We start from the raw sequence: 144,179 nt of genomic DNA, 5'->3' as shown, positions 1-144,179 counted from the left end.
TTTTAAAGATTTCACAAAGCATTACTTGTTTCAAGGTGCATAGGAATTCTTTTCCCTCATCTTTATATACTTTAATTTGCAATTTCTTATCTTCCTATCAGGTCCTCCCTTTTTATTGTGTTTTTCCCTAATTATATTAATAATTCTCAGTTATTCATTCTTCCCACCCATTATATACCTCTTTCTTTCTTTTCTCACACTTTCTCTGTGTACATTTTTCTCAGGATTTTGAACCCTCTTTTGTGTATTTTTCAGTCTCCCTTCTCCCTTAACTCACAGTGTTAACCCCAGACAAAACACTCAGCATTTGCTCTGACACAAAGGGCAGCAGCCACCCAGAGCCACTGTAATAATAGAGTGGCACTTTTTCATTCAACAAAATGGAATATGTATTCTTTTCTTCCACCTCCTCAAAAGATAACATAAGAGGAAGTTACTTCTGCTTTTTGTTCTATGCATTAAAAGAACTACAGCAAAATGACATAAACTTTCATTTGTTCTTTCAAAATCTCTCAATAAATCCATTTTTCAGAGTTTATTTCCTACTGTGCAGAGTAGCAGGCATGAAGTTTTCTGTAAACTGATGATATAACCTTTACATCCTAGTAGAGACTTTCAAAAGCTTACATCTACAAAGCTTTAAAAATGAAAGGTAACACAGGCAGCCAGCTGAAGAACAGCTAAAACCCACGCAAGTGTAGCAGTATTCCAGAAATCTGTTGCATCAATTCCTTCTTTTTAAATGCTCATGAAAACGTTATTAAAGATTTTTGTAGGTCTTGACATTAAAAAATGGTATTTCATGTCTTAATTTGGCTTAATATGCATTGAAGAACACTCTAGCCCAATAACTTGACTGACAAGCATCCTGTCCTGGGGTATAGGAGCCATATTGTGCTTCATGTGACATTTTGAGCTGTTAGTCAGACACCAGCAGTGTCAGGAAAACGTCATCCCAAGTGGAAGGTAATATATTCAGATCAGTTCTACTTCTCCAGCTTTCTGATTTCTTCCTGTTCCATGATTATTCTTCTGCATCAACATTTGCAGGAATTTGTAATTCAAATATAGAATTTTTCAACCACCAGCAGCCCAAGTTCCATCTGGGATTTGAACAGTCAAGCTGAGCTCCTTCTGCTACACACAATACTTACACCACCACTGCCAATAAATATTGTGAAATTAGAATTCTGCAGGCAGACTTTCTAATGAACAGAACAATTTGCTCTTTCGCACTCTTACTATGATTCTAATTATGATTCCCATAAAAGCTAATTTTGTGAGGTAACATTTTTATATCCCAGTCAATCAAAATGTTAGTCACATAACCCTAAATTCATGTGCATACTTAATAAAGTTTTAAAATCTGTTGTGAGTGTGAGTGGCATGTCTATATGAACATGCACTGAAAGATGTATAGCACCAATTTCCTTGAGTGATAGTGAACTGTGGGAATTGTATGAATCACTTTTTTTTTTGCTTCTTTCTTTTACAGAAACAGAAGACTCAACATAAGCTTTTACAAAACTTAACATGCAACAAGCGTAGTGATACAATTAGTTTAACATACAAAACCAGAAGAGATTTCACAGTTACCCTCTTTACACTTTATGTATTCAATTCATTATAACCACCAAGATCTGCAGTTTTCTACTGTATTTTAACTAGCATTAATTTTCAAATAAAAGTATGTTGCATTTTTTAAGATGCGCCATTTAATCTTTTCCATTTATAGTCTACTACTTCATCTGTTACTCAGAAATACAGTGATTCTGAAGTTCACCATCATAGTAAAATTAGTCACTTTAAGCCCTTCTTTAACTACAATGCAGATAAAGTTGTATTTGTCTGGCAAGTACTTTAAATAGTTCCTATTTCAGATGAGATGGCTACCAGACCACAAAACAAGCTGCTGCTACGCTGCTGTGCCTGAAACTGTTAAAAATAAGGCTAATTTAGAAAACTGACACACTGCAGAAAATAAGTATCAGAAACACAAAGAGCTTGAATATGGTGAGTTTCTCCATTTCTCCCTCCTGTTTAGATGAAAAAGAATGACATATGATTATGTGAGTTATTGTGTGAGGTGGGAAAAAAACCCCAGGTAATAATAGCTTTGTAAAAGGTCTTTAGGCATACATAATGTACCTACTGACTGCATGAAATTCCATCTGTTTGTAGGATGCAAGCAGAGTAAGTCAATATTGGCCAATTAAGCTTATTAATTGCATTACAAAACATATAGTGTGAGTAATCCTTACAAAATCTCTGGGGCTATTGACAATTTTCCCTGCCCATTTATATGCATTTAGAAGCCCTTAGAAATTTGTTTCTCTTTATAATTTAACTTCTTTGTAAGTATAGCATGAAGTGAGCACTCTCATACAGAATGCTTCAGGTATCAACATTTCCTTAGGCATAAACACCAAAATGCATGGCTGTAGCTGGGAAAAGAGTTTTTTAATAGATTTTTATCCACAGACAACAGGGGTTATTGACAGAGCACTACATGGCAAATATTAAATTAACAGTCAGAAAAAACAGATGTAAACATTAGTTCTTTACTGTTTATGCTCAGTTCATTCCTGAACATCCAACATTTCAGAGAATTCCCTAACTCTCCAAGGGTACTGTTGAAGGATTTTGCAGTGTTTTCCTCCTTTTGGGGAGTGTGACACTAGATGGCACATCACACCATGAAATGTGTAATGAGGTGTAAGAAATGCTGCTTGCATTAGAGCACATTACTCATTTAAAAAGCTCCTTAAATCAATACAGTAACACTTCTCTATCAGACTTGGGGTCTGCTTCTGAAAAAAAATCCTTGAAGAATAAATTTCATACAGAATTCATAGGTAGATATTTAATTTACTACTAAATTGATCTTAAGAGGCTGATGCTAAAATACAATTTAATATCCACATGACAATCATAGGTATTAAGTTATCCTTTTCTTTTAAAACTATTTGCAAAATAATACCAGCATGGTTTAGTTTAATTTGTGGTGTATTAATGTGTTACGTCCAAATCATGATTTTAACTCACATAGCTTTGAGTGGAACTGCCAAACTTGAAACTCAGAACTGATGGTAGTTCTCAGAACTCAGAGATTTTTTGCATATTAGAAATTACTAAGACTATAAAGTTTAGCTGTAGTCCTCCAAACCTCATTCTTTCATAAAGTGAGGTTGTATCACAAATCAGAATGGATCCTATGGTCAAAGCTGTACAGCTCAAGGTCTGGAGCTTTCCAGGCAATCACTACAGTTTATTCATAAGGCAAGAATAGAGTGCATTTTTAGGCCTGTAAATAAATATCTATGATTCACCTAGGTATTATATTTGTGATGCATGGTTGCACAAAACCCTTTAAATTAGATCTGTATTTCATATGCCTTGTAACAGCTTGGAAACATTTAAGCAGGAATCTAGCAGTCAGAGTATTCTTAAGCTGCACTTATGTTTGATGCATGAATCCTGGAACAAAATGCAAAATAATCTCTGAGTACGAATTGGCATGCATTTCTTTTAAGCTCCATGAATAAAAAAAAAAGAGAGCTTCTCTTTTCAAGATAGAAATAAAGGAAGATCTCATAGGGAAATAATTCAGTCAGTGGAAAACAGTGCTTATATTTGCCTTCATATGAAGGCAAGGAAGTGAGAACATAGAACAAAATGTAATTTTTCTGGAAAAGAAAAGTAATTTTTAGAACTCTACTTCATATAAACTGAGTCAAAAGCCTAGAATGTTTTAAATGACAATGTAATTGAAAGAAAAAGAAATTAAATGGTTGCCATGGTTGCCTCCAAATGCCTTGATATGCTTTCCTGTCTTTATTTTTAATCCTAACTCTGAACTAACTCTGAATTTCTGTATTTTACTGCATATCAGCCATTTTTCTTAAGAAGTCTATGCCACAGCTTGTATCTTTAACTGGTAAGGCCAGACAGCTTTGGGATAGTAAATGTCCCAGTCCAACCTTTCAGTTCAACACTTTACATGTTAGAAACAAGACTGGAAAAGGATACTTCAATATCTAGCTCCTCTGGTATGCAAAGATAAATAGATAAATAGTTATAGCTTTTTTTCCTTTCTCAGCATGATTTTTCTTGTCTCTGGGTAGATACCCAGGCTAGAATAAGATTCTCTCGTTGTATAACATGATTTGCTTCACTTGCATAGGGAAAAAGAGCCCATGGTGCTCTAAGTACAGCCAGGCAACCAGCACAGCAACCACAGCTATTTTGGTAGCAGCAGCACCTTACAAAGTGGGCTCCACTAAGATAATGTGGTCACAACTGCATCGCTCAAAGAGGTTAAATTGTCAAAAATAGCTTTCCCTCAAATGCAGTAATCAGGCTTGTATTTTTATGTTGAAATTACAGGCAGTTTTCCATTGCAAACAACTTTGTGGCAAACCAAAAATACAGGGTTTTTTCCCCTTCCCAATACCCACATGCTGTCCATTGGGTAGAAGGAAGTTTCCTCGGTCTTCAAAATAAAGCAATCCTTTAATAAAATTAGTTTGGACTTTGAAATGACAAAATAGTAGCTGGGAAAATGTAATCCAAAGACAAGCTCTCTCCTGTCATAATGCTGTGGCTAAACCATAATCCCTTGAATTCCATTATTTTTGAAGATCCTGGCTTGCACTACCCATCACTGAGGCTCTGTTTCTAACAGAATTACATTCTCATTCAGACACTTTAGAGTATGCCATGTTTTCCCCTGTACCTTAAGGGGTAATATGGAAGCTGAAAGACTGGTCTGCTTCTTCATGAGCAACCAATGCTAACAAACTATTAATGAAAGAATTCTGTTTGCAGTTATGTCATTACAGATTGAGGGTGCTTTTAACATATTTTATATAGAAATCATGTTTTAATTGAAGCATTATGTACCATTCCATCCTAGGATGCACAAATTAAATACGAACAAACATTGGGAAGATCTGTATCTAATCTCAGCCAGCATCCAGGTACATAGGGCTGCATAAACTGACAATTATCAGTGGGTTTGGGAAGGCTTCATTTTATTTGTGCTATTTTAGTTAGTGATAGTGTTATAATTAGAAGCTAAAAATCCAAGGATGCAGAAAGATTGAGATAATAACACAGCCCTGAACTAATGACATGCTACTGTACTCTAAGGAGAGAAGTTCAGGCTTCAAGGACTACAACCACTACCAGTTCTACAGCCACTGTAGGATCATGCTGGAGCACAACCATATGCACAAACTTTAAATAGCAAAGAACAAAGAACATGAAACCAAATAACCAGATTAAAAGGCTACTCTTTCAAAAATCATTGGAACTCTCTGCTTTGTACTTTACCATTTCAAGCCCAGACTTGTAGCCTGGTGTTAGCAATCAAAGTCTACAATTAAAGTGAGAGATTCTTTTAAAAAGTCAGCAGTTTCCATTTAGGATAGAAATGAAAGAACTAAGTCTCCTAAACTCCTGATCAACCAGCAAGTTCCAATCAGTTCATGTATTTTTAACTTGTCACTATTGAATATTGAGGTCTAAATATGAATAGAGTCTTGTTAAACTGGATCTTGGATGCAGTGTGGAGAAGAGGTATTTCAAAAACATTTTCCTTTAAAACATAGTTTTAAAAACCACAACCACCCCAACCAAATTGTAATCCAGTCTCTTAGTGCAGCCACAGTGTTTCAGACTGCACTGCAGCACCACCTTATTTACAGCAACTAAAGCCCTACAGATCTGCCATCATAAAAGCAGAGTTTTGTGGCATCCCAGCTGGGTGCACTCCTTAGATTTGCATCCTTAGTAAACACTAGGTAGTTAAATATCTGGTAAATTTATTCTGACATTTCTGATTTCTTTATTTCTTTGTAAAAGGTATATAATTTTTTTAACATTACAAGTCCATTTATCAGCAGAAAGTAAAAATTGGAAAGTTGATCACAGTACAAAGCTGATTAAGGAGGAAATAAAAGAAGACAGTGTACATGCTTGGATCAGGAATCTGTTTGCAGTGGTAGATAATTTGTACACATCTCCTCCACTGTATCTGAATTTATAAGAAATAAATCTAAGAGCAGAAGACTACTATCACTCAGGATAGTAGTTCATGAGGTATAGCTCATGAAGCTACAAAATTACTGAGTACTTTCTTTTAGTGTTTCAATTTAACTTTACAAATGGTGTCCTCCATTTTTTGCACTCATTGTAAACTACATAATTAAAGGACATCATACTCTGCCACTAAAGAATTCTTTGTTCTCATTCCTTTTCCTAAAATAAATTCAAGTTAAGGTACATTATTATTATGCATGTCTAGGAAAGTAGAACATATCTAAAGCTTTTAAGTGCTCCTTCCCTAATTCAGCTATTCACATTAAATTAAAAACTTTCACTTCAGAATATGCAGTTGATATTGCTATGGCAACGTAAGAGGAGTGAATCCAATTTTTGGAAAGATTTTCTATCCAGATTTCTTGCAGTATGACAAACCAGTGGTTCCACTCTGGGACCCAGTGTTTCTTACCACATGATGATTAAAAGAACTAAGCAGGACCCTCTGCTGGACACTGAAGCTGTCCACAGATTTAACAGTGGCCTAGCAAAAACCTGGAAAACAAAGGTAAAGACTACAAGGACCAGACTACCAATACTTTATCCAAAAACTGTCAGTAAATTCCCCCCGTATAGGACAGCAAGCAATGACAGCAGAAGAGTAAAGTCTTCCAGTCCTTGAGATGTCACAAATTTATGGACAACAGAGTAAGTCAGGTTGGACTGCAGTTTATTGCAAATTGAATTTATTACCAGCAGTAGAGATCTGGTGTTTTCACTCTGCATAGCAATTTTTTCCAGTAACACTCTGGAAAGGTTTAAGTAAACAGGAACAATTTGTTCAAGAAAAATGATATAGCTATGACTGTTATAAATGCCCCGTGTCATCTTATCTACAGCAAATGGAAAGGAAGAAATTGAAATACCTAATACCAGAAAGAGACTGTACTTAAACATATGTCAACTGTACCAGGCTTAGCTGAATACCATATGCCATGGAGACATGACTTACACTCATATCCATATACAAATTATGTGACATTTTGCTTCTCTATCAAATTAATATTTTAAAGGATATTACAGGAATGGTGGAACAAAGGTAAAAATCAGATTATATAGGGAGATTAGCCTTTGGAATTCTCATTATTTAACTTTAAAAATACTTTCATATTGGTCTGTAAAATTTAAGAGTAATTCTTTAAAGAATAGAAGCCAAGATATAAAAGAAAATTAGAAATAGATTCCATTTAATAAAATCTTACCCGATCAAAGCCACCCTAGGCTTAATTTGAAATTCATATGTTTAAAACCACAGAATGGAAACTTCCAGTTATGTTGAAAGCCATGTTCTGCATATAGCCTTTCCCTTTTGGAAACTGAACCACAGCCTTGCTCTTTATTTACTGAACTTTCTCTGTACTTGGTCATCACTGGAGTCTGTCATTACAGACTCTCCGCCGAGTTCCAGGCCAAAAAGCAGAACTATTTATGAACCTTTGTAGCAGCAGAGGTAAAATAGGGATACTAATAGGAATTCAAGGCATGTGTTAACATTCAGGATCTTGAGCAGAATTCTTTAAGCAAACAAGAAGGCAAACAAGAACAATCTGCAAAAACTGTGTACATTAGTCCTAGATGAACATTTGCAGCAGAATAAAATGAGCTGTCATTCATCCACTTATTTTTTTTTCATTTTCATTTCCAAATGAGCACCTAGTTGGAAAAGAATCCTGTTCTCTGATCTTCTCTATGATTTGTCAAAACTAGAAATGTTGCTTGAGGTGTTTTCATGAAGAGAAGAGTAGTTCAATTTTTTCACTTGTGTTCAGTTTTGAAGGATCAGTGAGTGAAAAACAACATATATTTGCACGTATATCAATGTGGGGGAAAAAATGGAATATTTCTCAATGACGATGTAGCTATGCTGATGTAGGGATTAGGAAATAGTGATTTTATAGTCTAAAAACTGCATGAACAAACAGAAGCTCAGCAAGTAGAAAATTGTCACTAAAATATAAAGTCAATCTGGTACATGCTAACTAAAATCAGACATATTTGGTTGTTAATTTTGCCTTATAAAACACAGTGGTTATCTATCCTTGTCACAGCTCTTTTTCAGTTTGCTTCCAATTACAAAGCACTGTTTGTTAATGTAATATTAGCATTATTACAGTAATATTTTATTGATGCATGTCTGTGTGTGGAGCAGAATTTACTGTTAACCATTGTTAACATTGTTAACAGGTTAACATACTGTTAACCAAGCTATGATTCTTCAGCTTTTTATGGCTTAACAAGGAATGTGTAGTCACAAGTGTTTGCAGCCTAAGTATTTAATCTCCTTTTTTCTTCTGAGGATCTTACTATTAGCTGGAGTTTGATTTGTTAACTCTAAATTGAATTGAAATTTAAAAGATTTATATAGTACTTGCACATCAATTGTAGCATTAACTCTTCATTCACAAAATTCTCCTTTTGTTGCCACATGGCTTTTTTAAGGTGGTCATCTCAGATGTTTAACATAAAAATAATCGGGGAATTCTACATGGTTTGAGTAGCTTTTGTGACTATAAAAGACCCCAAGGAAGTACAAATGAACAGTTCTACATATTTTCTATGAACAAGCAAGCTAAAATAAGTGAAATAACTGTGTAACTATGAAAAAATAATCCTACCACTGGAATTCTAAGGACAGCATAAATAACCTACATTCCTTTTTTCTCCATTCCACACAAAATCTCTAAATAATCTTCCTTCCACCCAGAGATGAACTGTCAGAGGAGTAGAGAACATACATACATATAGAAGAATCATCAAAATCAAAATGAAGAAGGAACAGTCAGAGTGAGTAACCAGACTTCTCTATTTTCGAGACCATACTTGATCTCATGAAGTCAGAAAACAAAGTGTCATTTTGTGCCTAAACAGAGCTTTTTATTCCATTTGTGCTCCAGAAGAGGAACTGTGTGAGGTGGATTTGAGTATTGCTCTTTTTACATGAACAAAAGCAATCTTCTTCATTCTTCCTGCTCTATTTAAGTAGCTTCCTTGCCTGCTCAGATGACAGTCACATAATCTGCTAATTCACACATGATGTAAAATCTGCCTAATGAGTAGCAAGATTTATTTTCACATAACTGATGACATGTATAATGTGCAAATCTAGACTAGAAATATCCAGCATCTTAACTCTTACTTAACTTTTCTTATTTGCTCAGTTGAATCCCCTTAGAAATGGAGATAATATTTTAATAATAGTTGAATATTTCAGACTTTGAACAGAATGCTTGCCTATCATCTAAAATTAAATTATTTGTATTTTTAAAGAAAAACAACAGTGTTTTTCTATAATTGCCCATGTAGACAGAACGTGTTTCTAACACTGGGATGCACAATAAAAGAACTTAAAACATCCATATGCATTACAAAAATGCAGTTTAAATCAGCAAACTAAGACAGGGCTTAGAAATGGGCATTAGGATACAATATCCTGTATTTTATGCTCTACTACAGAGAAATAAAATTTATAAATGTGCTGAAGGTTAAAAACTTTTCTAAAACACATGGCTATAGACACTTCTGGAATTATGATAAAGGCTAGAAATTTATCTTAGTTTAAACAAATTTTATAAATTCAAGATTGCAATTAATTATTCCATGGAAAGAAAGAGCACCAAGTGACTGAACAGGATGTTTTAGCACAGAGTTACAATTAAGTTCTCCTTTTTTTATCTGGTTGTCTCTGAAACACCCAAGGAAATACCACCAGGCAGGGATTAGTATCACACTCCTGAAGCTGTAGGTAACAGATATTCCATAATCCTTCACTCCTAGCAGAGCCCCAGAGGGGCTCATGGGAACATCTATATATTTAGCACATAATGAGGAGAGAGGCTTTGGGCAAGACAAGTGTGTAGGGAGAGGGAAGGTTGTAAATTATTAAATGTTTCAAGAATTACGGCTTTTCCTAAATGACTACACAGTTACACGTGCTATATCATTTGCAAAGGGAGGTGATTATGAAACAAAGCAATACTAAAACAGAATGCAGAAATCAGTTTAAAGAACTCAAGAACTGTTCTCTCTTGACAGGTTTATATCATAATATTCATAAAATATCTATAAAGATAGCTTTTTCAAAACCTAGTGAGACATTTAGCCACAGCATTCTGCTACTAACACACAAGCTAATTAAATAAATGCTAGCTTGGATAGGCTTAAAAATGCTGCAGTACAATAAACATATCCATGAACTAATCACTTACAGAGTGTCGATACTTTGATGTGCTTCTGAGCACATCTGGTTTTCATATGGTACTTTATGTCAGACCATGTGGCCAATTGCAAAATTTTGACTTGCTAAGGTCCTCATTGTATTTTCCCTCACTCTGTATTTTTTCTAAAACTTCCACTTAAAATTATTTGTAATAAACAGAAGAATCCCCTTCAAACAGCACTAAATTGCATATATCTCTACATAACAAAATTCAAAATCAACATTCCAGCTTGAATGTATGTTGTGCATCTCTTTGTTCCTGGAAAAGTACATCTTACCTTTATCTTTGCCAATTACGTGCATCATCTTAAACATTATTTACTCTGAGAATTGCTGCTCCTCTTAAAACTGCAAAAATATAGAAAAAAGAAATGGTCACATTGTACTTTCTTAAGATCATAATATAAATTGTCACTCCTGTTACTATAGAAACAGAGTGGATTTCATCATTCTAATGCTTGCAGTGATAATTGTTCTGCTTTCAGTCTATGGATAGGTAGCTAATGGTGCCAGTTGCTGTTAGCACAGACACAGACTATTGTCATCTAAGCACAAAGCTGCTGTCTCCTGTTCTGTCACTGTGAGCTTTCCTAACCATCAGCAATTCATAGGGGAACATTCAGGCAGAATGAAGAGCTGTTTCACAGGCCTCGTTCTGTGGCTGAAACAGAATTCCCTGCAGGAATTATGTTCTCAAATGAAAACCAAATAAATATGACACAGCACGGAGTGCTTCTTCAGATTGTCCTGTCACGTCATTGCACAAAAACTGTTTTCTGAGCTTATAAACTTTGCATTGCATTGAGAAAAGATTCCATTTACATCCTATCTATAGAGCAAGCTTTCACTGGTACAGCCAGATACCACAAGCTTACAACACACATCTCCATGCAACTACGTGTTTTTGCCTAGAGATTATAAACAGATCAGTGGGTACTAAATAAATGTAAATGCTGCAGTTCTGGGAGTTCACAGCTATTCCACAGGTGCTCAAATTTAGGCTCATTTAGAACACACAAGTGAAAAGTAAGGCAAAGTGAGAGCAGTATGGGATAAGAGAACAACTGTCCAAATTCCAGCATTGTCCAGTTTCAATCCAGAACTCCGTTGTATCAGTTTTAAAACAGATGGACTCTAAAATGAGCAGATAATGGGTTACTAAAACTATTGTTATCACTTTTGCTCAGGTTTGGATTAAAACACGAAAGATTTATTCCCAATCAATTATTCTCAGTTCATGTTAATGTGGTGATAATTAATGGAAGTTGTGGGGAATTATCTCCTTATAGGAGATGCAGCTAATGTGTAGTTTAAATATTAATGAGCTTATTCTTATAAGGATAACTGCAATAGTTAATATAGATTAGTCAAGCATATAGATGCTTTTCTTAAAATTGACATGCTTCAAATCAATCAGGTTATAGGTTACCTATAAAACACTGTTTTCTGCACTTAGCCTTCCTCACTCAACACCATGAAATACACAAATTGTGCACAGGATTGTATTTCCCTCTGACATATGTCTGTGCAATTTGGTTCTGAAACTCTTTCAGAAACCAATACTATGTGAAAAGCAAATGGCTTTTCTTGTCAATTTTCCCAGTCTAAAACTGACAAAAATGCTGTAATGAATTAGAGCAGTGTATAATCAAAAATAGACATTTATGGAAAATACTACGAAAACTGAATTATGACTGGAATTATACTTGGAAACGTCTGTTTAGAGGTCCCGTCTGTGAACACAGAAAATTATAACAGACAAAATGTTGATGGTGGTATAATTTGTGAATACCTATAATCACATTAGCTGTTGCTGGACAGATGAAACCACCAAGCCATACAACTCATGTACGGATTTTTTATGAATTATTTCTCCTCAGATTCTAAGAATTGTAACATACGGATTCTTACTCATGAGATTTTATGCAGTGTATCCCTGCATGTCTCTGACCCCTGAGGTTTCCCCAATTCCCCTGGGAATCATCTCTCTGTTATTCATACATATGTACATACATACCCTACTTATTTTGTATTTAGGTCACATCAGCTATGCGCACACAGCAGCACCAAACAGGTCACCATATGTCCAAAAATTCCACATATATTTGTTATGTATGTGCATTCTGAAATGCATTCAGTTTACTACATGAGCATATCAATTTACTACAGTGAGCATATACACTGGTTCAGGAAAATGTTAACCACAATTAGAAATTTGGCAATATATTGGTTACACAGCAAACTCAGCCTTTTGGAGAAACATCAGGGGTACTGCATAGTGTTCCATAGTGCACATACACATACAATTTCCCCACAAATATCAGGCAAATATGATAGCCTTTTGTTTTCTGAAGATTTTACTTTTTTGGCAGACAGCCAGGCTGAAAAGATTCTGCTGGAGCCCTATAATCCATATTTGGTAATATCTCACTTCCTAGCAAGCATATATAAAACTATGTGAGAGAAGAAACAAGGTTCTAATTCTCCCCCCTTTGACAAGAGCCCAGAGTAAAGCAAACCAACAGTGCTCTCTGCCAACGTGGGTTGCTGCAGAAAGCTGGAAATGGCTGTGACCATGATTCCTGCCCTTCAGGCCTTGGCACATTTGCCCACAGCCTGGCTCATTTGCTCAGGACAGGCATAGAGCTGGGACTTGGAACAGAAACAAAGTGTGACCGGTGAAGTCGTGTTGACTTTTTTTAAACAAGTATTTGCTTTGAGCAAGTATAGCTAAAATAAATAGACCATAATAGGAAGAGGGTAATTAGGCATATTTCAGTAGCCAACTTGACTCCCATAATACTTTACTACAGACAACATTACATACTTCACCTTCATTAATGATACTGCAGTGTATCACAATATACTGTTTTCTAACCTGAACGGAGCCAGAATGCACTGTGTGGCAAAAAGAACAATGAAAATTGAGTAAGAACAAATTACATACTGTGGTATGAAGAGCAGCAGTATAATTAAAATTTGGAGAGCAATAGTCCAGCAAAAGAGGCACTCTTTTCCTATTCCAGGTATCAGGTAATGAGATCAGTACCTTGTAAGCAAAATTGAAGCATGTAAAAACCTGCCACATTTCAAGACAAATCTCCTATGCAAGTGCAGCATCTTTTATGATGAACAATGCAGTCATACAAGGCTGAATGAACTCAAAGACAAAACAGCTGGAAAAAGTTCACTGCAAAATACATCTACAGCTCATTTGTGAGCTACTTAGATGAGATCGCATCTCTTCTTCAGGGAAAGCTGGGGAGGGAATCTGTGTCTGTGATCCAGGTCTTTGAAATCCTGACAGATTTTGCACACCGAATAAAATCAGTTTGCTTTCTTACAGGTGTCTTTTGTATGCAGCTGTTAATGTTCTTGATAGCTCTCGTGCTTTCATTGCATTTCTCTATACTTGGCATGGTGGGCAACACCACAACAAACAGAACCATCCTCACATGTACCAAAATCTAGAGCTCACAGTTCACTTAATAGAACTTTTTAGACACTAGTATGGAATACTTCCAGGCCACACTCCCTTTACAGCTATTAGAGAGGGGATTGAGACAGGAAATTACTTATTAACAACATTTTAATGTAGACTGCCCTGTTCAGCAAAGCAAATTTGGTCTGGAAAGAAACCTTTCCCCATCAGCTCTTAAAATGATTCAGGTAATATCCTTCCTGATCAAAAGAGTAACTGATTTCCTCCTGACCACATCCTTCTCTGTTCTGACAATGAATGCCATGGAATAAAAGCCTGTAGGCACATGCTGGAGTAAAAATATTTTTAGATTTTTAATCCCCTGGCTAGATACAGCCATATTAAATATAGATTACTTTTTATGCCTAGAGATAAAATGGAATGAAAATAGGAAAATTGTCACTGAATAAAAAAGAAGTGTGGCAATGAAGGTATACGATGTACTGTAGATAATACAGTATAGAAAATGCTAATGTATATGTTCATCATATGAGGCAGAACAATGAAGATAGTATTTCTGATGTCTATAATTTAATATTAATACTTTATAAATATATTCTTACTCCAATTCCATGACTGAACCATTCTTGAATTTAAAGGGTCTTATTTTAAAATGTTCTCTATACAAAATGAGATTCAAGCCCTGCAACCTCCATTTACATAGTCATGTCTTAGGACATAGAGAAAATATAACTATTTTCCATTTAAAAATTCTAAAACTCAGTGATATTTGTACTTAATACACAAAACTTCAGCTCCTTTGGCTAGTCTTGCAAAACACAACAGTCCCATTGTGATGAAGGATTCCAAATACAACTTAGTATTATAAATAGTATGACAAGCTGATCTTTCAACTGGAGTTTCACTGTACTGGTACTGTCAACAACTTGCAGTTTTCCTGTTAAATTATAAATAGGTTGGATTTCCACTGAGGTTTCAGGATATCTTCTTTTGTTATGGATAACATTTATATTTTCTAGAAATACATCTGCATTTAATACAGAAGTACAAATCAGGCAAACCAGTCAATCCTCTCTGTGCAGTTGCCCACCCAAATGCCAAGAGTTAAGTGGGATAAACTGCACAGCTGCAGTGAGCAGTGAAGTGGCTGCTGGGAAGGACTACTGGAAATTGTGGAAATTGTTTGGCTACCCACTGAAAAGTTTATCAGTAGACAGAGCGAAAAAACATTAAATACTATGTTTTAGAAAATTACCCCAAATTTATCCAATTCATCGCAAGATTCATATGGACAATTTTTTCTTTCTGGAGCAGAGTGCATATAGGATGGACTGGGGAAAATGAAGGTGTTCCAAAGAATGGTTCATAACATTCATGTTGCCTTCAATGGAAGTAGCAAGGCTTTCCTGTGAAAATGCTTCTTTGACTACTCCAGAATCCAAATTTACTGAGTTAATCTGGAAGCTTCCTTTCATTTATAAACTTAAATCCCTTTTTGGTACATCTTAATGACATATATTAAAACCCAAGGGCAAAGAAAAAGAAAAATTATCAAGTCCACATCCTTTGCGCACATTTTCCTACCCTAGTTACATAAATCAGTCCTTTATAACAGGAAAAAGGGACTAACCTTCACTTTGAACACAGGAGGAATATCAGGGTACCTAACTAGACAGCCAGTGAGGTGACAAAAGTCCTGCATTTAAAAAAAAAGTATTTTATTTTTTTTCCCCAAAAATAGTATAATTTTGTGTGTGATTTGGTCTGGTTTGTTTTTTTCTTGTTTGGTGGGTATTTTTTTTTTCCCAGAAATTTTCTTTTCCCAAAATGGCATGGCAGACATCTGAAACACTAATCAACTGAGAGACTGGAAAAGTTCTTAGTGGACACAGCTCTGGCTAGACTTTTCACAGAATAAACACTGCCACTTAGCAGAGACTGAGTTTAAGGGCTCTGCTCCAAAAATAATGTAGAACTCCAGTTTTACCTATTGCATAGAAGGAAAAAACATTGGAGTTCAACGTCTTTCTGCTAATGAAAAAGGAATATTTGGGTTGAAACTCCATATTAAAGTGTAATGTTAATTTTTGTGAAGCAAGAATCATTAAATTACACTGAAGCATCTATTATTGCACAGTGTTTAAACATTTTGAACTCATAGCTCTATTTCTGGATACTTCTTTGTCCCTCTTTGAAATTTTGAAATTGTTCACAGCTCAAAAAGGAAACTGAAGGCAGCCTTTAAATAATTGTCTCTGCAGATGAAAGATAACTAAATTTTTAAGATCTAAGGAGTCAAGAAGAGCACAGTAGCCTGTTTGATTGCAGAGGGTCAGACTAGCCTATATTTCATCAAGTGTTATACATTCTATTTTAAAAAAACCTTTAAACTGGGGGAAATTTCAATACATTGCAGTATGTAGAATTGAGAGCATAATCCTTCACCTCTGATATTGAGCTGCCTTTGCAGAATTCCTCTCTCAAAGTGTCCTCATAGAAGACTTCATATTAGCTAAAGCAGCCTGCTCACAGAATTCTCCTCTTTTCATCACTCCTTCTAAAATCAGGTGTCAGCACACTAAAATTACTTCTGTTTCCAATAGTCCCTGCCCAGTTCTAATCTCATGATCAATTTTCCAACTTCTGTTGTTTTATTTCTTCTCCTATTGGAAGATTATCTTCTACCAATCTGAAGGGAGGGTCATTTGAAAACCTCACCAGTTATGAGAGACATTGTGCTCAGATTGGACACTGGTGCAAACCTGCAGGAGTCACTAGATGGGCACTGGCTCATTCCAGAGCTGAATTTGGTACTTTGTGTTTACATTAATTGTTTCACCATTTGAAACAAATGTTTATTTAAAGCTGATTGAGGTAAGAGTTGACACAGTGTGCCATTTATATCATCAATGCCTTTGCCACTTCATCTCAGCAGGTTTTACTTTGAAGAAGCAAAAATAGCTTCATCAGACACTGAAAGAAAATCTTAATGTTCTGGTTAATCAGCAGCAGTCTGTGAAGAAAACAGCAAAGTAATGAAATCTCCACTTCTGAATAATTGTACTTGGGAAGAAGTGAGATTCCAGCATAAATTAATTCTGAGCATCCAGCTCAGTTTTCAGCTAGAATCAATCAGTCAAGTACTGAAACGAAATTCACAGCTCTTCACAGCATACTCTTTTTGGTAGGATGCAGAAAGATTAAAAAATAAAATAAAATTAAGGCACTAAATTATTTTTTTCCTACACAGGAGATCCATTATTTGCACAATAGAAATCAGTTACTGATGTAGAGAATTTTAATGACCTTATGTTCTCAATGTTCCAAATCCAAGTGATGGACACACTGGAAGGCACATTGAGGTGCATGCCTCAGAATTCTAACTAAATATGATTTACTACTGGAGAAATGTCAGCAACTCTATTCTAACACCCTGCCCCCCCAGTCCTCTGTTGTATTACATAATGTGAAATCTTTGCACAAAGTTCATAAAACACTCAACAATGAATTTTAAAGATGAGTCCACATTAACGATGCTTCTCAGACTGAATTTATCATTTCAACAACTTTAAAAAAATTATAATGAAAAGAAAGTAGCCAAAGGGCTGTTTAAGATATACCATAAAACTTGGGGCCTGCACCACCTTGAGGTGACAGGGAAGGGAAGGAGCCAGCAAAAATTTTACCCACAATAGTATCTTGTACAGGTTCAAGTACCCAGTCACAGAAACTGAGAATCACATAAATAGAATGTAAGAGGAAGATGCAAAAATGACATCCTGGGTTACAATTGGGCTGTTATGGGTGAGCCAAATATAGCTCTAAGATCATTCTACCTTAGCTAATCAGAATTTACAACTTGCTTCAATTTAAGTCTCTGAAGTGCCTGAAAACATATTTTTGTTATTTTATTCCATTACTGCACACATCTGTCTCAAAGAAAAAGTGTCCTTAAGCCCATGAATATAACATATGTTACTCATTCCATTCCTTTGGGTACTTGGCCAGTCTTCCAGAGCCCAGTGAAATTTAAAAGCCATTTTAAAAAAAAGCAGAAATTCTAGACCAATTAGAGAGCTGATAAAGGACAAAATCTCTGTGGGAAAAATATCTTTATTGTGACTGGAATTAGCTGGAAAATGTCTCCATTAATCTCCTGTGTTTCAAGGCAAATGTCTAAACTTTTAACATCCCTCAAAAAGTTTTAGCAATTTAACACCTGGAATTCTGAGAAACTTTTCTGAGGAGGAAAAAAGGAATTATTTTTTTACCAAGAAACCCATCACTAATTTAAACTGTAACCTGTGTAATCCCTAGAACCTAACATTCTGATCAATTAAGGAACTTCTCACTGCATAGTAATTGCTGCATCTCAAACAGTTCATCTCCTCACCAATTACCAAATTACTGGACTAATCCTCGTTTGCTTTACAACAGTAAAACAAAGAGCTTTGTAAAACTGTGTGCAGTGCTGTAGAATTGGCAGCCTTTACTCCAGTCTTTTCTGTACTGAGTGAATTTTGTTAACTTGTGGCAGTGGGAAAATTATCTATATTTCTTCTATTGTTTACTCTAAGAAGAAAACATGCACAATCTTTTGCTCTCAGATATTTTCTCAGTTAGAGATTGTTTAAATGCTAAAAGATATTTTAGACTGTATGCCAGCAAATTACTGAACTTCTTAATTTGCTCCTTTTTCTGTACCTGCACAAAGAACATGCCCTGCTGATGGCCAAGGTGTGCCATAGAGACAAGAAAAACCATAGGACACTTAAATTGACTGTGTATCATCCAGACAGACAAAATATGCAAATACTCAATACTAGATGAGATATATCCTTCAATGTAAGAAAAAGAAACTTCTAGGACTGCTTCCTGAACTTCCAGTTACTGACACAAACACAGACACTGATCACAGAAAACTAAAGGTGCCCTTCCAGGGAATGTTACATATCACACTCCAGCCAAGCTCTCTGTAGTGCCTCTGGAAGAGAGAAAGAAGGCAGACATTTTGATGTTCTAGAAGTATCTTAAGTAAATAAAGAGTTGCACACTTGGTTCTGCTAACACCACCTTCATTATCTTCTACAGGTGCAGCAGCCTCTGCAGAGGGAGACCTGAGCTTTGATAACATCTCTTCTGGTTATTACAAAGGCAAACCACAGGACCTACAACAAAACAGTGTCTTCACAAGGCTTTCTAACACCTTCAACTAAAAGGGAAATAAACAAACAAACAAATAAAACTGAAATAATAATAACCCAGGACCAAATCTGAAATTATCACATGAAAGAAACAGACCTGAGAATTAACAGTACATTAAACTGTTTTGTTTTCTGGAAAGATAACTGGAATGACTGTCAATAAATAAGCATCTTCTTGAGGCTTCAGAGAAATAAACCAATTGGAAGCTCATCAATAAATGAATACTGCTGGAAAGACAGAACACAGGGCACGTAAACACAAATATGATGGTTTTGCATCATTGTAACAAGAGTCATAAATGTAGCCTTTCCTCTGCTTGTCTCACTATTGAAAGTTCTGCTGCAAGTGTTTCTAAACCACATAAACTTACAAGTTGACCAGGTATCAACTGAGAGTTTAATGTTGCAAAACCGAGTGTAGTTGCCTTATATCTCACCACTCTCTGAAGGATGATTCCTCTTTTCCTGTGCTTCAGAAGCTGAAAGCTCTCTGTTCGTTTGTTATGATCTCCCAGGAGATCAAGAGAGACAGAAATTACACTGTCATGACCACAGCTCTCAGCATTTGCTTTCTGACTACAGCATCTCAGATTTCAGTTTTGTTTTAATGCCTGCTAGTGACCCACATCAATGCAGCTCGAAGACAACATTATTATGTAAAAGTCACTACAGAGTCCAAATTAAAGATCTCATAATTGATCTGAATGATAGGTCTATCCACAGCAGAAGGCTTGAATTGCAAGGCTTGCTTCTCCTTAAACTAATGGTAGACTCCTCTGTGGTCTCAGTTCCACTCTTTATTCCTTATTTTAGAAGATCAAAATACAGTGGTCAGTAAAGATGATTTGGACCACATTCATCTCTGAAATTACTCCTGCAACTTGTTAAAGCAAAAGTAATCATTTTTGCTTTAAAAAAATCACAGGGGAACTAGTGTTTTACTATGAGAAGAGCTAATTATTAGTATACAGACAGGCAGTACATTTAGAAACAGAAAAATAAATCTTAAGCAACAGCAAGAAATGAAAGATTTAAAACACTGTCTAGGTAGCTACTGGCTGCACAAACACCACAAACAAAAAACCCCAACTGGCTTAAACTAGTGGCTGTCCACTTTATGGTCACTAGACTTCCATTTACATGGTTTGGGAAAACTTTTAAACTTGTTTTTTCATGACAAAACTCAACATAACTGCAAAGATGACAAAAATTATCATGAGTAAAGGAAAAGTAAGGCAGTAAAGCTACTTTTGCATACTGCAATAAAATTCTAATGCAGAAATGTCTTCCTCAGCAGTAGTTAACCACAGCTCAGTTTGTTTCAAGCCAAATATTAGGTGCAACTCAGCCACCGCAATTGCTGCTCAAACTCTATCCAACATCATTGTTAAAGTGATTTTACAAGAAGGAATTATTCAATGTCATAACCAAAGCAGAACTTTGGCCCTTGTACTTTAATCAATAATGGACCACATATCACAAGAAGAAAGATGTTGGTGTATCACAGGTGCTATGAGAACAAGCAAAATCCTGGAATGAGCAAGGCTGGCAAACTGTAGCAGCCAGCCCTGTGATGCTGCCACAGCAGACAAGAACATAAACTTCTTGCTGAAATACTTGGCATTATCAAAAATATATATAAAAATCTATTCCATCTGAACAGATCAGCTCATCAAGAAAGTGTCCCCCTAGCAAGGTTATCCATGACACTTGATTGATTTCCGACATCCCCTAGGATTTAAATTATATCTGCATAAACCAAAGCAGTATAATCCTAGAACATCTCATCTATCCCAGTTATTTCAAGCTAGAAATGTTTTAGGGATTCTGAAGGAGAATTCCATGGTAATGCAGCTCAACAGCTGTCAGTATCCAGCCAGTCAAGCAGAGCTATCACCAGAACCCAAGGAAAGCCCCTTTTCATGTCAAGTTGAACAGAACACAAATGCACAATCACTGAACTGACATGAAAATGCATCCTCAAAGTGACTTACCCATGGGCTGCTGTACTCTTGCTCTCTCACTTTTGTAAGGGATATTTATTTATATTCAGCCCCCTTCCCTTTCACCAGCACAGACATTTACAGTCAACAGATCTGGGAGTGGAAAACTACATTTTCACCAAAGACTGATTTTCTGAAAAGCACAATCACAGCACCACATATGCACCAGTGTCAGACCAGCAGCAGGTTGCAAATTTCTGATCACAGATGGCTGGGCTTTGCTTCAGTCTCCTAGGAACTATAGCCTAAGTTCTTACTGGTTTGTGTATTTTATAGTCCACTTGTACGTCAGTAAAACTAAAACCCATTTCTATGTAATGCTCTCCATGGTTTTAAAATGTATTAGTGTATTTCAGAGATTCTCTGGTAGGAGATCAGTGATCCTGCCAGAGGGGAAAAAAGAGAAATCTTTTAAAAGGTCATGTTTACTACATTTGAAATTATATGCTACAGATTTGCTAAGTGGACAGATTAGGCAAAGTGCTACTATGAAATATAACTGAGCTTTCTTTGGCTACTGAATACTTTGGAAAAGCCTACAAAAATCCTTTACCATTAGCCTCAAGAAAACTGTTACTGCAGTTCATTTAATCAGAATTCTTGCTAGCACAGGTTCTTGTCTACACATACTTACATGCCAAGAAATCACTTACTACTGAGCCATTACAAAACTTCTGGAAATTACTCTGACTGACAAAGCCAAACAAAAGCCAAAACTCAATTCTGTATTGTTTAGTGTCCTCTCAGAAAGAGGCAGCACATCAAGATTAAAACATTTCATGCGAATGATGAAAGCAAGAATTTAATTTATGCCTTATTTTCAGCCTCTTGTAAAACAAATCTTTCATCTGTTTGTCAAGGAAGATTTCCTCCTTAGGTCTGTTCTTTGCTACCATATGTAATCCTCATGTCAGATACTATATGGAATATACATATGTCTGCCACCTATAAATTAATCAAACTAAAAAATTTAATTCTCACAGGTGGACAGTTGTGAGTTATAATTGGTAAAACAAATGAAATTAAAATATTTTTATCTTCTGTGTTTTTTCTAATTTCTATACTATAATAGCAGAGATAAGAATTAGTACAAATGATTTAAAGAAAGTGATTTTAATCTCATCCAAACCCATACCAATCATGTCTAATACATTTATTTACAGAGTTCAGAACTGAAAAAAGAAATAAGATGATGCTTAATGGCTTTCTACTGGACTTTTCTCTTTCCTTATGTTTTCTTTATCTATTGAGGGTGTCTGATGTTGTACACACTTTTATTTTACATTTTTTAGTACTTAAATACTGTTTAACTGATATTTTATACACAGAGGATTAAGTTATCTACTTGAGCAAAGATTCAAAATTAGTGCTTTCTGATGATATTTTTACTCTACTGAGCTGAAACTACACAAATTGTTATATTAGCTTGATTATGCCTATGATTAGCTCAGTCTTGTCTCCAGTGCTGGCCAATATCAGACACTGATTGCAAAAGTATAACAATTTGGTATCCACTTTGTAGGCAAACCAGGGAGTTATTTTGTTAGGCTCTGGACTTGTTGTAGAGGTGAAAGCTTGCTAATAATTCTTAAAACCTTACAACATTAATGCAATAAAAATCATACTAAAGTGTACAAAAAGGCAAAATTCTGTTCTGTAGTTTAAACTAGAAAAACTTAAAACCCACACTTTCTATGTCAGCTTAGAAGAGACTTCTAAAGTCCATTTCTCAATTATTTAGCAATTCTGCTTCTAGATGCTGGGAACAATATTTTACAGATCACAGGATGGCCTGGGACCCTACTGAAGGGAGGAGGTAAAATGCCCTATTAGATTTGTGGCAGTAGAAATCTCCATGGCAGGTTTAACAGGCCCTGCAGAAGGCAGACTAAATGAACATAGAAAGGTCACAGCTGCAAAATAACCAAGGAAGGTGTCAGAGAAGTGTTCATAGGAAGTACATAGAAAAGGCAGTCCTTTCTAAACTGGAAAGTGAGGATGTAAAACACAGTCTGAGGTTCTGGGCATGATTTTGATCCTCCTTAGGCTATAACCATGGTGATTCAACAGCACCCAGTTCTCAGATCCATCTTATGTGAAAGATATCTACATTATTGTCTGGGTGAAGTCAACACTAGGAGCTTCAATAATGAACTTTTAAAAGAATTGCTTTAAGTGCTAATTTCTGTGAAGACTTTAGACCTCAGACCTTTTTTTCCATGAAGCTTGTAGATTATTCCCAGTTCCTACATAAGGATTTCCCAAACCCAAGACCTCATTTTAAGACACCAGAGAAACTCAATTTATTTCAGTTTTCTACTTTCACTCATAGTAAGAGCTAGGCTAGATTTCCCATTACATTGTACGAACTGCATTTGGATACATTTACCATGCTCTATAACTCAGTCTTCCAGCCTGATAAAAAACAGAAGACCCAGAACTGGAGAAATGTATTAGTTTGTTATACCAAGTAAATTCAGAGTGCATATGAGCAAAGGGAGGGTAAAGAAAAACATATCAAGGTGAACATCTTAATAATTTGTGAAGGTTTCTGGTTCTACAAATAATATAACCACTTATGTATTTGAAATTAGGTGTTTCTTGTGAATTCTTGTAGCAGCTGGTAAGATCCCTGCTGCAGGTCATGCATGACAGTACAAGAAGAGTAAACAAAACCAGGCATAGCTTGTCCCAGTGAAAGGAGATGGGAACATTTCGCACAGAGATTGCATTTTTATTTGATTAAAACTTCAGCACTGCTCATGGCATTAAACCATATAATTAATTTACTGGAAGATTAGTTTCAATGCTATGCCTTTTAATAGAAGTTTAACCTGCAAGCCAGAATTTCTAAAGTGAGTAAGACAACCAGCATACTCCAAATACCAAAGGATCTCTTATTTAACAAAGCATATACATAATTCTAAAACAATCCCATAAAGACCTATTGACAGCAGGAACACACTGTATTAGGGGAAAAAGAGGAGTTACTATCGAAAGTAAGAGTATTGTTTTTCCTATTCATCAGTGCTCTGACATGAAAAACTAATCCATTGCAGATCACAATGAAATCAAGGCTTTAAATGTGTTCATGGAAGTATAAGAGGGAACCCTTGTCTCAGGCATTCACTGTTAAATTCAGATCCAAATCCTTGGCTTAGTTAATTCAAACCTGCTGCTAACATCCAAGCTGCTGCCCATCCTTCCATGCAGCAGGTTTGCCTCAGCACTGCCTTGTTGATGGGATTTCATACCTGAACAGAATAACAAAGAAACAAATACTAAGAACTGCACCCTGAAAGCAAGCCATTTAGAGATGAGAGCTCAAATACAAACCAGCAAGTTCAGGAAAGACATTATATTTCTCAATGTGCTGTTAACAATGGCTGTTATTAATTTTTGGCTCACAGGTAGTAATTTTCAAGAAATAATGAGAATTTGTTGTGTTCCAGCACAGCTCCTGCACACAGAAGCCGTGAAAATACACTGTTGTCAGGATTCACACAGCAAGAAGGAATGAAAAGAAGGATATTTGGCAGAAAGATATTTGTCCTCCAATGTGCAGGATAAGCTATGAGTCTCCTTCATATTCTCTCTGTTAATTAACACAAATAAAAGGACTTGACAACTGTGCAAGGCTCCTTTACATATGCAGAGAGCATATGAAAACACACATGATTTTAAAATTTTGTCTGAAAAATACACCAAATATCAAATCCTCATGCTTGCTAGTTCATTCTTAAATACATTCCACACCCAATTATTTTAAAAGAGAGTGAAAGAAAAAAAAGAAAAATGCCACCAAACTTCAATGCTTTAATGCTTAGTCACTACCTGCGACTAAGAAGTGTTTCCAGAGGACTCCAAGTGTATTTCAACATTTTATTTTAGTCTCCTGACTGAAAATTCAATTTCTCTTCGTCCTCTGGTATCAGTCTTAGCAGATGTTGCCTAATGACAACATTCTGGTGTTCTAATAACAACAAAAGGAAATTACCTTATTTTACGACCTATGATGGTTCGGCACCTCTTCTATATTACCATTAGATTAAATTGTAAGTAAATATATTTCTTGGCAAGTTTTCATATCAAGTGACACTGGCATAAATAAATCCAAAAAATGTTAACCTACTAAGCAAATAGTGCTCCATTGCCACAGCATACAGCTTTTGGTAATGGTGATTATTATCATGAACACTAAAAAAAAAATAATTTAAAAGTCAATTTTACCAGATTCAGAAAATAGAGAAACATTTAAGGTTGTATTCAGTGCCTCAGCTGACTTACAAGGACCACTTGTTCTTGACTTACAAGCACCACTACTTGGATGGTAGCTTACCTCAGAAGAGCACAGATCATACCAGAAGGAAGAGAGGATCAAGTACAAAGAAATGTTTGTGGATTTTTTATGAGGAAATAAATGTGGTAAGGAGAATTGATATTGTGTTAAGTTTGAAATGAGAGTCAGATAATTCAAAGTTATGATTCTCATAATTAGAAATGGCATTTCCCCTTCTCTGCCATGACACTGCAAAGCACCTGCTCACAGGAGCTTCACAGCAAACAGATGAGAATCTTCTGCTCCAGAAGCCACTTGTGAGCTCCTAAACCAGAAGATAACATTATGTCTTCTCTTTGCTGAGATGCAGAGGAGACTGAATTGTTCCAGTAAGAGCTGATATGACTTAATCCAGCTGGAGTCTTTACCCCAGTGTAACCTTTTGTGTAGATGGGCTCTTGAGGGGCCAGACTGCTCTGCTGGGTGAGTGAGTGCTGAGCACAAATGTGAAGTTTTGGTCTAGAGCAAAGCCTGTGGGTGTGGCTGGGCTTTGTGCAAAGCTCTGCCTGTAGAATAGAAAGGTTTCCTGCTGCCTGTCTTGGCTCTCAACTTCTGCTTTGTTCAGCCCTTGAGGAAGTGACCTGCAAAGAATGAACTTGCAAGATGTGGCAAATAAGGTTTTAAAGATGCAAAGCACATAGCATTAACAAAAGCAGAACTGCCAGGTGGTAAATAAGCTTAATGAAGAAATCCTACATATCTTGACAAAAATCCTCTGGACACAATGTACAAGAATAAGCAATGAATACCCCAACAGTCAGTCCACCTCTTCTGGCTAATATTGAGCCTGCTCTTATTAAGAACAAACTTTTAAAGTAAACTGTACACTAAAAGTTTTTAAGCCCTGTTATATGAGCTAATGCTTTTTTCAGTTCTCATTCCCTCTCCCAGGAGAAATTATCTTCATACTGCGCTCAACAAATATGCACAAGCATGATCAGAAGGATATATATTATTTATTTCTGCATAAGTTGCAGAATTCCCTTGCTTACTTGGGCACTCTTAAGCATTTGAAAATGAAAGATATTTCACTCATCGCCAAAATAGGTGACAGAACCTTTGACACCAATGATCTAGGGGGATGCACAACATAAATTAGGCAGGCCTGTTGCAATAAATTGACAAATTGCTTTTACAAAACTGCTCAGCCCCAAATGGTATACAGTAATTAACAGAAGACGTTCTAAGCACCTCACAACATGAGGAAATTCAACACTTTGGATGTCACTGCCCATGGCAGGGGATTGAACTAGGTGACCTTTAAATATCCCTTTGAACCCAAACTATTCTATGAGCAAACACTTTTTCTAAAATTGAAGTATCACATAATAAAATGCCTACAGTTTAAGTATACAACTTGACTATTGGAAAGCTTGCTTTTAGCAGGAAATATTCCAATAGCAATGGGGATTAAACAGCTTAAAATTTCTGGAACTTCTGCCATCATGTCCCTTGAACTGTTAACTTGCTACTTTTCCAAAGCTCATGCCTTTATGGAAACCATTAATGAAGAATGGGGCAAAATTTTTCTTGGAGGAAATTGTGCCCCATTCTCCTTTCTCCTCAATCCCCTTAGCCCCTCAATTCAATTCTTGATTCCAATTTCAGTGAAGATACAATTTTTAAAATGGAAAAATCATTGAGAAGAAGAAACAAAGTTATTTAAATGCTTTAAACAAAATCACATTTCTGTTCATTCTCAATTTCACATCTAAATGGCTTGTGGCAAATGCTCAGCATAAATAAAAGTTCATAATCCTTTTAATAACAATTTGCCTGCTGTTTAAATCCTTTTCATTTTTTGGTTAACTGAAGATATTTTAGAAAATATCATAAAATCATAAGAAATCAATTACATTGTTTGTTGGCACAATCCATTTTTTATATCACAGGGTGTGAAACTGCTAAAATGCTAAAACTGGAAATTCAAGGATGAAGCCATGCAGAAAAAGAACTCTGAGAAATAAATTAGGATGTTAAGTACCATCTTCATATTCTTTTAGTCAGCACTGGAGAAAGGAAATATTTAGCACAGAAATCCAGTGTGAAGCCTTCAGTTAGCATCCAACCTGGGCAGTGTTCTGAGGCTGAGATGATCTTGGACCTATTGTAGTTTTGAGGTACTTTGCACCTACCACATTGAACACTTTCAAAAAATACACTCAAGTGCCTGCAGGAGATAAGAGCAAGGAGCTTGGCAGTCTATCCGTTGAAAAACAAATCACTTTGATAGTAGAAACCAGAAATGTTTCACTGGAGGAGAATATTATGCTATATCAGAAAAAAATGTTAACATCTCACAAATTATGAGTCAGCAGATCACTGAGATTTCTACCAAATTCACGTTCAGGTTCCTCCTCCCTCCTGATTCACTTGTTGCCTTGTCCTTAGAGGAATTAAGGATTTAAACAATCAGTAAGTTTTTAAAACTGACTACCTAGTGGGAATATCTTGAATCAAAAAATCATAGAGTACATAGCTCTAAACATTAAAATCTTTCTTTCAAATCCAGAAAGAATCACACAATAAAGCCAACTAGAAAGATCAATCCAAGTGGCCACAAATGCTTGCATGTGGATTTTTTGGTTTGGTTTTCTGTTTGCTTGGATTTTGTTTTCCACCAAGAAAATTAAAAAGAAATAGAGAAGCTGTTCCATTCCAGACTTTGGTCTGATGTTTTTGATTTGTTTTTATTACACAATGTGTTCATTTTGTCTCATCTCTCGAATATTTTTTGCTCAGAGATTTCTGTTTTAGCAGACATTGAATTTGTTCCATAATGCCCATTAAACTTTTTCCTAACTATTTATTACAGTAATTTTTTTCACCAGATAGGCAGTATATGCCTTCAGTATGGACTAATACTTAATGAATCTTGTTTTAATCAGCTTAATTCTTTCCCTCCTCCCTGTACTACTTAATGATCTATATTCAGATCAAATATTCTTGAAATAATCTGTTATTCAAGGTTAATCTGAGAATCAAAGTAAATTTTTTTACTAGAACCTAATAAAGCAAACTGTTTATGGCAATTATTCAATATTAAACTAATTTGAATTACAAAGCATTCTGAAATTTCCCAACTTGGATGTCCAAATGTAGGCAGCTTGATCTATGCTTAGGAATCTAAATTAATGGTCTGGCTTTGCAAATATGCTAAGCAATTTTTTTTCTCTAATAAGGCTTAACTAATTAAATCTAGCCCAAACTTAGTATTTTTGAAGGATTATGAAAGGGGCAAATACTTGGTTTTCAATTCACAAATAGCTTGCAAAATGAATAATGATATTTTAATGTTTTTATACTAAAAAATACCATAATAAGTGGCTTTCTACTCCAACATAAATAAAACATTAAACAAAACAGCAAAACCATCCATAACATCAATGGAGTTGTCTTCTAAAAACCAAAACATCCAATTCAAATGAATAATGAAAGGCTTCAGCACAGTTTTTACACTTACAGTATTTACTTATAGATCATCTAATTTCCTCCTAAGGCTAATGTGGAAACTGGAAGCTGCTACCATACACAATCAATAATCCTCTTAGAAGCTCAATGTGAGATACAGGAGACATTGCCAAAATATTCAGCCAGAAATTAAATTCATTTCAGTTTTGTTGCTGTTGTTTTAAGGAGAAAGCAACTCAAACATTGCCCAGCATTTCTCATTTTGCTTACTGACTTTTCTTTGCAAAAGATGATGCTCAAATCTTCTAAAGCTTTGTCTGACTGGCTGGACCTTATTAACACAACTTGAATTTGGAGAAAAAGCAATAAAACATTTTGTAGTTCATGATTTCTGTGAAATGTTGGTTGCAACACAGAGGGCAAATTCAGCTGGTCAGTCTTTACTGCTATTAAAAATGCCTTGGGCCCTGAGGAAGGCTGAGTCACTTTGTGGGGGAAGAAATTACCTGGTTGCATTAGAGTGGAATTCCAATAAAGGATCACATCTTGAAGAAAGGCACACACATTCTTCCTGGGGACAGCAAGAAGCAGAACCAAGTAGACTCAAATGTACCAGATGTTGCACATTTTAACTAATGCTGCTCCCTGACAACATCAAATACCCCAATGCTCTGTGTGGATTGGCCTCTTGCATACTGGAGGAGAGAACCCATTTCAGACCAACATGAAAAAATCCAGTTATGCAAAGCAACTGAACTGAACCTCAGAATTTAACTGTAGTGTCCAGCAGTATTTTCCAGTTTGTGTTCTTGAGGTCAAGCCTGGAGAGTTATGCCTCTAGAATTGATCCAGCCTGACTCATTAAAATAACATTTTCAGAGAATGATTAGAATGGTCCACCATTAAATAGCTGTACCAGGCACTCCTAAGGAATGAAGCATTCCAAAGTATTCAAAAGAATTATCCTCTTCCTCTAGAGTCACTTAAATGTCTAGGTTATTAAAATATTCATCCCAAGTGTTGAGTGATAGATCTGTAGGCACATTTAAGTTTTCCCACCACTGGGCTATCCAGAAAAATAAACATTAAGCATGATTTGGAGATCTTTCAAGTCAAACGTAAGAACAAATTCTTAGATTCACTGAAAAATTATTGCTTTAATGTTATTTTTTCAAGCTTTGAACAAAAGCTTTGCTAACCCCTTGTCTCTATAAGGGAAATTCAGACACTAAGAACTGAAGGAAAACAATCAATACAATGTGAGTTGTAGGGAGGAGGTAGCCTGTTATTTTGAAATGTCTGTAATCCTCAAAACTTGGTAATGCTATGCAAGGGGAGAGAACTGCCAAAAATCAAGTTAGGAGATTGCACTCCTATACCACTTAGTATTACTTTCAAGTAATACCACTTAGTATTACTTTCAATTCTGATTAAGTGGCAAGCCCAAAAATCAGGAAAGGACAAGCATTTAAAAAAAATCAACATAAACTAGTAACCACTCAAAATACAAAGGACTAATCAGAAAAATCCTTAAATTTAGTAACTGAGATGGTAGAGTATTTTGTGCACTGCACTGATTCTGGTTTGCTTCTGTTTTTTAAATCAAGGTTCCTCTTTACTGGGGAACTTTTATATGTTATATAACTCCAGTAATGAAGAATGTGTCTGCATTCCCAAGGATGGGCAGTGAACAAGAAGGAATACAGATGAGTGTACAGCTCCAAACAGAATGATCAAAAAACAGAGACATTTTTATTTGCCCAGAGAAACCAGGTCTGTACTGGCTATTTCATGTCATTAAAACTGCTCACAGGACAAGAGCTTGAGATGCCCTGATGTTTCTGGTTATTAGGACAAGACTAAAAGCAATCATCATCCTCTGTTGCTCACTTGGAAGCTACAATTATCCTGGCCAGTAGGACTTGAAAAAGGATACCCATTCTCCCAGAAATCTGAAGCATAGTCTACTAGTCTGGATAATTACACTGCTTAAATTGCAGATCCAACCCTAATTATTCAATTTGCTGAGCAACAGAAAGATCTGAAGTTGGAAATAAACATTTGGCTCCAGCTTTGCTCTCTTTTGTACATTCCACCTAGGAACATAGGAATGGATTGTGTGCCTTCACCCTAAGCCTACATGTTTTTCTGAGTGGCTGTCTAAAATCACTTTTACATTTTCTTCCACTAGAATCTTTCTAGATCTCAAGATATCTGTCAGATGGGCTTTAAGATGAGATTTCTTAGACTTCTAATGTAAAAATAAGAGAAATACAGGTCAAGAGAGAGAAAAAAAAAGAAAAAATTCAGACTGCTTTCCAATCCTGATGAGGTAAAAAACAATTTTCCTACAAACTTCAGAACATCTTGTTCCCTGAAGATATCCAGATACTGGATAAATCATTCACTCTCATTACCTTATAAGAGGTAACAAAACCTCTTACAATTTTGAACTCAGTATGTTTTTTTGGCACCAGGTATCTGATGATAGCTAACTAAGCTAAGTGTAATACTGCTGTCTTGAACTTAAACTCTGAGAGTTGAAAGAAATATTAAGTCAAAAAAAGTACAAGAAGTTGCTTTAATTACGCTATTTTTAACTCTCAACATTTTCTAAGTGCAATCTGCTCTATGCAGTTGATTTGACTACAATTTATATTAATGAAACAATTCAACAGCACAATGCTTTGCAATAAAAAGCGTGTAGCTATGAGCACAACACTGATTAAAATTAAGGTTTTGGTGGTGGAAGAAAGCTTTTCTGGGTTGTACCTGCTAACTGAGAGGGGTTGTGGTGCTTTTTTTCTCCCCCTACACAGAATAAACCTGTCATGGTTTAAAATTATCTCAGATCAAACATATTGCATTTTTTTTTCCCTGTTAGAGGGAGATAATTCTCACCCATCCACATAAAACTTCCATCCATAAACTATAGGCAGCCTCAAGCTATAGTACCATAAATACCAAAAGAGAATACTTCCTGTCAACTACCAGATGTCTTCATGTCTTAATCTATGGTAACTTGCCTTCTGGTTGTGTGGTCCAACAGGTGATTTAAAATAAATTTTGTAAGGCTGCAATAGTGGTTTTATAGACTGCAGGCCTTCAGCTCTTGATGGTAAGCTGAATTTAGAAGTAATTGCTACTCTCTTGTCAAGCAAATCCAAGTAATTTTGAAAGCCAGGGTTTATGGGCATTATTCTCATGGTATTTAGGAAGATGAATGAAATAATTTTATTTTTAAGGATTCAGTGTTTAATTAGCACACTTGTTTTACTAAACTCAGTTGTAGGGACATGAAATGTCTGCCTGACTTTTGGAAACTGGCGCTTGAAATGCTGCTCTAGGGAAGTTAAACTAAAAGTGCAGCAAGAGATAAAGCACACTTGCTTTTGGGGGATCATGTCAGTAAAATATTTTTCATTAATGAAAAACCTACTTTACTCTCTGGATCAAGTTTTACCTTCTACTACCTTCAGATACCGTTCAGAGACCCCTTATCCTTCCTTGGTGACAGCAGGACAGTCAACATAAAACATTATCTTTACACAAAGCACAGGTGCCTTATGATGAACAAGACATGGATTTTGTTCCTCAGAGAAAAAACATTCCTGCTTCAAGTTTCTTTCTGTGCATGTTGGCTTCACAGTGAGGGTGTCAGAAGCCATAGCATAAAATCAGACTGGAAAAATTAATTTCGCACTGTGAATACTAATAAATGGAAGTATGCATATAAACCATAAACCATATATCTAAAAAATGTCTCTTCATAGCAGTAACAGAACAAAATTTGCTGGCAACAATTCCAATACCTACCCCAATGCCTCACTGCGCACTATACCTTGTTTTCTCTGCTTTTTTCATTCTCTACTTTTATTCCTTTACCTGACTTGTTTTCCAACAACACAGCTCAATTAGAGATACTGCATTGTGCTCCATTTCATTTCTGCAAACATGACAACTGTTGTCACCTTCTGTGAAGCCCACTTGATCACCTTCTTGGATTCTCCAAATCTCGGAGAACTACAGTAAAAGATTGGACTGTCTAATTAAAGCCTTTTAGCATTATTGTCTGACAGTTCCCTGTCATAATTTTGAAGTCTTGCACATTTACAACTATTTCACACTTTTTTTCCCCTCCTGGTTTGTTAACTGATGCTCTAAAATCAACTGTTTTCTCAGTTCAGTCTATTCTGTCTGTGCATTTGACATCTAGGCTCAATCAGTGATAAACAAACCATTACAACTCCATACATAGAATCCTGTGCCTTGGTATCTCTTACTGATAAAATATTGAACCTCCAGTGGCAGAATCATGAAAGACTTATGCCAGACACATCAAACCAGTTTGCAGTACTCTCTACATGAATTGGAAGGTCTAAAAATAATTTCAAAGCCCTATTTAGGTAGTGACTATTTAAGGCCTGATCAAGGCTGTATTTATGAATTTTTAAAAACAGTTGTATTTTTTAGCAAATACCTTGAATTTCTTCTTTTATATATCCTTTCAACTTTATGAGACTCTAACTGTATATGGCCGTGCCATTTATTTTAGCTATACCATTTGGCACAACCTCAGCTTTTCTATTCTGTTAACAACTTAAGATAAATATTCTTACTTTATTCTGTCAGTTTATTTCTCTGTAAGGCAAAGAATATGTTGGCCCTGTATGGTTATAATTTACTGAGGATGAGAAAATGGAGGTAGTGAGGGTGAATCATCACATCTGCTGTTCTTTCATTTAATAAGAACAAACCTTAGAAAGCATAATTGGGCAGTCCTTAGACAGAATGATCAGTGATCCTTCAGTATGTCTAATTAAATGTTTACTAAGCCCATCAATAAGAATTTGGATGTAGAAAACCTAAAAAAAAGAAACACATCGTGCTATCTTTTGAAAATAACAGTAATTTTTTTCTTGCTTTCCTTCATAAGATGGATGACCTACTGAGATAAATGCAGGGATTTCATTGAAATTGGGAAGAAATTTAATCTTCTATCTGGGTTTCCCTGAATCTATCTTATGTGTGCAGGAAAATGGGAGTCACTGTCTCCAGGGTAAGCAGATTGGTTGCTGCTGACAACAGCACACTACAGCTGCTGTTAGCAGAAACCAGAATCCACGAATCCAGTGATTCAGCTGTACTTGAATGGCTGATGGCTCCTTGTGTAAGATCTCAAAGAACTTTTCATATTTGATTTGATAAACATATCCCAATTTTACTTCCATCTGGAATCAAGTGTAACTGTAAAAACCTTAAGCTAGCCAGACCTAATTCCAGATTTGAAGGTGGTTCTCAGGAATTTCTATGAGAGTTTGGAAGCATAGCAATGTTTGTTCTTCTATTTTGGTGCTCAGAAAGTTACAGTTCAGAACAGGGGGTATGAAAGAAGAGAGTAGGATTGATGTGAGCTTTTGATTAACTAAGTTACAATGCATTAAAGTTACTTGTTTCAAATTCTTTCAGGCACTAAATCCTTTAATTAAAAATAATTTGAACTGTGTTACAGTTTGAACTAATATATTTTGATTATTCACAACTATTTCAAAAGTATTTTTAATGTGTATATATTTCTATTTTTCTTCTCTCCAAAGCAGAATATGGTTAGCAGTTTAGCAGGACACTTTCAGCTAACAAACTTGGAACAAGAACAAACTTGGCTTCATTACAATGAATGGGGTTTGAAAACAAAGAGCAATAAACAGGAGTAGTGGTAGCTGTCCTCCACATTAACACTAAAAGGCTTGCTTACTCTTGGCCTTGTAAACTGGGAGTGCCCTATAGCTGCCTACACTCTTGAAGGTTTTCTGCAGGCCTCATGTTGGCCTCAGCCAGGCTCTTTGGCAGGGCAGGTTTCCACTGCCTCCATCTCAGGCAGCCTTCTGGAAAGGGGGCTCCAATTGCACACTAAAGCCCAGCCTGGAGGAAGGACACTCAATTGTTATGCAAATGAGAAGGAGATGCCAAATGGAAGAAATTGCTTTCTGTAATTTGGTCTTTACTATATCAAACCCACATCTTGAATAATCTCAAGAGCACTTACCATAATATTTTCATAAGTGCTTTCCACATCTTCAAATGCGTTTCAGTCAAACAAAAATTGTAATAAAGTAAATGCTGTTTTAAACTTATCTACTATACTTTGCTACAACTTCCTTGTTGTCATCTTATTGCAGGGGTTCCATGCTGTTACCTCCTTACCACAAAAGTTTCATACCTTCTTGGTATTTCTTGTGGGCAGCTCCTCCAAGCACTGACTCTTTCTTCTTCACAAAGCAGCCAACTGACTCCAGTTCCCTTCTCACCCAGCCACCCCACTCTTTTATGGCACTCTTCTTCTCGTCAGTTACAGCTGTGGCCTGGTAAAGTCAGGCCTGTTCCTAATATTTGATAATTGGCCCAGCTGCAACTCCTTAGGGGTAAGATTACTTTCTGCACTATCTTTATTTTCTTATATTCTATCCCCCTACACTTTCTAATGTTGAAAAGTTCAGCAAGGTAGGGAACAGCATACGTAATTCTGAGCTGAGCGAGTCTTGTGGAAACACTGGGGAAGGTACTTCAGGAAGCAATTTAGCAGTCAGCATGTAGCAAAGATGAGAATAATTACCAAACAGCTGTATATAATCCAAAGACTTATGCTGTGATCAAGTTAGCATGCTGGTGGCATAGAATGTTGTATCATATCAGGCATCCATTACAACAAATCTGGCAGTACTTTAAATCCATGAACCACTGTGCAAAATGTAACATCAGTGTCAACTTCTCACCCTTTCAGGATGGCTGCACAAGAGACCTTGCTCAGTAGGGTGTGACTGTGTGATCCAGTTGCTGTCTGGGAAACCTACTGCATTTAAGAACCGCCCAAAAAAGCATCCAAAAGTGGGCAAGAAATCGTTATAATATCTACCCATTGAATAAAAAGAAGCAGTAAACCTAACTCCTACATCACTGATTTAGAAAAAACCACATAGGAATGAAGACAACCCAAAGGGAGGCTTTGCTAACACAGTGTAAATAAAACATATTGCTCAGTTTATTTGGCTGCCCCAGATTTCTGTCGTATTTCTTGCAAGCTGGCAGTACAGTAGCTAAAACCTTCTCCTAGATGAGGGCAATGCTTGGAAAACAGGATTTCACAGCATCAAAAGCAGGGACCTTCATGCAGCTCAAACATACTGGATCCTCCACACAAGCCTTCAGCATCTTTCAGCGCCACATTATTCAGGGTGAGGTGGGAGCCCAAACATCTAAATTTACTTGTAAACTATATTTTTAAAATAATACTTGAAAGATTCTTTTATTGTAGTCATTAGCAAAGGAATAAATGAACTTCTAATTTAAAACTACACTAAATAATGATGTTTCTTTTGATGTCCAAGTAAATAGAAAATGCTTGGAAGTACTGTACCATTTCATTTGTAGTTAACTAATGACACATCCTGCTTCCGAAAATTCTTCATAACTACATGAAAAGCCCTGTATAAACAAAGATATCAGAGATAGCTTTCTAAAAACCATCTGCAATTGGATTACAGGCTTTTTTGCTACATTTTCTGCAGTGTTTTGCTTTTGATGACACAGGCACTGTTTAGCTGCTCTGAACAGCTACACATGTATCATACAACATACAATATGTATCTTCTATCTTCTGAATCTTGGTGGGAGGAAGGGAGGCAGTACAGCTTTCAGGACTCTCTCAAAGACCATAAGAACTATACTATCACTTCTTTTTCTCCCCCCAAAAAACTGACAAAAATGGACAGTCAAACGTTATGGAAATGCTCCCCATATTAAACCAGAAGAGGAGCCAGAAAGGCAATAGCTGGGAGCAGTAAAGCAAGTTTAAAATCAAGTTAATGTGACTTGCAGCAATTCTGATGTTATTAGAGCTTCTCCAGTCTGAACAGAAAGATTGCACTTCTAATATTCAGCAACCTGGCTTTTATTATTTTTTTTTTAACTTCTGCTTAAGGTTCAGATATGTAATTTATTTTTAAGATAGCATACATTCAATTTGTCTCATATAGGCTGCAGATAGCAGATTTTGTGCTTTCCTGTACCAAAAAGAAGTTTTTTCTCCCCCCACCAAAAAAGGGCAGAATCAAACATTTTGGAAAGTCTCCACACAAAGCGCAGCGCCGCAGTGCCAATACCCCGGCGCGGGGCAGCCGCGGGCTCCGGGCGGGCGGAGGCTCCAGGCGTTCTCCCGGGGGGGCTCCCGCCCGGGCAGCGGCGCTGCGGCCCCCGGCACCGCCCGAGCGAGCCGGCGCTCTCGGCGCTCCGCAAGCCAGGACTACACCTCCCGGCTGTCCCCGGAGTGAAGCCGCCTCCTCTCCGCGGGGCGGCTGGGAAGCGCGGTCACCGCCGCCCGTTCCGCTCGGGCGCCGCCCGGGCCGGGGCCCCGCGGAGCGCAGCGGGGCGGGGCGGGGCGGCCGCAGCGCGGCGGGCGGAGCGCGGCCCCCCCGCGCCCAGGGGCGGGAGCGCGGCGCCGGCCCCGCCCGTGGCGCTCCGTGGAGCTGTTCAGCGCCCAGGTGCTGAGTCTCCCCGCGGCTTACGGAGGCTCCGGCGGCGCTCCCTTCTCACCGCTCCCCGGTGCGGCCATGGCCCCGGCGCTCAGCCGCCTCCGCCAGGCGTTCTGAGCGCCCGCCCGCCCGCCGCGCCCCGGCGTGGATGCAGCAGCTCCAGGCGCCCCTGGCTCCGCGGGGGAAGGCGGCAGGTAAAGATTTCCCTCCCCGCCCATCCGCATTGCATCTCCGCCCGCCCCCCGCTCGGAGCTGCCGGTTCGGGGGGCTCTTGCCGAGCCGAGAGCCGGAGGCTGCCGGAGGCGCGAGTTGTGTGCAGGGAGCGAGCTCCGCGAGGCGGACCGCGGGGAACAAAGCGGTGCGGTCCAGATGCCTTTTGAGTAGTTTCGCTATTTTAGTTTCCGGGGAGTGGGGAAGGGAAGAGCGGGATGGCTGGTAAACTGCAAATATCTGTACTTAGATGTAGGGGGAAAATACCCCTACGTATATTAATGGAATCATGGAATCACATTGCTATTCTCATGCTTCAGCAGGGGAAAAGATGTGTTTGTCATACAGGTAAGATAGTGCTATAGTCAAGCCTGCAAAATGGTTTCCTTGAGTACCCTCCTTAACTGTAATGCTTGTATAGATTTTGCACTGCAATGAATTCTTACTTCTTTTCGTGTGGATTACCAGCCCCACTGAAGAGCTAGGACAAGCAGCAGAAGGTCAGAGTGGCAGCCACAGTGTTTCTGTGACAAGGTGTCAGAAGAAGAGAGGAAAAAAATCCACTGTATTTAAGGCCAAATGGCAAGTCGCATCCTACATGAAGTCATTTAGAGCCAAGCATTGTGCTGTTATGCCTGATGCTTCAGGCTTCCTCTTAGTGCTGGCTGATGAATAGGGAATTGAGCAAGCGTATTAACCATGCATAATCAAGCAGCAAGTGTTCTTCAGTGCTTGTATGTGTAGCACCTTCTGTCACAGGATCAATGAGTATTCCTGAGCTATCAAAAGACTGTTTCACCCTAAATTGAGTAGGATGCAGCTGCACTCTTTTTGTGTTGTGGGTAAGACAGGTTAACTTACCCTTCTGAGAGTGGCAGGGGAAGGGGAAGCCTGGCAAAACAGAAACTCAGCACTTTTCTCAGGTGTACATGGTGAGAAAAGTTTAACCCAGGAGACTGCATGGAGTCAGAGCAGGAGTTTGTACAGTTTCTGTGCTGATTTTCAAAAGAAACTGAAAAACCAAACTAAGATTAAAAAAATGCTTCCTTTAGAAAATCCAATGCAGTCTAATTAGGATACTCTTAGCATTTTGTCTTAACTTACTTCTGCCCTGTATCTAGAATTTCTTTGTGTATTAAGTATCTCCTCTCCCTATGTTACTGTATCATTGTCAGAAGAAAAGAGCCAGAAAAAAAAATTGCAGGTAGCAGTAAGGTAAGTGTTAAAAGGCAAAATCGTGAGACTCACATAAATTCCTATAATATTAAAGATTCTCCAGTCTGGACAGAAACATAGTCCTTCTCATTTTCATTATTTTCATTGTCTTGGCTTTCTTTTTTTTTTTTTTTTTTTTTTTGTACTAATAATTACGGTTCAGGTATGTAATTAATTTCTAAGATAGTGTGCATTCAATTTGTCTTATAGAAGCTGCAGATTAACTGTAATAAAAAGAAGTTGAATAGATTGAATGCAGTCTGACAGTCATCTCACATCCAAAAGCTCTCCTTCCAATATGCACCTTGGAAATGCAGAGGCATAACATCTGGCTTTTAACAGTAGCCTTTTAGGGATCAATTGAGTTAATAATTAAAATAGTGCTTTACTGTAAAATTAAAAATCAATTTGTGCACATGACTGTGTGCAAGGCAAGCTTCCCCTCACACCAGCAGAATTAGATTTCCTGACACAGCTCCTCCCCACCTCTGCCTTTCAGTCTAAGAACCATCGAAGCCTCGGAGCACGTGATCACTATGTGTGATTTAAGCGATGCTATTGAATTTTTTCCACAGGGAACAATTACTATAGAGTGACAAGTCAACCATTTTGATCTTAACAGATCCAGCTCTGTTTAGTGATGGTAACCACAGCATACTCTGCCTAACCCAGGCTGAATGTCTCACTGTAGCAGTTTGCTTCTCATTTAAAGGGACGCTGTTAAACCTTAACATAGGTTCTCATTTTTGGGTAGGATTAGGAGGCTTTATAACAGAAGGATGTTGTAGATGTTTCAGCTCTATGTTTGCAGTTGCTGCTGCCTGCAAGAGCCCTCAGGAAGCCACTAAAATATGAGAAAAGCTAAGCAGCATGCTCTGACCACACCCCTACATTGCCATAATTCATAAACCCAGACTCTGTGCTTGCTGCCACATTCTTATTTCTACCTGGTCAGTTAGGACAAAGACAAAGCTGCTTTGTCCTAATGAAGCCACTGCAGCATGCTTTCAATAGAGCCAACAATCTGGGCTTCCCAAAATATATTAAAAAGGACTCTTGTGTTTCCCAACATTGTTTATGCTAAAGGCTATTGCAAATAGAATATTTCTGCTAATTACTTGTATGGCAGCTTGGGCAATGAACAATCAATATTTTACTAATGTAGCATTCACTGCAACTTTCTGTGTCCAGTTATCATGACTTCAGCACAGTAAATTAAATCTCAAGTTGCAATTTCTTCGTGGAAATGTTTATTTTAACTTCCAAAGGAGACTGCTGAAGTCATGGAAATGTTTCCATTACAGTTCAGTAAAAGTCTATTTTTCAAAAAGACTTGCCCAGAAACCTGACCTGGATATATTTTTATGTCAGAGCCACTGTTGTGATCACACTATACAGCAACACATTAAGGGTAGGGGCTTTTTAAGGATTAAAAAAATTTTATATGGACAATCTGTACAAAAATGCTATAGTTAATAATCAACATGTGCTCTAGAAAAGCAGAGACTTTTTAACTGCTGTCTGTATGAGGGAGAATGACAGGACACACACCATTATATGGTATGGAGAATTAAAGTACTCTGTATTACCAAACCATCTTTTTAATATTGTCCCCTAGATATGGCTGATATGGCTCATGTATTTTTTACAATTCTAAAAACAGAAAAAATAATTTTATGTATTGTGTAGTGCCAATTTTCTACTTGAATTCTAGCAATTCTTGGCGTTAAACATAACTAGATTTTACTTATCCCCATAAATGCCTGTAAATTGTTATATGATACTCCCAAGTCTACTCTTTAAAAAAGGCATTTAAATGCACACTGCAATAAGCAATTATGTACTGCTTCATTTTAGAGGAAAGGGCCTGCTAACTAAAAAGGAGCAATCCCAGTGACTTGCTTAAAGTATCAAGTAATGTTTTCAGTGATTTTTGAAGGTATAGCTTCTAAGTATTTGACTGTAATGTTTAAGCATTTGTTTTAAGTTCTCCACAGCACTCCCTAACAGAAGAAAATTGTACCTGCACTCCAGGCATATTGCTATAATCATGTACTTTCATGTCTCATAGGTCAAAGCCACTCTAAAATCTGGGAAAATGTTAGATTATGATTGAATTGTGACATTGTTGTAAAAGGGACAATCCATAATTTGAGGTGACAGCATAATGCTGACAAGATTTGCAGAAATATCCACTTCCATTTTATTTTGTCTTGAACAAGTAGTTTCTGAGAAATGGGCAGTTTGGAGACAGTATTTATGTAGATCACAATGAATACAAGATTTTCCTCCTTGTGTAAGTTCTACTCAGCTTTGTTTCTAGTGCTTGGGATGGGCACAAGAAGAGGAAAACTATGGGACAGAGGGCAAGCCCTGCACATACACTTGTACTTATCCACTGGGAAGTCACCAGATTTTGGTGATTCCTGACTTGGTCATGCACATACTGCCCTTTGAGGGCTCTGCTGTCAGCACTCAGCTTTTACTCTAAAGGAGACAGAACACTGTCACACCTTAAAGAGGTGACCAGCAAACACCCTCTTGAGTTAAAGCAGGAGCAAGCAATTTCATGATTATAGAAAATGTGACTGAATGTGAGGGAGACTGAGAAATCTCTCAGTCTTGAATCTTGTGCTGCAAGTTTGAGGTTTAACAAGCATGTTTAAAGAACAGCTCAGTGTGAGCTGACCCCAGTCTCCTCAGTGGGAGTAAGTGCCTGGGCAGAATGCCTGCTTCTCTGTCAGGGATGATTATTCTCTGTGGCCTAATACTTGATAGTTTGCATTCTTCACTCACCTGCTGTTTTACAGAGCAGAGGTGATAGGCCTGGACAAGCACCTGTTTGCAAGAAGTGCACAAAACAATTCGTTCTGTTATTTTTCAGATTTCTTGTTTTGCTTTTTTTGAGATGTGTCTGAGGCTGTGTCTGCTATCAAAAAATTACACTTGGGTTTTTTTAGATCTCTCGCTACTTGTCCTCAAAAATACAACTTGACAAAATTTGCAAATACAGACACTTGAGGTATTCCACATGAGACACACAGGACCAAATTATTGAAAATTTCTGAAACAAACAGAATTTCCATTAGTTTCCATTTAAGATGGTTATACAGTCTTCTTTAAATTTGGAACCAAGATGTCTCAGAAATTATAAAAGAATAATCTATATACAACCAATATTCCATTCACAAGAAGTTTAACCTCTGTCTGTCCACTTATCTTTGTGCCAGCATAAAAGGATTATTCTTGCTACATTTGCAGTAGAGTTGCTCTGGTGACATGGTTTGCTATTTTTGCTTTGGAAGTGCATTAAAACTTCAGCATTGCTAACACAAAGCAGAAAAACTGGCATCCTAAAAGTATGAGAAATTAATTTTAAAGGTGCCCTTTGTTAACATGATTCACACAGCATCTGTTGAAACTTGCACTTTGGAAAGTAGTGTGTGACCTATGACACAGCTCAACTACAGAATAAAAACAAGATTTAACAATTCAGTTCAGTTTTGAGATAATTAGAAATGCATATTCTTCAAATAATAAGAGGCTGTTTACTCTAGAACTATGTTACCAGGGAACAGGTAACAATTAAACAACATAGGCTGAGAAATTCTGATTTAAAAATGAATTACATCCATGCTAAGACATATATCACTGTCTTATGGGGAAAAAACCCACAAGATGCACTCTGAGTTCAGAGCAAACTGCAGAGAGCACGTTCTGGGCTCTGTTCTGGGTAGCTGATTGCTGTCTCAAGGAGCACAGTTAAGGAAAAAAGTTTAACGTGGGTTTACTGCACAATCACACCCCCACCCCCACTCCCTTGTCTTCTAAAAGGCATCAACTTGAACAGAATTCTATTACTGTTACATAATTGCAAAGTTTAACCACATATAGCTGCTTAAATCTGAAAGCTGAGATAATAAATGCAAGAGAAGTATTTTCTCTGAGGTACTTAAGACTTCTGTTAACTGCTGTTCCTCAATCTATTTCAGTATTAACAATAGCAAAAATACCCTTTAAAGTGACAAGCCATATCTGCCACTCAAAAGTACACAAGCTTCAATATATTTTAAAACTGACTCAAGTAAAAGAGAGATAATAACTGGATTCCATCTGTCCCTCTTGACTATTTCTAAATGAGTTAACATTGATTAACAGTTTTGCTTTAAGAACAGGGTTTTGGTGATTTTTTAGCTCTTTCCCACCTATAGTGTGCTTCAAGCACAGTAAAAGCTTTTCACTTTTAAACAGGATGTCTTGCTTCAATCTTTTCTCTGCCAAAAGAAGAGTTAAGTGGTCATTTTATTCCTTTCACTTACTCCAAACATTAATACAGCCATGTTGGATAAAGGGGTAAAATTCCATCGATTTCTTTTGGGTAATTGCATTGCAAAGAGGCTAGCAGGAAAATTCATGATCAGCAAGCTGTGAAACTTTGTTTTCCTATTTACTAAGAAATTACTGTCTGTAGAAAAAGTAGAGTTTAACCCTTTCTGGGAGGAGATAATATCTAAGGAATGTAAGCAGCTATCTGTTGAGGGGCTGTAGTTTTCTGTACTAGCTACTCCATCCTTCCCATATGGCTAATCAGAACTGTCTGTCATTGAAAACATTATGAGAAATTCTGTCTCAGTGAGAAATGACAAGTGAAAATACATCAGAATTATAAGTGTGCCCTGAAACACTTCAAATATAGAGTAGAAGAAAAAATACTCAGTTCCTGACTACTTCATCACAGTTAATTCTGTGGAATCAGCACTGCCATACAGATGAGAGATCAGAAATTTATAGCTTTTCCTCTAGGAGTCCTTCACTGAACTCCATGCATGACCCTACCTGCAGAAAGAAAAGACAGGGAGAGTCTAGAAAACCCTGCATGGACAGGAGTCTCTTATCCAAGCTGAGGAACTGGCAGTGAAAAATGAAGAAAGATAAGAATCTTGTTAAGTTTATTATTTCTCTGTGAATTAGTATGTGTTAGTAGATCTAGTCAGAGGATGGAGAGCAGTTGGTGTTCTCTTGTTGCCATGAGGGAGAGAAAAGAAGGATAAAACCTCTCTTGGAATTCCTTAGTGCCTCTTTGAGAGAGGAAGAGAGGGAAGAAGAGACCCTGACAATATGAATTCCTGTGCAGGTGGATACAGACACTGCTGGCACAGGCTGGAGATGGGGATCCCTGCACATACAACCCCTTTTCATGATAGACCTTTAAGCTGTTGTTACTCTGCAAGCATGGCAAGACAGAGCAAGTAAAAATGACTCTATAGTGTAATACCAGCCCTTCATTGATTCTAGTCCTGGGGAAACTTTCCTTACTCCCACAGCAAAGCTGGAAAAATCACTGAAAGAATCTAGTCCTGATAAGGTGCAATTATGTAAATTACTCTGTTTACTGCCAGGGTATCAGCTATATGATAAACATTCCTTTGAAAGGACAATGTACAATGGAAATGAAGCACAGGAAGTTGGCTACCACAGCCTGGCAAACTTAATTCCAGTATATGTTGCTGTAAACAAATAGGAATATCTTGGCTATAAAAGGATTTTTATTCACTGTGAATTTGCCATTTCACCTTTCATATTAAACTATTAGCTTTCAGATAACATGAGTGACAGAAGAAGGTATTTGCAACTTTTTAAAAAACAGTTTCCTGATAATTTCTTAGAACCTCAGCTGTAGCCCAATATCCTCTTCTTTATGCCTTCCAAAGCCAGACATAATGTAGCCTGTGGACATAACGTGAAAAAGTGCAGGCACAGCTAAATCTTTACTGAACATAGACATATTTGTTGAAAGTTTCTCTGATGCATAGCACAAACACTGCTGCTGCACATAGCTAATTGCAATAGTCCTTCAAGAAAAGGCTATGGAACACAGAAGAATCCATGATTAGATACAGAACCCTACCCTACCAGACCACTAGGTCAGCACAGAGTAAGTGTTCTTTCTAATTTTGGCTCTTTGGACTTTCCAAGACAGCCTTCACAAGTAATTTACAGCAGATATGTGATGTTCATCTCAGCCAGCTGATACAATGCTTGCTTTCATTATTTCCCAATGGCAAGGTCCTTCAAGTGTAGCTTATACATTAACCTTGCAGATTTTACACATTAAACTTTAGTCAGTTAAACCCAGTCCTAAAGGAAAGAACAAAACAAAAAAATTCCCCAATGTCAGTGTCTCATTCTCCTCATGAATAAATGCTTTTGACTATTACTTCTCACACTGCTTTTTCTTGCACAAACAAGTTTCAAATGTCACACCCAAGAGGAGGAAAAGGAAATTGTGTTTTGTTTAGTTACTGTAAATAAATACATCCATTATGCTCATTCACTCCTTCACCTGGTGGTGTGCCAGCAGCTACCTACAATTCTTCAAAAGGGCACCCTAACACACCACAAAGAAAGTTTTCCTCCATGCAATCTCAGTTTCACATGAATGTATTTCCTTCCCATAGAAGCTAGGAAAATCCTGACAGATGGAAGAACCAGTAAACAGCTTCAGTCCTGGAATGGCTTCATATTAACCCTATGTCAGGCAGAGATTACAGCTCTAATTTCATAATCTGCCTCTGAAGAGCTTCTGACAACACTGCAAGGCCCAGCTCCAGATTTCTCCATTCAGAACTTACCTCTAGAACCTTCAGATCTGTGCCGCAGCTGCTTTTACAGAATATGTAAAGTCACTTAATTTAACTTCTTACTGAACACATTATAGGTGAATGGAACAGCATGCCATGCCCAGTTTTAAAAAGTATGAAAAAGAATAGTAAACTCTACACAGTGATGCTCCTATTACTTTAGGATGTTACAATGAGCATTTCTGGCCAACTGCGTGTGACTTGCTCACATAGTTTTGATAAAATGTAAATCTATTTAACTATAATACAATGTAAAAACTATGATGAAACTAAAGCCACGATGGAAAGATTTTCTTAGTCTAATATAAAAATTGAGGTTTTTATTCACTTCACACTTCCTTAACTATATTGGTGGGAATTCCAGCTGGTGTGTTAGGAATTCTCTTTGGTAACTGAGATTATTTAAAGCATGAAATCCTGAAGTCTTGTGAGGCCTAACTTTTTTTTTTAAGAGGGAATTAATTGAGATTCCTTTTAGTTAATAGCATGCTAAGTAGTAGCTAGCTCCATCTAGCCTAGCATGTAAGTAGATTTTGTTTGCTCTTAAAAAACCCTTCCAATCACATTCTGGTGAATAGTTTTATTCTTCTCAAACCAATTTACAAGTTATTTCAAGCAGAGTAAATTATCACAGGCAGCGTGTTCACCTAACAACAACGACATTCCTTAATGTTCATGGGGTAATGCTGGGCTTGAACCCAGACCACAGAGCATATCCTGCTGACAAGAAGGGAAGATAAGTTGTAGCTCACCAGTTTCCTCTGCAGCTTCCTTGGATTTGGATGCTTGCTCTTCTTAGCATAAGACATCTGTAGCTTCACCTAATGAGAGAAAAAGTATATTAATAACCAGTTCAGTGTTGAAGATTTTTGCACAGTTGCAAATTTCTTTGCTTCTGCTGATTATATTTAATCATATGACTTGCCATGATCACACCTGAGTACCTCACTTAATAGGGTTTTGGAGGCAATCTCTGCTGTCACATTCCTACTGGAAGTCACACTCTGGAGTTAGGGAGTTGATTTGCCTGGAACAAAGCCAGAAAAGAAATTAATTTACTCTCACTGTTGTCTATGCTGCTGTCTTGAATGTTTTAAATTTCTGTGCACAAAGGAAAAAAAGGCCTGAGCAATGGCAGAAAAACACTGTCTAACTTGGTAAAACTTTTCTGTACCACTGGAATTACTCATTACACTGGCATAAATTCTGTTACCAATATAATAATACAGATTTAACTTTCTAGCCCAGAAGTTATGAATGTATTATGAAGACACTTGTACCAGCATGAGAAGACCTGTTTCAGTGGCAATGTTTAGTTTGGAAGCAAACCTTTCTCAGATGGACAGCCACTCATGAGAGACATTAAATGACAGGTCTAAAGTACAGTGGGAAATAAAATCCATCTCACTAATTATTAGTTATTACTGTAAGCACACTCAGATTTCTTTAGCTTGAAGAAACATTAAGTGTGGAAGAAATCCAGAAGATTACAAACAATGACATCTAACATGCAAATCAGCTGGGAGTTTTAATCTTCTGGGGCTTCCTCATTGTGGACAGCTGCCAGCTGCAGATGCTTGGCTGACTAATTGGCACTAGCAATAAACAATATTTGAGTTTGTCCAGGAAAGGAGCAGAAGGTCTGAGAAAGGATTACCAATATACATTAAAAAGGAGAAAAGCTGCTGTGTCTCTATTGAAATTATTATCTGTGTGGTTCATTTCTACAACTGAAAATTGCACTAAACCCAAGTAGTTGTTTATAAAGCTCTCAACACTAGCTGAATCTTAGCTATTGGAAGATTGTAAAGCAAGTATAGTGTACAAAAATAAACCAAACTGCTACTATAATAAGGAATACTGTACTCTCAGGGCTTCATAAAGTAATTTTGCATCCAGACCTGACTGGCTTACAAGCAAATAGAACTTTTCATCAAAAAGATTGCTAGATTGTTTAGCAATATGCCAGCCCCTGAGCTACAAGACAATCTATCCTATCTGTAACATTGATACCAGCACAGAGAAGTTATTATCTAACTTATTGACAAAAGGTAACAGTCTTACACTTCTCAGGAGCTGTTACCTGACTTGTGTAATGTCTGAAACTGCTTAGATGCTTCTTGCAGTGATGGTGGAGTTACTGTGCCACAACAAACAGAACTGGATTAGGCCTTCCTTGCACTCAGACATGCAATCCCCCAGACAGAATTCAGGGACAAACTGTCAAATTGAACAAAATTACTCTAAAATTTTCAGGAAAAAAAAGTGAAGTGATAGACAAACAACTTGCAAAGGAACCTGTAAAAAGGAGGATGCAGAAGAAAGCAACAATTAAGAGCCAAGGATGAGATCTAGAGGATTGAAATGTAGGATATTCATGTGCAGCAACAATTGTTTTAAAAGCTTCTGAATAAAAAATTACCAGCTGATGGCATACTCACTAGGACTTACATCTAGTCTGGGAAGGAGAGCTGTTAAGATAGTGAGTGAGCCAGCAAGACAGATGGCTGGTGAAGGAACTGACACTGCAAGAGCTGGAACATTCAGTAGGGAGGAAAAACAACAGCTATACCCATGAAGGGACTGCTGCCAAGCACGTAAGTGAAGTGAGCAGAATCTCACAATTTCAACAGTTTCTATAAAAATGTCCATGATGTGCTGAACTGCAGACAGTGGATAGGGCCCCAAGCTGACAGTTCTGAATCAGCACAGAAGCAAATAGACAAAGGAAGAATTAAAAGGTCATTACCTGAAAAACCAGCAGCAAACAACTGAGAAGTGAAACTACACAAGTGAGTAAAAAGAGATTTTACAAGTGAGGAAATGCTCAATAGGCATAAGCACTTAAAGGTAACTATATCACCTAGCATTCATTTGCAAAGACTACCTCTTGTATTCAATATGAAAAACAGTGTCAGAAGCAAAGGTTTATGACATCACCTCACCCTTCCTCCCCAGTTGAAATCTGTCTACTAGGAATAAAATAGTTTCCAAAAAGCTTACATTCCTCACAGCTACAGATTTACTATCAGTAACATTCCAGACATTCATAACAGTCAACTCCAACACCTGCATCTTGAAACCCACTAAATACTCGCAGTCAGGTCTCCACATAATTTCAAATATTTTTTAGTACAGTCCACTTCTCTTTATAATGATAAAAAGAACCCTTGAACAATCTGGCCATAACATATTGTTGAAAATTGAGTGAATTCAATGCACAGGGTTTAGGGGTTGCAGGAAGAACAAGTTTGAGAACTGAACAGCTTTGCATGAACAAGGAGGTGGTGTGAAATCTCATGAAAACTGATCTTGAATTTTGATACCAACATGAAGAGAGATAGTTCTTACAAAAAAAGGAGGTTTAGAATAGGACTCCAAATGAGCACCTTATTAAAAAAAGTTTCTACATTAGCTTTCAGTTACCAAGTTGCCCTTTCCTATTATTTTTCCTTTTTAATTTTCCAGCCCATTGCTGCTGCCAGTCATTGAAAACAAGAGGAAAAGTGCATCCTTCTTTTGAGTTCTGTGATAGTGTTTCTGTATTTAGCATTACCACACAGACATGCACTGAAGTACACATTGTTTTCATTAATTGTGCACTGTATAGTCAGTGTTTAAGCTGTACAGTTCAATAAAAACAGCTCATTGCTGAGGACAGATCTCCAGAAATTCTTTAAGCACTGATGAATTTATTACCACTACTGTAGTAGAAAAATGACCATGGCATAGACAAGTAGAATATTAAAAATCATTCCAAAATTCATCCAGAATATGATTATCTTTCTGGTATTTGGGAAATTGGATTACTTTTCAAGATGCAGAAAGATTTTAATACAGAGGCCAGGCAAACTAATTAAATAAACAGTATGGGATGGCTCCAAAATATTATAGATCACACATTAATGCAGAAAGCCAATATAATTATGAAGAACTCAAGTCAGCCATCAATAAAGGTAGTAGGGCTTATTCATTATTATCAGTAAAGGCACCTTTCCCTGGTTTAAGAACTGTGTTGTTGAAAGTTTGTTGCATAGCATTAGCAAGATACATGTAAGGCAAAGTGAGGCTATTCCTCAAGAGGGCACTGACACTGTATTCTGAGGCCAACATTATCTTCGAACAAATACAACATTGAGATGAATACCATACAGATCACATTTCTAGAGAACACCAGCGGACGTTTCATGTTTCACCCTTCACCAGAGCACCTGGCTCCCGGGAACAGCAGAATATCTGACCAAACCCCCTGAGCCACCGCCGCCTCAGGGCCCTGAGCAACCCCACCTTCATACTGTGGCCTGTGCCCTCACCGTGAGGCCCCGCCTTCATACCGTGGCCCCTGCCTTCAGTGTGAGGCCCCACCTTCACACCGTGGCCCCCGCCCTCACACTGTGTCCCTCGCCCTCACACTGTGTCACTCACCCTCACACTGTGTCACTCACCCTCACACTGCCCTCACACCGTGCTCCCCACCCTCACACCGCGAGGCCCCACCCTCACACCATGGCCCCACCCTTACCATGAAGCCCCTCCCTCACATCCCGCTTCCCGCCCTCAACGTGAGGCCCCGCCCTCACACCATGCTCCCCACCCTTACCGTGAGGCCCCACCCTCTCACCGCAGCCCCCGCCTTCACACTGTGGCCCCGCCCTTACCATGAGGCCCCGCCCTCACACCGTGAGGCCCCACCCCTGCCACGAGCAGCCAATCAAAGTGCCCTCATCTCTGCCCCCACTGTTGGGCAGCTAATGAGAGCGCCCGCGGCGGGAAAGCAGGACCTGCATGGCAGCACATGCGGGTGGGAGGATGAGCGCGCTGCCGGCGGCTGCCTCAGCGCGGGCATGGCCCCTCAGGAGCCTGTGCCGGCCGCTGCTCTGCTCAGGCGTGTCACAGTAGCCTTGCAGAAGGAGGGAGAATGAGGGAAAAGCCTGGAGGAGCACAGGAACAGCAGCAGCTGAGAGAGGCTGCTTAGCGAGAGGCACGGCTGCCCTGTCCAGATGTCGTGGGTCATCTCCTCAGAGTGGGACTTCTGCTTGTAAAGCTCTTGGTTCACTTCTTCAGTGGAAGAGAAAGCTCTTGGTTGGCTTTCTTCTTAGCGTTGTGGAAATAAACCCTGCTAGGCAATATGAAGCAAAAAGGTGTTTCGATGGCAGTAGTTTTGTTAAGTAATTAAATGTTTTATTAAGTAATTTGTTATTAACAGATATGAGGCATTGTTATAGAATAGATTATTAAGCATTGTTTTAATAGATAATTTTTTTCCTGTCGGTGTGCAGATCCTTCCCCAGGCTGTACCGAGCTGAAATCAAAGCCTGGTTACAGTTTCTCTTGAAGGAGGTGCGACTCAGGGCAGATGTGCCCATTTTCAGGGCATCTCATGAGGGACCAGCCCAGCCCTCAAAATGGGGAGTTAGACAAAAATAGCACCAAATGACAAGTAAGTGTTGCAAGACAATGTCTCTCCTCTGAAATTATTGAGAAATTATGGAAGCACAGGAAGCACATGGATCTGCCATCCTCTTCCTCTTAAGTGAGTGAACCTGTAAATTGGGTAAGCACTCTTAATCCTCGAGGGTAGCCTGGGATGGCTCTTCTGTAAGCCTCCATCAGCTTTTATTGAGGCTTTAGGATCTTGGGATCAAATTGATTAGTTATTCTGTGTTGTGTTTGCTCAAGGGACAGGAAGGAAACATTAAATTATGCCCACCTGAGGTTACTTGCTAATGAATAATGTAATTACACCCCAGGGTATTAGAAGGGTTTTATATTTAATCCCATATGTTTTTGTTTCCTCTTAAGAATCATCTACGTTTAGATAAGCTAGAATTAACATTGCCTCTTTGAGAAGTCTGTATTTGTGACCACAGTAAAAATAGTTTTTGTTAGAAAATAAGATGTTTAAATTATCAGGGCAGATGGCAGAAGTAAAAAGCAAGCACTTCATGCATATGTTTTAAAGGCAAGAGTTCCTTAACAGATGCATGGAGGCTTCTCCTTATAGCTCTGATCACAGCAGAAAAATGATGGTTCTTTTTCTATGTGTCAGTTCAGAGAACTAATGGAAAGTGATTTTCTAGAGAAACAACTATATGAAGTGGACAAAACTGTCATTTCAGTTTTAAATTTGAACACAGGAACACAAACAACTACTATACTGCTAAATTCTGATATCCTCAAATAAACTCCAGTAGCAGAACAACTTTTATTTGTGTCTTTGGGACAAAGCATTGTGCTGAAGGCAGAATTTGGTCTTGGTATTTCACATTTTATATTAAAGTTCAAATCTGTGAAAGCTTTAAAATATGTAATTCAATCTCATTTTGCACAACACTTTAGGAAGTGAATTCTGGGGTGTGTGTTAAAGCTAAGTGATACCATTCTAGCCCACGTAAATAGCAAGTGGTTACATTCTCTTTCACACCTGTATAAATTTACAGTTGGATGAATATTCTGGTTCTGTCTTTTTTTTCCCATGGTGTGTAAACTGGGATAATTTACAGACATTGAACCTGATTTGGTTGCAGGAAAGGTAAGGTGCGATTGTTACATTTTCCTTCAGGCTAGCTCATTGTTTTGGCTCTTTTTTACTCTGTAGCAACACCTCAGGCTGATACCAATGAGGAATTGGCAAAAGGAAGATGTGCTCAGTGCTGGCTCAGAAAGACTAATATAGAAATAAAAACAAAGCTAAACCCAAAAGTGGATGGTGCCAGTAAATGTAGTAGTAAGCTTTGTGATTACAAATAGACTTATTCAGTAGATTTACTCTGTATGTCCTAGGTTGCCTCTTACTTTGTTCCTCCCCGACAGAAAAACATTGTCAGGACTCCCTTTAGTGACTGCAGTGTTGGTTTGGAACATATGAAAATTGATTTTTAAGAGCTTGGAGCCAGGTTTTCAAGTACTTGGCATCTATAATTGGGGCAGGTTTTCTAAAGAGGTTAGCACTGACTGTTCTGAGCTCTTGTGAAGATTTGCCCATTTTGATTTTGTGCCTAACTGAACTGATTTGTTGAAAATCTGGTCTCTGTAGCAAAGCATGACATTCTTAGAGTGCTGTCAGGACAGTAATAACACTTCCAATGAGAAAAAAAAGCTGTACAGCACCCCTCCCTCAGTTCAGTACCCCAAAACTGCCACCCAGAGCACAGAGTATGAGTAAGGCAGGGTTGTAAGCTGGTATGTGTTGCCAAACAGTTTTCTAGGATTTCACAGTGTACAAGTATGGTTTTGCTTCTGTTCTGGATGTGTTTATTTAAAGTAAAAGCTGCTGTGAAAGGAAGCTATAAATGCTGGTTATAAGAGTGCAAAAATGTGTTTGGGAAGCCACAAGAGGAAAATGCTTTAATTAAAATGTACTGTAGCTGTTGTTAGTAATTTTGTGAGTTCTGAGATAACAGCACTGCTTCTAGAGTTGTGCTGCCTTCTGACCTGGGGCCTGGGATGAACGTTTTGATTGTCCATCACTGTAATCAATGGTGTGAATCCTACTGAATTTGATTTAGCAGTGTTGAGTCCTATGTTAAAATAGTAGCAGTATGAACAAAATGAATGTTTTGTGTTGGAGAAAAAAATTTAAATGAGCCATGGGCCATCTTTTTTACTGGCAGAGCTGTAACAGGGTGATAATATTGATTTATGTGGTCTTTCTGGCTAGTTATGTCACTTACTATTGCAGATTACTGCAGAAGATTTCTATTTCTGTTTTCAAATAATTCCTTTTATTTGAAATTAATTTAGTGTCCATTTCTACAATGTTTTGGCCTTGTCTTTGTCTCTTAATCACTGTCTGAAGAATGAATTATTAATTGTCGCAGCTGAAGAAACAAACCAATAATTTTCTGTGGCCTTTTGAGGGGAAAGACAAACCAAACCAAACCAGAGCTTTATTTTTGCACACATTGTACTACTTTCCTACTGTGCTTGCATGGTTGAAATAAGGATCTTCAATAATCCAGGATAAGCAAACAATAATATTGTAATTTCCATGTAGGAAGTATGGGATACATGTCTACATGCTAGGGTTGAACAGCTGAGTGAACCTCTGATAAACAAATGAAAATAAACTGCAAATGACTACATTTGTGTTGATACCTCTCAGAGTAGCAAGATTCAGAGACATTCATACAGAGATGATAAGGGAAAAGAGATGAGCTGCTCTTGAGATACCTGCTTTCATAAAAATGAACTGGAGATTAAGGCATCATGCTATTTCTAGCTTGCCAGTGCTAGCTGGAGTGAATTCTAGGCTTTAAAAACATTCATAAATTAGAATAAGATGGTGATTATAGAGATTGAAAAAACTTGCATGAAGGAGCTGCCCATAAACAGTCACTGCTCTGTGAGCTCCAGGTGAAATACCATTTTGCTTCCATTTTGTCTGGGTGGTTGAATGGAGGTTGTATTTTACTTGTTACTTAACTGTCCTGTTGTGCCATTATTCTGCTCTGTTGATGTGAATTGCAAGTAAGTTTTTTGATAAAGATTTTGACCCTTGGCTTTGGGAAGTGTTCTTGTGTTCCTTGTTAGCCATAGCCACGAAGTTCTGGAGTTTGCTGTCCTTGTACTGTTGCATATGTACACACTAATAAACACATGTAATGGGTCTTCTGAAGTCAGTGTGCCATACAGATTCTATATTTACTGATTTCAATTCCACAGAGCAGTTGCTAATATTTCATCTCGTGGTTGGTTTATTTTTTGGAAGTAGAACTTGTACACTGAAATGGCAAAGCAGAGCCTGTCCTACTCTGCAGTTCCCAAAGCTATTTTCCCAGGCACAACTTGGTTACTGTGCTTTCTCTTGGTCCTTTATGGCATGTCACAGTGGTAAATAAACAGCTTGGGAAAGGGTATGTTTTAATTTTTTTTTCATTAATTATTTAGTGTGTTTAGTCTGTGTTGAAAAAATCTCAAGGCTAAAGAAGTCACACAACAGTCACAAGCCTCATTTTGGACAAAGACTATTAGATAAGACTGAGCATCCTTTTGTCACACTTTTTGGAGTGAGTGGGTAACTTAGGTCTGTTTTACATCTGTATCCTTTGAATGTCCTTCTGCAAATGAAAATTTCATTTGGTGAGGTTAGTACACTGAATTTGATTCAGCTTGCTCCTCACTGACTTTGTGAGCCCATTATGGCATCATTACTCTCCAATTACAGGCATGAAGGTGAGAAGTGACCTAGTAATGAAGGGTACACACCCAGGATGGTGTAGTGAGAATTTTGTATGAGGCAAAAGGGGAAAAAAATCTACTACACTGACACCAGCCAAAAGGCGGTTTGTCACCAGTGACTACTTTGAAGGAGTCCCCAAGAAGGGCTCGTGCTGAGCATTGCTGTGCTGTTGCTGGGATGTGTCTGGGGTGCAGATATCTACAATTTCTATAGTTTTATGTACTGCATAAAGTTATTGTTACTTGTACAGAAACAAGGTCAAGCAGTTTGGTATATTTATATTTATTTAACTTGTGAGAGTAATGTCTAAGCTACAGTTTAAAATAATCCAATATGGACTGAAGCTTTCTGCTTTAGAGCTTAGTATTCTTTCAGTTTTGAAAAAAAATAGTGTCAAGTGTACTCTAGAAAACACAGATATTTAGTATCATTGTAATTTAATAAATTTATTGTATTCTATCATTTAAGATATTAAAAACTAACTTTGTCTGCCTTTCCAAAATGTCCTTTCTCTTGTGTGAGTAGAATTTTGTGACAGTAACTGTTATGAGATCCTACAGGATACATTTTTAGAGAAACTGCACCTGCTGTAGGATGGCTTTATTGAGTGTTCTGAATGTGCTGCAGTGAACTGAAGGCTTGAGAGGAAGCAGCAGGACAGTGAATGTCAATAGCAGGCAGAGTCCATGTAAGTTACCTTGTATTGAATGGTTTAATGCTGCTTCACAGGGATGTGTATTTTCATTCTCCAGGAAGAACAGACCCACAGAGGACTTGTGGCCAGAGAAAATGGAATAAACCTGAGCAGCAGGGAAACAGCTTCTAGTACAGCAAAAAGTGAAATCTAAGAAAACTGATAAAAGCAGAGGCAAAAGCTGCACATTCTTTTCACAGGATATATCTGAAAGTTGAGGTCTCCTGATAGGAAGTGATCCAGTGAAATATAAATAGTAAAGCTGTCAACTGGCAGAGCAGCAAGTAATAGTGATTTAGCTTCTCTTTTTTTCCTTTTACCAATTTATCTACAAGTAATCACATAAAGATACCAAAGTAGTCAGCTGCAGTGTGGTGTGCTGTGGTGCTGTGTAGTACTTTGGGGATGCAGACCCATGCTCAGTTTCAAGATGATGAAAATCAGTGCTGCTACACAGTTTTAAGCTGCATCAATGCCTTGGTTTAGTTAACTGTGCAGGGCTGCATGAGGTGCCAGTGACAAGTGCACAAAATACAATAAAAAACATATAGCAGACAGGAAAAAGTGGAAACCAATCCTTTCTGGTAAAAGTTCACAGTGGCCAAGTCAAAAAAATCTATGAACAAATGAAAAATGGTCTTGCACATAGTTTAGTTACTTCTTGCCATTTAGAATATTATTAAATTATGAAATGTCATCTTGCATTTAAATTTGTCCAGCTTTCTGCTCTGGTTTGCTTTCTGGAAAAAATCACTGAAGTTTTCTAGGTGCTATGGAGACAGTGCTGATGTCAGAAATGTTTTCAGTGGGGGCCTGGAGCAGGGAACCAGATGGCTGCAGTTACTGGTGAGCATGGCTGGCTGCTGGTGCATAACTGAGCAGGGGAGTGCAGTGCAGAATTGCTGAGCTGGCTGTGGCTGGTGACTCACACTGGCAGCAAGGTGGGAGAGCCTGCAGGGCCTGGGAGCTTTCCCCTGGTGCTGCAGTCACACTGTGCCCCATGGTGTCCCCATGAGCACAGCCACACCACATGGCTGCACTGGCTTCAATTCAGGCCAGCTCAGGTGCCTCTCATTTGCAGCTCTGGGCCAGATAACACTGCAGGTTTCTGTCCCAGGAAATGAAGTGTATTTCTGGTACTTATGTTGTCCTGATCTTTATAGACCTTTATTTTCTAGGTGACTTCACAACTTATGGGGCTTTTATAAGACCTGATGACCCAGGGGTGAAGAGACAGTATAGGTGTAGCATAAAGTGCCTCTGTTAATGAAATAAATTCTTGGGTTTTTAAAAGTATTGAGCTTTTGGGTAATGTTAAATGCTGTTGCCCTAAAAAACTTATCATCTTGCATTTAACTGGAGCAAAACCAAGAACAGTGCCACCAAAATATCTTTCCAAATTCCAGACTTCTCCCACACTCTGAGAAGAGCCTCCTCCTCTGTGACCCTTGAATCCCATTTTGTGCAGTTGCCATCAGTGCAGAGCTCTGCTGCTGAGCTCACTGGCTTGGCTCTGGAGTCAGCACGCTGCTTCTCCTGCTTGTCTCTCCAGCACACGAGTGAGGGGACCTTGCCAGCTGATTAACACTGCTCTGGCTTATCTATTGTGTCACTTGCTTTTAGTTTTTATTCTGAAGTACAGGTCAGCAAAGAGTTTTGGTGGTTTACTTATCCAGCTTTCTAACAAGCCTCTTTTGTGTGACCTTTCCTTGTGTTTAGAAGAAGCTGTTTCTAAATATTTCTTGGGGTCACCTTTCTTCCTTTGAAGTCCTTTGAAACTCTTATTTGCTGTGATACCTGTAAAGACTTTACAGTGGGTAAACAGTGCTTATCGTGATGTTCACTTGTATTTTCCAGTGACTCTGTTCAGTTGTCTAAAAATAAAATGAAATATACTGTAAGCTCTTCAGAACAGAGACTGGCTATTTGTACAAGTGTTTAACACAGAAGTCCAGGCAAAGGCCTATAATACCACCTCAAGAGTGAAGGAAAAAAATGTTTCTAGGTATGAATTTTTTTCATAGGAAGATAAGTGTGGGGTACCTTCAGGAATCATTCCTTCATAATGAAATGTGCATTAATTCTAAGAAAATGCAATAATTTCTAATCATGGTATTTAAGGCACCAGTAGCATTTCTGTGAGCTCGAATAGTCTATGTGCCAAAAGTATTCTGCTGGAAACCTACAATTATTCTGTAAACTTCAAAATCCAGAATTCAAGATGAGAAAAGACTGAGAATTTCTGCACTTGATGGGCTCAGGCTGAAAGCTGGAGAAAAAGCATTTTGCCTTTTATGCATTCTGTCAGCTACAACAATGCTAACCAAAGAAAGTGTCATCTCCCTAGAGTCTCTTTTCAGACAAATGTGCTACAGGGCAATAATGAATCTTAAAAGAAATTCATGATGGGAAAAAGAAATTTTTTGCATATAAATGTTTCTAATGGAGCTATGAACATCAGTCTTTTGCTCTATTACTTTGAAAAATACCATGTGAATCCTTGTAGCTGTTAGTAATTCAAGACATGAAAGGTGCTATTTATTTTTATTTGTGTTATGTTCCCTATAAAATATTAAATACTCCTTTGGCCAAAATTACTACTAACTCTTTGAGATTGTACAAAAATATTATTCATAACTTCAAAAGCTTAAGTTGCTAATGGGTGACTTGGATAAACTGTGATTAGCAGAGAGCAATTCCTACTGATCTCCTAGACAGGAGTGCTACAGGTAAGTAGATCAAAATTTGTAAGGAAATGTATTTCTCCAGCATTGTTGACCTAATGAATTTTTTAAGAACAAAGTTATACTTTAAAGCCCCAAATAAATCACTTGGATTTTGAACATTTTTCTTAGTTTTTCTCTTTGTATCATCTGTGATTTTTTTTAGGGCCTACACAGCACAGATTTCCAGCTCATCTCTTCAGCCATGGGGAGTAAACTCCCTCACTATATTTTATTTTAAGAGAATTAAGATCCCTGTAATTTACTGAAACCTTACAAGAAAAAAAAAAACCTAACTCCAACTATGTTAGGAGTTTTTAATCAAAAGAAAATTAGATCATCACTAAATTAAAAAGAATGTTAGAACTTTTTTTCTGTATTGCATGGGGAAATTGATCACTGTTTTAATTGTCCATCCTCATGCCACATCCATCCCAAACTCTGCCCACAGAATGTGTCATCAGGAAAATGCAACTGTGCTGAGATTCCTCTGCCACATGTGATTGAAATAAATTTTGACACTTCTTGGAAATTTCACAAGCACATATACAAGCTGAATTCTGCAAAGAGTTTTTTTGGACCAAGAAAATAATTTACTGTTTGTTCAAGTTTTTCCCAATTCAGCTGTTGCAAAATGCTATTCTTAACACTTCTTTTTAGTAAAGCAGGGATAACTGGTTGGCTGCACATGGGTGTTCCTGTTTGTTGTTGTTCCTCCTCCTTGCAAAGCACATCTCCAGGGAATGACTATTACAGAATGATCTGACTGGAAAAATCTATGTTCCATTAAGACTTTGGTAGAAGCAGTTATCCAGCCTGTTTAGCAAATAAAGACTTCATCCCATTGTCTTGTCATTGTGTGCCAGTGGTGTTGCCTGAGTAAGTGATGATAAAATAAAGAGGATTTGAGTCCAAATAAGTGGGCATAATGTTAATAGGTACTTTTCTGTGGTTCTGGAAAATATTGACAAGAAGTAGTTTCCTTTCTTCTTGGGTGTAACTGTGACCTGGTTGCATTGTGCATAATAGGTATTTTCACCAGTTACAGTTTTTCACTGGAAATAAAGTTGTAAAATTTAAGTCATTCAGGAATCCCTGTCACTTCTTGCAACTTTGAAACTCAAATGGCAAGCCCTAATTGCTTGCAGTGTTATTTTTCTTTGCTATTAGGAAGTACTGTAGTGATGGCTGCATATTTTTAAGACTTATATGCAGTGATTCCCTTTTCCTGACATAGTTGGGCTCCAGTGGGGACTGCAAATATTTTCGCTTGAAGACAGAGCCAATTATGATGTGGTTTGTGCTGATCAGTGCTTATTTTGCTTGTTTTGGCAGTCAACAGTATTTAGTTACTGGCTACAAAAATAGTGTGGAATCCTCTGGGATGATAGTACTGATTAGAATGAAGAAGACTCTGATTTCAAGGTTTAATGCATGTCTGAAACTGGAGGAAGTGCACCTGGTGGATAACATGAGCAGCTGGTTCTGAGCTACTTGAGTGTGAAGGCATTATTTGCTTTGCCATATGCAACTTGTTTATTACAGATCTGGATTCCAAAATAGTTTCTTTTAACTAGGTTTTTCTGTCTTAGACTATTTTGATGATTTTTTAATAAAAAGTTTTAAATAAAGGAAACAATAAATTAATGTCTGACCTAAATCTGCCTCTTGCTTTTGAAGTCAAGTAGTCAGCCAGTAAAAACCTGCAGATAAGCTGGTATTGCACTCCAACTTTCAGAACCAGAGGAATTTCCAAAAAGTTAAAGGTTGCGAATACTTACACAAGTGTTTGTTGCTAGACTGTATATGTGGACTCTAAAGATTTTAGTGTTCTTTGAAATATCTGTGGAACTGCTCTTTGTAGGACAAATCTTTTATGTTTTTTTTAGAATTATTGTAAGAGAGCAGCAAACACTCTAGCGAGAGGGAAGAGAATACATGGGAAAATAAGGCATGTTCAGTTTGTAGTACAGATTTTTTTATTCCTGAGTATTAGAAAACCACTTATAACTGTATCAAAATCTACCAGTATTTCACATTCCTGAATTTTTGCCTATTAAAAGTCACCAATTTATTCTTCATTCTTTACTGCTGGACACTGAAAAAAATATAGACAACATTACAACAGTCTTATTGATTCTAATATCTTCAGTGTTTTGTTTTAGAGTCAGAAATGCAAGGGTTTTCATGTGTCACATCACCAGAGGAACACTTTTCCTTAACATGTTATACATTTTCTCACTTAAATAGAGACATCTCATAGAACTGACAGATTTATAGTTACTATTCAATCTCTACAGAAAAGTAGAATTTACATGAGTTTCCTATTTCTAATCCCTATTTGAGATAGCATTCTGTGTAGCATGCTTTCTTTTCCTTAGTAAATCCTGTTTAAAAGATTTGGCTGGTTTCAGAAATTATTCCGCTCCATTGTTAACTTCACAATTCTTCATTTTCCTTTGCTGTAAATCTGACTTCTGAAAAAATCTGTTGTTTTTTAGACAAAGGCAAAATTATTATCTTTTTTTCTTTTCGTGCATGGAACTCCATTCATACTATTGCTCCTTCTTATAAAAATGGTGAAATTTGATTTTAATTAAGTTTTACAGGAGTGAAATGTATTTAATTTAGACTGCTTTTGTGTTAAACTGTGGTTCTTCAAAAGCCCTGAAGTGGTTTAATGTACTGATTGTAATATTTAGGGACTGGGAGATCTGGCTTCTTTCCCTGATGTTCCTTCATGTTTTCTCTGTGTGTCAAGTTGAAATCTTGCTTCCTTCTGCCTTTAGAAATGCTTACAAATTATGCCTGAAAAATGGGCTGATTTATAGATGATAGACAGTGCACACAATGTTTAGCTTTGGGTTTAGGTGTTTGAGTTCTGTGAGTCCTTGTGCTGTCCCCCTAGAGGAACACTGTTGTCTTTGAATATTCTTAACTGCCAGTACTTTCTGAAAATATAAACACATTCTTTAGATAGATACCCAGGTGTTTTTCAGTTCATGATTTTGTTTTTCTACAGTTTAATTAGAGCTGAATTTTTAAGCTGGCATGGATTTATCAGTACAAGTGACCTTTTCTGCTGATATCTTCAAGAGAACAAGGACAGAGAAACAGGTGTTCTGGCAGAAAGTTCAAAATGGAATTATTCAAAGTAGTTTCAAAGGCCAAGGGAAACACTGAGGTTACGCTTCTGTGAGGAGTAATCAGCTCGTGTAGCAGCTTTGTGCAATTACAGCATAAAAGTGTTGTGTGCACAGCATCTCAGCTAATCCTCTGCCCTTTTTGGGTGGGTTTTTTTTTTTCCATTTTCAGTGGAAAGACATGGGCACTTCTGTGAGAAGTGCATTTCAACTTTGTATGTCTGAGTAAAAATAGTTGCTTTACAGAGGTCAGAGCAGTCTGCCCTGCTATGCCCAGAACATTTCTTGGATATATTTGAAAGCAAAGAAGAGCACAACACTTGGGCTGTGTCTTTTATCACTTCAGATAATGTTTAAATGTAGTATGATAAAATGTGGAGTGGTTTTGTTTGGAATAGGTTTTGTCCACACCTAATGGCTTATAAGAGATGCAGTTTCTTATTCGCAGCACAGCTAAATCACTGCCAGCTCCTCACAGGGACTTGTGGCACCAGAAAGACATGCTGAATTTATCACATGCATTTATATCACTTTCCTTTGAAAAGTGGAGCAGTCTATATTTACTGTCTATATTTACTCCTTCTTGATGTCAGGTGGATGTTGATGTGTTGTTAACTCTGATGCTTGTGCTAAAGGCAACAATTAATTTAAATAATCACAACTCAAAATAGGAAGAAACAACATATCTAGGGAAAGAGAGCATTGTAGCGTTACTTAAAAGCTAAAGCATGTCTGATAAAAATAAAAGTTGCAGTTTACAAAAGATTCCTTCTGCCTTCTGCCTTGTTTGCTTAGGTGAACTGTAATAGAAGGTGTGAAATATTATAGAAATCAGTGTTTCTTCAATCCTTAAAGACCATCAGAATTATGAATACCAAGCTTTTGTGGAATTATGGTAAGGAATAATTAGTTTGCCATTCCTGTGTCCTGCTCATTAGTCTATGGTAAATGTCTTACCATGTCTTTCTTTAGCCTTAATCCAAGAGAAAGGAAACCAACGTCATATATAACCAGTCTGGATAAGCACTGAAAATGTTACATACTTAGAAATTCCAATACTTAAAAAAAAAATTAACTAATATTACTGTTGCTCTATAACAGAAGACACACTGAAGGGTAAGTGAAACTCAACATTTCACATTGAATAGGATGAAGAGAAAATAAACTGTAAGGGGTATTCATTAGGGTATAATCTAATTACATAGACTGGCAAAGCAGCACCATCCCATTGATACTAATGTGGTGTTGATGTGACTGTTTTGATGTAAAGCTGGGGATTTCCCTCTGTAAACCTTCCTTTATATAAGAATCAATAAGTAAGATGCTGTGATTTCGCAATTTGTTTTCTCTTTTCAGAGTTGTGAGAGATTTGCACATTCCGTCACAGTCTGTGTGAAAGACTGATTTATGTAGAGTTAGATGGATTGGGCATATGTAATTAAATACATAACATAGATTTTAGATTTTTTTGTTTATTTGGGTTTTTATTTTAATTTTTCTGTTTTAATCTAAAACCAGTTGTAAGTAGCTCTTGTCAATAGGTAAATGTATCTTCCAGATGTGTTGGTAGACTATGCTATCCAGTGCAACAAAACATGAAAAAGAAGTAAAAATCCACATTAGAAATTTGTATTTTAACACCATCTGAACATAGGTGTCAATTTTTTTTCAGCAGGCCTGCAGCTGAAATGAACTGCATTGAAAAATTTTCAGAGTAGTTTACTAATTTCTGTTACTACTGCAATACAAAGCAAGTACTGTCGTATCAACTGCAATGAAGTAGTACCTCTCCAGGCTTTTTTGTTTAAATCTGCATAGTGTTATTCCCATGTCTTGTACTACTGTTCCTGGATATAATAAATTTTGCCTTTAGCATTGTTAGGAAGGCACATTTCAGAAGACAGTAGCTGTATCTATGCAGAATTACTCAATTAGGTATGACTAAGCCTAAACAAAGTATCAGCTATTTCTGTCAATGACATGGCTCAGAAGCTACTTCAGTGTAGGTTAAAACAAACAAAAATGTGTAGTCTAGCTGAGGGTTTGGACTTGTACTTTCATATTCCAAATGATGACTCAGTGATATTTTGTACTCTGGAAATGTGCTCTGACACATGGTCATCCATCACTATGAGTATGTGATCCCATAATGAGAAGTACAGAGATGAATGTTTTATTACTGCAGGGTAGCTTTTACAAGTACATATGTAATGAGAGAGGGAGCAGGGGGATTGCAAAGTTTCCATCTTTCTAGAATTAATATGGAACTCAAATGGCCTAAAAATGAAGAACATTATGATCCAGGAAAAATTAGCTGGCTTAAGTTTCATTCTTCCCCCCATCATGGCTCGTTACTGAGGAAAATCCTTTCCATTGCTATTTTGTACAAAATGATATTCAGCAAGAACAGAGAGTGCTCATATCTCCTAGATGACACTGAGCCCTCCCAACAGCCATACAGAATAATTTTATCTCTGCAGTGAAATCTCTGTAGTTCACACTATGGTTCTTTCACTATGGTTTGAAGTAGTGAGGTAGCTCCTTTCAAGAGTTGGTTCTTTGTGTTCTTCACCTTAGAAATTACTGATAAGATAGGAAGAACAGCACTATGTCTGCTTGATTCTGCTTTCTGTCCTGCTGTTGGGCTTTCTAAAATTCACAAGCATGATCTGGTATAGAAGGTAATTACTCCACAAGTCAATACTGTTTTCCTTAGTAATTTACAGTTATGAATGCTGGGAAAGTTTTTGATGTCATCTGTTCATTCTCTCAAATTGACTTGTACTGAGTAGTAAAACCAGCTTTGACTTGAATATGGGGAAAGAGCAAGGTAAGGAAATCTACCCATAGTGACCGGGGTCATTCTATTTTGTTGTTTTCTTTTAATTCAACACCAGTTCTGGGTATGATACACAGAACAACTGATGTGTAGCCTTTGAAATCTGGTAATGGTCACTGAAAGCTACAAGATGAGAATTTTATACCTGATTAGCCTCGATTTAGTCAGTAACAGACTCATCAATTTCTCAAGATGCAACAAGACAACTAACAGCCTGCTACACATTCTACAGCTGTCTCCTGAAATGTGGAGAGATCAATATACCTGTAAAGGGTCAGGGAGTGGGGCAGTTTAAAAAAACCAGACAAACCCAGGAACAACTCATAGTGAAGAAGGGTCATGGAAAGGAGAGAGAAGATGATTATCCAGCCAGCATCACAGCTTAGCAGGGACACAACACTAATGCAGCTAATCTGTATAAACCCATTATAGACAGCAACTAAAAATGGGGGGGAAGGCATGCTCCTGAAACCTGGGAGCAAGGAGAAATCCACCTCGAGTTTGATTAGCTATGCATGGTAATTGCCAGTGCCAGCATGTCACAGTCACTGGGTAACTCAGCAGGTACATTGCTGATTTTATAGCTGACATCTGGGAGGTGGCCACAGTGGCAGTAATGCTTCTCATATCTGTTGTGTCTCACTCTTTTGTCACTGTGCAGTGTAACAGGAATGTGATATAGGGAACAACCCCAAACTTATTGAAATTGATGGATATTTTGTTTATCTGCAACTGTGCTCTCATGTTGAGTCCTTTAGTGTCCCATTTTGTAGAACATTCTTGAGCTGTCTTCAAGCTTGTTGCTTTCCCCCACTGATCCGCTGTCAGGAGAAAATCAAACATAGCATCTGTTTCTCATTGACAGAATTAATAAAATGGAAGCAGACAGGATAGAGAGCAAGTGCAATTTCAGATCTGCTGTTATGCATTATTCTTCCCCAGCAATGGAAGAGACAAGTTCAACTTGATATCCTGCAAGAGCCCTTGAGGTGAATTCCTTTAAGTAAAGCTGTCAATTTCATCATTACATCTCAAGTTTACATCAGAAGTTCTAATGGAAATATATGTAGCTTCTGTTATCTTTTCTCTCACTTTAAGGAGAAGGAAAGGAAAAAGAGTCTGATGGCAGAGTTGTTAGATTGATGTCAGAATTACCTGTTCCACTTCAGGGACTTGCATACTTGGTTGCCTGCCTGCTGTTAAACGTAACTGGGAACTTTAAAGGGCTGTTAAATTCTGTGGAGGTGCTTGCAGGGTTATATCCTCATTTTTCTTCTGCTCGCTGCTTTGCTCTATGATGGTTAAAACATTTAAAACCCTAGTTTGAACCATCTGTTAGATAGATCTAATATTAAATTTTGGAACTGACTGGATGCTCAAATCAGCAGATAATATTTTGAATGATATAGCAGCATGTTCAGACCAAGAAGGAGGAAGTGCAGTAGAGAGTTAGAAGCTTTTGAGAGTCTGTTTTTTAATTAAAAAAACCCCTCCCAAAAACCATAATAGGGAGAGTGGAAAATTAAATCAGCTCACGTTAGTTAGTGCCTTACCTCTAAATCAGTTTTTTTGGCACCAGAATCAAGCACTGTGGGAGATGGATATGAAGCAATTTACACTTGGAATTTTATTTGGGCAGAGAGTTTGAGATAATTATTACAAAATTACTGTGGATCTATAGGGGAATAAGTCCATAAAAACTTTAGATTTACTGGTTTTTAAATAATGTAATTACGGTCTTGCTATGATAAAATATATTAAAATATTGCTTCAAGTATATCTTGTTAACCTCTCAGCAATCCCAGACATTTTTAAGCAGTGAAATTAACATTTGTTTAGAGCAAATAAAATTTTCAAGTTAGAAAGAGCTTATAGAGAGTTCCAAGCTGTGCAGGATCATTTTTCATCCATTTTTCTTTTTTGCCACAGTAATTAGGCAAGTTGCCAGACAGCACAATGGAAAAGACATTTTCTTTAATAGAATATTTTTTTACAGGCACTGCTGGACACATGCAGACATCTCCTGTATTTTTGTTCCTGGTGATGCTTTCTCCCTGGTTGTACTTTCCATGAAAAAGACTTTAGGTCATTAATGAATTTTTTCTAAGTTATCTACAGGCTCTTTGGAGTTTGAGCCATGTCAGCTAATAAGACAATTGCTCACAATGGCCAGAGTGTTTCTGGTTTTTTTTGTCTTTGAGGTACCATAAGGATACTTGATAGGGAGCAATGTTAACTAGGGTGCTGCACAAAGAACCTTCTGGAGCAGCACATCAAGAACTGTCCTGCAGGTTTTACAGCAATGCAAGCATTTGCATGAGTGTAGGAGCCCTCCTGCAGCTCAGCCACTCGCCTCTGTAGCCCCTCTGATCTCCAGCATGAGTCTGTGTCAAGAAAAAAGTACTTCACTGCAGTAGCTCCTTAGTTCTTTGTTTTACATTGATTTTCTATCGTTGTATGACTGGCTATGTTTTCAAGAATATTTTCTTTGGCTGAAATGCTGAGTGCTTTTTGCAGACAACCAAGCTGCAGAGAAGGTTTTTTGTGTTCTGTCTCATTTAAAAGGCTGTAACACCACTTAACTCCTGTTATTGACCCATGGTACCTGAGATTTCTAGAACCTTCAGTGTGATTTTATGGTATTTTTGATTTTATTGAAATCTAGTCTACATTTTTTGTGGATTTGATAGTGTCTGTTTTCCTTTCTGCTACTGTAGTTCAGCTATTAGTGTATGGATAATCAAATCTGGAGTTGATTTTAAGAAAATTAGACCCTCAGCATTAGCAATTCACTTAGGAGTTGGAGGTGCATTTATTTTCCTTTAAATATTTTTGAAGCCTAAGTTTGAGCTTTCAGATATAAAATTTGAGTTATTTGGAGTTAAGCTGGTAGTAAACAGATAATTTGAGTTTAACCAGTTTTCATGGGTTTGAAATGCATGACTTTGAAAAGGTTTTGTATTGTAGACTTTTATCAGCACTAGTGAGTTATTTAGCAGAAACCAACCTCTTCTCTTCCAAAGTCTATTGTGAATTCAAAAGTCCTCTTCCCAGTGCTGTAAATCTTTTTATTTTACTATAGTTCAGTGAGTTACTTAGCAAAAATATACCTCTTCTATTGCAGAGACAGCTGTCTTTTAATGTTTATTGTGCTTTTTAATTGAGACTGGAGTCCCAGTTTGTGTTAATGTAGCCTTTTCAGGAGGATAAAATACAGAATACAAAAATTTGTGTCAGATTTTAAAACTTTAAAAGTTTTTTGTGGGTTAAGCAGATTTTGTATTAGTTTTTAAGATTTTACAGGCTTGTTTTGAATGGAGCAAATTCTGCAACTAATTGCATGCAAAGGATCTGTGATGCTGGTTCCTGAGAGAGCTCCTTCTTTACTTCCCATTTCTAAAAGTGAAATGCAAACATTTTGTGTGATTGCTGCCATCTTCCAGAAAATCTGTGCTTCTTTTTATTTGTGGGATGAGTGGCTTTGACCATATTATTTAAACTTACAACACTTGAAATCTTTTAGTCACAGCACAATAACAATGCCTGTGGTAGACTTGATTTCTGTACAGGGTCTGAATAATTGGAGTCTGAACAATGGATGTTGTGTGTATATGTGATTTGATGTACTAATACATAAAAAGTAATAATAATAATTATATGCAAGCTGGTGCAGAACTTGGTGCTGAACTAAAGGGAATTAACCTGAGGATATAGAGGAGCCATTTTCCTGTGACTTTTAATTGCATATTCAGTTGATACTTCAATTAATACACTTCCATTGCTTGACTGTGGGAGGAGCATGGCCTCATAAAGGATCCACAAAATTAAAGTGACAAAATAGAGCCCCAGGGACAGGAATGCCTCTATTACAGAGGTTGTGCTTCTTCTTCTGCCCTGTGCCTGCAACATGACCTCAACCCTTCTGTGAGCTGCACCTGAAAATGCTGCTGGGAGAGGATGGGTCTGCAGTTCCAGACTGTTTTCACTCTCCATTTCTAGTTACAGGCCAATTTCACCTGGTACACTTAGAACTGGGAGACTACAGTTAAATACAGGTTTTGTTCAAAATTACTTTATTTCAAAATTTGCATTCTAGACATGTTTTTTAAAAAATTTTTTAAAATATATATTATAATTCAAAGAAACTGAGTGGGAAATTGAGGACATTTTTCTATGCTAAAGAAAGTGATTTTAGTATTAATATTTCTAAGAGTAGGAAAAATATCTACAGTTAAAATTAATTGCATATAGAAAACTACATTTGAAGTTGCAAGTAAAGATATTTAAGATTTTGTTAATGGAAAATATAGCACATCTTCCACTACTTAACTTCATGTGTGTAATATACTGTTTTACTTGAAGATCTCTGTTGGGGTGGAACAATTTCTCCTAGAATATACAAAGCTTAATATTATTGTCTGGCACACATCCTGCTGAAGGACCTGGGAAGTGTCAGAAGTTTGGCTACTCAGACTGAATTTTTTTTCAGTTTCTTGCTTAGTTTGTAAGATCATATAGCATGTGTGTGCATGCTATATACCTGCTGACAATATTTTATTGCAGAGTCTCCACCCTCTTGATATAAAGTGATCATATTTGCCACAGAAAAGTAAATAAATAGTTGTGAGTCATGTTACTGTATTGAAAGTATTGCTGTTTTGCAATCTAATCACAAAGGCTTTTCCTTACAAAAAATAGGACTAATACTTGGATATTTGTTCCATCTTCATTCCTCCCTATCATTTTCCCATGTTTATAAATGTGTTGCAGACCAAGTGCTGATTTTTTTAATCAACTTATGTGACCCTTTCATGTCTATTCCCTTAAACTGCAGCTGGCTAATGGGGAAAATGGGTCACAACCACGGAAAACTGTTCATAGGCCCCAGCTGTCTAACTTGTGTTTGTCTGGCTGGTAATTGTTTAGAAACCAGTGTGGTACCAAATCTGAGCAGAAACTGCATCATTTTCTTCTGTGGTTCCTTCTAAGGAGCAGTCTGAGAGCTGAGATACAGCAGCATCAGCAGCAGCTGCTGTCCTTGTGGCCCTCAACAATGCTGGAAGGTGTTCACTGCTCCCTTCAACTAAAACAGATCAACTGATACACTCTGGTAACAACTTCTGAGCTTGTAGTGACAGCACGTGTAGAGATATTTCATCTAAAAATTAATCCAAAATTGAAGTCCCTGTTAGGCAGCTGATGCTCTAAATCTTTGCTATTTCTTCCTTCTTCTGCCCTTGGCTTTAAAATGATGCAGGGAAGCTCAGAAGCTTGGTAGTTTTCCAGCCAGCAGGATGAAGTTGTAGCTGCACTGGAGCAGCTCCTTAGCTGTAGTTTCTGAGCCCAGGGTTGGTGTATTCTCTTATTTTTCTGGAAGCTTTGTTCAGACTTAATACAAGAAGGAAGGACCTTTTCTATATAGAGAAGCTGTTTCATTATGTAACTTACAAAATAAGTCTTCTATCTATGTGAAATGTAATCATTTCTCAAAATTGGCAGTCACCTTAAAAAATAATATACAAAGGCATTTTTTAATTTAAACTATGAAGTACACAATTGGATTATTTCAGACACATGTGAACCAATTTAAAATAGAAAACTAATAAGTACTTTTCATTAAATCTGTTGATATTTATTGACTGATAGCTATGTGTGAATACTTACATTTTTAAGGGGAAAAAGTTTCTTTCCCGCTTTCATTTATTAAAAAAAAGTTTAATAATCTTCATTTGTTTGACTCAGAGGTGGTTCTTTTTATTAAAGATTTGCTGTCTCATTTTTGAAAAGCCCATTGTTTGCTTCTGAAAGGTCCTTAATAGAGCTTTAACAGGAGACTAAATTTGAACAGCCAGAAATACTTGAATAAAAAGTTTGCTCATTTTCACTTTGGATTGTTTAAATTTTGATCTTTAGAAATGCAGAAAGAAACTTGAAGATGTCTTCACTCTGCCTCTGCTGCAACTTTAGCCTTTGAATTTTTTCTCTACCAGCAAAATCTTGTATGTGCTACTGATTATCAACATAATAATTATTTGTTACTCTACACATCAGAATTTTACTTCTGAAATGAGATATTAAGAAATCTAATTTCTTTTGACTTGTGGGAAGAAAAAATTTATATACTTAGATATTTTACACACAGACTGTTCTAAAAATGTTTGAAGTACTGGATTGTTGCAATTCTTGTAATAACTTCTATTTGATCAAAGTGATGTTGAGTTATGCCTCAGTAATTTTGAGTTATATAAATCTAATTTCTGGTTAAGAAACAATAGTCTTATGCAGAAACAAGAGAAAACTGAAAGACAGCACCAATCTTACATCTTGTTTAGTCAAGGGTTTTTTCACACCTTTTCAAGGTCTTGTGTAACAATGCATGAAGAACCAGGCCCAAGAAATAGGCTGAGTTAACTGGGTATTTTTTCCTGAGGAAACTGTACTTTTGTTTTATTCATAAATGTGAAAAAAATGGATTAGCACATCAGCCCCAGCTGATAGTTAAAGGAAGAGTTGCAAACACCCAAGTTCTATCCATGTGTTCTAGTTGGGGGACCAGAAATTTGTCACTGCTTAGTAAATTTAATGTGCAGGGAACTTGTATGCAGTAAAACAAACTGTATGATTACATTTATAAATGTCACTAATTCCATGTAATAGGAGAATGGAATTGTGTGCCTGATTGCACATGGGATGTACAAATTAAAACAAAGTCTACTGGTCCAAATGTTTGACTGGTCACAGCTGATGATGAGCAGGTGCTTTATAGCCAAATCTTCCCAGCCTCTGCACAGCTGAGAAAAGTAGTAGTTTCCATTTCCCACCTAGTCCAGTTCCTGCTGAAGATGTAGAAAAGGAAATAGACCTTCATGATTTTTTACTTGCATGGGTTATGTAGAAAATATGGACTAACTGAAAGCAAAATAATTTGCTGAATAGGATTTTTTTCTGTTTATCTCCTGCCTTAAGAAAAAACAATTTTGAACCAAAATTATTGAATCATTATACTTTTTTATTTTCAAAATTAAATATTTAGGGCTTTCATTAAAAATTCCTTTTTTTCAGTTATTTTCTGAAGAAAAATTCTAAAATCAAAACACAATTATTCAAAATTACTGACTTTGAAATCAGATTAAGACAGAAGGGACACAGGCGAAAATTTTCTACTTCTGAGGAAATATTTCAGTATTTTAGACCTTTGGCTGTCCTGAGAAAATAATTCCATAGAGAGATTTTCCCAGGAGCTCACAGAATAGACTCTTGCATATTTTGGACTTCTTTTAAAACCTAGACCCAAAAGAACTTTCAGATGACCGTGTAGACATGACAAAGGTGAGATCATGAGATCTTTTTAAATCTACAGTGGGGTGGGTTTTTTGGGGGGGAAGGATATGTGTGTTTGTTTTCTTTCGGAAATGCTGTCTTTTTACAAATTTTTAATCACTTCTTTGCATTTAATTTCTCCTATAGCTTTCTTCATTATGTATTGAGTACTTGTTTGTTTTGGTTTTTTTGTTATTGTTGTTGTTGTATTTTGGCCTAATTAGTTTTCTTCCTGTTTGTTTTGCTCATAATTTTGCTGTTAAAGTTTTCCAAAGATCTTTACAATAGGCTCCCAATTTTAAAGTATTTTTTGTGTTTGGAAAGCATAATGTTTGTGTATAGGGGATCTTTTCATCTCTCAAAAGCTCAGACATTGTGGGCCTGGGTTATCAGTAATCAGCTCAGCCATACTCACAGTAAAATGTTAAAATTGTATTTGCAGGTGTTGCTTGCATAAAGCCAAATGTAATTACTAGGGAAGTCAGCAGGAAATGGAATTCACTTGCACATGTACCAAGTTCTCAGCTGACTGCAGTGATGAGCAGCAGGACTCCTGAATGTCCAAGTGCTCCCCTGCAGAAAGTCTTAGAATGGTTCTAGAACCTGTCATCAAAAGTTTGTCCTGCTACTGCAAAGGCTGAACTTGACCCATGTAGAAAAGTCTTTAAATCACAGCTGGTAGTCCCAAGCTTCCTACTTTCTTTAAAGTCAGATTTGACCAAAATGTTAGCAACCAGCATGGCTTTTTCTTTGCCTAACCACAGGGTACAAATCTCAGGTTTTAACTGCTGCTAATCTGTTGCTGAATCCTACTGAGGAGAAAAGGTTGCTGCATAACGATTTCCAAATAGGTCTTTAAAATTAGAAAGCAATATTTTTATTGGGAAATTATACAAAGTTCTTCTTGTTTAGTATTTGAAAGGTTTGCACTAGAAATATTTTGTGGAGCATTAGTTTGTCATTCTGTAGTAGTCTTCAGGCAGAAATTATGTTCAGGGACCATTAGCTTACTCATGGTTTTGTGAGGAAACATTAAACTGTTGGGACTGGGAAAGTCACTTGGTTTTGTTTTATTTTACAAATCTTCTCAAGAATTTGATAATGGAATGCATTCTGGAATGTTTACACCAAGTAGCTGTGTAATCTTGATAGAAGTATTTTGCTGGGAGGATGTTTTTTCTTTTCAAGAAAGCTGTTTATAGCTCTTGAGTCTAGAAAGATTGGAAGATTGGTGCATAAAAATTGACTTGTGGAAGCAGAGATGGTTATTTATAGGATAAAATGTGTGTTAGTAGCATTGCAGAAGCTTTTCTGTCCTTAAAGTCTTATATAGTCACTTTACTATTATGGGTTCATAATAATTTATATTTAATCTTTCTTCCATTAATAGCTGAGTATAGAGCTATTCTCACCTTTGGTGTGCTAAAATCAGAAACGTGTGTGCGAGGACCTGCTGTGAATATTCACCTGTGTGATTCCTGTTGATGTTAACAGAACAACAGAGCAAACTTTTGTAGGACCCAGATCTTCAGTCCAGGGAGGTGAGGAATGTGTGTTCCTGACTGCAGGTCTAGGAATGTGCTGTCCTCTGATGTCCCCAGCCCTGGAGGAGTCACAGGGCCTCTCTCCATGAGGACAGCAGGACGGGGCTGCAGTCAGGGTCTCTGCAAAGCTGCAGTAATTATCTGTCACTGGATGAGGGGATTGCTGAAGTCTGCTGCTGAGAGAGGAGGGTGCTGAGCACAGTGCTGGAAATATCCATAGTTGGCTGCTGAATGGGGGAAAGAGAAATCAATGGGGTTTTTAAAAAAAAAAAAAGAGTCCTGAAACTTCTGACATTAAAATAGTTTAGGAATATGCATATTGAATAGCCTTTGTTTATTGCTGAGATACAAATATTGAAAAAAAATGAAGATTTTAAGCCTTTGGGAAGTCAATGTGTTCAGATACCTGTGGATTCAAATCACACCTGCATGTCTGCTGTTAACTTTTCTCTGTGTTGTACAAAATGTTGAATCAGTCAGTGCCTCTGAAAACTGATATGGAGAATATGTCTTTCTGTCTGGCTGATTCAAAATGAAGTAGTTCAGAAGCACAATGAAAAGCAGTCACTGTTTTGTCTTATCTCTTTTGTGCCATATGTTCCTTTACTCAGATGAAATGGTGACTGTATAAGACTCTCCATCTTCTCTCCAGGATTGTCTGAACTGTGTAAAGGGTTTCTGACAGGTGTTTGTAGTAACTGTTCAACTCAGAACTTGGTTGTGCATTTCATGTTGCTTTTGCCACTTTTTTGTAAGAAATTTCCAAAGTGATTGGAGCATGTTTTGCTTCAGAAATGTTGATTGTAAAGCCTTGATTACTGCAGGCAGTGCATGAGGTGCTCAGTAATTCCAAATGGGTTTTGTGGAACCTGATGGTAGAACAAAACCATAGAGCTAAATGTCAGGAATGAGGCACCGATATAAAGTAAAATCTTTCATTACCTGATTACCAAAACCAGCTCTAATGGCCATGTTTTGGCACATACCTTTCTCATGCTTTGCTTAGCAGAGGTAAATATATACAACTCTGAAAATGTCATTGTTGTACAATATTTTTTCAACAGAAATCAGCTGTGTATTCCTTGAAGTTTTCTCTACAACAGGCATTGCTGAAATTTATGAGAGAATAGTAAATATGCCTCATGTGAATGATAGCAAGGCAAGCATACTGGTGGCAAAAATGTATTTTTTGGATGAGGTTTTTTATTATTGTTATTTTGTGTGCTAGTTTTAAGTCTATTGTAACTGGAAAATGGTGAAGTGTGGAACGTCTCAGTTGTGGCAGAAATTAGTGGCAGGGCTGAGTGATGCAGTTGGAAGTACAAAACAAATGTAATGCAATTTATTTGTCTTTGGTGACTTGCACTTCTCAGGAAAATCTGAGGCGTCTATTATGTGTGACAAATGTGCTGGTGAATCCAGGCTTGGAAACATAACTTTTGATTACTACAGGGAATACTGTACTTGATTTGTTGGGCAAAATTTGCCAAGAGCATAATGAAAATTGCTTTGTCATTTAATAGATGCTTAAAAGATGCAGTGAGCTTGGATGAGATGTGAGGGATCTCCATTAAGGAAGTGGTTACTGTAAACCCCAGTGATGCTAGGCTGCTAATAGCATCTGCCCCTTTGTCTTCTGATTGTCTTGTTTGCAAGATTTCTGTTTTTGCAGTTTTTGTGCTTCAATGTGCAGGATCTTGTAGCTTTAACAGTGTTTTACAATATGGGTGGGGAAATTATTCATGTACCATTTGTCACCTGACTGTAAAGCATGATAAAAAGTGATTATTATATTTTTTTAGTGCAGATAGTAGTAGAACTGTCTTGTGGAACATTTGATATATATTTACCAACTGGTATGCTTTAATCAATGACAGAATTTCTGTTTATATGCATCCCTTCTGAAGGTTGTACAATTGATGTTTCACCAACTGGTGAGACGCATATGCAGAGGATATTTATTAACTTTTGTATGGAAAATTCTGAGACTTGGTACAAGATTTTTTTCAAACATTGTTGCTTGTTCTTATTTACAGCACACTCTATTGTGTGTGTGGCAGTTACCTGCATTTTTCCTAATAGCATCTGATATGAAGATACTGCATACCAGGAGCCCAAATATTAACAGCCACCCCTAAAAGGTCACCTCTTATTCTTTTATTAAACCTATGTAATTTTTGTTGGTTTCCTAGGCAGAAATTCTCTCATTGCAATCGCTAAATATATTAGGGTTTGGATATTGGTTTCAGTTTAAAAGGGAAGAGCAATAATAGAAGGGAGGAGGGAATTTTTGAAGTCTAAATAACTGTCTGTAAAAAGACTGTTGAATTTCCAAAAGAATGACATGTAGAGAGGTCAAAAATAATAAATAACAGACTTAATAAAAGATGTAACTAAGCAAGATTAAAGCAATAAAATATCTAATGCAAAGGACTGGTGATTTCTTTCAGTCATGTTGGCAGTAATAACAAATTTCTCATGGGAAGTTTTGGTCAGTTTTAGACATTGACATATGCTGCTGTTCTTTAGGCAGAATTTGCTGGGTACAGAGAACAAATTAGATTATTTCTGTAAGCTTAGAGATTTACTAATATGTAAATCACTGTACATATTCTGAGTGATTTCCCATCTAAGGTTCTGTGAAGTGTTAGAATTCTCCAGTGTGAAGAACGAACAAATAAAGTCAGCACTTATTCCTGAGTGAAAATCACTCTCTCTGTTCTCCAAGTGGCTGAGGGGCTGATTAAACTGGCATGGGCTATCAGCTCTCACAACAAATATTCTTCTTGGAGCAGAAAGGGGAAGACACCAGGTGCAGGAGAAAATAGGGCTTCTCTTCTTGCTGTGACCATTAAGTAATGAATGATGACAGACACAGAAACTCAGATACAGAACTGCCATTGCACCTGTTGCTCTCCTGCTGTGGTATTTCGATGGTGGAAACACTTTCTAAAAAGTGTTTGAGAATAATTTGGAACCATGTGTTTACCTTGCTATCTCAGCATCCCACTGTATTTACTGTGGCACTTTGTTGTCCATTTTCAGGGATGGACTTCCTGGGAATTCTATTTCAGTCAGTGAAGTAAACTCTGGAAAAGAGCATCTCTTTGCAGCATCTTGCACCTGACCTTTCAGAAGCTGAGATTCCAATTTCCTGATCCAGATGGTTGAGGAAATAGAATAAGTCTCTACAGAATCTTTACAGATGCAAACAGTTCATTAATAATTCAAATTGCCTGAATGAAGACATTCGTTCCATTCTTTATTTGGTGTCTGAATTAGTGTAATCTTATTTCCTTTATTTCCTGTACTGCCTTTACCAAATCTTATTTTGATATAGCATATGATTAGGCCATGCTATGAAATAACATGCTGTAAAGGGTTCTATTGAATGACTTTGGTCATAATAATATGAACAGCGATGACTAGAATGTATTTGAAAAGAAATCTTTACATATAAGACCCAGAACAAATAGCCTGTAGCATTATATAATTATGTGCACTCATTTGCAGTTACATCTCAGAGTGACAATCTGGTCCAACAGTAATTTGGATAAGAACTTCCAGACATAACTGGGTCTTCTATTCAGTATATTCTATATATCTGGTTTTATGTAATTTTGGTGATGTTTATATATTAGCTGTTTTAGCATTCAGTTTTAAAATTGTTCATAGTTGTTTTGTCTCAAAACTGGGGTAAAGTTATTGTTGCAAATGAGCAGCTCTTTCACTATTAGGTGTTTTGAAACTAATCTTACACTTCTATTTTGGGCATTAAAGGTGTCTTCTCTCTCACACACACACAGGGATGTGAGAATCTTAAAAATGCCAAGTTACAAAAGGAAAGAGGTGCTCCTATGAACTTATTTTAAATAAAATTTAATAAAATAAAATTCAAAGGTGTTTATGGCCAAGGGGAACAATATGGAAATGAGTGGTAACACTTAATCTTTTTGGGAAAAAAATTCTAATTTTTTTAAACTGTCACTGTCCATATAAGAAATGTTATGTTTAGATGGCAAGTTCATTCCAAAGCTGCTGCATAGAAATGCTAAGTAGCCCATGCTGCCCAGCCTGGATTCTCACACTACAAGAAGCAGCAGAGCCCTGCAGAGTGAGGCTTATGGAGCTGAACTGAGCTCAAGTGGAGGTGAGATGCTCAATCAAGAGGAAAAGCTCTTAAATACTTATTTGAATTCCTGATTGGTTTTTGGCCATATCTGCTTAATTATTTTGTTGCCATTAACCTTTACTAGTGAAAACTGGACTCTCCAGAAAAGTAGGGATTGTAGGTACTTATCAGAGCAGGTTTGCATTTTTCTCCCAATAGTAAAATTGTAAATGCACCAAGCTGCTTCAGTCCTTCACCTTGTAAACATTTCTTTGGAACATACATAATTCCTCTCTCTTCTAGCTTTTTTTAATAAAGGGATTTTCTTTGAGAGGGAAAAAGTTGTCTGATTTAAATATTTACCTTTCTAATAGACAGGATCTGTAATGCTCAGCTGTAGAATTCACTTGCAGTGGGTTGCACTTTGGATTCCACAAAATGGAATGGTAAAGTAACAGCATGACATGAAAGGCCCAGATCCCCCCCTCTGACACCTGCAGTCATTAGACATGCCATTTCTGCAAGCATCAGGCACAGCTCAGTGAGTGACAAGGCTTTGTGGCTCCTTTTGTCAGGTAGCAATTGTTAGGTTATGTGAACATGAACACAGAAGGATTTCCACATCCTGTAGTCCCACTGATGATGGCCAAAGCATTTTGAATGCTTTTGTGAAAGGTCAGCTTTGTTGGTGGGAAACAAGAAAGGGCAGTGGTTTTAGAGATCTAATGTTAGGGGAGGTGAAGTGGAAGAACTGAGACGTGGGAGGGATCTAACAAGCAGCCAAGACACTTCTGTTAATTATATTGCTTTTTAATTTTTTTTCTTCTAAAAGCTCTAAGGAACTGGAAAAGAATGAAGCTGAGATTTGATTAATGGTTGCCTAGACTGCAGTTTAAAAGAAATGGATGGAGTGCTTTTGAAATAAATTTGACTTTTAAAAAAGAAAGATAATCTCTTATTGCTCTATTTCTTACATCATTGTCTGGCAAATGAGATACACTTTGGAAGAACAAAACATAGCTGAGATACCAGTATGACAGCACAGCTAATTCACAATCACAGAAAACTTCCAGAAGGCATCAGAATCACGTTCTCTGTTGGTTTCTGCAAGAAGAGATCACACTACTCCTACATGTGTAGAGAGGCATCGTGTACTATAGGTGCCTGCAGTTCTTGGAATGTTGTTCTGGTCAAAAATAAACATTTCCTAAGCACTGAGTAAACTCCTGCATATATAAGAGAAAGTTACATAAACCTTTAGAGTAATCTTAGACTAATTCACTCAGGATTTGTCATGGGATATATCACAGTCCCTTAGCATGTCCACTACAAGCAGTGTCTAATAAATTCATAATTTATTTGTTATCCACCACGTGCCTTTGGCTGGATCATGTCAGTCTGTATTGTGCAATGGAATATAGAAAAGGAATATAGAAAAGGGCTGCACTAATAGGATGTCATTCACTTGGTCATTGAGGCAATCCTGGGGACACTTACAGACAAGGTTAATCTGCATGCAGTGGGATTTTGACTTTTTTCCTGATAGTCTTCTAATATCTAGTGTTTTGTTACTCTGCAAGTTATTCTGTTGAGATAAAAATAATGGAAGTATGAGATGCTCTTTTCTTTGTTTTAAAATTTAAACTGCCATTTTTCCTGTATATAAAATTGGATCTATTAAGATCGTGACTGTTATTATGATGACTTATTTAAAGGCTTTTTCCAGTTCTGACCATTCTTCTGCTTTTCCACTGTAAATGATAATGAAGACATCAGAGTGAAAATTAAATTTAGCCTGTTCTGTCCTTAACATGACTCTAGTCAGATTGAAAAAGTTGTTGATGTATATTTTTTGTGACATTGTTATGAGGAGTATAGACATGTATAACTTTTCTTTATTAGGCTTTTGGGTTTCTTTTTTGTTTGTTTGTTTGGTTTTTGCTGTTGCTGTTTTTGTTGGGTTCTCTTGTTGTTGTTTTTGTTGGGTTTTGTTGTTGTTTGTTTCGTTTGTTTTTTCAATCTAAGTTGTGCTTCTGCTCTTTCCCCATGTAGGATTGGTTGTATTTTCAGACAAACTCCCTCCTCTTTTTTTTTTCCCCAAATCACTAGTGCTATCAGTCTAAATTTACCTGATCCTGAAGCTAACAAAAGACTCATATGACTGCTAATAGGGAAAAAAAGAAAGACATAGAGCCTGCAGTTACCATGCCAACAATGTTCCCTGGGGTGCAGCAACACAGAGATGGATGCTGTGAAATTAAGATCTGTGTGATAGGTAGGAGGTACCTGTGCATGTGACTGTGCTGTACTTGGAGCTTTCATATACATTTTATTTTACCATTTGTATTTTTAATTTTATGCATTAATCTGGTCTTTATGTTGTTCCCTTCACTCTCTGTGTGCACATTGCAGTTTGCTTTTTCTGTGGAATGAGAGAATTTGGTGTTTCAAAACATACAGTGTATATAGTAAGTTTCATGAAAAATGAATAAAAAATGGGTAAGATTTGATGAAGAAAGAATGGTTTCTGGCTTGAATTCCATCTAGGATTTAATTGTCTCTGTAAAGCAGTTGGAGTGCTACTCTTCTCTCACCTCACACGTGCACAGTCTGTTTGAGGGGGCAATATGGAGATAAGGAAAATGTTTCCCAAGAGAACCACTAACAAAACTCACACATGAGACTGGTGCAGGACAAAATTTACTTTGTATTGCTCTGCTTATATGTGATTTTTCCATGTTTGCTTACAGCTGATCTTTAGGTATTTGTTAAATATCAAAGACAAACCTCCTTTTTCTTAATGCACTTGATGTGTTTACTTAAGGCTGCACGATTCTAGGAAGTTACAGCTTGTTCCTCACTGCATAAGTACTCCTTGCTTAGACTCAAGAAAAGGGCTCTGTTCCATATTGTCTCCCACTCTGTGCTTTGTAGGTTGATGGAATGACAAGGGATTAGGGAATATAATTCTTAGTCAATATTTAAGATGGTCATAAATCAATAGGACTTTAATTAGAATTGTATGTTACAATTCTACAATATTGTCCCATTTGAATGTTTTGATTTAGTGACTGCTTTGAAAAGCTATTTTCAAATACCTTCACACACTCACTTCCTGAAGCAAAACCTTTCTGAATTAAACATCTCCATTTGTTTTCTTTTTTTTCCTGCTGCTTTATTTGTTTCTCCATCCTCCAGTCACAAATACATGCAAAGCAGAGGCAGAGCTGTTTATAACATGGTGAGCTTGCCAGGTTGGTTTACTTAAACTTTTTTTGAAGACTGTGGATTGGTTATGTAAGTAGAAATTCTGTGGGATATTTTACTGACACTTTTTCAAGTCTCTGAGAGGTTACTTTGTGCACTAGAAATGCCAGTCTTGACGACTGGGACTGGGAGCAGCAGAAATCTCATCAGCTCCTAAATTTAAAATCTGTTTAGATTTTTTTTGTGGGTCATATTAAAGATAACAGTCTTTAACTCAATAGCAGCTAATTAAAATATTTAAATGGCAATGGTTTTGCATACTGATTTTTGCTGAGGTCACAAAGCAGCAAAATGATATTCAGGGTAACTGCACTTATATAATGTCCCAATGAGGTTTCCTTCATTCCAGGCCACAGCTACACCAGAAATGTTCAGCACAGCTGCAAGTGCACTTTGTCAGTGTTAATAATTAACATTCAAAAAGCAGCTAAAACAAGAACTCAGCCAGAAAGGTAACTAAATCTATTGCTGTTAGTTATGTGGAAGTATAAAAGGAATTAATATATGTTGCAGTGACATTTTAAAAGCTGGTCTGCTACTGGATAGAAACTTAGCAAACCAAAATATGTGGTTTGTGGTTTAGATCTTCTGGGTGCAGCTATGTATACTGGGGACTTAGAAATTAAAATTTGAAAGTAACTGAGATACTAATGCATCTGAGTCTTGTCAACCAGTGGTTTCTTCTGGGAGGGTTTTTTTGAGGTGGCAGCTAAAGCCATTTACCACATATTGAAACTTTTTTATTGAACCAGACTCAATGAAGCTGTTCTTGACATCTGCAAGCATCATGTTAATGAGGCTAAAGTATAGAAAGGTGGATGAGAGCAGAAAATCTAATTAGGAGCTGCTGCATAACAGCTGTTACATCAAAACATAGCACAAATACATGAATAATACACAGATGAAGGGCACTAGTTTTTTATGATAAATGTATATTTTGTGTGTGATGCACACAATAGCCTGGCTTGGATATATGTCTGATACAGTCTGTCTTGGACTGCCTCATTTGCACAGTAAACTGCTTCCCTGTGACTCCATATGAAGAAGGAATTCCTTGAGCAATTGAGGCTTGCTCCTTATTTGTCTATAAAATCTGACTGTGAAAGCCATGGGAGTTGTAATTCTGACTTAACAAAGATTTTCATAGCATCAATCCTTTCCTGTAAAACCTTATGAGTTAATTAAGCTGAGGAGAAGGGTCTGGACTTATAAGTTACTAAAACTTACTCTTTTTCATGCTTTTAAAAAATTATCTTGAACAAATTATATTTTTCAGGTTGTAGCCTGTAAGGGTTGATTATTGATCAATGTATAAAAGTGATGAACTTTTCCCTTGAAAATATCCATAATCATGTACCAACTTAGCAGAATTTTTCTTGTAAGCAAAAAAGCCTTCATCTCTAGTCTTACATCCTCAGTTTTGGATTTCTGTTGGTCTTTTAGCAACTGAATTGCATAATGCCAAATTCTCCAGTTGGAACTGGAGTGAGACTCCTGTTGCCACACAGAATGACCACTTGACACTATTCTTGAATGCCTGCTGATACCATATTAAAAAGAACTCTGTTATATTTGTGATCCAGCTGGAGAAAAACTGTTTTTTCAGAAAAACATTCACTTGCTCATATTAGCAAATGAACTAAGTAGACCTCAAATGTAACACACTTGTAAAACAATATGTATAAATTAACTTTCTGTAGAGAGCAATGCCACTTTTGCAGCTTCGTTAATGGGAAGAGCCAGGAAACAATGAGGCATGGCAGCTACATGAATCCTGAAATTAAACTGAAATTTTTAGCCCTAACTAGTGGTTAAAGCAAAGGGTTTTGATTGTAAATCACAGAAAATCAACTCACAGAGGATACTTTAATCATGCATTGTCAGGCAGAGCACCTGGGAGCATGATTTCAGTGGTGACTCTAAGTACGGCATCTACCTACCTTGCACTGCACAGGAAATGAGTTTGGTTTGCTGATGCATAAGTGAGGCCATGCCTCTGCATTAACCCCATCAGCCTATCTGAATGAGGAAATTCCCCACCTGATTGAAAGTGTGCCTCATGAATATTAACTCACTGCATTGGGAAAATACAGAGCAGATTACAACATCTAGTTAATAAACAGATGCCTTCTCTTTAGCTTGTGCTGCCCCTTATCCACTCCCTGTTTTTCAGGAATGTTTTCACAAGATTGGCACTTGACTTCTCCTGTGGTGGATTAGTTTGTCAAACAAAGAGCAGAAGCCTGGGGTTTGCAGCTTGGTGGTGGCTGTGCTGCTGTGCTGCTCTTCATCTGCAGCTTCAGTCCTGAAAGGTGGATTCAAATGGAGACTGTACATTCCCAAATGAGCCCTGATTTGCAGAGTGAAAGGGAAAATCACAGTCAAAGATTGGGCTAAAAAGGAGCTGGGCACAGTTGATCCTAATCCAGGGCTGGCAGCAGGGATTATAGTAAAAGTATTACCAGCTGTATGGCCCTGGCAGTGGGGGTCTCTCCCAGGAATCTCTTTGAGTATTTAGTCAGTGCAGCAGAGTTGTGTGATTAGGACTTCCCAGGATGATATTGAAGTCTGTTGAGTATCCCCATGCAATTCTAAAATCTGAGAATAAAATTGGCCTTGCTTAATTACTGCCCAAGCAAAAAAAGCTAGAGTTGAACTGTACAGCTGAGGAAAAAATACTAATTAAGACCTCTATAATATGCATGTAATTCTGATATCATGGGAAAGTGATTCTGAGTTTTGCTCTGATGCTGCCTGACAGGGCTCAGTGCTGCTTCCTTCCTTGCTTTTGCTTTTAGGAAAGCTGTTTGGGTCATCCCTCCTAGCAGATCTTGACAAAAATTAAAAATCCCCAAACTGAATACCTTATGTTGGTGTTGGTACTGGTAAGGAGGTAGCTGTACTTAATGAAGCACCAAAGTCTTTAATTATTTATTGTTTCCTTTTGAGAAGCATTGTTTTAATGCCAGTGCTTAAGATTTCACTTTGTTAATGTTGGTTGTCAGAGTATTTGGAAATTTTATATAATTGTCACTCTGTAATGCTGTTGAATGTGTTTAGCTGTGAAGGGTGTAGCAACTGCATTAAAAAATTAAAATCATAGTAATGCAGCTCATCCTGAAAAAAGTGATATACCATAGTCTCAAAAGACTCTCTTTTACATTGACACACTGGGTAGGTTTGTTCCCAACACACAAATATTTCAGCGTGCTTGATAGTGATAAAATTGTTTATAACATAAATTTATTAAACTGGAGTTTTATATAGCAACCTATCAAAATAGACATTGATAGCTAAATTAAATATTAATTATTGTAGTGGAGAAAGAGAGAAGAAAATAAATAATGAAAAAATAGTGACAGGAAAAGCAATGATAAAGCAATGTTTGGATGGAAGAGCTGATCAGTTAAGAGGATGCAGAACACAAAGTGATCAAGGTAAGGAGAGGAGCAGTTCAAGTGCAATCACATACAGTGTCTCTGCCATAAAAAGAATGACAAATAAATGTTTTCAGATATTCTCTGCTTTTTTAAGGGATTTTCTAAAACACTTTGGCATGAATGCACAGAAAGTGGAAGTGACCTTTGCAAAAAAAAAAAAAAAAAGAGCAACAGCATTTAATCTGAAAATTCTCAGAAGGTTTTTGTCAGTGTCTGTTATGGTGTGAACTACCAACGAGAGCTTCTGCTGAGGGGTTTTTCTCCTTTATGTTGCAGTTTTTTTCTTATATTCTTGTTTTCTTTTCCTTGAAGCTTGTGCTGTGCAAGTGTTTGCAGACACAGATGGGCAGGAGGCATGCAGGGTTCAGTAATAACAAATAATAATAGCATTTGACCTCTTTTGTCTGTACTGTGATAGCAACTTGTATTCCATTAGCACTCTGACTGCAGTGCTCTTGTCAAGATTCCTGGTTTTTGCTGCTGGATTCTAAAAGCACTTGATCAATTGATCTTGGAAAGTGCTGAGCTTTTTCCCAAAGTCTTTCATACTTGGCTATCATCAGGTGAAATTTTCAGCAGTTTGATTCTGTCTGTAAGTAGAGGTGAATGAATCAATAAATTTTTAATGATGTTCATTGAACTAGAGAATCAGGAATACATATGTAAGAGAAATTTCCTCTTTCTGCAGTATTTTTTTGTAAAATTAGATTAATAATACAAGGATCTCAATAGGACACTGGGAGCTTTCCTTGCAGTCAGTAACTAAAACTATATATTTTTACTTTCTGGAGAACTTCCTGTACTGCATGCCCTGCACTTACTCAATTTTTAAACTTGTATGGATAGAAGGCTTCTACTAGGTGAGTCACAGGTTGTTTATTTCTTTGTATTTTAACAGTGTGTATTTTAAATCTGTTTGTAATAGCACATTTTTTCATATATAACCATGTGCCTAATTTATAGCATTACCACAATATAAAATATTGAAAATATGATAGGAAAAGACAGTGAATTTTTGAAATTTCCAAAATCTGAAAGGCTATTAGTACATGGTGTGAGTTCCTAGTTCAAATCTAGAGTTGCAATGTGACAGTTCCAAACCTTGCAGCTGGTGCTTATCTGTGTGTCTGACAGAGCAAAGCTTGGACTTCAGTAACACACCCCCTGAAAATTCAAGTGTTATTTAGTTTATAAATGCATTAACAAAGACCCTCTGCAGTTGGAGTCATTACTTTGCAATCCTTTTAAGGAGAACTGTGAGCTTGCTGGTTCTCTGATCTTTATCCTATCCCAGCCTAATAGGGTAAGAGTAGTTGGGTAAATGACAGCAAAACCCTGCAAGCGGCCTTAAATAAGAATCAGCCCAGATATGAAGAAAAAAAATAGAGAAAATTTGTGAAGTGTATTTTGTTGTTATACCTTTGTTCAGTTTTCTGTAGTTTAGGGATAGAAAGCAGGGACCTCCCATCTCACTCAGTGCCACTGCTTTAGTAAACTCCCCCATCCAGAATGGGGGGTTTTGCATCCTCCTTCCCTACTTCTCTGAGTGTTTTTACTGTCTTCTGCTGCATTTTAGAATTGTTTAGACTAATATTGTCTGGGCAATGCTATGTGCTGGAGAGGTTTTTGGGTTAAAATTTCCTTGATCCTCTAAAGGACAAAAAGCAAGCAGACCATGTTGATAGATCAGTGGGGGAAGTAGGGAAAGCAAACAAATCATTAAATAAATTACTGTTGTGGGCTGATACAAGAGGATTTAAATAAGAGATGCTTAGAAGAGATTGTTTGAAAAGACAATGATGGAAGCTCTGTGAACCCTGCAAAGCAAAGATGGAGACTTATTTAAGCGACTGACTTCTAAGAAGATGAGAAAATCCCACCTTCAATGCTTTGTGTGGGGGGAATTCTTAATTACAAGAAACTTGTTGCTCTTTCTGTACAGGAGAAACAAAGGGCTGACTTGTGGTGTTGGAAAAGCCAGAGCTGTAACACTAACTCACTTCCCTGGTGGCTTTCTATCAAAGACATTTTTAAAGGCATTTGAGCACCAAACTGTTCTTTGTGCCTTTGAAAAATCCCTTGTGTGAAAGCAAGGGTAATTTAGAAAGGCTTATCATTTGGAAAACCTTTGATAACACCTCATACTGGTTTCACAAGTTCAGAACAAACTATCTTAATTAATTCTTAATAGGAACCTGCTTACAAACTCAGTCCTGCTTTCTCAAATGCATTTTTAGTAAAGAGAAGGCCATAGTGGATGTCTGGATACCTGATGTGGATGCCTGAAAAGGATGAGTTGTGAGCAGTGGACCCTGAAAGAGGTGCCTGGCACAGATCAGTGCTTCAGATCCTTCTTGACTGTTACACAAATGTGTATTAAATGTTCCAGACTGCATCTCCATATTTACTGGCTTTGCTGCTGGTGCTTTCCTTCATGTTTCCTTCCAAGCTTATTCCTACCTTCTAAACCGTGCTGCCTCGGATCCTTGCTGAAGTCATTTATTTCCTAGGCATCACATCTTAGGGTGGTTTGGTGTAGTCAGGGCTGTCTGTCAGGCTGAAAGTTCTTATCAGTCTTGGGTTGCACATCACCACAAAACTTCCATGAAGGTTATTCCATGGAATATACACAGGAACAAATGCTGCTCCTGGGCTACAAACTGGGTTTCCTAGCACAAATTCATCTGTGCTATTCCCTTATACTGGATCCATGAGGGGGTCCCTGTGAGGCCAGTCCCTGGCTGCCACCCTGCTGGGGCAGTAAAAGAGTTTCTGCAAAAACAGCTGTAAAGCCTTTGAAGACAAGACATAGATCATAACAACAGTGATGGGAACTGGTCTTCATGTTCTTGTCAAATACGTATCTCCACAAAAAAATACATCTTGGTGACTATTTTTAGGATCATCATGTCCAATAAAATTCTGGGTTTTTCTGTATTTCATTTATTTTCAATAATCATACTTCTGCTGCTGCAGATCTGGGAGAGAGATGCTGCATTTATACCTTTGTTTAATGGTAAAACTAGCTTAATCTTCTGATTTCAGAGCTTGTTAAAACAAACTGCATTTGAAAATGGTAATTTTCCTTTAGCGAAATGGCATTAATGGGGCTAAAACTTGCTTGGTAGCTACATGACATTTTAAAGAATTTTGTGATTTTTGTGTGCCATGTGGCATCAGTTTACAGTACTCAGTGTCCTTTTTAAGGAATGCAAGACTAGAAGGGACCATCTGGGTTATCAAATACAGAGCCTCACAATTTCAGGCAGAGAGAAACAAACCTGGTGCAGAAAGGCCCACAGAGTAGTTTTCTTTCAAGTATCCTCCCTTACCAAATACAATAAAGTAATTCCCAAAACCTTACAACAAAGTAAAAAATATTTTTAATTAAGGAGAAAGAAAACTACTGTGTCAGGTTTTATCAAGGCCAAGAAGAAAAGCTGAAGTGTAATGAATTGCACAGAAGTTGGGAGAAAAGAAAGAGCACTTACAATTAACTGAGAACAGGATTCAGAAGAGTTGCAAATTTTTCCAGATTACTTATTGCCAAGTGCATTTCTAAAAGCAAAAATGAGCCCTGCTTGGCACACAGGTTGTGTATAAACCCCTTACCAATTTGGAAGGGACACCAAAGCTATTGAAGAATGTTTGTCCAAAGCACAAAGAACTATGAGTCTGAGATGCAAGGAACATTTCATTTTATTGCATAAATTATCTTTATCTTGGAGAGAAATATAAACTAACAATTGTGAATAGATAGTCTAGTAATGCAGCTATTCATTGTAAGCAATTTTTAGTGGGTTGATTTGAAGTTAATTTTGAAAAACAGCATCTTTTGTTCAGAGAAAGGAACTGCATGTTACCGTAACATTATGCAGATCAGCTGCCATTACAGGAGCATTTATTTTAATAGGAGGAGGTTTTCCTGCTGTGAGGGGGACAGGCAGTTGTTTAGTTCCTTCTTGAGTGCAATTCTTTTTTCTGTCTTAGTGTCTCTTGGAAGAAATATCCTTTTTTCCGTATCTGTGAGACAGTGAACAGGTGTATGTATACTTAATGTATCTGGAGTTTCTTAATCCTCAGGGGCATGTACTATATTGAAATAATCTCCAGCAGAGAATTACACAAGGGAAATTCCTCTTCCCTGGCCCTTTCTCCTTCTCTGTACAAAGAGAGAGATATTCCTACTGAGGATTAAGTATTTTTTATTCTTTGCATATTATCTGTGATTAATTTAAATTTTTTTTGTTGCTTTTAGGAAGGTTTTGTACTATAAAATAACAATAATTTAATACTGTGAAGAAGCATGAACTGGCAGTGTTGAACATACACCACAGTGATTCCACCAGTTCTTTCCTACAGCTTTTACAGGAGTGATTATAAAATAGCTTAACAGCTCTGCTTATCAATATTAATATATGCAAATACATCCAGGAATGTTGCTGCAGACTTTCACGCTCATCAGTTCTTAGAGAAGAAGTTTTGGGTGAGTAAAGTCAGGAGTGTGGTCAGCATGGTACAGAGTAAGTTCCCTCTTGAGGATGAATTTTCCAGTGTTCCTGATTGGTTTTTGACAGGTGTCCCAGCCCCTGCCTGTAACCAACTCCTCTAGCTCTTATTTAGATCTAGTTTACGTAAAACTTTACTGATTTGATTAGAAATTTTGCCTAGCAGAGATTGAAAATTTGTTTCTATATGTCGTGTTTAATTTATATAGTACCAATACTTATTCAATGTACAATATTAACAAATTACCTAAAGACCTTAAAATGCCTTTTTAAACATACTAATATAGAATTAGAGCAGTAGGAAGGAAAATTATTAAATAACTTTGTAGATGGAAACAGAAATTTTAATTAAAATAGTTAGGGTTACTTCATGTTTCCATAAAGCAAGTGCACAATATGGGAAGTACAGAACACTAAATAATACATTCCAGAATGCTAAGAGGTAGAAATTAAAGAATAAAGCAGACTAAATAACAAAAATGCCAAACCAAAAGATTTTAAAAAAATAAATCCCTGTGTAGTTCTCCAGTGTTTGTGCAGCTCTGATTTTTTTCTTAGTAATACAAAAGGTTCCTGTCAAAGCAGGTTCTTTCCAAAACCATGTGAAGAAATAGATTCAGATTCTGTTTCATCTCTCATGCACTGTGTAACTTCAATACTGGTAAGGGTTTTTTGCCTGTTACTATCAATATCTGGTTTTAAAACTGCCCTGTTGGAGAAAAATTCTCGTTAGCATTTCCAGTGTAAACACATAAAACAAAAAATCTGACAAACAGTGCACACTACTGAACATTTTAAAAATGCTGAAGAGAATTTAACACAGAATTTCGGAGTGATATTGTAACAGCATTGTTCCTGTGAAAGGCAGCAATATCCTGCTGGTTAAATAAGCAGCATTACTGCTTTGTGGGGAGCTTCTTGCATTATTTTTATGAGTATAATATTGCTTGGGGTTTTTTTTCTTGTTTCTCATTGTTTCATGTTGCTTTGCTATTTGCATGCAAAGGGTTATCTCTTGCTAAGTTCCCCTCTTCTGTCTGCAGGAGACAAGGAGCAGCTTTCAAGAATCCCTTTGACATCATTTAGTAGATTGTACTGAGAGCTAATGGCGCTTTAAATTTTATCTCAGGGTGTGATACTAAATATGAGCTGAAGGGTTTCAGCACACTCAGACTGAACAAACCTTCTCTGGTTAAAAATGAAAATCCCACAAGGGACTGAGAAGCACCTTTGAGCAGACAGAGCCCTCTGCCTAGCAGATAACAAGGCTGGGATGAGTTGACTCTAACATTTATGTTTTCCCTCAGTAAGATAGAGAAAGAATTTGGAAGAATTAATTTCTATTAATTCCTTCTTCTATTTACTATATTCCCACATGCAATTAGATAGAATTAATTTTGGAAGAGTCATTCTGGATCTCTGCTTTTGCACAATGGTCTCTGCTCTTTTGGTAGCTGAGCTGTCAGCTGGCTGCCTTTGCTGGTGAATGAGGCTTCAGTTTCCAGGGCATTACCAATCAAGGGATGATGCAGTTCTGCCTCAAGGCTCTGATCTTTCTGGGAATGCGTTTCTAAGAAGGCCTCAAAATTTTCAGGCTGAAAGGTGAAGATTTCCCTACAAGAGACAAAGCCTAGCTGAAGGAATATGAGAAATAATTGTAGCCCTTGCACAGCAGCAGGTAGTGCTGCACGAATCTTTCCCTCAGCCCTTAGGTCATGGCAAGTGAAGCTCCTCAATCTGTTTCTAATGACAATTCACTGGAGGATTCCAGTGTGGGTCCTTGCAGTGAAAAATATGAATATGCTGAATTCTTCCAAGTGGTTCTTTGGGGCATGTGTATTTATTTGCTTTGTCAGAACTTGTTTTGCGGGGTGGGAGTGGGAAGCTGAAATGAATGCAAAATAAAGTAGATAACAGTGTATGTCTTTAATGTGAAACAGTTATGGCTGCTGTGAGCTGCTGCTCTTGGTATGAGCCTTCTCTATGATCCAAGCATAGCATCTGTCTTCCCTGTATTCTGCATTTGCCCTGACATAATGATTCTGAACTTAGGATCAATAAGCTGAGAGAATTAGTCATTATATATGAGCACTGTGTTTTTTTCCCAGGGAATTTAATCAGTAACACCATACACAATTAATTTGGACAAATCTCAGCAGGGTACAATGGGATCAGGAGCAGGAATATATTCTTAACAGCCAGGCAACACCTACAATAACTGCTCAGATTAAAATTAGAATTTGAATTAAAATTCAAGTGATAGCCATTTGCCTTTAACGAATTTCTTGGAAATAATCACTGCTGAAGTACATATTAAGCCCTTTCATTAACCTCTGAAAGAATGCCTCTAAGTGTTGCTCCTTGGCTGAGATGTTAATATGCTAGTCATGCTGATGACCTGCTCACAAAGGCTGAATTACCAGCTGCATTTGCATTGATCTTCAGATGAAGAGTGCTATTTCAGAGCTGTGGTGTTCTCCAGCTACAACTGTATGCAATTATTTTAGTGATAATACAACAAACATTAATCATGTTGATGAAAATGCACCCATTTTTATTATGATAAGTATGAAATATATGATTTTATATATATAATGGGAAATCTTATACAATGAATAATAATTTTTTCATCAAAGGCACCAAAATAGACAGTTACTGCACTCATCAAAGGTTATAGTGAAGGGGTGAGACACAGGGCAAGAAACCGACTGATCTCTGTGGGGAGAGTGGGCTTGAGTAGTGCTGCACAGCTGATTGTTGCCTCAGAAAATAAAATTGCCAATTTTCAGAGGACAGCTTCTCTTCTGATATGCTGACTAGCTGAGGTTCACAGCTCAAGGGGTCCTGACCAGGGAGGTGCCTCCCCAGCAAATTGAGCTTAAATCTGAGGAATCTGAGATCTGCCACAGCCCAGAGCTCAGCAGGACAGGCAGAGGGGACAGTGACCGAGCAGGGGCACACAGAGGCTCAAAAGCTCCTGTAGGGGCAGGTGGCAGATGCAGGAGCAGAACTTCCCTCTGCTCTGAGCCTTTCCCCAGCTCCTGCTGCTGGCTGGGAAGTTTCTGGATCACTGTGTGTGCTTGTGGTGTGCAGTGGGCGAGGGGGCAAAGGCAGGGTCAGAGCTGGGACCGTGGGTGCCACACATGTCACAAATGGCGAAGCACATCTCTCTGAATCAGTGCTCTGTCCTGTGCTGGCTGCCATAACCTGGTCATTACTCTGGTCATGACGTTTATCCTCCTGATACAATAGAAGAAAGTAATGCAAATTTTGTAAAGTTACAGTGTTGGGTTACTGTGGAGAGGTCACTCTTTGTTCTGGCCTGGCAGTCCAATTAATTGCAATCATGGAATTAACTGTCTCTGAGAGATCAAAGCTAGTGATGAGACACATCTCTGGTTCCTTCCTGTAATATTCCTCTTTAATTTAGCATATTTTGAAGGTAGAGTTTGAAGCCTAAAAGCAGGTAGAAGTGCTATGTTGAAAGCAGACATATGCAGTATAAAGACAGATAAGTAGAAACAAGGTGTATTAGCAGTACTCACGTTTATGTCCATTAAAAGAGAACCATGAAACAGAAAATGTTAGGTAGAATTAAAAAGAAAGGCATCTTGTAAGATTTGGGCTTTCTTCTGCACGAATGGCAAAGTATTTTGTTGGTGATTAGTTTTTCCTTGTGTAGTTATGCCTAACCTGTTCCTGTTGGGGGAATTTCCCTAAAGTAATAGTAATAATAATAATTCAGTTATATTCCCCAAATATGAAGAATATAAATAATTCAAAGAATTTTTATAATGAAAAAAAGATGTGGTCACAGCCCATAGGGAAAAAGAAATGGGGGCAAATATGTTTAATAATTAGTAAATCACTAAAAACTAGGGCCAATAGGTTTGCATCATAAAGCAAAACAGTAGAGCCACACATCTTGTGTCATGATTACTTTTAGTATTTGATGGGAAAGTTTCCTAGATTATCTATTTATGAATAAGATTTTTTTTTCCCATTGAATTACAGTGTAAAGTCTGTCCTAACCTCACCATGAAACTGAAATGGCAGAAGTTAACCCTCATCAGCTTCCATCCCCCTTGTATAAGGCACAGTATCAAATAATCCTCAACTGTTCCTCATTCAGTATTACTCAAGCCCTTTGAGATTTATCTTAAAATACAGCACTGCTACTGATGAGTGTTAATCTGCTTTTTCAAACATGTTTCAAAACACATCCCAAGATTACAAAAGAAGGTTGTCTTCTGAGCCCCAGCGTGGAGGTTGCTCAGAAGGTCCATGCATGGGTAGAAAAAAAATTTAGAAAAATTACTTTTAGAAACTTCCCCTCAGAAAGCCAATAAACCCTTAGTTATTTCAACTTTTCAAATATTATACTTATTACAACATAGTAGAGAAAAGGTTTGGGCTGAGCTCTGTCCTATAAAATAATCACTGTCTGTGCTGCCTGGAGTGTTTTGGAGTTTGAGGTTCCTGATCTTTTTTCCTCTACCAAGTCAAGTTTTCCTTTGAAGTATTTCTTTCACATGGCTGTTGCCACAAATAGCTAGTTTGTGTTTCTTCAAAGACTGACACTGATTGTAGCTGATTTTGGCATTCTTGAAAAGCCCCGGCTACAATCTGAGCAAGGGTTAGGCCTGGCTGAATTGCTTGTGGCAAATCTGTTGTGTGGATTTGTGGGTATGAGCCATTGTAGGTGGACTTGGTGAAGAACTTTCAAAATAGGCTCCTAACTTAAATACACTGGGAACTGTGAAGTATTTTACATAAAAAGTCGTGCATAAATATGTGTTACATAACCACAGCAAGCAGCTGCAATGGAGCAGGACAGGCAGCAGCCCCCAGCCTGCCTGGAGAGATCAGTGTAAATTACAAAAGCAGTTGGTTCCTCAAAACTTGTTTGCCAGAGTTCTTGCAATTGAAAAGAGGGATGAATGTGATAAAACAAGGCAGCTATTTGGTTTCCAGGAAATATTCACAAACATAGAATTAGTGCTTTTATTTGTTGTTTCTCTGCTTTGTTTTCAGATAATGCTGCAGCACAGAAAATACTGGGTTGTAGAAAATGGAAAATCATTTAAGATTTTACTTTATGTAGAAAATGGAAAATCATTTAAACCTGCATTTAAGTTACAGTTGACTTCAAAGAACACCTCTGATTCTGGAGGAGTGGGTTCGGAACTGAAGTGAATTTGCTTTGAATTTACTTCTATTCATGCCTTCCTTTCTTCTGTTAGTTGCTTATAATTTCATTGATGTATCTACCAGTGGTGTACATAAAAACATGGTATGCTAATGGCATAATTAATATGGCAAGCAGCACATGAAGGCACCTTGACAGGTTTGTGGTTTACCAATAGTGTTTTACAAGATTAGGCTGGAGCTCTGCAGCTGCCTGACGTGAGTTGTTTGCTCAGTCTCTCATAAAGCTGAAAATCAAGTTGTTATCAGCTGAGTGAGCAGCAAAGTGTTACCATCTTCAGTGCTTACCAGTTGGGCTTCTTTGCTTTAGTGAGCCAGCCATAATTTTCAATTAGTTTAAGGATAATAAATTCAGAGAGCAATTTTGATCTCAGCTACAAAATTACTTGTGTAAATGCTTAAGAGAGTTGGAGATACAAAGGAAAAATTATTCATATATAGGAAAAAAAAAACCAGAACACAAACTTTTTAAAATTTAGTAGAAGAGTTTTTTGTCTTTGGAAGACTGGAATGACTGGATCTTGCATGTAATGGCCTTACAGTTTTTGGCCAGCAGTCCAGTCCATCCCAGCAGATCAATAATCCTTTGAAGCAGAGTGAGCAGAGTAACCAGCTGGTGGTACCTGTGTTCTGTGCCAGCTCAGTGAGCTCAGCCCTGGCCAGCCTGATAACCCTTCCTACAAAAGCAGCAGCAATATTTAGGGACTTTGTGGTGGTTTTGCTGTAGGGCCCGAGGGTGAATGAGTGTGGTTAGTAAATGAAAGCCCCTTGTTCCCTAGAGAAGGAGATTCATGTCAGGGTGGCTGTGCAGGGTGGATTGTGCTGCTCCCCAGGTGTCTCTGGGACAGCACAATCCCCGTCTCACAGCCAAGGCACTTCTGGCTGCTGATCACATTGCAACTTGTTGTCCTTTGGTGTAAAAGGTTTGCTGTTTAATTGCATAGACGTAAGTGGTTTCTTGTCACCTGTAGCCAAGGCACAGTGGAATTGGAAGTTCTGCTGTGTTTGCTGTACAACATAGTTTTATTTCACTTACACAAGGTCTCAAGTCCCCTGATTTAGAAGCTTAACACCTGTCAGATTCATAGAACAAAGTCAGAATAAAAATCAATGTTCTCTTTTGTGAATTCTCTTCACTAGAGGTAATCCAAAGGCTTTATTTCTTCAGTTTTGCTGGTGCATTTACTGCACATAACAATAATTATCTGAGATAAAAATCTACTGTACTTTGACTCCCATTGATAGTGAAGCTCATTACACCCCCATTATAATTATTACCCTCTTTATGTATACCTTGTTAAACACTTCAAAAGCTGGCATCCAGGGGATGCTGTTTTAAGAATCTATTTAAGTGATCAGGATGAATTATGTAAGATATTAACAGTATGTTCCTTCTACATCACTTCAAATCTTACAAAATTTGGGGTGCATAATAATCAGAATTGTACAAATAATATTATTCTGTCTAACAGTTCTCTGACACTTTCCCAATATTCCTTGGAAATTGCAAAAATGCAAATTTATCTCTGGGAGCAGTCCTACTAAAGACAATATAGGAGTAAAAGCCATGGTTAATAAACAAAGGGTATCTCTGCCTGCAATACTCAAGTAAATGTATATCCTGAAAAGTGTAGCACAGGCTAGGAGCAGCCAGCAGAAATAGAAATGCTATTATAGCTATTAAAGATAATTACAAAAACCCAAATCCCCAAACATTTGTGTTTTATCAGAACCATTCAAGACATGGACTCTTGGCTCTGGGTATGTGACAACTTCAGCTCAGTAGTGGGGATCATTTAACCCAAAGCCACAGAGATTACCACTATCAGAAATGTTGCTTTTCACAATTTGCACCTTTTTCCTTGGCATTTCTTTGACAACTGTTCTGTGACATGCAGGAGATAATGCAAACTTAGACTGAAATATGATTTTCATTTCAGTGCTGAAGAGCTTCACTTCCAAGAACACAGCATTCAATATATGAAAGCCTGCTTTTCTATTAAAGACAATTGAATTTTTAGAAATGTATTTCTGCTCTGCAAAACGACTCTTAAAAATTGAATTCTGAAGTGAATCATAGGGCAAAATGAGTTTATTTAATAGCAGGACAAGACTATGCTGGTTTGGAAAATCTAGCAAAAGTCTCTACAGTTTGGCCATTGCTATTGACAGTTCTGTGTGGATGCTGTACTGTTTAGCAGTTGCATGAACCTAAAAATTTACACAGGTATTTTACATGCCTGAGGATGTTCTTTGTAAATAATGGACTGCACAGTAAGTCCAAAGAATGAAACAAACTTCACAAATACATCAATGCAGGTCTTGTAGAACCAAATCCCTATTTAACTCACTGTAATAACTTGTGCAGAGTTTACTAAAACTGACCTTTTAAAAATAGATTTTTTGTACTGTGAATATGCATCAGAGGTATGGTTTAAAAAAAAAGGGCAATTTAAATTTTTTCTGACCATATTTGGACCAAATTTTAATGCACTTCATTTTTTACCCCCTGGAATAGCAGTATATATCCCCAGTATATTTTTGCTGAACCATTGTGACAGTAAAGCTTACCTGAGTGAGTAAAAGCAGCAGTAAGATCTAGGATGTTTGCTTTGCATCCTAAAACTAATACTGAGATCAAGCTGTTTATACTGGAGGTAGGCCCAGATCTATTTTGGAATCATCACTTCTGATTCTCTACAGTTTTGTTACTTGGACTGAGATCTTATTTAACTTGTCATATATTCAAGTGTATGAAAAGATCATGCCTGGAATGCCATGCATGAAAATCTAATCTGCAAATACCACGCGTTCGTGCTCTCAGCTTCTGGTTATTTATTAAGGAGCAGCTGCTTCAATTAAACATTTTACTTTTGGTCACAATAAAAAAACTAGTAATAGTTTGACTCAGTACTGAGATTTTTAAAAGCATATTAAATATTTAAACAATTTTTTTTTCTGCTGATGGCTAAGAGAAGCCTCTAGTTGCTTCATTTGTTGGTGACCACGTAAGAACACTGCAGAAGGTATTTTTAGATGGAAGCAAACACTGTGTCCCACTAGCTTCTTCTGGATATAGAAAACTTTCTGATTTCATTCTAGTTCCAAGAGTAAATAAAAAATGGGGTGCAAAATGAAATATCTGTATATTGCCATGATCTTCAAAAATGCATTTAATAACAGAAAAAACTGCAAACATTTGCTGTATTTTTAAGGAACTAAAAGTCCACAGAATAGTGAGGTGAACTTTGTATGCATACCTCACTAAAGTAACTGCTTATTTGCACTCATTCCTTGTTTTTGTTCTTTTAGATGTTTGCCAGATTCTGTTACTGGGTTATGCTACTCTCTTGGTTTAGAAGTGGTAGAATGTTGGGTATTTAGCATAGCTTCTTCTGTTTCTTTTCTATATATGGACCACTTTGATTAACAGCAGTACAATTTTGATATTTCAGGTGTGTTATGGATTAAACGTACATTTTGTATAACACAAAAAATGGGATTAGCCTTTATTCTTGTTTTTCCATAGAGATACAAAAGCTTCTGGCTCAAAATTAGGATCTTCCTCTCCCTATCCCACCTCAAATTTTGTGTTCACTTTTCTCTACCAAGTCCTTTCCCAACTCATGCAAAAAAGCAGCGATGTCTGAAGAGTAGCAATTTCTGAAACCTGGAACTTGAAATGCTGAAAGTGTCGAGGCATGAGCCAGGATCTGTTCTGCCAGCAGAAAATATGGGAGACTCTTGGGCAATTTAATGTACAATGCCAGAAACCTGGTTCTTATCAGGCAATGTCACAAGACTTCAAAGGTTGCATTGTGGCTGAACATTGCTTCCTGTGCTGTAACAGTGAGGCATCAAGAACAGACTGAGCATATTCTCAGTTTGTCAGATGTCTTAGAAGGCGAAGAGGAAGGATCAGCATTTTCTGCGTAATGCAATGGTTAATAAAAAGTGAAGGGAGTTTTAGGACAAGTGGGAAACATATTGCAGTCCTTCTGGTTTGCATTCTTGTGAGAGTCAAGAAGATTTTTTTCAAGAATGCCATTTTGGTGGCAAACATATTTCCAAAAGACATTGCAGGGTTGTGGAAGGGAAGGGAAGCACCCCAGATTTGTATGTGCCCGTGGTTGAGAAGGAACCGCAAATGTCAGAGGCTTCCAAAAAGACAGTTTTATTGGTAAATTATACACTTGGCATGGAAATTGGTATGTTAGTCCCTTATCTCCCCATGTAAACACAGGGGTGGATTTTGAATAAAGGGTAGAGTGAAAGAGAGAGGGAGAGACAGAAAGATCAGCAGTGCTGGCTCCAGCATTGATCCAGCAGCCTGGGATGTGCACACCGGGGCTTTGTGGAGGTAGGTTTTAATGGATGAGTTTTCCCTACTCTCAAGGTAATTTTCTCTCTTTCTATGCAAGCTGTTACAGTGTGCAGTTCATTCTTCTTGGCATGTCTGGAAAAGGGTCAGAGCCCTTTGGGGCTCAGAGCGGGTCTTGTTTTCCCCCTGCTGAGCTGGCCTTCGGTCCATGTCTGCTTCCTGACCTCAACCCCATGGCTCTGTTATGCTGTGCTTATTCCCAGGACCCAGAACAAGGACATTTGTCCCAGAAAAGTCCTGCCCTAGCTCCCCTGTGGCCCCTTCTCCAGCCCCATCCCACTGTTTCCCCCAGCATGTCCTTGCCAATGATCCTTGTTGGCTCCGTGGCCGTCGGTGTTTGAGACCTGCAGTCAGCCCCTTGGCCCCAGCCCTCTGCAGGGGTGTCTGTACAGATGTGTAGCAACAGAATGTGAAGTGAGCCAAAAGATTCTTGATATGGGTCATTTTAGATATCCCTGTTCCCCCAGAGCTGCCCAACCTAGCAAGGATGAGGGTGTTACTGTGGAGGAGCCAGTGAAGAACAGGCCATGAGGCTTCCTGGAATAAACCTGCACAGCAAATTCTCTCTGCTTCCTTAGGGGTGGTTTTAAGACAAGTCACCACGTGAATCTTGTGGTTTTAAATAATTCATTCTTGAGTATTTGAGAGATTAGTAGCTTTGTAATATCTGAGCTAAATTTAGCTATGCTTTATGTGAAGATGGCAACAAGTGTTCTTGCAGAGTGTTAAGTGATTGGATGGGATAATTTAAAAAATCAGATATTGTTTTCTGTCTTCTTTTATGTGTTACTCTGTAAGAAGAAAATATGAGAGGATGGGCACACTTTAGTCTACCAGTGTATTGCAGTGACATGAATTTACAAATAAGTAAATGTAATAATTTTGCTTGAATTTCCTATAACTTTTGAAAAGCTGAAAGTGTCAAGTGCTCTGGGTTGGTTTTTATGCTGGTGGGTCTTTTTTTGGTTTTTTTTTGTAATGAGAGTTTTAATAGATGTCTGTTTGGGTGTATGAAAATATGCAACAAAAGTACTCTGCCTATCTTGGAGCAATTTGTAAAAAGCTTGAGCTTGAATTCTTGCATTTTTGTCAGAGTGGCTTGACATGGAAGCAAGTTTTGGGGGAAGGACTTGGTATTTATGTGTTGAGTTTTGAGCAATGCTGGGTTTTTGTGATTACCACCATACAATTAGATCTCAGGGTCCTGGGGAAATATGCCTTTGTCAGCAGAGCTGGAAACTGGGAGTTAAGGAGCCTAGTTTTGGGGTTTGCATGAAAACTTGTCCAAGTTAAAAAGGCTCTGTTTTCCAATTTTCCATAAGTAGAAAATGAATAAATGTACTTTAATTTTCTTTATAAGAGTAGCTGTGTTTTAATTCAGTCACATTGTATTTTAATTTCCTTTATAAAGTATTTTAAGAATTGTAGGTAAGCATTTTTTTATAGAGGAACAGATATTTTTTGGCAGGAATTTGTCTTGGATTTACTGCAGGTTAAGGTAACTTTTCTTTGGCACCTTTAAGAACAATTTCAACAGTATAAAAATATCCACTCTGGGGAAAAATGATTACTTTATACTTCTATTGAGCTGTCATGGAGTAACCAGAAGCCTGGAGGCTCAAAGTGATGCTTGAGAAAGTACAGCTTTTCATTTTACAGGGAGCCTGTGCCCCTGCTAATTTATGGGCAAGGCATGGCTGTAGTCAGACCTCTGTAGGATTTAGATGGTGAAAGATGAGTAGGGAAAATTTTATCTCCACTTCTGTCTTGTGCACCTAAAGCCAATATTGTTCCATCTCACTGGGTTTTGTTAAACAAACCATCTACAAGGATCAGATTTATTTAGCCATTATTGAATTACTCCAGCTCCTGTAAAATATGAGGCTCAAGCACACTAAAAGGTGATTTTGTAAATAAAGCCCATTCTGTTTCTATTGTATAAACATAGCTTAGTGTCACAGATTCATACTTTTGTGGGCTGCAGTTGTCTCACTACTGAAGTTCACCAAATAAGGTCTCAAAACAGAGTGTTTAGCTTTCCAGGTGCTGAGTGAGATCACCAAGTGGTCAGATTAACTTTTTTTTTGTCTAAATCTTGCCTGATAGCAAAGCTTTTCTGAAAACCTAGAGCTCTCTGTATTTGCAGTTATTTTCATCTATCAATATGATATTGATCCTACTTCTTACCAGTTCCCAAGGCCATAAATAGGAATTGATAATTTGGAAATATGTAATTGTCCCCTGTACAAGAAGAGACAGTTCTGCTGATTAGGATTTTTTTTATTAATTCTGAAGTAGCTACTTTAACAATGCAGTCAAATTTGTGTTTTAAAGTAATGTCCTTGCAGATCAGAACTGGCATTGGTTGCTGTTACTTAGTTTGCATAACCATGATATTTTTAGAGGCATTCGTGGCATTGGCCCCTCTAAAATACAACAGAAACTGTCAGTCTGCTTCTATTTCCACTGAAATAAAAATAATTGAAGAAAGTTTGTGGAGTCCAGATTTTCAGATGAGTCTTCATGCCCTCCAGTGAAGTAGAACAAAATGCCCTCGTAAAAAGTTCCCCCATGGTTTGTATTTGATTATTTATCTGATGTTCACAGGCTGGTACTGGTGCACTCACAGAGTGCACAAAGCTTTGGAGGTGTATTTCAGAATTTGGAGCTGCACTGGTGAAGTTTTCTGGGTTTGGGTCAGGTCTCCAGGGAGCAATTAGTGAAGCTGGTGTGTAAACACAGCATTCATTGTTGGAGTGCAGTTTGTATGTGTGGAGTAAAGAATAAACCTCTCCTAGGCTTGAGAGATGTGATGTGTCCCTTCTGCATTTATAACTCTGCATGTAGGGTTTGAGCAAGTACAATCTCTTGTGTCAGGGTAGACTCAGCGTTGCTTGCAGGAATATGAAAGCTGATTGTTTTCTGCAATAATGCATTCAGCTTCAATTTTTCATCCATTTTGAAAGAAAAAAGGGACCAAACTGACATTCTTTTAGTGCTTTTCAATGGGTTATAATTGTAAGATCTTTTTTTAACTTGTGTTTCCATACATTAACATAATTGAATTTATATTTTTTTAATTAAGTTTAAACCCAATTTATTTAGGTAGCAGAAGGTGTGTGGGTATGGGTTTTGGCCTAGGAATATGATCTGGGACTACCAAACTCAGATGATTTGCTTTTGGAAATGAGAATCTGCTGCCATGGCCCACGTAACTGTAAAACTCAGAGCAAGTTGTACAGTGTGATCACAAACAACTTTTCAGCACTTTGAGAGAAAAGCTCCCATTTGGGGTGAGGAGGTACACAGGGCACCAGGCCAGCCCAGTTTCTCTGCAGCTGCAGCCAATCTTTTGTCAGATGGAGGGGATGACTTCCACTCACACTGGTGCCCACAGGTACCCTGGGCACTGCTGATCCAGCTCCAGTGCTGAGTGCCCAATGGGCTCCAGCCCTGCTCCAGCTCCGTTCACCTGTGGTTAATAACAGCACCAAATCTCCTTCAGAGTACAGCTTTGGAGACATTCAGAGGCACCACTGAGAGTCCAAGGACTCCTTAAGAAAATTTAGCACCTCCTTGCTTCAAACACAGATTGCATCGTCACAAATCTACTCCCTGAGGCTTGAGCAGCTCCCTGGACTTGTGGGGGTGCTTTGGGGTTTTTAGACATGTGCTTAATTGCTGACATCTCTTCTATTCAGGGAGACTTGTAAATTCACACTTCTTAGTATTTTATTTTTTACAGGTTAGCTCAATTAAGTTAGGCATCTTGTTTATGCTGATTCTTGCCTGTTGGCTGCCTATGGACAAAGAGCAGCCTGGCAGTGTTTGATGACCTTCTCTAGAAAGGAGGGAGAGAGTTTAGGCAGAAACTGGTAAATGAATGTTGCAAAGGCAAGTCTGCAAAAACATTGTCCTCCTACCCTTCTCCTCCTGCCAAATCCTTAGTTTAAATGGGTTCTGCTTTATTCATCAGTAGCAGTGACTCACCAAATTCAGCTTCTCATACCAAGGAGGATCCATGTTTTCCCTAAGTTTTTACAAAGACTTTCCTAAGCTGTAAATTGTTACTGATTTAAGTGGAAGTTAAGGTGAGCCAGTAAGTTCTACTTAAATTCCCTTAGCCTGCATGGTGAACTCCTTCATGGAATGAGTCCCAGCCAGGATGAGAGGATTTCAGTTAGAACATCAGGCTGTGAAGTGATCACAGGGGAACAAGGAAACATCTTCATTAGAGCCGCTCACCCCTCGAGATGGCTGCATCTCTGTAATTACAGCCATGTAATCAAGCATGCAAAGCAGTTCACGTGGTTTTGGCCTTTTGGAGTGGGTTTCTTTTCCAGAAGGTTAGTTAGCTGTTGAACTAGACTCTAATTAAAAGCATGTATAAGAATAATCAGGGGAACAACACTGAATAAAAGAAGGAAGATTTTATGAAGTGTGTCTGGGAGGAAAACCAGATGAGAACAATGAGGAAAGCAAAAATTAAGTTGTGGTTTGTCTAATAAGCCTGAATGACGTGAGAGCCTGAGTGAGAATTCCCTCAGTTACCTCAGATCTTCATTTCACCTGTGCTCAGTTACAAACACTAATTTTTGCGGTTTCACATGGTCTAGTGGGAACAATTTTGTAAAACTGTTTTCTTTGATTGAAATTACAATGACAATAAGTAAATCAAGGTAAAACCACAGCCTAAATAAACTGCTTTTCTAGAATTCATTTTTAGATAAATATTGCTACAATCTTCCCTGGAAACCAACTGTCAGGATTCAAGAAACACTAGTTTTAATGAATATATGTAAATTATGATGTGAAGTTGCCCATAGGGTAATTTTCCAAATCAGTTTGCCACTTCAGTAGCTTTATTCTGTTTTTAAATAAATAACTGTTGTGCCAGTGATTTACTTATAGTTTTAAAAACACAGTTTACTGTATTTTTACTGTATATAGGTGATATTGCTATCACATTCGAAGAAAGTTTAGTTGTCTGAATTTGAAAGTGTATTTTAGTTTCTAAGCAAAAGGAAGTTAAAACTTTTCTGACCATTTCTAGACTGTTCTCATAACATGATTACTGTAAGATTTGTTGTTTTTCTTCTGTTTCTCCTATCACTTGTTGACTTGTATTGTCCTTTATTTAGTTTGCAAGCAATGCTGGAGCTAGAAACATCTCCTTTGATCTATGATGTCTCCATTATACTTCTGGGCATAATTATGATCATAAAAATCTTTGAAACCTTCCTGCCTGATGTCTTGTTATCACTAAAGTTGAGATGTTCCATACTGCCACCATAAAAAAAATTAAATAAAGTCTATTTTTAGCCTTCAAACACTCATAGAGTAATAAAAACCACCAAACAACGCTGCCGTTTACGTCTTTGTAGCATACAAAAATATCTGTTTCATTGCAATATCTTAAATTCTCCCTTAATCTCCCAAACCCCTATGAATAAAGCATTGGATTACCAAGTAATACCCTTCATCACAAGGAATTAGGCACTTTAGCTTTAGGCTCCATCTAAACCGCTGCATTAGGAGAGATGTGACTGACGTCATGTTTTCCAAGTTCCTGTTGACTCACACGGTGCCTTCCCTCACCCCTTAAGATCTTGTTGAGATAAAATCTGTCTCCCATGACCCTCTTAATTCTCTTTTTTGGGGTGGCTTTGAGGCACCAGAGCGCACAGGATTTTCTAGCAAGGAGTAGGAAACTTAGTTCCTGTTTGTGTGTGTGCCAGTGAGTCTGTGACAGAGCTTTGGCAAGTTTTGTGATTGCTTTCATCTGGAAGTTTAGTAAGTCAGGATAATAATTTCCTTGCTAGAAGAGGGTTTTTAATTAGGACCTTGACATGTCTATGTCTTCTGTCTGTAATATGCAAAAATTTAAAGGACATCCAGCTCTTCCCTTTATATCCTCTTCCCTTTTTCCAGCTATTATATTTTAAAGCTTGCTGTGGTACCAGGGTTTTTGTGCTTCTGTGTCATGAGTTGTGGGAATTCTATTAGAATGCATGGAATAAAATGCATGGAATACAAGTGTGTACTCAAACCCTTATTGCCTCACTTCAGCAGGCTGCTAGTGGGAAATGCAGCTGGCACCTGGTCAAAAACCCTCCTGATTTTGGAAGATACTCTCCCTTTTTAAGGCAGAGGAAGTGTAGGAGTCATAAGTGTGGCCTTGAACCATCATACAGCCTTTAGTGTTTACAGAGAATCACGTTCTTGCTAGAAGTTGTTAAAACAAACCTCAGTCCAAACCAATCTGCTTCATGACATGGGCTGTGCAATCTTATCCCATGGAAGGATTTGTGATTGGAATTATTTTTCTTCCATTTTTACAAATACACAATAGCATGTTGGATCTGCAGTAAGCATGAATTCCTTTTACACAGTGTGTCTCCACAATCTGGATAATGGCTTTTGTAAAGCTGTTTAGTTGGGTGTTTCATGGTTTGCTGGACAGCTTTATCTTGTAGATTTATCTTGTAGATTATCGATACTGCAGTCCGTAATAGAACTGGCAAGAGTTGTATTGAATTGATTCTTTTTTTTTTTCCACTTCAGCACATCACCAAGCAGGCATTGACTGCTTTATCTACAAAACTGTCCCTTGGTTTCATGTTCCCCAGGGAGTTGTAACATTCTGTCATCATATGCTCAAGGAAACACCTATTGAAGACCTAATTAGGCAATTTTTTTATGGATCCGTTGAGCTTTTGCACTTTCTTCTGGTCTGTTATTTTAAAATAGTAGAAGTCAAATTGACCTTATATTCTACAGCACTGCTACACCTTTCACCAGGAAGGCTGTCAGCCTGAAAGTTGGAATATAGGGCTTGCAGTCTGTCCTCACTTCACAGATCCCAAACACAACATTCTGTTTATCCTTGGCACTGCTGTAAACAGGAATCTTTCTGGTCTGCTGAGTGATTATGTAAATAGGGCTTTTATAAAGCATTTTAAGCACCCAGTAGAACAGAATAACTTCTTTAGAGATTTTTCTTTTCTAATGGTAATTACATAATTGGATAGGTTTTAGGTTAATTTTTTCCTATCTGATGCGTGGATGCCAGAGTTGCTTTTGAGCATTTTTACTCAAGGATCCTAAAAATCATCCAGAAAAACAAATCTGCCAGGCTCCCCCCTATTATCAACATCCCAAAATGCCTTTGGCACTGAGTAAATGCCAAGCATTTGTTATTTGGCACTTGACTTGTCCCTTATTTCTTTGAACTCAAACATGTTGCATAAGATTGGTGAAGTTATGCTGAGCTAATAACTGAAACAAAACAAAAAACTCCCAAATCCTCCCTTGATCCAACCTTTTCAATTTCCATCTAAATACAATAAATATAATAAGTTTTTAATTGTTGTGAGAAAAATTCAATCTGCTTTAAACTTCCTATAAGTGTTACCTAAACTTTCAATATGGTTTTGTCTTTTGTTTCTGCAGGTTTCTGTTTTGCCTCTGGAGAGTTTCATTATGGCAGCCCCCAGTGAACAATGACATCCTTTGACAAATACAGATGCCAAAAAGCCAGACAAAAACAGTGGCCTTGTTTCATTTTTACTCCAACACAGTGAAATGGCGCTCTTAAAGTTTTGTTATTGACTCTCACTGGAAAGAAACCCAACAATCTCCTGACCAGACCTTTTCTCCCCATCCCTCTCCCAGTGTTTTTATGGATGCTTGACACAGTGACATCATGTAGTAGGCCCTGAAGTGTTGTCATAACTGAGTTGCAATGGTTTTATACACTTCTCCATTTCCCAACAGCTTTCTGTCAGTTCTGCATTCTTTTTCCTGGGGCCTGATTTTCCCATGTTACTGGCTAGCAGACAGGCTCGTGGGCTCTTTTGTTCCAACCACCTATGAAAAACGTCAAAGAGCAGATGACCCATGCTATTTCCACGCACTCTGCATCATTATCACCACTCCCATCTACCTGGCACTCCTGGTGGCCTCTCTTCCTTTCGCTCTGATTGGCTTCTTGCTCTGGTCCCCTCTGCAGTCAGCCAGAAGGCCCTACATCTACTCCAGGCTGAAAGACAAGAACCACACCAATGGAGCCACACTGCTCACTGAATGGAAGGCAGCAGGGAGTGGGAAAAGCTTCTGCTTTGGCAGCGCCAACGTTTGCCTGCTGCCCGATTCTCTGGCAAGATTTAATAACGTTTTCAACACACAGGCCAGGGCTAAGGAGATTGGCCGGAGGATCCGAAATGGGGCGAGCAGGCCACAGATCAAAATATACATAGATTCTCCTACCAACACATCTATCAGTGCAGCGAGTTTCAGCAGCCTGGTCTCCCCCCAGGCTGGAGATAACCGCACTGTGAATGCTGGCATCAAAAGGACAACATCAATGGAGTACAAAGGAGACAACTGTGGCTCAAACAACGGCGAGGAGAACAGAGAAGATAAAGGTGGGAGTGGAGAGCCACACGAGGGAGAAGAAAACACTTGCATTGTCCGTATCAACGGAGAGGAGAACGGCCACATGTCAGACACAGAAGCAGACACCGTCAACGGCCAGGCTCATGCCAGCGGCCCAGCAGAGCCCTCACTGGAAGGTGATGCAGAGGTGTCAAAAACACCAAACCACAAACAGAAGGAAGGAGATTCTGGGAGTCTAGACAGCTGCTCTGCCTCACGAGAGTCCCTAGTCAAAGTCCGTGTTGGAGATGGTACAGTGGACCAAAGCACTGTCAACAACAAGCTCCTCTACAAAGCTTCAATCATGAAGAAGACTTCAGTGCGGAAAAAGAAACACACAGATGAGACCTTTGATCATGAGATCTCTGCTTTCTTCCCTGCCAACCTGGACTTTCTGTGCTTGCAGGAAGTGTTTGACAAAAGAGCTGCAGAGAAATTGAAAGAGCAGCTCCATCACTATTTTGAATACATCGTCTATGATGTTGGGGTCTACAGCTGCCACAGCTGCTGTAGCTTTAAGTTTGTGAACAGTGGTCTTCTTTTTGCCAGCCGCTATCCTGTTATGGATGCTGCCTATCACTGTTACCCCAATGGAAGAGGAATGGACTCCTTGGCTTCCAAGGGAGCCTTGTTTCTCAAGGTAAGAGCCTTTTTGAAGCTGTAAGTATTGACTCTGTATATGTGGCAAGTTATAAAGTTACATTATTTTCGCATTTCTTTAGACCGCAACAGAGGCAATATTCGGATTTAGCTTTCCTGATATAACCTAATGGGCTATAGATATAATCTTTATAGGATTTGTAGCCTGAATATTATGTTAAATTGATGGATGTGTCTGAAACAATGAGGGACTTTTGGAGGTAGAACTCAAGTATAATTTCAAGACTCAAAATTTGAAGTGATTTTCATGATATTTTAATTTCTTTCTTTACGGAAATCTCTGTAAGAAAGTGCATAAATTCTAAGCCTCATAACATGAGTACAGTACAATGAGCATCGCTGTTGGAAACCAGCTTGTGCTCGTTGTGTGTTTGTCTGGCAATCAAAAGACAATCAAATGTCTAAATGTCAGTATAATAAAACTGAAAGAATTGCAGTGAAAGGTATGGCTACTCTGCTCTCTTGCTTGCAAAAGAATTAGTAAAGAGAGATATGAAGAGGAATAAACAAGACAAACATGCCTGGGACACTGGGGAGCGCAAAGCTTTTTTGCGTTATTAACACAGTTTACATAAATTAACTGATGGGAGAGAGAACAGGAAGCCTGGGGTTGTAAGTCTATAAATCATGAAAAGCAGAAAGTCTGCATTTGCTTTTCCAAGACCTAGTGGCTGTTCATGCTTAACTCTTGGGAGTATCTGGCTGTGCTCTTTCTAAACTGGAAAGTGGGATTTTCTAATTTGTGAATTATCAAGAACCAAAATTTTTTGCCAGAGATCCAAGTCTGTAGACCCAAACCTAGAAAGATCTGAAAATGTCCAAAATACTGAATTTCAGATTTTATGATTTAGTCACAGTTTGGAATGGGTTTCACTAACTAAATCCTGAACTTCTTTTCTAACATTGACAAAGTACATCAGATGCCCAAATTATATGTATTTTCTAGTCACAAGTCTTCAACAAAAGACATTATTAGCTATTAAGAATACGGATTGTCAATAAGGATCAGTGAGAGGCTTTGTACTCCATTTGTGGTTTTTAACCAAATCAAAAACTTTTGGTACCATGGCTTGTGTAAGAAAACCCCCAAATATTAGAATTTTCGTTCTGATAATAGTTCAGTATTTCATGTACATTGACATAAACAAAAGCCAATCCCTATTTGAATACAGGTTTCCAAAAACTGGGTCTAGGCTCTCTATGTTGCACTCTTATGTGTTTATAAACAGCAACAATTTATTTTTTCATCACAAATTGCTGCAAGCAAAAAAATAAAATGGATCTTGGGCAGTATAAATATTTCTGGGGTCACAAAGATTACCCTTGAACATATGCATATATTGGGGATTACGAGATTAAAACCAATCTGTTTGTAACTGCCCATTGCTGAGTCATTGATTTGCCACCCTGCTAGGCTGGCTGCAATGTCTCCATTTCTCTTGCAGAAAATTAAGCCTCTTTTCAAGATTCCACTGGGAAGATGAACTTAATTATGGAACCAAGTTGTTAAATAATGTTACAGTTGAGCAGGGAATAGAGGCCAATTATTATAAAGTTCCAAAGATGACTCCATTCTTTGGAACATAACAGAGTTCTGGCCAGCCATAAGACTGCTTTTCCTCCTGTCTGTGTCATGCTGATATACTTTTTTCATACCTGAAATATTTTCCATTCTAAGTCTATCTTAACATGAATTTACTTTCTCTCTTAATTGTACATAAAATGACCAGTTGTACATATTTCATTTCTTTGATGACAGCAACAACAAAGAGTAGGAATAATTATTTAATTTTGTGTTTGAAATAAAGTAGGTTTAGAGGCTGTCTTTCTTGATGTGGTGCTTAGTCAGCAGCTGGGTGGGTATGGACTCCAGAGACAAAAACCACATGCAGTAAGTGAAAGCCTGGTTTGTTTTTGAAGTCAGCAGGAATCAGGGCAGTGAGTTCAGAAGCCTGGGGCTGTTCTGCTGGGCAGCAGAAGCTGGCAGAGGGTACCAGAGCTCTGGGTGCAGGTGCTGTTGTGGCCAGCACTCTGCCATCCCCAGGGACAGCTCATCTCCCTGCTTCCAGGTGAGACTTTTACTGGCCCTTGCAGAATTCTGAAAGTCCATAATACCAGCCAGTCCTACACAGAGTTTCTCTGGTTTTAAAGAAAGAAAGAGAGCCTTGCAGAACAGGGGTGCCCTGACTGCTTCCCCCTCCACAGGGGCATGGAGCTGAGCCTCTGACCTGTGCAAACCCTGGTTTTTTAAATTCCTGACTCCTATGGAATGCAGTGTTCCCATTTCTGATGTAGAAAAGGCATCAATTGAGTTTTGTTTTGGAAAGATACTTGTGAAGACTGTTCCCCTTGCACAGCTTCCATCTCTGAGTAAGGGAGCAGTTGCTCTCTGTGTTGGTTAAAAGCCAAAAGTTGTGCAAAGCAATTGAGGGGAGAAGGCTCATATGTTTTGAAAATATGGATAAAGCCAGTTAATATTTCCACTCATGGGGAGGATGAAGCCTTTATTCCAATTATTTGGAACCTTAAGAAACATCCAATATCTAAATTCAGAAGAATGTTCAAAGAAAGAATCTGATTGTTTTTTAGTAAGTAGGATTGTCTCCTTACTACAAATAGAACTGTTAGAGAGATAAATTAAAGGTCTCAGAACTAAATATTTAAAGAAAGTTGAAATAATTTGAAAATGACAAAACTGCTTTGGGGGACTCTGATACAAAACAGATCCCTACTGCCCTGGTACAAGTGTTTTGCACATTTTTTTCATTTTAGAATGGGTTCTGTTTCCCATGAATAAGAAATTACTTTCCATTGCCCTTGTCTTCCCTGCCCTGTCTTCACTATCTAGATTGTAAAGTTCAGGTGGAGATTTGGAAGGATTTGAGAGATTTGCTTAGTCATACAAAATTATTTTACCTGAGAGACTTACAGAGCTCAAGGATTATTATTAGTAGCTGTAACAACAATCAGCTCTTACCCACTGCTTTTCATTCCTATGTCTCAGAGTGCATAATGAAGAAAGGTCAATATCTGCTTAATAGAAGGAGAAACTAAAGTACAGGAAGGTAAAGTGATTTGATTGTGGCTTAACACCTAGGGTGGCACAACCAAGGAGCCAAGTTGGAAGTAAATTACAGAGGCTTTTAGCACAGTTTCATGCTACCCAACAGCTACCTGGAGACCTGTGCAGAGGAAGTCTGCCTCTGCTCTCTTCCTAAGGAGTCTGCCACAAAAGGTGCTGCTGCTGGCATTTTCCTGACAGAGACCAGACTGGGTTTTCCATCTGTAGAGGCTTTCCAGGGCAGGATGAAGACACGAGGATGATGTGGTTGTGAGGAGCCATTGTGTGAAGTCCATTTTCTGCAAAGAGGACTGATTTGCATTTGGCACTTGGAGCTCTTCAAACTCTACCAGTGCTTTTGTGCTCCAATCTGAGGGTCTCATTGGCATGTAATAAAAACACAAAAAAATAGCATATATGAAGGGGGGAAATGTCACAGCCAAATGACAGTTTCATGTCTGAAGTGTTAAACCATTGTTCCTAGTTGCCATAAAGACTCAGAGGAGAAGTTAGCAAATACATAAATCAGCCAATCCATTTTCATACTTTGACAGTCTGGGCCCTTGGGAGACTCTGCTGAGACTCTCTGTTCCAGCCTGGCATTTCACATTCATTTAAAATGCTGAAGAGAAGAGCCCTGGAGTCACTTTGTAGTTTTATAACTTCCATTGTCTGTGCTGCTGCTCAGCTGCAGACAGAGGTGGGAAGGGGGCCTGGCACAGCCCCTGTGCTGGTGGCTGGCACTGCAAAGTTGGCTTGGACAGGTCTGTCTGGAGCATGGTGCACATTTCAGCAGCCTCAGCTCCTCTGCAGCTGCAGCTTTGGCTCACACATGATGATAATGCACTGTAGTTTTGATGGATTTAAAAGGCAGTTATAAAATATACATAATTTTCAGAAACTGGATGTTGATTTTACAAATCAGCATTGTCAAATCAAGTTTAAAAGGTGTCAATGAGTGCTGAGCAGAAATTGTGCAGTGCCTCACCTGTCTGTAATTTACTAGACGGTTTAAAAATGTCAACATCCCTCTTTAGACAGAGGATCTAATGTGGAGCCTTGGTTACCCTGTGCCAGGGATGCTGTGTGAGTTTTGGACTGTAGTGCAGCAAAACTGGAAAGCATCCTCAACTTGACCTGGTGAGTTTGTCCACATTTTTCCAGTGTAGCAATCTAATAAAAACTCACTTCTGGGGGCAAATTTCACCTCTCTTATCCTTAAATTGTAATATTTGTAACAATAATGTAAATCTAAGCTAACCAAGAGATGTAGATGCACAGCCTCAGTGAAAGAGGCATCATTCTCAAAATGGCTTTTGACTGAGAGAGAGGTTTTGGAGCCTTCCTGCTCCCAATGGGACTGGGAGATACAGATGGTGTGTAGAAGGCTGTGCTTCCTACTGTTCCTAGCAGGAAACTATTCTGGGGTTTGGCATCTGCCAAAAGAGTCAATTTTAGCAAAAATAAGAATTCTAAGTTAAAACAGAGTATGTGAGCATAATGTAAAGACTGCTTTCTGATGTGGGAAGTTAGAACAGTTAATAGTATTCTTCAAAATCAAAAGGAAAAAGAATGTCTTGTGGATTTTGCTAGATTTCTGGAAGAAGTTGTGCTTAATTAATATTAATTCCTAAGGTTATTAACAGATTTACTTTTCAAATTCTCTGAAAATGAAGGCTGTTCTCAGGGAGTACAGTAATTGTGCAGAGAACGTGTCATTATTCATTGCTTAAAGGAAACCTAGCAACCTTTGCTCTGTGTGCAAAGCTCAACTTGTTTTCCAAAGAGCTGATATGGTGGTAACAGATGGTAGAAGGAGCAGCAGCTCTGATTGCAAAACTGTTTTGAAGCACAGTTTTTAGTGTTTTCTCCTCTCAAGGAGCCTGATTTGTGTGAGAAAATGAGGGTTCCCTGAATTCACCTATGTGAGTCTCCCTTTTGATATTTCTGATGCAGATGCATTTCACCTGGGTGATTTAAGCTGCCTTTGCATGTGAGCTATGCCTGGAGCGCAGGGGCAGCTGCTGCAGTTCCACATTGGGTTGAGGGGAAGATTTTGGACCTCAGGATTCCCTCAGGAAAGGGGAATGGCTCCTTTCTGCCCCCAGAGCTTCCAGGGGTTAGATTTCCTTGTCCTTGATCAGTTGGCCAGCACCTACAGTTATCCCAAGATGGATAAAAGAAATGTCGAGTGCTGCTCATGAATTTGTTTAGATGACTCTAAAGCTGTGCCATTTAAGGCAGGAGGGTAACCTAAATATTTTCCACATGCTGAGTTTCTGCTGTAAAATGTTAATGCAGGAGTTGGATGGAGTCCAATAAACTGAGACTTTCTTAAAAAAAGAACAAAAAAAAAAGATTCTACCATGGCACTGTACCATTTTCCTTCACTTTGATATAATTAATGTTATTAATCATGGTCCTTTCCCCCTTCATTAATGGGGATAAATAAAAACTGTTGTGCAGAATGAAATACAGATTTGAGAAAATGTGAGTCGTGGGCTTTCTCCTCTTCAGCAGAGGACGAGCCCTTCATTAGTGGCCCCAATTTACAGCCACTTTCCCTCATATATATGTTTAATGAAGCTTTGCCAAATAAATTCTCTGAGTTCATGGAACAGTAATTGTTGCACATGGCAGGTGGGAAAAAATAGGAAATAATCAAGTGAAAATGTAGCTAGAAAGAATTGCAGAGCACTACACAATTTTGAGTTGACTCCTATAACATTTTAAACTCCTTTAATATACTTTAAAAAATGTTTAATATAATAATTAGGGATTTAACTAATGTGTCCTCTTTAGAAGCTGCTACATATTTCTGAAGGCAAAAGGCAGAGCTGCTAAGGACAGAAAATAAGATAGATGTTTTTGCACCATGTCTCAGCTAACCAAAAATACACCTTTCTTGGGAGTTATGACTAATCTAAGTCATCTCTGTGGGACAGGAATGTTTGAAGTGGGAATGGGAGTAGCTGCAAGTTTTCTTTGGCATCTTCTCTTAACAGAAACAGGAATGAGGACTGGGACAGTTTGGCTGTCCCAGTTAGGCTCTTAATGCTGCCTCTCCTGCTTGTTTTGGAAATTTGCTGAAATGGGAAAAAAAGTCCAGGAGAGGTTGATACAATTTGGAAGATTACAGAAATGTTGTACTGGAAAGAAAACAAATTGTGTTTTCCATTTCTTTCTTTTCCCTTCCCTGCTGCTAACTCATTATAATTGCATTGGGTTACATAATGGCATCCCCAGTGCAGGGGAACAGGAGGCACAGAGCACATCCCAGGGCACCAGCCCTGCTGTGGGTGTGGAAATGCCTCTCCTTGTGCACTGCACCTGCTTCATCCACAGCAATTCTCCTAATCTCAGCCTCTTTTTAAGGGAGCTTCCCTTGAACTTAAACAATATTGGCTACATATGGTAAGATGAATATTTCTGTGGGAGTCAGTCACTGTCACATCGACTGTAAATTCTGTTTCTGTGCCCTGCACTTACTGTCTCTCTGAGGTGTTTTATTTCCAACACAAAGAGTTACTCAAGGCCCCTGTTCAGATGATGTTCTTTACAAATGCCATGTTCATACTTCTGTTTTTAGGGAGAGATGGTTTTGTTTTCCCTCCCCAGAGCATGCAGAGTTTCTTTCAGCCTTGTTAGTTTTTCTCCATGGCATGACCATCATTAGTGTGGCTCCTGCCATGACTGTGAATTCCTTTCCTGGAGAGTTCTGTACTTTGGTGACTTATCCTCTTCAGAAGAGCAGTGCAGGGAGCAGCACTATGGTTACATTTACTTCAGTGGCAAAACTGACACCTCCATGGTCACCTGAGTGGATGAAATGGAAGGTTTTGCTAATTTACTGCCCTACATGAGATTAAGCTACGCTGGTTGAGGCTGGAGCTAAGCTGTGGAGATCCCAATTCACCTGAAGGAGTCTCAGTGCTACAAACAGGTTATTTACCTTTCCCAGCTCTGGCTTTATTTGCCACATGGAGATTCTGGGGTAACAGACTTTTTGAAGAACTTTTGCCATGAGTATGCCAAAATTATCTCATCCGGTTTGCATACCAGGATTTGCTTCCCCTGAAGGGAGAGGCAATCAAATCTGCTTGGACTTTTATGTTAATAACTCCTTTGTTTTGGAGGGTAAACGTTTAAGAAACTATTTTATTTTGGATATTTTTGAATGGCTCCCTCCTGGCAATGTGAAGCTTCTAGAAAATGTCACTAAAGATTAAGTTCTCCTCATAACAAATGTTTTGGGTTTGTGTATATATTCTTGGTCAGTATTTGAGACTCTAGATTGGTTCTATAATCAAGTGAGATTTCTCATGCACAGTTCAAATTTTTAATCATTAAAGAGCATTTCCTTCAGAGCACCTGATGATTTGCTGACACAGCCATGTCCTGTCTGAAGCTGTTTTCCAAGGTGGTAGAGAAATGCCCCAGTACTGAAGTAGCATTCTCATGGGTTTTGTTAAGTATCTGTTGATGCTTGATCTATCATCCAGATGTGATAGAATTGTTTTGCTCTGCTGGAACAGATGTGTGTAAATATAAACTCTTAAGAGACAAGGTATTTGTCAAGTTTGCAGCTTTGTATACTTACTGTGCCAGCATATGGGAAACATGAGATGTGCAAGATTTTCCAGTTAGCCTAGGAAATTCCCATGATGGAAAGCAGTGTGATTAAATTTCAAGTTATTTTCCCTTGCTGTAGCTCTAAAATTTCAGTTCTTGCTACTCATTAAGTTTTATTCCTGTGAACAAGAATCTTTCTGCCATAACCTTGCTGCCTTGATTTCTTCCATGAGCCATTTATTACCTGATCCCAGTCTCAGTGGAGGACAGAGCACTCCTCAGCCATGTAGGATAAGCTTTTGCAAAACAATTCTAGGAATATTCCCAGCCTTGCACAGCACAGTCCCAGCGTGGTGTCTCCAACAGATTGTACTAATGTGCTGTGGCATTGAGATGAAATCTTTTAATAAAATCTACTTGATGTCAAGTACTTTGGTGTGCTTGACACAGCCAGTACTTGGAAAACAAAAATTCAGAGAGGTCAGTTTTGCGCTTTCTTATTTTGTTTGCAGGTAGGAGACAAATGTAAATATGCAGCAGCAGAAAATGGCATTTTGGATTCCAAACACACCCTTAGCAGGATTTCCCCCTTAAGGGAAAAAGTCTCTTTCCCATTTGTAATGAGATTTTTATGGCCCCCTCCCAAGAGCAAACAAAATGTAATGGTAAGAGGTGTAACAGGGATCTGACTCTTAGCTTCCTCTTAGGATCCACTCTTAGCTTCTCAATGTTTGACTAATTTGATTATTGCAAATCTAGTGAGGATTGGAATTAATAAATTTTATATATTTCAGCATAATTGTTAAAAAGGCTAATTTTTAATGTGAAAATTATATAACTGGACACTTTATTAAACCACAAATAGGTTTTGTCAATTTTAATTTTACCTCTAGAGTTTAACAGGTTATCACATATCTTTTTCCTCCTGTGATCATTTAAAAATAAGTATTTTAAAACATTGGGGCCTTATATTGAGATATTTTCTTCCTGTACATTTCCATACACAAAGAGGAATGGTTCATGGCACAATCAAGACGGTATGGTGAATTTTAGAAAGCAGTGCCTGAAGAAGGGTGATTCCATAAATGTGTTATTGACACACGGCTACCAATGCAGAGCAGCTGAGGTGAGCTTAAGTCAGGCTTAAGTGACAGAGCCACTCTGGCTTATTTGTTTACATCCATTTCCTTTGTAAACGGGACTGTAGATGTTTCTTCTGTGTTAAGCAGCTAAAATTGTATTTGTGAAGTGCTGACTTGGTGTGGTGGAAGCAGAGCCCTCCTGCCAAGGTCCACGTTGGAGGCTCAGCCTGGTCCTCCTGCCATGTCAGCAGCATCCAGCTCAGCCTGGAAAATGCAACATCTGAAATTGCTCCTTGGCCACACAAAAGAATGCTTTCATGTAGAATTACAGGGCTTGTAGTATTTCAGAGGTCAAGTAGGTTTCCTGTCTGCACAGCCCACAGTCCTTGTCCATCTGTGAAATACCAAATTAGACTGAATAACTGAGTTTTCTTGCTATTTTACTTCAGATTGTATTTAATACAGTAATGCCTCCACTGTAGCTGGGAACTGACTAGGAAGATGCAAAGGTATTTATTTACTCTCCTAGTAGTTGTCACTACTACACATATTTGCCTCCATTATGAATATACAGCAAAAATACTCAGTTTAGTGGATGCCATCAGCACTGCCTCTCAAAAGTCAAAAAAGCTGGAAGAAATATGAAATCTGGGAGACAAGCTGCTTTGGATTCACTTCCATGCTGGCATTTTCCAAGGAAATTCTAATTATGCTAATGTCTTCAGCTCTTGCTTTTGAGCTCTATTTCTTAATCAGAGAGTGTTTATGAAAGCCCCTCTCCTGTCCCCCTGGGACTGTGTGTTCCAGCAGAGCCCTGGGGCACCTTCCCCATGGGCATTTGCTGTGCTCAGCCCCTCCACAGAGCACAGCCAGGCCTCATCTGGGCCATTTCTCACAATCCTTTGAGAGCAAAAGATCCCGAGTCCATCTCAGCACAGATGAGCACACAGGCACACTGAACAACACACATTTATTCCTCATTAATGGAAATCAGAATGATCATGTGCACAAGCTGGGTAAGGAGTACAGGGCCTTGTCAGGCACTCCATTAAGGCTGCACAGGAAATTCTAAAGCCAGTTTGAGCTGACTCTTTTTCTCAGTTTGGCTATAATTTATGTCTGGATGTTCAGCTTTTACAATTAAATCTTTTCTGCTTTTTGAATAGAAACACTGGGATGATTCCATCTGCTTTGGTCAATAAGGGGATTACAGGGAGCACATTCCTGCTCTAAGGCAGAACACTTTATGTGCAGTGTTCTCCTTCCAGAGTGGGGACATTGGAAGGTGTGTGACATCCACACCTCTGCTGCAGGAAACACAGCACATTTGCAAACAAGGGCAGTTTATAATTTAGGGGTTTTTTTGATAGCATTGAAGAGAAACCCTGATTTTGAATCGCTAAGTTTGGAAGAGATGGTTCATTCACATGCCGGTCCTGGACAGCAGAGGAAATAAACTGTTTTCCACTTTTCTACTGGAATGGCTTATGCTGCATTAAAAAGTTGGAGAGGAAGCTCCTTATGGCTGAGCAGTGCCCCTGCTGAGGTGTCCAGGCAGGAGGGAGAGGTGTGAGCATTTTCCACCCTCTGAGGCTGCTGCAGCCCTGGGAGCTCAGGAGAATCCCCAGCTTTAGGGGTGGAAGCTCCAGTGATTGCCTGAGCTTGCCTTGGCTCCCTCTGCCTCCCTGGAGCAGGTTATCTGAGAGGGAACAGCACTCAGAACACCACCAATATCCATTTGTAAAACTGTCTGGAAAAGGACTGAACAGGCTGAGGACAGAATAATGCCAGTTGTTTATTACCTACTCCCCTGGCTGGCACAAACCCTCAAAGTTAACAAGGCATTGTTAAGTACAAATGACTTCTAAATTCACTTACTGCAAAGCTGCCTTTTCAGTTATAAAATATATCAGCTGGTTCTTGAATAGCTGGAAAACAAGAAAATCAACCAAGCTGACAAAATTGTGGCCATATGAAATGGAGCTCTGCTCGTTATTTAGAGGTGTCAGATAAAATTTGAGCCCAGCCTTGTGAAGTAGAGTCATCTGTGCTGGTGTTTTCTGAGCCCTGGGTACAACTTTCCTCTGTAGGCATTTTCTTTAATTCATGCAGTGTTGCCACATAAACTGTCAACAAGAAAACCATAGACTCAAACTAGTTTCTTGCCACAATACAAAACTTATCCATTTTACATTTGGAATTTTGAATTGCAGCCAAGTCTTGAACTGCCAAAATTACCAACAGAGTTGAAAACCTAAACCAGAGCTTGATTTAAAAAAAAATCAGAAATTTATTCTAAACCAGAAATTCATTTTAATTTGCTTGTGTGTCTACCTGCAAGTACATTTTTAAAGGATTGTAGCTTAAGATACAGATGAAGAATTATATTACATTCCAGCTTCCCTGGAAGCTCTTCCTCTTCTGTGTGTAAGAACAGGATTCCAGGCAATGTATTTTGTCTGCTTGACAGGCATGGGGGCTGCTGCTGTGAGCTGGAGCATGCCAACACTGCTGAGGCACACCAAGGCCCCCAACACCTTTGCAGAAGAATGTAAAAAATCCATCAAAATCCAAAACTTATGTGGAATAGAGAAAAGATGATCAAACCCAATATCTATTTAATATTTCATCCTTTTTCCTGGATTTTTTCCTTTTCATTCTAGTCATATACAGGCAACAAGAACCATGGTAATACTGGTAGTACTGGTTTTTGAGGCACTTGAGTGGTGGGCCTGAATTGTACATGGGAATGAAGCAGGGCCAGGGAACCTGTGGGACTGCAAAAACAGGAGAAAGGAACATTTTTGAATGTGTGCAGATCAAAATCAAAATCCTGAACATGGTGATGGGCAAAGGGTCAATGTGCTGGCCACAAGCCCCAGTAAGATCAGGAAGCCTCAGTGTGTGTCTCTGGTAGCTTTTTCTGGTTTCAAAATGGAGTTGACTGAAAAGAATGGTAAAAAAGGCTGCACAGATGGGCTTGGAGGTAGAGTTGTACGAGCACTTCCATTAATCACCTTTTTATTTCTTCCCTTCCAGGTGCAAGTGGGAAGTACACCTCAGGACCAAAGAATTGTGGGATACATTTCCTGCACTCACTTGCAAGCTATTGCAGGTACTGTCCTAAGATTCAAATCTTTGTTTGTCACTGTTTCCAGGCCTGGGGTGGTAATTTTATGAACAAGAGCAATAGTGCAAATAAGGGTAGACAGAAGGGTAGACAGGTATCCCCAACACTTCACATCTTCAGTCTCAGAGTAATTATTATGGGGCAAAACAAAAACTATCCCTTGGGAACTTCTCTTTACTCCCTCTTAACCAAATACTGGTATTTTAGAAATACATTATTGTTGTTACTCAACAGCATTTAACAACCCATACTGCGAGTATCAGCATATAAACAAAAATTTATTTGTACATAACTAGGGGTTAATCAAAAGTTACATGGGACAGTAATTCTAGCTGCTCATTTCTGGTGGAAAAAGCCACAATTCTCTGCCTTTTGACCTGCAAATTTCATGCATAAATGACCAGCAAGTTAATATACTCACTGCAAAATCCTCTTGGTCGTATGTTTTAAAGCAGTTCTGTTCAGAGTAGGTGTAGTTATAAAAACCAAATCTACAGACCTTTACTTGGAGTATGATCAGCATTTTATTCAGCCAGAGGGCTGGACACCCTTCCTTCATTAACCATGGCAGTGATCTGGTGCTGCTGGGAGCAGGACAGCCCTGGCAGGGTGGCTGCTGCCAGCCCATGTGCTGGGACCTGCGTGAGCCAGAGCTGCCAACCCGTGTGTGAGCATCTGGGGCTGCTCTGCTGCTCCCTCCTGCCTCAGCCACACACGGACCTGCCAGCAAAACCAACAGTCCCTCAAGTCCATTAGAGACACTGCATGGCTCTAAAAAAGATTAATGAATTTTTCAGCTCCTTTTTAACAATGTAACATCCTTCTCTGCTTTTCTATTTTTAACTTACGGTAATGTACTGTGAGATTGCTGAGATTTATTGCTGTTCCAGTTTAGTTTAGTTTTTTTGGATTTTGTTTCTAGTTTTCAGTCCTGTTCCTTTTTACTACCTAGTCCTGTATTCTCAGTTAATCCTTGATAACCACGTTGTGAAATTCCTAATATATTAAAGAGAAAGAAGGGGGAGGGAAAAAGAAAGAGGCAGTAATGTTCTATTTTCAAAGTCTACCTAAAGTTTGTTCAAGGGTAAAACACAACCTTTTATTTTCCTGCTTTGTATTTTTAGGCTTATCTGGTTCAAACTACATTCAACTAGAGCAGACAATGATTTAAGAGTCTGTCCCTAGATATATTATATTTGTTTATAGAATGAAATGGAAAACTAAAGTTCGTAAGTTTGGCAGAGCTGTGCTTTCTGATTTGCATCATTTGATTCATAACATTCATGCATTAAACAAATTATCCAAAACCCCAGTTTAACGATGTAAAGATGTTTATCTATAAAAACAAGCAGTGTTTAAAAGGTCAGCCATTTATATCATCTTGTCACACATGGCTGAGTGCAACCGGGTTTCCCTTCTAGGACATGTAAACTTACACTTGAAAGTTCTGATACTTACACAAGTATAAAGTGAAATGATCCAACTGGTCATGATCAGGGACCAGCTGCTAATGCTTTTCTCAAGGTATGTGCTGGCTTAACTCTGTTCTGAGCAATTACCATTTGTTCAGACCTGACCCTCAACTTTTTCAAGAAACATTAGAATTAGATGTAGCTTTTCCTCTCAGGTCTCTGCCTGGTACTGGTTGCTGCTATGAAGAAGCTCTTTATTTCCATTGTGGAAATAGCTGCATTTCAGTGACAAATGAAGGGATCCTGTAATGAGATTTGATGCAATTATTTTGCAGGGCTGTTAATTTTACATGGTTCTTTTATGTCTGTTGATTAGTCAGTGATTAATGTTCTGGCCAGGTTTTGCTGCCTTGAATCCACCCCCACCCCGAGTGCCGTTGAGTCACAGCTCAGACACCCCTCCAAGGCATCAGTCCAGGGTTAGCCTCAAGCTACTGCAGCCCCAGCTGAAGGGATGTGGCCTGCTGGATGCTCTCCTCACCTGCTCACATCCCTGTCCTGCATTTACTGTGAATGCAGCCATTGGCAGCCCAGCTGATGGAACCACCCTTCTCCAGCCCCAGTTTTAGCTCCCAAGCCTGCACAGAGCTGGAGCAGAGCTGAGAAAGCTCTCTCAGTGTTGGAAGCTGTGGTGGTGCAGTCAGGAGCAGCTCCAGCGCTGAGCAGTGAGTGCACAGGTGTTCCTGAAGGAGCAGAGCTGTGTGTCCAGCAGGGCAGTCTGTCCTTGCCCTCCTCTCAGCTCTGCCACCCCAGGCTGTGCTGCACCTGGCTGGGGACCTGACCCAGCTGAGCAGGAGCCCAGCAGAGTAAAAGGGGACTCTGTTCCTTTGGGGTTTAGGTGGTTTGTTCTTACTTTGGTTTATTTTATTTCCTCAGTCTACCCTGGATTAAGTGTTACAAGTGCAGGGGTCTGTGACACAGCCTGTCTCACAGCTGAACCAAAGCCTTTGGTTTGTGACTTGGAAACAACTTTTCCTTGTGATTAGGTTCACATCCTACACTCTGCAAGGTTTTTTTGCTCTTCTTCCCCAGGTTCCCTGCCAATACATCCCATACTGCACTGCCTCCAGTAGATTTTTTAATTTCCTGTGACTAGGCCTTGTGCTTTGTCCTACAACCACAGTGCTCCTTCCAGTGTCTTTCAGACTAGGATAGCACAGTCAGTGCATAATTCTTGCCTGAGTTCTGACTGAAGCCAGGATTTCACTCAAGTGTTTTCAAAGTGAATGGAAAGGGCAAGTATGATTATTCTACAATGAACAGAGGTGAAGTATTTATTTATGCTGGCTGAAGTTTCCCATATTACCCTTTCATCCTTCTACAGAATTTGAAGCTGAAAGGAGCTTTCACAGAATTCAGAAATGCTGACTGTAGGAACCTGTCAGGACACAATTATGTGCATTTTTCCAGGCCAGTTACTGAAGAAAAGAGTGCAGAGCAATTAGCACAAACCTGTATTCTTTGGCTAAACCCTGGTGGCAGTCAAATCACTGATTCTATCTGAATGTTTAAGAAGTTGAGCCTTTGCTGGGAGTTACTACCCAGTTCTCTTCTGTTAGTATTTACTGAACTGTTTCCCTGAGTGTGCTGGATGCAACTTGGGCTTCTCTTCTACTTGGGTGTCTGATGAGTTTACTTATCTTCATCTCCAAAGTTATTGATCACTGGGAGCTGCTGAGACTGGGGTCTGGGTTGTAACTCTTCTATGTGGATATGTGCAGTACCTGCTGAGAGCTGCAGTGAGCTGGATAATATTAATCTTAGAAAACAATTACATTCAAGTCATTCATTAGAGGGATTCATTAGAGAGATCCCATCTTGTGTGCTGGAAATGGAGCTGCCTGTGTGCCCCTGCTCCCAGCAGTGCCCTGAAGAGCAATTACTGCTGTGACCTCTAGTGGGGACAGCCAGGGCTGCTGGGCTGTCACAAGTACACATTGGCTAAAGACAGATGGAAGTCATTGTCCCAGAGCTCCAAGGTTTACTTGTCAAGCCCTGAGGTTAAAAGCCGTGCAGGGCTGTTACCAAGGCTCAGCATCCTCAGAGAGAGGTGGATGTCACAATGCAGTTAATGCTTTCCTAGTAACAGCAATGCATCTTATCAGACCAACATCATTTTGGCTCTGTGTCTCTTGTTATTCTCAAGATTTTTCTGTGGGAGAATTTTACCTTTTTGTGCTTCAGTTAAGTGGGTTTGCTGTATTTTTCGTGCTGATGTGGGACAGGTTGCTGCCTGAGTTTTATGCCCATGTGGTAATGGGCCTGTTATTTTATTTCTCATTTGGTGAAGCCATGCCAGATGGATAATTCACAGAAAATGAGTGAAACATCCTTGGCCATTCAGGAATGGAAAAGCACTTCTTAGAAAATGAAGCAATTTATGAAATTGGGACTTTGTGGGGAAGGAGATTTTACTGCTTTCTTGTCAACAAGCACCATGCCTAAAAGTTCCTTATGAGGAAACAATGGCAGGTCAGAAAAAGTACAGCCTAAGGAGAGGACACAGGAGAGGAAGATTCAGATGCTGCAAAAGGAGGACAGCCCATGAATTTGAATGAGCTTCACCAGGAACGAGAAAGCTGGGACAGCTGCAGGAGGAGAAAGCTCTTGGCCAAGTGTGAACACCTGATGGGAGGGTGCAGGGAAGGTGGAGGCAGCCTCTCCTCACTGGGGTCCAGCAATGGGACAGGACACACTGGGCACAAACTGAAACGCCATTTGCACACAGGAAAATGAGTTTTATTGCAAGGATGACAAAGTCCCAGAACAGGCTACCCAGAGGCTATGGAGTCTCCAACTACAGAGATTTTCAAGACCTGACTGGACATGGCCCTGACCAACCTGCTGTAGGTGATCCCTGCTTGGGCAGAAGGGTTGGGCTGGATAAGGTCCCTTTCACATTCCCAGCTCACACATTCCATGGATCTGTGATTTCTGCCCTATCTTTAGCTCAGCAGGAAGGATCTGTTAGTCACGCACACCTTTTGTAGTGAGTGTCACCTGCTCCAGGCTCCATTTGTTCCATCTGACCTATTTCCTCTGCTTTTGTTTGGCTCCATCCTCACTGTGGGGCCTCCTTGTGCTGTCATTACAGGGGCTTTCCCAAGCTGTGTGAGCAGGGTACAATGGGAACCTGGGGGACAAGAAACTGTAGGTTAGGGAATAGATCTGGGAAACACATCTGCTTTTATATTACAGCCCAGCTGGTAAAGGTTTGTTAGGAGTAACACAAACAGAAGAAAAAATCAAGTTTTTTGCTGTTGGAACTACCAGCCTGAAGAGATGAGTCAGTGTCAGAACCTACTTTAAACCCTCTTTCCCTAGCCATGGTTTTTTCAATATATCTTTTAATTATTTAGCACCGTATCAAATAATCCTTGGTTGAACATTTCTGATTCTGTTTGTATTTAACTGTTGATTTAACGCCTTCCTGCTCACCCCTGCCCCGAGATGATGTTGAAATTCCAACCTTTCACAGGGCAGCAGTGGTAGGAGGTGAAGCCCTAGTGGCTGGAGCCTGTGTGCGCTAATGCAGTGACAGTGCTAATGCTGCAGAACTCACTTTTTAAGAGTCTCTAAAGAGTCCTGGTGACAGCTGCAGTTGAGATGAGTGATTAATAGACTGTAAGGATGCAGAATTAAATATTCACCATCTCCACAGTGGCCTCTGAAAGAAGCTCTGGACATACATAACTAAGTAGGTTTTACAAAGTAGTAAATTATGTCAAAGTAAAATTCTATTCAGACTAAATAATTTTGGGCTTGCTGCTCTTCCTTCTGATTCTGGCATTTGAAAACAAATCTTTTATTTTGAAGAAAAGAAATGTTGTTCTGACTTCAAATATCTATAAAAGTCTGAAACAAGCAAAATTATAGCTGTTAACTCTAGGGACTGAGAACAAAATAAAAGGAAAGACAATATGGTAAATAATTGTTTCTAGAATGCATGTTTCTGCTCCTTTGACCACACCAAAATGATTTGCTGTATCATTGTAAGAGAGAGACAGTAACCATTTTTTATTAGACTTTTCACCTGATGTGCTTGAAGTTAAGTGTGGTTAGTTGCTGTAATTAAAGAGCTGGTTTGTGTGTCAGATGGTTCCATTTGGCAACCAATCAGTCTCAACCCTTCCATGTAGAGCAGGGCACACCCTGGTGTAACTGCCCAGAACTGGTGAAAAGAATCCTGTTTCCTGTTTTTGGATTTCCACCTACCTAAACTTGTTTCCGACATGTACCTTTGAAAATATGAAAAAATACTTCCAGTTTAGGCATCCTTTTCTTGACCATAAAGAGAATCCTTCCTCAGATGGACTGCTACAGTATAAACTGAATGTACCACTGATGTATATTTACAATTTACACTTGAAAGCTAAACTTTTCCTTTTTAAAAATTAGAAAGCAAAGCAAGATAAGTGATTTGCCCCAGAGCATACTGTCTAGTTCTGTCTGAAGTAGGATTTTAACTCTGAATTCCTGATTATAAACATAGTGCATGAGATTCTCCTATGACAAGAAACATCATTGTTTTGGGAGTTGTCTGCAGCACAGGGAACTCATCCTCTCATTTCTTCAGCTGTGCCTGGTTCCAGAAGGAGACACTTCAAATCACCAAAAAGTGAGTCCTGATGGAGCTCCCAACAGGCTCAGCACTGTGAGTGCCCTTCTGGCCACACCATTTCTTATCTTGCAGCCTTTTTCTCAGGATGTCTCCAACAGCTCAGCAACTCATATCTGGCTGAATAACATTCTAACAGGAAGTCTTACTCCTTGATTTGTTGTTTGTTTGCTACAGGAGACACAACTGTTCGATGTGAGCAACTGGATATGCTTCAAGATTGGCTGTCTGAATTCAGAAAATCTACCTCCTCCTCCAGTACAGCCAATCCAGAGGAGCTGGTGGCTTTTGATGTACTCTGTGGAGATCTCAACTTTGATAACTGCTCCTCTGGTAAGACAAGGTTTGCCTTTTCCTGGTGTCTACCAGTCCTGAAAAGGAATAGGAATGTTCTTCATCCCTGTGGGTTGCACAGTATATGACTATATACTGAATTATGACTGCCTTTTGCTAGGAAAAACTTAATTGCTGCAGACACTTCTAAAATAGGTATGAGCTTTGAGTGTGAGCTACTCCCTTGGCTCATGCCATGAGGTCTGTGGAATTATTAACCATGATGGGTTTTAAGGCACAAAGCAATAATTTGTGACTTGTGGTAGCAATAATGAGGACAGATCCAGTGGTTTAGTTTTGAATTAGGTATAGACATTTACTGTTCAACAGTTTTAGTTACTGGGAAAGACATGTGTGGGATTTTTGTGGAGAAAAAGTAGTAAATTCATGCAGTTAAAAATAATTTGGTAGTACATATATGCAAACATAGGAGACTAATGCTGCAGAGAGAATTCAACTTTGCTGAATCAGTCTTGGAAAAAAATTAACTGATGCTATGTACTTCTGATTTTTTTTTTATTTTAAGAAATTTGTTTTTTCCTTTTAATTGGATGCTGAGGGTACTAGAAAAAGAAATCCACAAAACCATAATTAATGGGTGGTGAGCTCACAGAGACGGAAGCTTTTTCCAAACATGAATATTATACTGTGCAACAGTTAAATTGCCAATGTGGATTGCAGAGGGTTGTGTCTGCATCCTCTGTGCCTCCCTGCTCTGTCCAGCTCAGACACTGCTGGGCTGGAGCTGGCCCATGGATCAGAGGCTGGGGCTGAAATGTGACACAGAGAGCAGGGGGCAGGCACAGGGACAGGATCAGCACTGGGACACGATCAGCACAGGGCACTGCCCAGGCACATCAGACTGCAGCACCCACAAGGATTCAGCAGCTCAGAGCAGGGTTTGTGGATGGACAGGTGAATAGGCCAACAGCACGCAGTGGATTCTGTGGTTTTTATAACCATTGTCTGAGCTAAAAACCCCCAGAGTGTAGTCTCTAATCTCATTACTTGTATCAGACACATGAAATGGAGGATTTTAGCAAAGTTTGGTAGAAAAGGCCACCAGCCCAAACCCCAGCCCTTCTCTCACTTATTTCTAGCTCATATGTACAAACAGGGAATCCATCACAACTTTGGCTCCAAAGTGAACTCAGCATGGTCACTGCTGAGGGGAGCAGTGGCTGCACAAGGCTGCAGCCAGACAAACACATCTTAGGGGGAAGAACAGTGCAGCAGAAGTGGTGAGGTTTTGGGGGAATCCAGGAAGGAAATGGTCAATAGCAGCTCTCTATGTGCCCCACGGGCTGAGGAGCTGCAGCAGGGCAGGCAGGGGCTGGGACACAGACAGACAGACAGACAGACACATCTGCTGTGGTCTGAGCATTTCAGTTCATTTTCACTGTTGTCGGCATGGAGTGGCCTGGAGGCAAAGGTGTCCATCAAGGAAATGAACAAGCTGCTGCAAACCAAATGGGAGCCTGCCCAGTCCCATCACAAATGGAGAGTGAATGGGCTCTGCAGCACGAGGAGAGAGACTGGAGTGAGCTGTGAGGTGGAACATATGGTCAGGACTCTCCACCTGAGAACTGTTGGCACTCTACCCAAGATCTTTCACAAGAAGCACAGAGCATAATTAATGCAATTCTGAGCTGTCTTTTTAATGACAAAGCAAAAATAACAATTTGCTTTTGCAAATAATAGCTGTAAACATTGCAACTACTGCTACAGAGGATTGAAAAATGGATTATAAAAATTAATTTTATCTTTGCTATCTCTGATGCTTATTTACATCACACTCCCCTTTAAAATGCACCCAGCCTGGAAACTGGAATGAAGTTGGCTATTCCTTTTTTTTTCATTTATTTTCAGATTGCTTTCTTTCCATACTAAGCAAGATTAATGCAATGTTTTAAAGTTCTCTCCTCCCTTTTAACATTACTCATTGTTTTAGGGACATTTGTGAGCATTATAGGTTAATTGAGTATCTTAAGTTTTTTTAAAGCAATAATTAGCTTCCTGTAATTCTCTTTGTGATTTTCTGCATCCTTCCCCAATCCACAGACTGATACAACAGTTAATTAATGCTTCAGTGAATACCAAGCTTCTATTCTTAGTTATATTGACAGTACAGTTTTCAAAGATCTTTAGGTCCCTGAGTGACCTTATGCTTATGACAAATTTTCTGCAGCTCAGTTTTACAGAACATTATGGCAACATTTGTACAGGGAATTCACACTTAGTGCGAATGTTATCACAAAGTTCCTTACTGTTATCAGAAAGTTCCTTAAGTTGCTTTCAACTGACTTGCGTAAAGGTCTGTGATGTTTTTAAACCATTTAGAATAAGAAAAAAAGCCTTCCAATCAGATGGGCAAAGTTTTGTGTCACCAGCTGTGACTTGCCATGGTCAGTCCCACAGCTGTAAATTAATATTTTTTAATCTATCTTGGTTTTGAGGGAGATTCTGTAGACATATGATACAACAAGGGAAAACCTGGACAAATGAAAAATGGCAAAGATTTCATCTTCTACTTTTCCATAAACATTAAACAAACCAATTGGCTGCTCAGACAGAAAGAACAATTCTCTGTGTGAACAATTGCCCACGTGGCAGAACTTAGGCAAGGTCAATGTTCCAATCATCTGCTACAAGTCCAGGATTCACTCAGAAATTAGTTTTTCATCTTCTTGCAGTTCTGAGGGTGTTGTCAAGACTGAGAGCTGGCTGGGAAGATGTAATGAGCCAGATGAACTGCCAGTCAGCTCAACTAAAGACTGAATAACAAAATGGCAAACGAGCCAACAGCTGTGAGCACAGCACTGCTTCACTCCAGCTTTTTGTTCAGCAAGAGATCAGCAGCTCCTTCCTTGGCAAGAGCAGCATTTTACATGAGGAGATTTCATGTAATCCTTGGTGTGTGAGCTGGGCTCTGTCTAAGAGACACAACTCACATTCAGAGTTTTGTTTTGGACTTTATTTCCCATTTTCACAACAGCAGCAGCAGCAGCTCCAAACTCAGGTGAATATTCTCCTAAGAGAGAGCCTTCAAGCGTTGCTAAGATGTTTTAGCCTTGTAAAAGCTGTAAGTGCTGTGAGAAGTTTTCAGGAGCTGTTTGCAGTTTCTTTGCCATTTAACAGTGGGATTGTAGCCACTGGCACTTTCAGGTTCCAGTTTCTTGCCCAGATATGGTGATTGTGCTGATAAGCAGCACTCACAGAACTGGAACCTGCTGGTTTGCTCTGGCTCTGAAATGCTGGTGTGTGCAGTTTTGTGGGATTTCTTACCAAGTGATTCTTGGAGTTTGATGTGCTTTCAATGCAAGGAGCACAGCAGCAGCTAGGAAGAATTTAATTTAAAGTTTGATAGTCATGCTGATTATGTTTAGAATGGCTTTAATGCTGCAGATAACATCCCAAGCAAATTATCAATTGCCTGTCCTTTCTCTGATCTGCTATAGCTTGGAAAACATTCAGTCAGTGAATTCTTCTGGAGCAAAGAAAGCATAAGGTTTTATCTTCAAACGTACTGAGATGTGTGAATTTGCCCCCAAACAGGCATTTCCTTTGCCATTGGGAAGCCAGCCCAGCTCCCCTCTGGGTGTTCTATCTCAACAAGTTTTGTACTGTGTAAGCAAACAATGGCAGTGGCAGAGGGAGGAGAATCACTGAAAAACTCACTTCAGCTTAGAGCTGAAAACTCCAAAAATATCTTCCACTGAAAAGACTTTGTAAGAAAGCACAGGAAAGCACTGTTAATGGCAAACATTTGCTGGAATTTCTGACAGAGGCAAGACCCTGCTGTGCAGCAAAGCTGTGGCTGAAGTGACTCAAATCAAACCTTTGTATTTAGGATTCTCCTACTGAGGAAAATCGGGGGCTTGGTGTTGCTTTTGTGTCAGAACACAGAGCTGTGCACAGGTTCACAACCAGGAGCTGATGTGCCTTTTCCTGGGCTTGTTCTTTCCCTGCAGAGGACAAGCTGGAGCAACAGCACTCTCTGTTTACACACTACAAAGACCCGTGTCGAGTTGGTCCTGGGGAGGACAAGCCTTGGGCAATCGGTAAGAGTTCTCCAGCTCTCAGTGTGGGGATGCCTCCCTTCTGCCACCCACAGCCTGCCCCAAGCAGCTGCTGCTGCTTCAGCTGACCAGCAGCGAGGGTTTGGTGGAGGACAAATATTTATAAAAACATAATATAATATAATATAATATAATATAATACATAATATATATATATAATAATACAATATCAATTTATAATATTTATATTTATTATGGTATTTCTATACCATAAATTTTACAGACTTTAACAATATCTCGTGGAATGATAATTAAGCACCAAACAGAGATCTGGAACTGCATTCCACATTCTACAAGTGCATCAAGCCACTGAATGCATCAAGCTAGCTGAATGCCTTCCCCAAATATTCTACTTCAAAAATAATCTCTAGATTACTTGGAGGGGAAGGTAGCCAATTTATTGTTTCTGTACTTTGTGCATGCAGTGAAAGCCTGCAGCTTCTGCTCAGAGTGTTCCATTTGGTGCTCAATAAATAGTGAGGATGTAACAAAGCAAACCAACTCCATGAATTTGTAAGGTTTGTATTACAAAAGATTTCCTGGAACTCTGAGATATTAATACCTGGTGAGACTCGGTTGAACTCACTGAAGTTTTAGAACAGGAATTATTACTTTCCCCAGAGGAGCTTTAATAACTGTGAAGGTACTAAAGTTAAGTAGAACTTTTTAATAATGAGGTTTTACTCTGTGGTAGGAGAAAAACAAATTAGAGTCATGGGGGCTGAGCAAGTGGAAGTGTGGAGACATTTGCAAGGTGTCAGGCAGTAGGGAGGTCTGGAGGGAGAAGTGAACACACAGCTTTCAGAGCAGTCCCCTCTGTCCCACACACCTGTGCCTCTGCAAGCTGCCCAAGAGGCACATCCAGGAGCTGTGCTGGGACACTCACATCTCCCTTTCTGTTCACAGGTACCCTGCTGGATCCTGAAGGATTATATGATGAAGAAGTGTGCACCCCAGATAACCTACAGAAGTATGCAATTCCTAACCTTTCCACACCTTTTAGACAGTTCTGAAAAAAGCAAGCAAGTTCATTGCTTGCTGTTTAACATTTCAGATGTTCAGACTGAGAGGTATTTTATGGACTGAAAACAAAACAAATAATCCAATTTTTACCCAGGGATGTTTGGGGAAGAGGATAAAAGGGGCTGATTCTCTAGGTCAAATGGGGTTGGCTTCAGTGGGTGGAAAGATGAGAGAGCTGCAGGCAGTGTCTGTCTGTCTCCAGAGCTGGTCCTACCTGGGCAGGCCCATGGCACAAGGAACTCCAAGCACTCCCAAAAAGAGAGCATGGACAGCTTGTCTGAAAGTGTCTGCAGGCAGCCAGTTCTGAGGTCACAGCAAAGGGCAGCAAAAAGGAAATGTAGTTTTCCTCAAATAAAAACCCCACGAAGTTTAAAACACCACCCCCAGCCCACCAACTACTGAGTTACCCATTCACTGCAGAGTTCAATGCACCTAAAACACCAGCTCACAAATACAGACAGGAATTTAGCTGCATAGCAGACAGAACTAAAAATATGGCTCAGGATCTTCCAGTGATACTAGTGCAGCATCACCTCTAAGGAATGTTTGATATTGAGAAACAGGTGTCTGTAGTTTGAGCTTGGGGAGTTATGAGAAATAAAAAAAAAAATTAATTAACAGAGGTCTTAAGATAAATCTCTTGAATACCTGTTTGTTAAATAATATGCCAGTAGAGAGAAATTAATAAGCTTTGTACATTTTAGAGCAGCACTTAATTAATGTGCCAATCCTTTTGTCACCTTCTCTACCATGAAGGCAAGTTCACTGTGCTAAATAAATACCTCAGCATCATGACTTACTATAAAAGATGTTCTAACTATGCATTACCAAAATATGCTACAGAGGTAAAATTATTTAAATTAATAAGTCAGTCCAGATGTTTCTGTTGACACACATAATGGAAATGGCACATTATAGGAGGTTTGTGCAATTACTCACCAAGCACAGTACACTTCAGGGCACAGATGGACACTTCATGAATGCATTAAGTGAGGCCACACCCTGAAGTTTTCTTTCAGTTTTGAACAAAGAAATGGAATTCTAGGCATCAAGTTTGGCTTTAGTTTACATCCAAAATAAATTTTTTTATAGCGAATCCTGCTTTGCACATTTGAGACATTACAAATTTTCCAGAAATTTCTATTCACACATTAAAAACATAACTTTAGTACATGTGAAAGGGATTTCTGGAAAGCAAAAATAAGGTAATTTGGCTCTACAATCAAGTTTGCTAATGTAAATATATATGGATATAACATTATATCTTATGCCTCCAAGAGCAGGTTTGGAGCATTTAAAAACACCAAAACACCAAAACAAAACCTAACCCACTTCATCTCCTAAGAAAACCAAACCAAACCAAAGCCCAAACAAACCTGTGTTTCAAAGTGGCCTTTTCAGACAATGTGTCACAAAACTCCTTTTGGGTTATTATGTTTAATTCCCTGAAGAGTTACTGGTGTTCAGCAGTTCTGTTCCACTGACAAATACATGACTGATTAAACAGGGAGCCATCAAATAATCAATAACAAATTAAGAATATTACTTGTGCTGCCTCTGGGCATGCACAACACCTCTGGCTGTGACAACTGAAAAATAGCCTTGAGTGCTGGGAGCAGAATACACATAAGGCTTCCTGCCTGCTAAGTTGGCTTTCAATTTCCTGCAATGTGTTATAGTTCTCTTGCACTGATGGAATAACCTCTGTGAGACTGTAAATCCCCCTGGCTCTTTCTGCAGCTCTGCAGGGACACAGGGCTCTGCATGGGTGCATTCTGTGGAGGGCTCATCTATTGCAGAGCCATGGTTTCCATGAGAGGCTGAGGGAGCCTGTCCTGCTGTATCTGCAATGAACTGGCAAACAGGGAATTTGCAAGGAAATTCCAGGAAATGTAAAGCAATTAATGGAATCTGGCCTTTAAAGACATTTAAATGTTAAATAGCACAGTGGCTGGGGGGCACTATCTAGCTAACAAATATTGTTCACATACACAGCAAAGCAGGGTACTGCCTAGAATTGATCCATTCTCAAATTTTTCCATAATAAACCTTGATAAAGCTTTACAGACATTTAAATTGGCAATGTCAGCTACCCAGAGAATTATTTCTTCATCAGCACTCTTCTCTGGTTTATAAATAAAATTAGCTATTTCACATTACTAAAATAAGTAGGCCATAAAAGCAGAAGAACTCATTCTTAACTATGTCTTTTGAGTTAAGCACAGTGTATGTAAAACATCAAACTAGAACAAAAGACTTGGTACAAGTAATAAGCAAGTCATTTATAATTATCAAACAATTAATAAGTTAGATATAATAATAATGGGGCCCTGCCACAGTCCTGGAAGCCACACAAGCTTCTGCTCAGAAAGGTTTCAAGAAATGCACACAAATAATCCCATCTCACAGAGATGATTGTCATCTTTAAGTCCTGGAATAAAGCCAGTTTTATCTCTGAATCCTGACCAGAGGCAAATCTAAGAGAACACATTCCAGCACAGCTGAGGAAAAATTTAAATGCAATTTTTTCCAGTCTCCTCTGCTGGTCAGGGGCTCCCAGTTCTGGGCTAAAGGCTTCAATACCAGTGAGAAAAGTCTTCCTTAGCTCAGGGGCCCCTGGCCAGAATGAGGGCTGGTCCCTCGAGGTCTGGGATGGGGAGTTTTGCTTTGTGGCTCCCTTGCAGTCACTGCTCTTGGTGCTCCTTGGCTGCAGCTGGGTCAGCACCACACAAGGAACCACCACAGGGATGGAGCTTTCTCTCTCCAGCTCTGGGGTACCTGGGACTGAAACCCTGCCAGGGGAAAACAAAGTTCAAATTATTTCGTTCTGCCTTGCTTTGTATCCTATGAACCAAGACAGTTATTCTGGTAAAATTGAGGTTTAGGTGTGCTCAGTCATGATTAGAAATGTTCCCTCAAATTGTCAGGGTTTAACTGCCAGCATGGCTGAGCCAGCTGTCCTGGAGAGACAAACATTAAACCCCTGTGCACAGAGAGGAGCAAGTTCTCAGCAGCAGCACATGCATGCACATTCACAATTTGCCTCCCCTGTGTATTTGAAATTAATATTTCCCTTCAACCAGCAGATGTGCAGTTAAGTGAGTACCCAGCACTCAGAGACTTTTCAAAAGACATAACTGAAGCTGAAACAAATTCTTGTCTTAAACTAATGCAAATAAGTGTGGTTTTTTTTTTTTTGCACTAGTGCTGCAGAGCTAATCAGCAGTTTCTTCTAGTTTGTTACTTAATTAGCTTTGCCAAATATAAATACAATTTTTGAAAGAGGTCAGTACCTCATCAAAGAACTTGCTTCCTTGAACCTAGAAAAACAATCTAAGGAAGTGAATAATTTGCAAGAGCTCTTTGGAGAATCAAAATGGGGTGCAGACAATAAGCTAATTTAATGTGAGTTATTATTAAAACAGAGCAACACACAAAAGAAAGTTTACTTTCATAAACTGATTAAAGTAAGCTCTAAGAACCTTCAATGCCTTCCTAAGTCTGAAAAGGAGTTAAGAAAAGTTCTGAGCAGATGACTACAGGATTTTGTCATTGTTATCTGCTGCAGCACAAAAAAATGCACCTTTAAATGTACCAACTGACCCAAACTTAGAGATTATAACACTACTGAGACCTGAACAGCCATAGCCAGTGCTGGGTCCCCACTGCCAGCAATCAGGTCCTTCCAATATCCCAAAATCTGACAAAGCAACCATATGAATCTCACACATTAAAATATACCACAAGTGCTTGTCCCTTGTTTTTCCTCCATTCTGTAGTCCCACATGTCTGCATTAAAAAAATTCCTGAACCCAGCCCCATAGAACCCATCCAAGTCAAGTCTTAAGAACTAGGTGATCAAAAAGACCTTATTTTTCTCCAAGGTGAAATTAGAGGCTTTGTGCCTGCAAGGAGCCAAGCTCATGGCTCAGTGTTTCTCCTGCAGCAGTTGATGATGCAGCTTAATGGCAAAATCAGCCCTTGCAAGGGAAAGCACAGAACCCTGAGCTCAGGTCTGGGCAGGTGAGTAAAGAAGGAGATTTTTGAGGAGGTGCTTTTGAAAGTTTGTATTTTAAGGCAGATACAGCAAAACCACAGCCTGAGCAGCCCTGTCTGTGTGGGGTGTGCACTCACCTGTGCTGGACTTGGTATCACCTGGGCACAATCCCCAGCGTGGGTGGGTCCCATTCCAGCTTGGCTCGCATGGTTGGGGCTGTTCCTCTCAGTGCTCCTTTGGCAGAGCTCTGAAATAGAACACAGGAGGGTGAAAGAAGTTTCCCTCAAAGTCCAACACAACAGCAAAACAGCCCAGAACAGCACAGGATTACTCTAAGAACAGAGTGCCAGGAACCTTTGTGGGGTACGTGGTCCAAGGTCATGTTTGAAGCTAGGCTCAGTTCAAAGTTAGATTGAGTTGCTCAGGGCCTTGATAGTCTTCTGTTTAAAGCCTACAGGTAATGTTTAAACACCCAAAATAAGTATTTTAATGGGAGAGCAGCATCTTATTTCCTGGAACACAAGATTGGTACCTCGAAAACCAATTCTCAGTTTTGAGTGCTTCTGTATGTGGGCTTGGGCTGGGAAATCTGGCAAGGTGGGAGGGCAGTGCTAGCACACCTGCTGAGTAACTCCTCCATGTGGAGTCTGCAGTGTCACAGACAGGAATCAAGCAAATTAGGCTGTTATTTCTAGTGAAGGAAGGGCTTGGGGTGCAAGACACAGTAATCTGACGCTGAGACCTGCTCAAACCACCCACCATGTACCCAGATGGGGGTTCCTGCAAACCAGTCCTCACCCATCCCCTGTCTGTAAGGCTGGATGCTGTAATTTCAGGAGTTGGTCTGATCAGAATGGAGAGGTTTGTATCAAAGTGCTCAGGTTTGTACTAAAACAATCCAGGAAACAACTTCCTTCTCTGGCAGTGTCAGCAACACTGGAAATCAACAGAGGGGCTGTGAGCAGCCTTATAGCACTGATAGCAGGGTCCTCTCTCAGTGTTTGCTCTCCTGGCTTCAAGGGAGCTCTAGGGCAGCACCAGTGATACCAAGCCTGCCATGAGCACTGTCAGCAGTTAGAGCAGCCTCACACTGGAAATCACATTTGGAAAAAGATGTGCTTTACAGCTTTAACAGTCCTTTGGGACTGGGATTATCCTTACCAGGGATTTGGAGAGAGCCCTGGGTAAGGTGTAAATGGCCAGGATGAGCAAACATTTAAACATTAAAACTTGCTTTGTTTGTTTTCTTAATGAAACAGGGTGCTGGAAAGTGAAGAAGGAAGGAAAGGATACTTAGTCTATCCCACCAGCAAGAACCATGGTTCCAGTCAGAAGGGGAGGAAGGCATCACTGAAGGGAAATGGGAGGAGGATTGACTATATGCTCTACACAGAGGAAGGTCTCTACCTGGAGTGGAAAGTGGTGAGTTTCAGAGTTGCCAAAAAGGCTGTAACTTGCACAACACACTTCTCTGAATGGCACTGCAGCCTGTTCTGCTTGGATTAACACCCATACTCCTGGGAGGACCTGCTGCTTTGCTATTTTCCACTTCTGCATGCAGGTAACGTGTTTGTAAAGCTACTACATAACGAAATTGAGTTTGAGGATTTCAGCAGCAGCACTGATAGATGTACTGCTCTTCTAAAACAACCAACAAACCTTGATTTCACTCCTTTTAAGCTTTAGCCCACTTGTCTTGCCTGGTGCTTTTCCTGTGCCTGCAGTCTCAATATTTTTTAATGTTTTCAAGTGTTTGGATGTTCTTTTATGCCTATATAAACCTGCCTAAGTTACAACTCTGCAGTATGTAGGGAGAAGCTAACATGAGGGAGTACCCAGAGAGAAAACTTGTAGGCTACAGCCTGCTTCCTAGTGTGGGACCTTGCCTTGTACAGAGTTCCATGATGAAAACAAGGAGCTCATCCACATCCATTTACCATACCCTGCACATGGATCACCTACTGCAGCACTGCAGATGAGTCTGGAACAACAGAGATGTTACTGTAAATGGAAAGAAAAGGCCCAACAGATTTCATCCAGAGCAGCTCAGCTGCATGTGTCTCACCTCACCCTCTGCAGCACTGCCATGCCCTGAGTGGCAGCTCCCCACAAACCCAGCCAAACCAGGCTGCTCCCACACCTCTATAATACACCAAGGTAGTTCAAAGAGGCTGAGCTCTGATGTGTGGAATGACAGACTGATTTTTCAGCTCCTTATCTTTTGTTCTCCTGCAGGAAGTGGAGGAGTTCAGCTTTATCACCCAGCTGGCAGGCCTGACCGACCACCTTCCAGTAGCAATGCGTCTCATGGTGTCTACAGGAGAGGATGACCCCTAAAACCAACCAGCTCAGAGAGATTAAAGAGGGAAACATGAGTGATATTTCAAAAATATCAGAGGATAAGAACGATCTATTCTGGTGCCACGTTAGGAAAGGTGACAAGACCTGACCTGGGCAACTCCCAGAAAGTACCAACAATGTGGATCTGAAAAGGGAAGAAATGGAAGGGGCTGTGGCCAAAAGCCACTGTCACAAGTGGCTCAGGCAACAGGGCAGGCCTGTACTACAAAGCTTTCACTGTGGACCGAACGGAACCGAGATGGAAGTCCTAATTCCTTCTGAACCAGTGCCATTCTTACTAAAACATGTTTTTATACTAATATATAGCACAATTTAGTTTGTACTTAGTCTGTGAGTTAGTGCTGCTCAATGGTTTTTTGCATCATTTCTTTGTCTAACTACAAAGCTGCAGCTTTTTCTCTTTCTTTAGCCTGTGACAGTCGTAGTTCGTGCTCGCAGCAGCCGCATGCGCCCGCACTGCATGCACGGGAGGAACCGGGCAGAGGAACCTGGCAGCAGGCAAGGGAGGGCACAAAGCAGGCCCAGCCAGAGCCTCCTGGGACTGGAAACCCTTCTGTCAGTACAGGTAGACCTTAAACCAAACAACTCTCTTCAATTTGCAGACCGGTGTCTTCCTGTCTGATTGAAGGATAATAAAAAGATTTGGAATCGAGACTTCAAGAACACAGTCCCACCCTTATTCCAGCTGTGTTCCCACTGAAATTATGAACTCTTTTGTCTGAATGATGACTCCAGAATCAGGCCTTCAGCTTTCTAAATGCAACCTATTCCCTTGAGAAGAAATAGTTTCCCTGTAATGTCTTTCTTTCCCATGTGTGGGACAGTTCTGAATTATGGTATGGGATATGTATGTTACAGTAGAGTGAATAGATTCCTGTAGTACCATTGGTAACACCAGAGCCAACATTCTGCCTTAGCTAGAAAGGGTAAGTGGGAAATGAATTGTAAAATGCATGCTAGATATAGAGTAAAAATAAACATAAGAGACATTTGGGGGGAGAAAAGGTGTAGAACAGTGTATGATTGATAAGGCAGAATAACCTGAGCATTTTCTAAAGGAATCAGTACACTTAAAGGGGAAGTGGAACGTGGCCAGAAGGAGAGTAGAGAATAGAACTGTGACTCTTGGCCTTAGGTAACTGCTTCCCAGGAACAGAGGCTATTTTGATGTCTGTGAGACACGATTCTCCATTTGAAGCACCCACAGACTTGAATGGGGGTCTTGCCACCTGAATCATAGTTATTTCCATTAAAGCTCTTCAAATGTGGGGCTCCCCTCTGCCATCTTGTCCCCATGACCTGACCTACCCAGCCTCTGTAACCTTAAAAATAATGAAAACCTGAGAATCAGGTCCATAATGAGACTTGGCATTTTTTAGGGATTTAATTTCAGAGGGTTTGTGTTGTTGGGAGAACAATGAAACCCCTTCTCTTTTAACCCTCACTTAGTTTGTTCTGCCTATTTCCTGTTCTAGTTTAGTTTTATTTCCTCTTGCATTACAAATCCCCTGTGTTAAGAAGAGTTAACCCAATATTAGATGTACTCCATTAAGTAACCTGTTTTAGTTATGCTGCCCACAAACTCCTGAGGACGCTCTTGTTTTGGTTTAGTTTACACTTGCTGTGAATCAGCTTGAGCTAAATCAGAATAGATCTAAATTAGAAATCTCAGTCTGCACAGCTTCTGGTACTTGCTTAGTTAGCTACAGTAACCAACAGAACTTGTACTTAGATCTGATTTTGCAAATAGAGAAACTCGTAGTAGTCGTGAGAGTACAGGACTAACAGTATTGGCTAATTCCAAGGAGGCAGCAAGGCCACTGCTCACACTCTCCCTCTGCACCTGGTCTTGACTCATTTTATGCCTCGTTTTCCAGTCCTGGGGTTCCTTCAGCAGAGACTGCCTCTTAAAAGTGTACTGTGCCAAACCATGGGGTAGTCTGAAGTGTAACCCATGGGGACTCAAAAATGGAACCAGACTCAGCTCCCCTTTTTATAAAATTAGGAATTCAAGTTTACAGAATCAGAGACTTTAGTGTACTACCCCAGTGCACCACCAGTTTCCCACTTTGTATGTCTGTCTTTATACAGAGGGTGCACATATGTGCAATATGTTTTTCGGGTTTCTTATTGCTCCAGTCAATTCAGAAAAACTTGTACCCAAACCAATGCTTTTTAATCCTGTTTTCTATCTTGCTTGTATTTTATTAATCTTTTTTAAAAAACCCAAACGGTACCAGTAGCAATTTGTGTGCTGTCCAGCAGATATTTCTCAGTAGTAAAACTAACTACAAGGTACGGTATTTTTAATAGTTTTCCTAACAATGTAAATTAAAATTTGATATCAATTTCACCAAGTATCAGTTGCAGGAGCTGAATTTGACACTGTGTGGGATACAAACATAAAACTACTGCCAAACAATGTTATATTATTTACAGTAAAACTATCATGGTCTAAATTACTTTAAAATGTGTTCTGTGGCTTTGTGCTGACTAAAAATCAGCCACTTTCATCAACTTTTTGAGACATGCTGAGAAATGTTTTTTTCAAATTTGAAGTAAACTGTTTTAGATTTTGATGTTCCTAGTTCCTCAGTGCTTAAGAACTGGCTAGCTGTAAAATGCTCTCTTACACAATACACACACATTTAACCAGTGTGAGTAGTTCTAATTTGCTGTCTTGGGGATGTGGCTTTGCAAGGGAGGGATGCTGGGGGGTTCAGCATTGTGGCACCACTCTGCAGATGCTCCTTGGTTTTTGCATGGATCCTGTGCCTTCTGCTGCCTTGGCAGTGCTTGCAGGGGTCAGAGAGTGTCTGTAGCAGTGAGCTGGAATGAGCAGGCTTCCCCTTCCACGACAGTGGCCTCCAGGAGAAAAGTGAGTTTTACCTACACTGCTCCAGCCACCACAGCTCCATCCAACAGCCCACAGAGAATCCACCCAGACAATGCCTGTTCTGGCACAATAGCAACCATCACAGGCCTTAGGCAGACACTGTAGAATAAAATATTTGCATTTTAAGAAAAGGGAGGGCAGGGCTGGGGGTAAAGAGACCACACCCAGGAGAACAAACCCTGGAAAGCTTTTTCAGATGTCAATCCTACTTTGCTTATGGGTAGCATGACCCAATTTATAAGTAGACTATTATAAGAAATCAAGTTAAGCTTACTCTACTGTGCTTATCCCACTTTGTACTGGGATTTCAGGCATCTTCAAGAAGTGACTGATAAGACTATGCTTGGTTAATACCTGCCCCTCACCAGGGATACTGCAGATGAAATGAAATCTTTTTATAAAAGCTAGATAATATCTTTTGTTTCTCATGTTCAGTTTGCATTTTACAACAGCACTTCTAGAACAAGTGAACAAAAGGCCCAAGGAGGACAGTAGAAAACCAAGCATTTCCAGGAGTTTTGAGGGTGTCAGGTCCTGACAAAGTTGGCAACTTTAGATCACTTCAAAAATGCACCCTAGAGATGGAGGCACTGAGCCCAGGGAGGCACCCCCAGCCTCATGCTGGGGGAAAGGCATTTGACTCATCCCAGGGGTGCCCAGTTTTGCTCCATCCCAGCCTGGACACTTGGCAGCAGCTGCCCAAAGCCCCCAAACAGAAACCACCAGAGCCTGGCTCCAGGAGAGGCCTGACCCCAAAGGTGTGTCCTGCTGGCTGCAGAGGGAGCTCACCTGCCTTGTGCCAGTATCATGACAGTTTCATCCCAAAAACACCCTCAGTTAGTCTGGCCAGACCCTCAGGCCTACTTGTGGGTGAGACAGTAAGATTTAAGGAACATACAATTCCAATGAGGATTTTTTTTCAATGGCCTTTGTTTGGTGGTCAGGTGAAGCCAATGTGACTGTCCCCAGTTTGGTGTGTGAGCTACCCTGGCTCACACAGCAGCACAGCAGTGTCACCACATATCATCAGCTCAGAAATGAAACAGTTTTGCCTCCTCCTGGCACTACAGGATGAGGACAGAAATACAATTCAAGCACTTTGAAAACCTCCCAATTTTATCCATTATGAGGGTCAAATTGTTACTGAAGGTCACACTTTTCCATGGCATTTTGTTTTAAATATAATCTTGATGCTTTTAAAGACTTGTATTATTGCTGAGGTTTAGAAGTCCTGTAATAAGAATAACCTTTTTTTATTTCAATGATTTTTCGGTATTGTATCCTTCTGGAACCTAATGTTTTTATATGGTAAGCACACACCTTCTGACATTTTGTTATAAATGTATTAAAAAAAAAAAAGGAAAAAATTAAATATTTTCATTGGTTTCTTTACCTGCAAGAAAACCACAATCACAGACCTGATAAAAACAAGGTATTTTAAACAATATGGAGGAGGTTTTGTCTTTTATTGGTGCTGAAAGGAATAACTGGTTGATGCAAACAAGATAATAAAATTTCAAGGCTCAAATGATTCTGTGCTGTCACTTTCTCTGGTTTTGTGATGTGGAGCCTCATGTCACCAACACAGATCTGACTCCAGATCACAGTCTGGTGGGTGGGTCAGGTGCAGCTCACTGTGCCACACCTGTTGTAGTGAACTTGCAGAAAACACAGGGTGAAAGAAATGAGTCCTTTTAACTCCCCCCACTGCCCCAAGAGCCCCTGAGCAGTTTTGCAGGGGGGCAGCCTTCCTGCAGAGCATTCCCTGTGCATCTCACACCACGTCCCTGCTCTAGGGACAAGCCCTGCCCTGGAGCCTGGCAGAACAGGGCAGGGTGCAGGAGCACAGCTGGGCACCACAACAGGCCCCTGAGCTCAGGAGAGCAGATTTTCATCCCTGAGCTGTTCAGCCAAAGATAAAAACCACACATCACACCCCCTGTACAATTGTTGATTTAACAGAACAATGTCAAGAGAAAAGAATCCAGACTAAACTGGTTTAGTCTTCCCAAACTCTCCCATAAAAGCCAGTAGGGAGCCCCTCTGTGAAGAATTTATTTTTTCCACAAGCAGAAAGGATGAAATCAGTGGATTTCATGCAAATGAGTAAGAAAAAGGACAAGTCTCTTGTCATTGCCTCAAGAAGGCACCACCCCATCCTGTCAGACAGGACATTGGAGATGGTTTTCTGCAGCTTTCTCCATTGCTGCAAGGTGATTTTTGTCTGCATTCTGATGCTACCACTGCATTATACTTTGACAGACTTGATTTTCCAGTGGTAGATTCCTAGACTGCCTCTCTTGCAATGCCTGACCTATTTTCCCATTGCTGCAGTTAGTTATTATGTGAGCAGATCATGAGTGGGTTCCCTTCTATGAAGTGCTAAGGAACTGCAAGTTAAAAGCACAGTAATTTCTTGGATATTTGCATATTGCAGACAGTTACAAGAACAAGTACAGAAAACTGCAGCTCCTTCCTGCTCCCTGTGCCAGGAGCTGCAGTGATGAACAGCTGCCTGTGGGTCAGCACTGGAACAGCATTGCCATCTGCCCCCTTGGCTATTTTACAGACTCTCTTGGCCAAGCACAATTATTGAAACACAAACCTCGCAATCCCACTGAAATTCCTGCTCAGGATGCTGCTAAAACCATCATTCTTGTAGCCCTTTCCTTTGACTATTTAATACTTTGGTGTAGCAATTCTCCTTGCTGCAGCAAATTGAAGAGGCTCATCTACATTTTCGTGACCTTTCAGAAGATTATTCCAGATTTCCCATCTACCACTCCTGAACCTGTATGTCCATTTTCTTCCAGACTTTCCCTGGCATTCAGGGAAGCCTCCAGAAGCCACTTGTGAAATCAGTGTGTGGGGCCTGCTAGGAAGACTGGCAGGAGAACAACAATCCCAGTTCTCATATTTTACACAATGGTAGATTTAATCACTGCTTCTTACAACCATTAAATGTGGACAGGAAGAAATATGCATTAATTGGTGGAAAGATTAGAAGAAAATGGGAGGAGGAAAAAGAAAATCTGAGAATAGTTACACAAAAAGATGGAATCTCCATCTACATTCAGCTCAGGATGTATATGATGTATACTCCTCCTTCCCAAATGCCCTCAAAACTCCTTCTTGAGTCTGATATACATTTCATACTATTGCAGATCACATGGGCTCCTGAGGTTGTGCTCAGCCACTGGTACCTCCCCAGTAGTACCAAGAATCACATCTGAATAGACAACTGATCAGAAAAGGACATTAACTATAGTAAAAAAATGCTACAGCTTTCCTGTGTGCTTTAAAGGATGAGATAATTGAGTATAACCACAAAATAAAGGGGCATTTTCCACATGCTCCTATTAACACAGCAGCTTTCAGCTGGCTCCCCTGTCTGTAAATGGAATTCCTAGAAAACAGCACCTGCTCTGCCCCTCTGAAGTGTCTGTAAGCTGATGCTTCACCTTCTGCTGCTCCCACAGGAGCATCTCACCAACCCACAGAATGCCCACCACTGCCAAACCCTCTTTTCCCCTTTTGTAAGTAAACCTTTGATGTCTCTGAAGCCAAACCAAGCAGAATAACTTCAAAGTGCTTCAAGTGCCCTGTATTTGGTAGGCAGGTGTGTCAGAATATCCCCTGTAAACACTGCAACAAAAGCCTAGAGCTCCATACAGCTTTCACTGTTACACTACAGCCCGTCACCAGGGCTTGTGCCAGGCTCTGCTGAAGCTCCTCAAGCCACAGCAGTTTTTGTCCAAAGCAACCAAAAGCCTTAGAACTCCCATTCCTATTTGCAAATGATTTGACCCTTCCAAATCCCAGCAATAAGATGTGCCAGTGTGCAGAGCTCAATAGGAACTTTAATGTGATCCTGAACACTGGGCTGCCATTAGGACACAGAATATTGATGCCCCTGACTGCTCCCCACCCAGCTGAAATGGAATTTGCCTCCCAGACACACATATTGAACTCTATCAGCTACCAACTGATAAATCCTTCTGCCTCAGTGAGACCAAACACAGGAGAGAGGCCAAGACAGTGCAGTGTCAGCCCAGGGAGCCAGAGCTGCCTGCAGACCACAGAGGCTGCAGGACAGGGGGGACAGACCCACAGATGTGACCTGGGACCCACAGATGCTGAGCAGGGTGATTCACACAGAGCTCAGGATGCAGCTGTGCTAGGAACTGCTTCATTCCACAACAATACTACTGCAATTTTAAGATTTTGGATTCAGGGATGTCCCATCCCTGGAAGTGTTCCAGGCGATGTTGGATGAGACCCTGAGCACCCTGATCCAGGGAATGACAGCCTGCCCATGACAGAGGGGCTGGAACTTGATGGTCTCTCACATTCCAACCAAATTCCACTTCTGGGATTCTGTGGATTCAAACAACTGAAGGGGGTTCCAGTGCTGCCACAGCATCACATGGTGCAGTGTCTGCTCAGAAGCCTCTGAACACCTTGGTAATGTGATGTGGGAGTTCAGAACCTGAAATTCCCCGGTGTATCTGATCCCACCACAGTGAACAGAAAGAGATGAGCATGATGAGGGGAAGATGACATCTTTCCACATCAAAAGTAATTAGGAATCTTTCTTCTCATTAAAGAGGTTTGTGAACTCCTAACTGAGCAGAGGATTCTGAGTTTGAACACCCAGCCCTGCTATACTTTGGGTAATGCCCTCACTACCTTTTCAGACCCACCTAGGTATAATTGTTACCTTCTTTGTAACAGGCTCTTAAATACCTTCTAAATGCCAATTCATAGTTTTGAATATCCAGCAAAATCC

General features: G+C 38.9%; 1 protein-coding gene across 2 annotated transcripts; it reads left to right on the top strand.

Annotated features, from left to right (window-relative positions):
- The first annotated feature begins 37,282 nt into the window (after positions 1-37,282).
- SMPD3 (sphingomyelin phosphodiesterase 3) lies at positions 37,283-140,921 on the top strand. Of its 2 annotated transcripts, none has more exons than XM_054296272.1 (8): positions 37,283-37,439; positions 105,123-106,746; positions 118,521-118,596; positions 124,879-125,034; positions 129,006-129,095; positions 130,020-130,083; positions 135,393-135,555; positions 136,369-140,921. In XM_054296272.1, the coding sequence occupies exons 2-8, from the start codon at positions 105,415-105,417 to the stop codon at positions 136,468-136,470; spliced, it is 1,983 nt and encodes a 660-aa protein (XP_054152247.1). In that variant the 5' UTR covers positions 37,283-37,439; positions 105,123-105,414; the 3' UTR covers positions 136,471-140,921. The 2 variants fall into 2 exon arrangements, with proteins under 2 accessions (XP_054152247.1, XP_054152248.1); XM_054296273.1 differs by lacking the exon at positions 37,283-37,439 and adding an exon at positions 79,109-79,141.
- The last annotated feature ends 3,258 nt before the right edge of the window (positions 140,922-144,179 follow it).

This window comes from Melozone crissalis, unplaced genomic scaffold (genome assembly GCF_028551555.1).
Source record: "Melozone crissalis strain CALT ecotype California unplaced genomic scaffold, PUWL_Pcris_2 ptg000007l_1, whole genome shotgun sequence".
Taxonomy (NCBI): Eukaryota; Metazoa; Chordata; class Aves; order Passeriformes; family Passerellidae; genus Melozone; species Melozone crissalis.
The sequence above is the reverse complement of the archived record's forward strand: the minus strand, read 5'-3'. Positions and strand labels throughout refer to the sequence as shown.

Coding starts and splice junctions, on each gene's coding strand:
- SMPD3 (XM_054296272.1), top strand. CDS start 105,415: ATGGTTTTATACACTTCTCCATTTCCCAACAGCTTTCTGTCAGTTCTG. Junction 125,035..129,005: donor CTTTGATAACTGCTCCTCTG/GTAAGACAAGGT, acceptor CTTTCCCTGCAG/AGGACAAGCTGGAGCAACAG. Junction 135,556..136,368: donor TCTACCTGGAGTGGAAAGTG/GTGAGTTTCAGA, acceptor GTTCTCCTGCAG/GAAGTGGAGGAGTTCAGCTT.